Raw genomic sequence first — 144179 nt, 5'->3', positions numbered from 1 at the left:
TATATCTTTTTTTTTTTCTTTATCAAAGATTTTTATTTTGAAAATATAACAATACAAAAACATTTCACGGTTTGTGCAAAAAAGTAGAAATTTGCACGCAGTGCAATACATTCTAGTGAAGCATCATAGTATAACAACAGTATTCCTATATATATATATATACATATATAATAACAACAGTAGGAGGTAGCCTCCCACCTATCAGAATTGAATGATAAGAGAGATATAACGGCAATAACAGTATCATGTTCGCATTAAATCAGTGCAATACTCAGGGAGACCGCCCCCCCAGTAAAGTGAGAAGTGACACATATAAGAGCACTTTTGAGTATATGGACACACCACACATAACATCAGACAACAAAGGGAAAATACATACAGACAAAGCGCCTCAGGTAGGTACTATGATTCATTCAGAACCTGCCATCCAACCAGAGAGGTAGATCAGCATCATCCCGGAATCCAGACCACACCATCCAAGTTTGGACGAAGATCCCCGATTTGCCCCTATCAACGGACAGTAACTCCTCCATCCTCATGATCCCGTTCACCTCCGTTACCCATTCCGCCAGGGACGGTACAGTATGTGACTTCCAGTGACGAGGTATCACCGTTCTCGCTGCGGTCAAGAAATGTCGAAAGATTCCCCTTTTGAGGTGTGGGAGTGATCCAGGAACCATAGAAAGCAAGCCTATGGAAGCCGAGGTTGGAACCTCAGTATGGAAAAGCTTGTTGCCTAGATCAAAAATCTTCCCCCAAAAGGGACGTAGCATGGGACAATCCCACCAAATATGCAACATAGTTCCAGGAGCCCCCCCACACCTCCAACAATCAGCAGACACATCGGGGTATATCCTGTGTAACAAGGTCGGACAACGGTACCACCTGGTAAGTATTTTGTAATTCTTTTCCTGTGCAAAACAAGACATCGGTAACTTATGGGCTAACAGGAAAGCGGTACCCCACTCTTCCTCAGAGTGTCTAACCCCCATTTCCTCGTCCCATGCGGCAGTGAAGGATAATTGAGAAAAAGCAAATTTCGGCAGAAGGATCCCATGTAGGTGAGACAACACATGAGAAGGGGCTGTGGGCAAGGACAAGTAGAGTTCCAGAGGAGTCTTATCCTGTAGTAAGACCATACAATCACCCATGGAGGAGAGATAGGACCGCAACTGCAAATAGGACCACCAGGTTGACCTCCTCCCCGGGCAGGCAGCAGATACATCTGTCATTGGCAACATGGCACCGTCTGGAGTAAGAGTCTCAGATATACGTCCACCACTTCCTCTCTCCCAACAGAGGAATGTATCAACACCCTCCGCTGGAGGGAAAGAAGGATTATCAAATAGAGGAGTCAAGGGACCCGGGCGATGAACAAGGCCCGTAGTACCCAAGATCCGTTCCCATACCATGAGAAACTGACGTGTGAGGAAAGGTAGAGGGAGAGTTTGTCTCTGAAGGACTGACAGCCACGGCAGAGAGGATAATGCAAGAGGAGACATAGCCTTTTCAATGCGCACCCATTGCTTACCTGACTCCGAACGGAACCAATCCACTACTCTCATAATTATCGCTGCTTGATGGTATCGTTTAAAGTCTGGGAGACCCGCGCCCCCGTCTACTTTTGGTCGGCTAAGGACAGCATACCGGATACGAGGCTTAGCGGAGCCCCACACAAACTTAGTTATGGCCCTATGTAAAACCTGGAAAAAACTGGATGGAACCGCAATAGGGACGGTCTGGAAGATATATAGAAATTTGGGCAAGACATCCATTTTGACCGCATTGATACGTCCAAACCACGACATGCGGTTCCCGCCGTATTCCGCCAAGTCCTTCATGGTACGCTGTAGGATGGGCGTATAATTCAGAGCATACAAATCTGACTGTTGCGCAGGGACATGTACCCCTAGATATTTTAAAGATTTGGGTTGCCACCTGAACGGAAAAACCCGAGCGAGATGGGCAGCTAGAGGGTGATCCAAAGAGATATTCAAGGCTTCCGATTTAGAGTAATTGACTTTAAAATTACTTAGATGGCCAAAGCACTCAAACTCCTCCGTCAGGGATGGCAAAGAAATCATGGGAGTTGTGATATATACCAGGAGGTCATCCGCGTATAACGCCAATTTATGATGCTGTGAGCCAATGCGTATACCGTTAATATTAGGGTTGTTCCGCAGCGCCACGGCCAGGTGTTCCATGACCAGAACATACAAAAGAGGTGAAAGTGGGCACCCCTGTCTCGTGCCATTAGCAATGGACAGAGGATCAGATAATAGTCCGTTGACACGAACTCGACCAGAAGGCCTTTGGTACAAGGCCATTATCCTATCCACAGTGGTGGTGCCAAGGCCAACCTGCGTCAGAACACTGCGGAGGAACACCCAGTGCACTCTATCAAAAGCCTTTTCAGCATCTATCGAGAGTAAACACATCGGTATCTTACGGGATTGGCAGTATGACGTCAAAAGGAGGGTTTTGTTGGTGTTATCCCGCGCTTCCCGACCACATACAAACCCCACCTGATCATCCGCGATCAAGCCAGGTAGTAACGGCGATAACCGAGAGGCAAGCAGCTTCGCGAAAAGCTTCACATCTACATTAATTAGCGATATGGGGTTGAAGTTTGCGCACACCGTTGGGTCTTTGCCTGGTTTTGGTAGAAGAGTTATATGAGCCTCGAGGGATTGAGGCGCAAAAGAACACGAGGAGGACACCGAGTTAAAAACTTTCGTCAGAAAAGGAGCCAGTTGATCTTTAAATGCCTTATAAAATTTGTTATTAAACCCATCGGGCCCCGGGCTTTTGCCCAAGGGCGACTCTTCGGTTTCCAAAAAATCCTCCTCAAGCTCCAAAGCCACCCCCTCCTCCAAGGTCGGCAATGCAGTATCATGAACATAGCGGTCGATTTTATCTCGTAACGATTCTGCCTGCATATCATGAAATTGGCATTTAATATTGTATAGCGCCGAGTAATAGCGTTTAAAGCAGTCAGTAATACCAACCGGGTCATGAACCTCAACGCCCGAGGGAGATGAAAATTTAGGGATATATGACACTTGTGTGCGGGGATGCAGTATCCGTGCCAGTGACCTACCGCATTTATCTGCATATTCGTATGAGTGCTTGCGCATCCGATCCCTGAACCGAGCATGTGACTGATCTATCAAAGAACGCAAGGATTCTCTCGCTGTAGTGAGCTCTGCAAAAATCTGTGAGGATGGGACCTGTTTATGACAGGATTCCAGATCCCGTATCTGAATCAAGAGACGTGCAATAGCAAACCCCTTTTGGCGCTTCAACCGCGCCCCATGTTGTATCAGTACCCCTCGAATGACACACTTCAGTGCCTCCCACTGGAGTGGCAAGGGAGTAGCTTCATGTTGATGAACCTCAAAGAAGCCGGTAAGTGAATCTTTAATGGCCGCCACGCATACTGCATCCCGTAACAAATTGTCATTAAGTTTCCAGGATTGGAAATTAGGCATCGAATTAGGAAATGTAAGGGTCAGAAACACAGGTGCATGGTCCGACCAAATCATAGGGCCCACGTCAGAGGTAGGGTGCCAGGTAAGCAAGTGGTGGCTAATAAAAAAAAGCATCTATCCTACTGTACATGTTTTATCAATGGGGAGAAATAAGTGTATTCTCTTACCTGAGGGTGTAGGATCCTCCACACGTCAATCAACTGCATGGAATGCATCACATATTTCAGTGCCCCCAAATGCGACTTAGGAACAACAGACCTGCCCGAGGAGGTGTCAAGTCTGGAATCAAAAGTCAGATTAAAATCACCTCCAACAATTAGAACGCCCTCAGTGAACTCCTCCAATTTCCTTAAATACAATCGGCCTACTCGTGCCTGGTCCTTATTGGGGAGGTACAGATTAGCCAGAGTAAAGATCTTATTACGTATGGATAGCTTGAGAAAAACATATCGACCATCCGGGTCAACCAGAACATCCAGAATTTTATGTGAGAGTGACTTATGAATACATATACTGGCACCCTTTGACTTGGATTCCGGGTTGGTACTGTGGAAGCAGGCCGGAAAATATCGATTCGTGAACTGTGGCGTATGGCCCGTCTGAAAGTGACTTTCTTGCAAGAACAAAATATGTACCCGCTCCTTATGCATGTTATATAAAATTTGTGAGCGTTTTTCTGGGACATTAAGCCCCCTAGCATTAAAGGTACAAGTCTTCAATTGTGCCATTGCCACCTCTCACTGAAGGAGTTCGTAGAGCAATGTACTAAGTAGAGGCGCGACGAACAACAGGACAAACAAGGAAGGGGGAGACAACAACAAAGACAAACAGACAGGTGAAATAATCACCTACTCCTTGAGCTACTCAAGGAGAAACAATCAAGAATACACCGGATATAACCAGTGAGTCCCTAAGAGGAGAAGTGTCAGGACAAGGTCTAGCCAGTGCCCCGCACCCCCCAACCCAGTGCAAATATCACACATCTTAGAACCAACACTTGAAAGGAAAGAACATCAAGGCAATTAGCTCAATATCACGAGAAAGTGAAATAATGGCCGACATTTGGTCAGGATCAAAACAGAGATGCCAGCATAACAATACATTCCCGGAAATTTACACAGTTACCGCATGAATGCACAGGCATGTAATTAGTAACAACGTAGCTAATCACATAACATACATGGTGCAGTAGTACTGGCAGCTGAAGAACATTAATTAATCCCGGGTAACTGACCTTCGCCTCCCAAGATATAAGCAATAACAATTGAGCTTAACCGGCCTAGGCCGACTGCTGGCTGACAAAGAAACCTCTATACAAAATTACAGCGGATCAGCACGTCGCCCACCAGGACGACCCATAGGGGAAGCGGGAGAACGACCCCGCCGGCGCGGCCTTGAGTGCTGTGGTGGTAGAGGGACATACGGACAATCAGGCAGGGAAACTCTCGGCACCTGGAGGGCAGCACAGAAGTCCGGGACATCCCCTGGGTCTCGAACACTCAGCAATGTCCCGTCCCTGCGAACCTGTAGTTGGAAGGGGTGACCCAAGGAATAGGAGATCTCATGCTCTCTCAGCACATCCAGTAAAGGACGAAGCACTCGGCGTTTGTCCAGGGTCATCTTGGACAAGTCGGATAACAACTGGATCTTGACCCCTTGTAATAAGACTTCTCCTTTATCTCGGGCCTTCCTCATGATCTGCTCCTTCATAGAGAAATAATGGACACGGCATAGCACATCTCTAGGCCTATCAGGATCCGGGTTACGAGGGCCAAGAGTCCTATGAGCCCTATCCAGCTCCAATGGATCATCAGCAGGACGCTCCAGCAGGGAGTTAAACAAAGACTGTAAGACAGGTATGAGTTGCCCCGAAGATATATTCTCAGGAATGCCCCGGAGCCGAATGTTGTTACGGCGATTCCGATTCTCATGATCTTCAGGGAGGTTAAATAAAGCATGAATCTGCTGGGAGTGCTGATCCAGCCGTTCTGCATGAGAGACTTGCTGCTGTGTAACAGAGGAAACATCGCCTTCTATGCGCTGAACTTGATCGAACAATTGAGAGACATTAGTCGTAAGAGCCTGTATCTCTGATTTATAAGTCATCTCAAGACGATTCACATAACGCTCCATGTCCTGTTTAGTGGGCAATGTGGCGAGCTGCTGTCTCAGGCCCTGTAAATCATCTCCCATGCTAGCAGAGCCATTAGTGTGAGGGGAGGAATGAAGTTCCAGATCCCGAGGAGAAGCAGGCATTGATGCAGACCCCAGCATGCCAGAGGATGAGGAATGAGAGACCCGGGCGCCATGACTGACCCCACGTGGCGAGCAGGACGGAGCGGGAAGCGCCATGACAGTTCCAGAAGGGCCCATCTCCACCCCCGCCAGCAGGGAAGGAAACGAACCCTGGGAGCCAGAGACCGGAGAGGGGGTACTCTCGGTACCTGATGCTGCAGCGGCAACTCCCGAAGAAGACTCCTCTGCAAGCGGGAATCCTGGTCCAGTTCGTCTCCCCTCCAACGGCGCCATCTTGGGAGACGGCCCGGCAGCAGCGTCGGTGAGAAATCGCTGAATGGAGCCGGCTGAAGACATCTGCCTCGTACAGTATGGAGTCCCCGTGGTTGCCTTAGATTTCCTGACCATTTAGGTAGGTTCAAGTGTGTCTTATAGTATGCTTATGAGCGGGTTATGGAAGTGCAGGAACGGAGCTCTCAAGCAGCACGTCTGGTCAGCGCCATGTCCAAGCCACGCCCCTGTGATATCTTTTTTGACTACATAAGCACTGACTATACTTTTGGCCTGCCAAAGCTGCTATAATTGTTTGGTTCTGTGACCATAATTTGATAGAGGAGTAGATTATAGAGAGAGATAGGAGTCAGCCAGTGTCAGTGTGTTAGTTAGGCAGGCACAGGCAGCCAGTGCTGTGAGTGAGTGCTGCTGCGGCTATACAATTCTTACATTAAATTGTGAATCACAAATCTTCATCACATCATTTACAAATCTTCTTCAATAAAATCCGTTCAGAGTGTCATACATGACTTTTCATGGCAATCGGGGAACTTTCGATTCAGAACGAATTTATTAGGACCAGATCGAATCTGACAGTTGATTCGACAGAATCGCCACTGAAACGAATTTCTGGAAATTCACTCATCTCTAACATAAAAAATTAATCTGCACTGAATATTGGGCCTTACAATGACATAATATTAGAAGGTGGAGATTCATTTTAACCCCTTCCCGCTTTGGCCACTTTTGACCTCCCTGACAGAGCCTCATTTTTCAAATCTGACATGTTTAACTTTATGTGGTAATAACTTCGGAATGCTTTTACCTATCCAAGCGATTCTGAGATTGTTTTCTCATGACACATTGGACTTTATGTTACTGCCAAAATTTGTTTGATACGTTCAGTGTTTAATTGTGAAAAACAGCAAAACTTTTCCAAAAATTGCAAAAACGTCACCCCTCAAAGTATTCAAAACAGCATTTAGAAAGTCTCTTAACCCTTTAGATGTTTCACAGGAATTAAAGCAAAGTAGAGGTGAAATTTACAAATGTCATATTTTTTTGCAGAAATTCATTTTTAATCCATTTTTTTCGTAACACAGAAAATTTTACCAGAGAAATGCAACTCAATATTTTTGCCCAGGTTCTGCAGTTTTAGGAAATATCCCACATGTGGCCCTAGCGTGCTACTGGACTGAAGCACCGGCCTCAGAAGCAAAGGAGCACCTAGTGGATTTTGGGGCCTTATTTTTATTAGAATATATTTTAGGCACCATGTCAGGTTTGAAGGGCTCTTGCGGTGTCAAAACAGTGGAAATCCCCCAAAAGTGACCCCATTTGGGAAACTACACACCTCAAGGAAATTATCTAGGGGTATAGCGAGCATTTTGACCGCACAGCTTTTTTACAGAAATTATTGGAAGTAGGCCGTGAAAATTAAAATCTACATTTTTTTCAAAGAAAATGTAGGTTTAGCTATTTTTTTCTCATTTCCACAAGGACTAAAGGAGAAATTTATCAGGAATGTTTTTTTCGGAGGCCATGTCACATTTACAAAGCCCCTGTGGGGACAAAACTGTGGAAACCCCCACAAGTGACCCCATTTTGGAAACTACACCCATTGAGGAAATTAGCTAGGGGTATAGTGAGCATTTTGACCCCTCAGGTTTTTTACAGAAATTATTGGAAGTAGGCCGTGAAAATTAAAATCTACATTTTTTTCAAAGAAAATGTAGGTTTAGCAATTTTTTTCTCATTTCCACAAGGACTAAAGGAGAAATTTATCAGGAATGTTTTTTTCGGAGGCCATGTCACATTTACAAAGCCCCTGAGGAGACAAAACTGTGGAAACACCCACAAGTGACCCCATTTTGGAAACTACACCCATTGAGGAAATTAGCTAGGGGTATAGTGAGCATTTTGACCCCACAGGTTTTTTGCAGAAATTATTGGAATTAGGCTGTGAAAATTAGAATCTACATTTTTTCAAAGAAAATGTCGGTTTAGGAAATTTTTTCTAATTTCCACAAAGACTAAAGGAGGAAAAGCACCACAGAATTTGTAAAGCAATTTCTCCCGAGTAAAACAATATCCCATATGTGGTCATAAATTGCTGTTTGGACAAACGGCATGGCTTAGAAGGGATAGAGCGCCATTTTGCTTTTGGAGCACAAATTTAGCAGCAATGGTTTGCGGAGGCCATGTCACATTTACAAAGCCCCTGAGGGGACAAAACAGTGGAAACCCCCCACAAGTGACTCCATTTTGGAAACTACACCCATTGAGGAAATTATCTAGGGGTATAGTGAGCATTTTGACCCCACAGCTTTTTTGCAGAAATTATTGGAAGGAGGCCGTGAAAAAGAAACACAAAATTTGTAAAGCAATTTCTCCCGAGTAAAAACAATACCATACATGTGGTCATAAACGGCTGTTTAGAAACACGGCAGGGCTTAGAAGGGAAAGAGCGCTATTTGGCTTTTGGAGATCACATTTAGCAGGAATGGTTTTTCGGAGGCCATGTCACATTCGCAAATCACCTGATGGGACAAAACAATGAAAACGCCCAAAAAGTGACTCCATTTAGGAAACGACACCCCTTGAGGAATTCATCTAGGGGTGTAGTGAGCGTTTTGACCCCACAGGTGTTTCATAGAATTTATTAGAATTGGGCAGTGAAAATAAAAACAATCCTTTTTCTTGAATAAGACGTAGCTTTAGCTCAAAATGTTTCATTTTCTCAACAAATAAAGGAAAAAAAGAACCCAACATTTGTAAAGAAATTTCTCCAGAGTATGGCAATACCCCATATGTGGTCATAAACTGCAGTTTGGGCACACGGCAGGGCTCAGAAGGGAAGGAGCGTCATTTGGCTTTTGGAGTGCAGATTTTGCTGGATTGGTTTCTGGTCGCCTGTGGGACCAAAACAGTGGAAACCCCCCAGAAATGACCCCATTTTAGAAACTACACCCCTCAATGCATTCACTCAGGGGTGTAGTGAGCATGTTAACCCTGCAGGTGTTTTGTAGAAATTAGTGTGCACTCGATGTTGCAGAGTGAAAATTGGATTTTTTCCATAGATATGCCAATATGTGGTGTGCAGCTTGTGCCACCATAACAAGACAGCTCTCTAATTATTATGCTGTGTTTCCCGGTTTTAGAAACCTGGACATTTGACAGGGCTCAGGAGTGAAAGCGTACTATGTAAAATTGAGGCCTAATTTGGATATTTACAAAGTATTGGTTCACAATTGCAGGGCTCAGATGTGAAATAATAAAAAGAAAGTGACCCCATTTTGGAAACTACACCCCTCAAGGCATTTATTAAGGGGTGTAGTGAGCATTTTCACTAAACAGGTCTTTTCCATAAATGAATGCGCTGCGGATGGTGCAAATTAAAAATTAATATTTTTCCCTAGATATGCCATTTCAGTGGCAAATATGTTGTGCCCAGCTTTTGCCACTGGAGACACATACCCCAAAAATTGTTAAAAGGGTTCTTCCGGTTATGGCGATGCCATATATGTGGAAGTAAACTGCTGTTTGGGCACGCTGTAGGGTTCAGAAGGGAAGGAGCGCCATTTGGCTTTTGGAGCGTGGATTTTGCTTGGTCGTAGTTTTGTTTCGAGTATTGCTGGTGTTTCCATTTATAATGTGGGGGTACATGTAAGGTGGGCAGAGTATATCAGGGGCATAGTCAGGTGGTATAATAATGGGGTAAAAAAACAATAAAATAATCCATAGATGTGTGTTACGCTGTGAAGCAATCCTTTCTGCACAGGTCAGTGTCGCGCTGATAAATCGTGTCCTTTCTTATCCCCCTTTTGGTCCACAATCCGCACCTTTGCAGTTTGGGGAATTTTGCTAGGAAAGTGTTGACCTGGTATAATACGGGCACCGTCGCTTCCAGCGGATATGTTTGAGCCCTACCCTTCCTGGTTCCCTAACTTTAGGGCCTTGATAAATCGCCACTTGAAACAGAAGAAATGTTCCCCTTGGACCTGCACAACTGCATATTTTTTATTTCCTGAATTATTGGAGCCTTAACTATTTTTATTTTTTCATAGCCGTAGTGGTATCAGGACTGTTTTTTTGCGGGATTAGCTGTAGTTAGTTTTGGTACCATTTTGGGGTACATGCGACTTTCTGATCCTACTTTTTGGGAGGCCAGGTAACCAAAAAAACGCAATTCTGGCATTTTCAGTTTTTTTAGTTTTTTTTTATACAGCGTTCACAATGCATTATAAATTTCATTTTAACTTTACTCTGCGGGTCAGTACGATTCCTGCTATACCTAATTTGTATCACTTTTTTATGTTTTACAACGTTTTGCACTATAGAATTACTTTTGTAAAAAAAAAAAACATTTTCTGTCGCCAAGTTGTGAGAACCATAACTTTTTAACTTTTTAGTCGATGGAGCTGTGTGTTTATAGGTGCCATTTTTGGATACGTGCGACTTTTTAATATCTTTTATTCCAATATTTGTAGGGCAAGGTGACCAAAAGACTGAAATTCTGGTATAGTTTTTTTTAAAATGTTTACGCGTGCAATAAATAATATGATATTTTTATAGCTCAGGCCGTTACGGTCACGGCGATACCAAATACGTATGGTTTATTGTTTTTTTTCAATAATAAAGGACTTGATAAGCGAACAGGGCGATTGTGTTTTATTTTATTACTTGAAACTTTTATTATGTTTTCAAACTTTTATTTTTTTCATTTTTTTTACACTTTTTTATACTTTTTTTTACACTTTTTTTTCAATTTCCACTAGGGGACTTGAAGGTCCAACTATCTGATTTTTTTTTCTAATACATAGGTAGTACAATGTATTCGATCTGTCAGTTATTCACTGACAGCAAGCCGATTAGGCTTCACCTCCCGGCAGGGCCTAAACGGCTTCCGTAGTGGCAGAACAGGAGGCCATTGTGTCTCTTGTTGCCATAGTAGCAGTCGGCAGCCCTGATTGCATGTCAGGGCAGGCGATCTGCTAGCAACCGCTAAGATGCAGCGGACGCTTTCGATCGCTGCATCTAAGGGGTTAATTGCAGGGATCAGAGCTATCTCCGGTTCCTGTCGTTACAGGCGGATGTCAGCTGTAACATACAGCTTCTGAGCAGGTGCCATGCATTTGGCGTATGGGTATGGCAAAATGTGGGAAGCACTAGCTTTCCATGACGTATCCATACGGAAAATGTCGGGAAGGGGTTAAGAGAGTTCTTGTACCTCGTAGCTTCTAGGAAAAATAAATAAACTGCACAAAATCTCAATTGTTCTAGAAATGCACACAACCATCCGCCTAAAAATCACTTTGAGAAAACAGGAAATGACTTGTTCTAGAAAACCACGAAACCGGAGCAGCATTAGAGAAGAGAAGTTCTTCATTCATGTCTGCTTACTGGAGAGATTTGCCATAACCTGCCTGCAATTCCTAAATGCAGACGTACCACAAATCTTACAAATAGTTCTCTCTAGGCCTGAGGGTATCCTCCCGCTCTTTCTCCTGAATTGTGTTGTCTCCCCATCTGTTTCATACATGTTTATTTATAGTGGAGAGATCCAGTTAACGGCCGTACAGATGGGAGCCATTGGGAGCGACGTGCTAAGAGACGACTGCTTTACATACACATTTTGGTTGACAAATGAGACGTTTACTGGGAAAAGAAAGAAGCAGTAAAATGTAATAAATACAAAAATATAATACGTTGAATGTAAATTACAGAAATGTAAAAGCTCAGGGTAATAGCTGCCTCATGGGTATTATTGCAGAAATGCTCCTGGAATGTACAGTTAAAAGTATTCTCATCACAGACATATATGGAATATCCACAAGAAATGCCAGACATATCTGATGTACGTACCTATCTGGATAATGGGGGTCCCCTAATGTCGTTCCGCCTTATCTCCAGGGGAGATTAAATGGAAAAGTGGTGGCTTATGTAACTCTTTAGACTCACTTCTTTGGGGGTTTATGGAAATCGCAAGTAAATTCCAAATACAGTACAGTAGGTGCTGGTCATAGAGGTGGGACCCACACCTATAATACATATATGGTGTAGCAGTGCAGCTGCTGGACAGTGCAGAAACTGTCAGGTTTTAAGTAACCAGGGAGCATGTACAGCAGAGAGGGTTTTCTCTGCTGTTGCTTCGGTGTGAAGCCCGGAATAGGGCCTGGTTTGCTGGAGTGGCTTCCACTCCATACAGACAGTCCGTGTCTTGGGCTGTCTGATGAGCTTAGTTAGGCTTCACCTGAGGCGGCTCTTTAATTGAGGTGTGTGCAGTTCACACAGGGCTCTCAGTCTGGGGAAGACAGGCATGCTAGCCTGTGAGAGTCCCCAACGTGTAAGATAAAACTGCCTATGTTTTGAGGTGCTGGGCACAAGGCTCAGTGTCTCGTAGTGAGGGACACTGAATGTGTTAGTTAGAGGCTGGACAGCCTAGGGTTTATTTAGTGTGTTTTTTGTTGTAACACCGCTTGCTGTGTGGAAGACTATAAAGCTAGCTGCGACTGGTTTAAACCTTCATTCAAGGAGTTGGAGTGAACTTTCTATATGTGTCAACCATCTCAACCTGGAGATGGCGATCCTGTGAGCTAAATTTACCCCAAGTTGTCACAATGGTTTATTCTGTGATCCATAATCTAGTACAGTGGCCTTAAACCTCTGATTCTCCAGCTCTTGTGAAACTAGATATTCTGCATGATCCCGATATTTTGGGAGTTGTAGTTTTAATACAACTGGAAAGCCATAAGTGGGAATGTAGCGTGCGAGCGGGTGACCCGAGGAGCGATTGGAAAGGGGGAAAGGCGTAGGTCCACAAATTGGCAGATGGCTCGGCTCTCAGTGCGGATCACGGTGGCCAACAGGCCTTCCCTTCCTCTCAGGGCCTGCTCACAGCTAGTGATGAGGGGGTTTGCACTGGGTAAATGAGGATGGTAGTCTCTGAATATCCCCCGGGGCCCTCCCTGTGTCTGCTCCTGTCCTGATGGCGTTTGGTGTGCCCTTGGTGTTAAAGACAGGAGGCTGAGGTGGCAGTTGAACAGGCTCGCTTGCGGCACACTCTTTACTTTGGTTTCCAAAATGGCGGCTACAATCTTCCACATGAAATGGAGGCACAATTTCTTGCAGTAAAGTCCGTCCTCTCAATACAATAAAGCGCCAGATGCGGGAGTGGACGACCCTTTCTCTCTTCTGATATTACCCTTGGCACATCTAGGGCATAGCAATTCTCTGCTTTCTCTGTAATGGCTCCTGGCCTGTGCTACTCCTGCTTCTAATGGGTAGTCAGGATTAATGAATGAAGGATGAGACTCACCAACATATATGGTGGCACTGTACAAAGTCCAATCAATCGCTTCTTGTTACTCTCAGTTTCTCTTATAAGAATTCCTTCTCTCAGACCGTTCTCTGTCTTTTTCTTTCTGCGAGATTCTCAGTGGCCTGATGTTATGGGCAGCCTGTCCCTGGATCCTAAGATGGCTGGACCCAGGAGCAATTCCACTTTGCTGTTAACTCAACTGATCACTCACTGACTGCAACTCACTGCCACTAGCTGCCACTGGACCCCCTCTATATCCTAAGCTCCTCCCACCTTCTGGAAACGTCCACGTATAAGACACTCCTGCATAGGCAGTAACACAGTGCATTGTAACTTCACATTTCTTATTTTAAAGTGACAGTACCTAAAAGTGCAAAAATGTCATGAAATACAGTTACAACACATTATCTCTCAAGTATTATCTTGCGGGACATTACAGGAATATCACCTATCCCGTGGATAGATGACAAATGTTCTTAGTGGGAAACCCCCTTTAATGCTAAAATTCTGTCTGCCTGCAGCCACCGCTTAGGAGTTTATTGCATACTGTTTATACATTGAACTCAATAACCCAGTATACAGTAATCTCCCTCTAGTGGTGTTATAGCTCACCCCAGTGCTGGATTCACAGCTACATTGATCATTACTGCTGTATAATGTCCCCATGCTGCTGCAGCTCCTAGTAAGTGTTATATGTTACCCTAGTGCTGGATTCACAGTCACATGGTTCAAAACTGCTATATAATGTCCTTCTTGCTGCTTCTAGTAAGTGTTATATATAACCCCAGTGCTGGATTCAAAGCTACACTGTTTATTACTGCTGTATAATGTCCTCCTTGCTGCTGCTACTTAAGGGTAGTATGTTTGTATGTCTAGTAAGTGTTATATCTCACTACAGTGCTGGATTCACAGCTACACTGCTCATTAATGCTTTATTATGTGCTGCTTGTTACTGCTGCTTCTATAAAGTATATATGATAGATAGAGATAGGAGAGCAGGATTCTCTTCTTTTCTATGTGTGCTGTGTATAAGAGACATTATAACAGTTAGGGTATGTGCACACGCTAGCTGGCTTTTACGTCTGAACTTACAGACTGCTTTCAGGAGAAAACAGCTGTGTTGTTTCAGACGTAAAAGCTCCTCCTCGCATTATGCGAGGCGTCTTTGACGGCCGAACATTTGAGCTGTTCTTCATTGACTTCAATGAAGAATGGCTCAAATTAAGTTTCAAAGAAGTGTCCTGCACTTCTTTGACGAGGCAGTCATTTTAGGCGTCGTCGTTTGACAGCTGTCAAACGACGATGCGTAAATGACAGGTCGTCGGCACAGTACGTCGGCAAACCCATTCAAATGAATGGGCAGATGTTTGCCGACGTAGTTGAGACGTATTTTCAGGCGTAAATCGAGGCATAATACGCCTCGTTTACGCCTGAAAATAGGTCGTGTGAACCCAGCCTCAGTCTTCACCAACTAGGTCAGGGAAAACTGAGAATTAGCAATAGAAACTGCTGAGGGGTAAGCTGACAAAAATGCAGAATACAGGTAATATAATGACCAGAAATACTGTTATTCCTCATGTACTCATCTTGGACATTAAACAACATGGGGTTAAAATGTGCAAATTTACTTGAAGGGAAAGGGAGGTAGTGATGAAAAACAATCTGAGCCTAGGTTAAGTGAGAAAGGTTATATTTGTAGGTGTCCAAATGACCACTGATTACTACAATAGGGGATCCTAGTGGATGGCCACGTTAAGGAGTTGTTTGGAGTGGTGACTGAGCATGCGCTCCATACAATTCTTCTTCAAAACACTGTTTTGATGAAATGGGACAGAAGTCCCATCCTTTAGTGATAAATGGGGGTCCCAAGGTCAGGTTCCCTCCAGTCTAACACTTAAAGGGACAGTTCCATGGAATAAAGGGGTAATAGGTGAAAAACAGGATAAAATTTAAGCAAACCCCCCCCCCCAAAAAAAAAAGCCAAAACGGCAATGTATGAACACAACCATGGCAATACCGATAAGTTTTCAGCAATTTAATTGTGTCCAGATGGTGAAAGCAAAAGCTCATTGCAAGTTTTGATTTGTTTATTTGTGGGAACATTAAATGATCTCAGCCTGAAACACAGACCCTAATATTAAAAGTCTATCATGACTTATGGTACTGTCCTATTAGACTCTGATTAATTTATATTTCGACAGATGTTATCTGAGGACTCGGATGTAATAAGCGGAGATTAATGCTCAGTAATGTCACTGTAAAATCCAACATTTATTATTTCTGATCAACTTGCATTTTTGAACATTTACATTTAAATTTAATGTGAAATTGATTTTTAGAAGCCTAATAGCCAAAGATTTTGAGTCTGGACCACACTGTGAATAGAGGCCAAAACCTTGAAATCGGAAGAATTGGAAGAAACAAAACGTTCTTGAAACTCTCCCCAACATAAACTGTTTATAGGTCTACATACCAGGAGAAGAATGAAGTAGGGTGACAACACCCTGACACCTTCCTAATACATTACCCACATTGGGATTCAGAGTGGTGTTTACCTAAATGTTCATGTCTATATGTCGCATGCCACTCAGGTACACAGTCTCTGGACACTTTTGACTTAAAAAATAGATTTTTACATATTTGTGTGGTTACATTGAGTTAAAAAAAAGTTGCAGGCAGCAATCTCCATTCTTTTATTAATTTTCAAACCCACTGATATGAACAACTAGAAAACCCATTTAATTGAATGGAGATGAGCTACAAGCTAAACACAGCTCATGGACAAGCGTGGCGCTGTTTATTGAATCCACATAATTGGTGGAGGCCCATGGGGAAAAAAATTGGTGCTCCCCGTAACAGTGTCATATGGTTCAATTGTAACTTAAAGGGGTTGTCTAGTTTATAAAACCCATTTCCATACACCCTATAAGAGAATTCTGAGATAATAGAGGGGGGGGGTCCTCTGTTCAGTATCCTCGTCTCTTGGTCAGAGTGGAGAGCGGTCAGAAAGAGCGTCGCTCGCTCTGGAGGATCTGTCCTGTCCTGTATTACACAAACAGCACATTAAAATTAATGGGCACTGTGTAATGCTTAATTTCTCCTGTGGTGGTGCTGCAGGGAAACTGAACACTTACTGCCAGGTTTCCCCACAGATTACAGCTGATCGTTGGGGGGGGGGTCGCAGCAGGGGGATACTTTGTGATCAGCTTATTGTCAGGGGATCCTTCTAATACGTAGGGATTGTCCAACGTGAAAAAGCTCTTTAAGTTTAACCTAAACATTAGACAAATGTTGGCAGGACCCAACAACTATCTAATTTGTATAAGGGTAGCCCCACTTTCCCTCGATGTCTGCTCTTTGGGATAACAAGGTTTAGCTTGTAGCGTTTGGTCCACCAGGAGATTAGTGGAGCTGGCCCACCTCCATATTAAAATGGATGCACAATTAGTCCATGGGAATGAGACATGAGAGCTGTGTAAGGAATATTTATTGGTAAAAGCTACATGATAATATCTTTACCACTTATTACACTTTTATATTGTTGGAATTACGTTTTAAATCTTCTCAAACTCCCATGTCTTGGTGCTGAGTGTGTCTGAGAAGGGCTTAAGTGAACTGTGGGGTGGGCAATTGCCCCTACTAAGGCTTTCCTGGTGCTTTGGCTTCTTCAAGAAGGGACATCATAGCAAAGATAAAAAATGGGCACCTTATTATGGTCCCAGGTTTTTCCAACAGCAAAGGGATGAGGCCAACTATGGATGGGTCCGATTTCTCCATTTGCCCCATTGCAGCTGCCTCTTTGGTACATATGCCTTTCGAAGCGTACCTATCGTTACAAAAAAAAGGCAGATGTAGATGCAGTGCAGCTAGAAATTTTGTATATAACCTGCAGATTTTGGATCTTTTTCCGTCCCTCCGTTGTTTTTGTAAATGTTAATTTCCTCTCTCCGTGCCAGCTGAGTGGGCAGTCTTTTCCTGATGTCATGTAAGAGCTGTGCTGTGTTCTCTGAGCCAATCAGATTTCTTCCTCCTTCTGCTCGCCCTCCCCTCTCATAGCACACAGCCTCACAGACACAGAGTAAAAAACTGCATCTGCATCTCCCTCCTCCTTGTCTACTATTTACTGTATTACTCTAGACAGATTTTTTGGGGGGGGACTGAGGAGTTTTCTGAACATTTACTGAGATGAAGTGAGGAAGATGAGCCTTTCCCTTAATAACCTGTATGACAAAGTTTCATAAACTCACATATACTCCTGATTTATGCAAAAAAGAAAAAACACAATTATAGAAGAACTTTAAGAATCTTTTTTGCTTTATTTTTGTAAGCTTTAATAGTGAGAACAATTTTGTATCTAAAACTACATGAACAGGAAACATGCATTTCGTTGTCTTTTGGTTTAAAATTTATTGCCATTTATTACTGGAAAATATTTATTTGGAACCTGATGGCACAGATGACCTCCTCCTCAGCTCAGTAACAATTTATGCAGTTTGGTAAGAGGATTAATTATGATTTGCTATAACAAGGAGCTTAATAACAACTTGTCTCTAAAAATACACAACATTTTGGCAGACAGTGGATATTTCTGTATTAGATAATATTTCTTCGAATTGTTGTTAAAAACGAATTCTTTAGTGAATCACAGTAAGCAGGGGCGGGGGAAGCTGAAGGGGAGCCACCTAGTGGACACTTTTCCCCAGGCACATCTGGCAGCTGTAACCCACAGTGATCAGCTGTAGGAACCTGCGTGCATCACATGTATTATATGCCGCTAATTTAAATGAGCGGTCGAGAATTAAACACATAGTGGGAGGTTTATTAAGACTGGCGTTTTTTTAAGCCAGTCTTAATAAACAGTTCGCTGGAGTGAGAAGCGGCACATTTATTAAGAGGCGAACACCTCTTAACACCTCTTAATAAATGTGTTGCATCTCTCAATCCACATCATTTATTTTATTTTTTTTAAATATCACCTCACAGCTCCGCTTCTCCCCTCAGGCTCTCACTGCAGGCCGCAGCTCATACAAGGAAACAACCTACAAGCGCACAAGCGCAAGGGACATGACATCCCAATAAAGTATGAAAATAAATACCATGGATAGTAAAAATATATGTAACTTTATTAGTGCATAACCATACATGGTATAACGATATTAGATATAATGAAAAATATGACGGATCATATATCTGAAGGAGTAGCGATCTGGTAAAGATGACAACATACCATAAGGAAAACAACCAACCTCAAACAACGTCCCAGTACTAACATGCCATGGATACAAGTAAAAATGAAATGTCAATAAGACAAAAGAAATATATATGGCTATATATATGTTGGAAAAATAATGCCCGTTACAAGAAGTACATAGCACAGATATGCTAAGGATGTATAACGTGTATGCAAACCAACATATACAAAAAGATGCCAGATATAAACAGTTTAAATACCTGTGGACATGATGAAAGCAGGGGGCGTGGAGAGATGGCACAGGAATGCCTCGATGCGCGTTTCGTCTGCGACCGGCTTCGTCAGGAGGCTAATCATATTTAAAAGACCGGGGGTTTTTATACTAAAATAGGTGAAAGACTGATTCATTGGTGGCACCTGTGGGGTGCACGTATAGGCGGCGCTCCATAGCCATGATGCAAACACTGCATCATCAGGAAGCGCCAGGCTGTCCACGGCGTGACGATGCGTCTCACTTGCTGAGACGCACGTCACCATAGTAACGTGAACACACAATTTCGGGCACTCCGAGATGCAGTGCCCACAGCGCATGCGCCAGAGAGCGTCTGTGCGGATACATCACAGAAACCATAAGGGAATGCGTGATGGAACAATGCTGCATAATTCATAAATAATGTGGCCACAAAATTAGAAACTTATAAAAAGCAGACCCAAATGGGGGATGACAAATACAGAAGATAACATAAATACATAAAACATAAATAAATACGATACAAATATATATATCTAATCAGTGCATGATCAATACTTTTGATATTTACACAAAATTCATAATTTATAAATAATAAATATATAAATAATTCAGTAAGAATATGAATTTAATTGATAACATATATATTGAAAAAATAATTTTATATATAGAGAATAAAAGATAAAAAATAAAAAATAAGATTGAGAAGATAATAAAATGAAATATCAACAATATATACATAAAAAGACAAAAATATATGAATATATGCAAACAGTGCTACAAATTGAATAAAGAAGTGTAAAGGCAATTATGGTGAAGAATAAGAAATAAAAGTAAAAAAAAATTTTTTTAAATAAAAATAAAAACAAAAAGTACTGGAATAAAATATTAATACAATTAATAAGTAAAGTATACAGAAATAAATAGTGAAAGTGAACAGTGAAAAATAGGACAAAATGAAATAGTAAAGTTAAAATAAATATACATAAATATGCACAATATGATAACGCATAAAAAAAGAAGGCGTTAATAAGTGAAAAACAGAAAATGATTAAAACAGTGTAGAATGCATACATAAATATAAAGTACAAATACAAATGTATAGTACAGTACAAATACAGAGCAATTCATTTATAAAAATAATAAAAAACAAACAAAAAACAAAGAAAAGAAAAAAGAAAAAAGAAAACAACAAAAAACAACAGAAAACGAACAAAAACAAAAAACAAACACCAAACAGACAAAAAACAAACAAAAGCAAAAACAAACAATAAACAACAACAAACGAACAAAAAAACAAAAAAACAAGAGGAAAACACACAAAAATAATAATATTTATTTAAACACAAGGCCATAAAATTAGACAGCATGTCCAAGAGGTGGTCAGTCATAGTCCTCGCGATGGAAGGTGTATCTCTCACAGGATAATTAATGACATCAATGAAACCAGCAACACTAGAATATAGCAAAACTGAGATTAGAATCATGTTATATTAACAATCAAAAAACAATCCCCCAAAACTAAAATTCGCGCTGCTTATAATGATTTATAAAAAAGGTTTGAAGCTAGTGGCCTCGTTGAGGCCAAAAGGTGTAGTAGTGTTTAACAGGGTAATCCACTTCATTTCTTTTTTTAGGAGGGCTTTACGTATATATCTCCACCTCGACATCCCAATTTAACCCTATCAATGCCCCGAAATCTTATGCCACTAGGGTCATAGGAATGATATTGATGAAAATGTCTGGGGATCGGCTGTAATTGGTCAACATCTTTGGTATTACATGCCTTACGGATCTTACTAATGTGTTCAAGTACACGTGTCTTAAAAGACCTGCTCGTCATGCCTATATATATCAAATCACAGGGGCATGTTGCAAAATAAATCACAGCCTCCGTTCTACAGGAAATATTGAACACAATCTTATATTCCTGAGCTTTTTTGGAGTCATAGAAAGAGGATGACCGTATAATGAATTTACAGGCAGCACAACTGCCGCAATTAAACGATCCCCACGGTGGGCCACGACTACCAAATGGACTCGTTAGAGTCTTGGAGATATAATGACTGGATGTCAAGAGATCACGCAGATTTTTAGATCTCCTCCAAGTAATGGAGGGGTACTTCGACAGACAGGTAGATAGATCTAAATCCGTAAGAAGCACATTCCAATGCTTCTGCATGATATTACGAATTTGAACCCATTGGGAATTGAAAGTTGTAATGAACCTAACATTAGGGTCAAAAATCTCTTTGGACTTGGGTTTACTCACCAATAATCCCTCGCGTGGTGTATGTTTAGCTCTTAGATACCCACGTCTTATATCCCTCCGATTATATCCACGATCACGAAAACGTACTGACATATCTGAAGCTTGATGTTCAAATTTACTCATGTTAGAACAAATACACCGAGCTCTTAAAAATTGGCCCGTAGGGATGGCACTCTTGACCTTTGGATAATGGGAGGAGGTGGCATGCAGAAGTGCATTAGTCGCGGTCTCCTTCCTAAAAATGTCTGTAGAGATTATCAGCATCCTTTGATATCAAGACATCAAGAAATTCCACAGATGGCCTACTAAACTTCCATGTAAGCCTGATATTTAGATCATTTACATTTAGAGAAGAGAGAAAAGATTCCAGATGATCAGTGGAGCCTTGCCAGATAAACAGAATATCATCTATGTATCTAGACCACAGGAGTACGGCGTCATGTCCAGGAGTATTAAGGACAATCTCTCTCTCCCACAGCCCCAGGAACAGATTAGCATATGAGGGAGCACAAGTCGTCCCCATTGCCGTGCCCTGGAGCTGTAGGAAGAAACGGTCCTTAAAAGTAAAAAAGTTATGAGTAAGTGAGAACTCCAATAGAGTTATTACAAGTTCGATGAGATCAGAATCATAATTAGTCATACTCAGGAAAAATTTGGACGCACGTACCCCCTGGTCATGGCAGATCGATGTATACAAGGACTCCACGTCACATGTGACTAGAATCATGTCATCATCCAAATGTAAACCGTCCAAACGGCGAAGGACATCGGTGGTATCTTTGATAAATGATGGTAAAGTCTCCACACATCTTTGTAGAAAGAAATCAATAAATCTACAGACATTTTCACAAAGACCACCTATGCCCGACACAATTGGACGACCCGGGGGATTGGTGGAGTCCTTGTGGATTTTGGGTAGTAAGTATAAGGTCGGTATAATCGGAAAATCTACCACCAAACCCTCCTTCAGTTTAGGACTGATAATACATTCTTCCACAGCTTTTTGTAATATACCATCTAATTCTCTCTTAACCCCTTAAGGACACGGCCAATTTTAGCCTTGAGGACAGAGCAATTTTTTTTTAAATTCCCTCTTTGCACCCCGACGCTCATAACGCTTTTATTTTTTGTACGACGTAGTTGTATGAGACTTTGTTTTTTGCGGGACGAGTTGTACTTTATGTACGTACCATTTTTTGGTACAAATACATTATCGTTTAATTTCTATACATTTTTAATTAGATTAAAATGCAGAAAAAAAGCAGTTGCGCATCAGTTTTAATATTTATTTTTTTACACCATACACCGATCATCATAAATAATGTTATACATTTGTTGTACAGGTTGTTACGGTTGTGGCGATACCAAATATGTCTGTATTATTTAATGTTTTGGGACTTATATTTTAAAAAGTTTATTTATTATAAAAAAATGTGTGTTTCTGTGTATTTTATTTACTTTTTATTTATTTATTTACCATTATTTTTTTTTACATTCATTTAACTTTTTTTTTTTAATCCCATAAAGGGATTTATCATTTTGATTTTTATTTTGTAACTGTAATGTACTGGCATAGATCTTTATGCCAGTACATTAGCCTGTTACTGATCGTACACAGGCAGTTGTTAGGGCATACCTCAGTATGCCCTAACAACAGGAAATATGTTCAGACAGCCCTGGGGTCCTTCACTGGACCCTGGGCTGTCTGGCCATATGAGTTGTGGGCTTTGATCGCGTCACAGTTATTTTCTGTGACGCGATCAATGTGCAGTCCCCTCTCCTTGAACGACGCGATCAGCTGTCATCGCGGCGTTCAAAGGGTTAACAGCGGAGAGAAGATGTTTCTCTCCTCTCCGCTGTCAGAGCGGGGCCGTGGCTGTGTATTACAGCCGTTGCCCCGCTCTCGATCGCAAGCAGAGACGCGCGCAGGGACGGCAGTCACACAGGACGAGTATGCTCGTCCTAATGCGCGAAGTGCTCGCCGCTCAGGACGAGCATACTCGTCCTGTGTCGGCAACCAGTTAAAGGGAATGGTAGGGTCCCCAGAAAGGCGATGATAGCAGGTAACCACTTTAAGCTGACGAAAAAACTCACCTTCGTACATCTGTGCAGGCCAAATCACAACATTACCCCCCTTATCGGCAGGCTTAATGACAATGTCTTTAAGATCACGAAGCTGTTGAATAGCTTCTCTCTGAGCAAAACTAAGATTATAAGAGCGATCAGAGTCAGAAATAGATTTGAGATCTCGTTTAACTAACTTGAAAAATATGTCTACCGGAGGGACATATGGAAAGAGGGGGGAAATGTTGTGAGCGGCGGCACAAATGCAACGGCAATGAAGGGTCAGTAACACTATCTTGTTCATTCAAAAGTGATACAAGGGCATCAAACGCCTGCCTTTCAGCAGGTGAAAATGCTAAATCGCCACATTCACGCCTACTGAAATGCTTTTTAAAGAGTAATTTACGAGAAAACAGTGCAAGATCTTTAATAGCGGTAAATAGATCAAATTTGCCTGTGGGTGAGAATGATAACCCCTTTCGTAACACTTGAATCTGAGGGGGAGTAAGAACATGTGAGGATAAATTAATCACCTTCAAAATCTCCTGTTTTTCTTGTCCTTGTTGAAAATCACTCCTGTTTTTCTTTTTACCGAAGTTGTTCTTAAGTTGTAAATAGGGTCTCCTTCCCCAGGAGGCCGAGGTCTGTCTAAAAAACCACATTCTTCCTCAGAGACCAGAGATGTCAGAGATGAAGAACGTGAAACTGATCTAACTCTATCTCTTTTGTTATTGTTCCAACGATACACTCTATTGGATTGAAAGTCCCCCACTGGAATTTCTTGGTCTTGATATCCAGAATGTTTTTCTCCCACTTAACAAGATCTTCCTCCAATGATTTATCAAAGATAGCAAGATCGTACCTAGTAAGGGTTTGTTGGATTTTTTCTTTAAGGAGATCAATCTCCTTTTCTAATGACTCCAACTTTCTTCGATCTGCTCCGATAAGTAGTTCTAATAGCATACGTGAACATTTAGTGAGTGTCTCTTCCCATTTGGAGATGAAACTAGAGTCATCCTCTTCCAAAGTGGGAAAGACCTGCAACCGTAAACCTCTAGGTAAGATATCCCTCTGTAGATAATTCTCGAGGGCAACCTTGTTCCACCACACCTTAGTGCGTTTTTCGAGAAGTACTCGAATTTTAAGCTTCAATTCCTTAATATCACTATTCTCAGTGTTCCCTACTACTCGCTCTCCAAATATAGATCCAAGACGTGTAATCCAGTCTTTATCACGTTTTCTAAAATCCATATATCCAGAGGTAATATCTGTGAACACAGACACAATTGAATAGTAAACCTACAGCAAACCTCAAAACAAGGTACAGCGAGACAAGGGGAGATCCCCAAACAAACTAGGAAACAACCTACAAGCGCACAAGCGCAAGGGACATGACATCCCAATAAAGTATGAAAATAAATACCATGGATAGTAAAAATATATTTAACTTTATTAGTGCATAACCATACATGGTATAACGATATTAGATATAATGAAAAATATGACGGATCATATATCTGAAGGAGTAGCGATCTGGTAAAGATGACAACATACCATAAGGAACACAGGAAAACAACCAACCTCAAACAACGTCCCAGTACTAACATGCCATGGATACAAGTAAAAATGAAATGTCAATAAGACAAAAGAAATATATATGGCTATATATATGTTGGAAAAATAATGCCCGTTACAAGAAGTACATAGCACAGATATGCTAAGGATGTATAACGTGTATGCAAACCAACATATACAAAAAGATGCCAGATATAAACAGTTTAAATACCTGTGGACATGATGAAAGCAGGGGGCGTGGAGAGATGGCACAGGAATGCCTCGACGCGCGTTTCGCCTGCGACCGGCTTCGTCAGGAGGCTAATCATATTTAAAAGACCGGGGGTTTTTATACTAAAATAGGTGAAAGACTGATTCATTGGTGGCACCTGTGGGGTGCACGTATAGGCGGCGCTCCATAGCCATGATGCAAACACTGCATCATCAGGAAGCGCCAGGCTGTCCACGGCGTGACGATGCGTCTCACTTGCTGAGACGCACGTCACCATAGTAACGTGATGCAGTGCCCACAGCGCATGCGCCAGAGAGCGTCTGTGCGGATACATCACAGAAACCATCAGGGAATGCGTGATGGAACAATGCTGCATAATTCATAAATAATGTGGCCACAAAATTAGAAACTTATAAAAAACAGACCCAAACGGGGGATGACAAATACAGAAGATAAATACATAAAACATAAATAAATACGATACAAATATATATATCTAATCAGTGCATGATCAATAATTTTGATATTTACACAAAATTCATAATTTATAAATAATAAATATATAAATAATTCAGTAAGAATATGAATTTAATTGATAACATATATATTGAAAAAATAATTTTATATATAGAGAATAAAAAATAAAAAATAAGATTGAGAAGATAATAAAATTAAATATCAACAATATATACATAAAAAGACAAAAATATATGAATATATGCAAACAGTGCTACAAATTGAATAAAGAAGTGTAAAGGCAATTCTGGTGAAGAATAAGAAATAAATGTAAAAAATTTTTTTTAAAAATAAAAATAAAAACAAAAAGTACTGGAATAAAATATTAATACAATTAATAAGTAAAGTATACAGAAATAAATAGTGAAAGTGAACAGTGAAAAATAGGACAAAATGAAATAGTAAAGTTAAAATAAATATACATAAATATGCACAATATGATAACGCATAAAAAAAGAAGGCGTTAATAAGTGAAAAACAGAAAATGATTAAAACAGTGTAGAATGCATACATAAATATAAAGTACAAATACAAATGTATAGTACAGTACAAATACAGAGCAATTCATTTATAAAAATAATAAAAAAACAAACAAAAAACAAAGAAAAGAAAAAAGAAAACAACAAAAAACAGAAAACGAACAAAAACAAAAAACAAACACCAAACAGACAAAAAACAAACAAAAGCAAAAACAAACAATAAACAACAACAAACGAACAAAAAAACAAGAGGAAAACACACAAAAAGAATAATATTTATTTAAACACAAGGCCATAAAATTAGACAGCATGTCCAAGAGGTGGTCAGTCATAGTCCTCGCGATGGAAGGTGTATCTCTCACAGGATAATTAATGACATCAATGAAACCAGCAACACTAGAATATAGCAAAACTGAGATTAGAATCTCATACAAGGTACTGACCCGTTTTATTCTCCAATGGGGAAGGGGCAAGGTACAGAGCTTGGCATGGGCCTCCACCTTGCTACACCCCACAGAGGGAAATCTACCCCAGCTAGGAGCTGGCATAGATTTCTACTATTATTTAAGCCCCTTTCTGGCATAAATGATACTAATTCATGCCAGTCCCCTTTTTTTAAGCTATTTTCCCTTTTTTTAAAACTGGCAAGGGTAGAGTAAAGATCCCAAAACTCACAATTTACGGCTTTTGGGTCTTTTGCTTCTTTTTTAAGCCAGAAAGGTTAATAAATTCCCCCACCATAGACTTTCTGAGTTCCCCAGAGTAGAAGCCACTCTTTTTTCCAAAAATGTGCTAACTTATTGGGACAACCATTTTTGAAGAAGACCTCTAAAGACAATCAGGACAAATTTACCATTATTGTTGTACTACTCTATAATATGTCAGTATGGAATAGCAATGTAGAGTTGGTCATATTGTATGCCTCCCCTCCTGCTCATGGCTGTATTCCTCCTAGTGTGCATTGCAAAATACCCCTTATAAATCCCTGTTTCTCCTGCTGCCTGAGCAGCTTTGGTGCAACATAGTTGCGTTCTGCAAAGGTTCCTGTTTGCATCCTGATTTCAGCCTATACCAGTTATCCACCCCCAGCCTGTATCCAGCTATCCACTACCAGCCTGTATCCAGCTATCTGCTACCAGCCTGTATCCAGCTATCAGCTACCAGCCTGTATCCAGCTATCCGCTACCAGCCTGTATCCAGCTATCCGCTACCAGCCTGTATCCAGCTATCCGCTATCAGCCTGTATCCAGCTATCCGCTACCAGCCTGTATCCAGCTATCCGCTACCAGCCTGTATCCAGCTATCCGCTACCAGCCTTTATCCAGCTATCTGCTACCAGCCTGTATCCAGCTATCCGCTACCAGCCTGTATCCAGCTATCTGCTACCAGCCTGTATTCAGCTATCCGCTACCAGACTGTATCCAGCTATCCGCTACCAGCCTGTATCCAGCTATCTGCTACCAGCCTGTATCCAGCTATCCGCTACCAGCCTGTATCCAGCTATCTGCTACCAGCCTGTATTCAGCTATCCGCTACCAGACTGTATCCAGCTATCCGCTACCAGCCTGTATCCAGCTATCTGCTACCAGCCTGTATCCCGCTATCCGCTACCAGCCTGTATCCAGCTATCTGCTATCAGCCTGTATCCAGCTATCCGCTACCAGCCTGTATCCAGCTATCCGCTACCATCCTGTATCCAGCTAGGTCACTTCTTTGACGCGGGCGTCTATTTACGCGCCGTCATTTGACAGCGGCGCGTAAATATACGCCTCGTGTGAACAGACAAACGTCTGCCCATTGCTTTCAATGGGCAGATGTTTGTCAACGCTATTGAGGTGCTATTTTCGGACGTAATTCAGGGGGAAAAACGCCCGAATTACGTGCGTAATTAGTGCGTGTGAACATACCCTTACCCGCTATCAGTCTGTATCCCGATATCTATTGCCAGTCTGTATCCAACTACCTGAGACGAGCCTGAGGCTTTCTACCTGTTACAAATTGTGATTTCTGTTCCTCATACATCTGCAAAGGTATAATCTGCTAGTGCCTGTACCCTCGGTGTGCTACACCATTGCATCCTGGTCCGCTGGGCCAGCCGCTACTCACACCGGGACCACCTCAAGAGGTAGCGACCTGGTAGTCTCCCCGCAGCGAAGTCCAGATCCCTGTATGGAGGTTAAAGGGTGAATATGAAACCAAATACTGAAGCCATAGTCTCAAAAATAAAAATACCCATAAGATGAAAGTACAAAATTGACTTTATTAATCCATATTGGAGAAAAACAGTTAACTACAACTGTATACATACAACATATACACAAAAGACATATAAAATAGTAAAAACAAAGTATGGTAGAGCGGTGGAGGACACAGCAGGTGGCAATATCTGCAGAAAGTAAAAAAAAAAGCTACAAATGGGAAGCATAAGTATGCATACAGACAGTGTAGTATAGAGGAGTGTAATACAAATATGCAGTGAATACTGACACTCATCAAGCCCAGTCAGTCATTTAAAGATGGCACAGTAAATACCAGTATATAATTATCCATTGATAATGAATTACTCTATAACATACCAATAGCTATATATGTCCTAAACTACATAGAAGGTAAAACGAAGTCAAAGCATTGTCGAATATCCCATATGTTTATAACCCCATAAAGAGGGAGATGGTATTAGCCCAAAATGTATAGACATTTAAATATACATAAGTCTAGGATACAAATACTACAGACCTGAATTGGTCATACTGCAGACAAGCCTCCTGCCGTGTCCTCTCACTGCATCCTCCAACGCATGTTTCGCAATCCTTCTTCAGGGAGTGGTAAGGTGAGAGAGCAGAGAGGAGGTATTTATGTGGGCAAATATGCAAATTAATTAACTTACTATTAAGGCGCTAGATGGTAATATAACCATGACAGATGTTACCAACATGGCGCTCTCCCCGCATTCACGACGTCCCAAACTGAAGGAAACAGGCGACACTCACCACTTTCGCCAAACCACGCCGTCGGCACGCTAAGAGAAGCGGATATGACTTCACCCATCCCAACGACGCGACAACGCATGCGCAGTGAGCGCACAAAACCTCAATGGCCATCTTGCTAAAGGGCCGGGAATACTTCAAATTAGAACCAAGCAGTAATCGCTATTCTGGTTGAGGGCAATAGATATATCCATGGAGGATCAACACGAATAATATAAAGGGACAGTCATATATGAAGACCGGGGAGGACTCCCTTTCTGCATTTATGCTCCTGCCACTAGACCCCCTTTGTACTGTCTCTTTTGCAATACTGTATCTCTGTTAAGCCTTTTAACAAGCTCTTTTTTGGCTTGATCATCTTTATTTTACATTGTTAGTGTTTTGGGAAGTGTCTTGGTGCTCGGAGGCCATGTGATCAGTAAGAAAGATAAAGAATTACAGAGCAGGGGTAGTACAAGCTTTCTTGGTGCCCAAGGCAGGGGTATCAGTAAGCGCCTTATGACCCTCGGTCCCCTAAGTTCAATGTGATAGTTGACGAATGGCCAATCATTCAGCCCACAGCGATCAGTCCTGATTCAATCAGTGACCTGCATGTTTTGCTCTGCATGTTTAGCTATATGAGTAACATCCATCTATGTTTCTATGATTGTGTCAAAGAACATTATTAGCTGCTTAGATGCAGCATCCGATTAGTTGTAGAAAGAAAGTTAAAGGCAGAGAGATATTTGTTTGTTTTTTTTATCCGCAAATTGCACCCTGTTTCTCACTGGCGTCCTGAGCAGTAGCCTACACTACCTACCTCTCGTCCTGACCATGTTATAGGGCTTTCATTGAAATACATGGGCATTCATCATGTACACTCTAAGGCTGGGTTCACACACACTATTTACGGTCGTAATTCGGGCGTTTTAGTCCCGAATTACGTCCGAAAATGCGGCTCAAAAGCGTCGGCAAACATCTGTCCTTCCATTTCTGTCAAAAGGCGGCGCGTAAAAAAGACGCTCGCGTCAAAGAAGTGCCTGTCACTTCTTCAGACGTAAATGGAGCCATTTTCCATGGACTGCATGGAAAAACATCTCCAATTATGTCCGTAATTGACGCAGCGAAAGACGCTTGCACATGCCATTACGGCTGAAATTAGGGTGCTGTTTTCTCCTGAAAACAACACTGTAATTTCAGCCGTAACGGACGCTGCCGTGTGAACATACCCTAAGGCGTTTTTCGCTGCGTTTCGCTGCGTTTTTTACGTCCGTTTTTGGAGCTGTTTTCATTGGAGTCTATGAGAAAACGGCTCCAAAAACGTCCAAAGAAGTGTCCTGCACTTCTTTGACGAGGCAGTCATTTTACGCGTCGTCGTTTGACAGCTGTCAAACGACGACGCGTAAATTACAGGTCGTCGGCACAGTACGTCGGCAAACCCATTCAAATGAATGGGCAGATGTTTGCCAACGTATTGGAGCCGTATTTTCAGGCGTAAATCGAGGCATAATACGCCTCGTTTACGCCTGAAAATAGGTCGTGTGAACCCAGCCTAATACACTACCTAGGAATATGTTAAGAGAACAGATAACGGCTCATTTGTTACCATATTTGACATTATTTACCTTTCTTTCAATTTGAAAAATTCCCAACAAATAAATGAAATCCCATAAAACTAGGCTGCAGGCTATTAAAAAGTGATGGACTAGCTTTACTGCGCCAGTAATTGCCATTGCTTTTACAAGCCAGGCTGTGTGAGGACTTCATTCCGTAATGAGAATTTGCACTGAAAGTATCTATTTCCATTATGTACAACATAAAATTTGTTTTCAGAGAAGACGTTTCTTTTTGATTCTTTTTCTTGGTAATTTAAATTCTTTATTTTAACAAGAAGTTCAGGATCCGTATTTTTGAATAGTACGTTCCTCTTGAAAATGAGGTACATTAAGTTATCACATATTTCCTGAGAACTCCTTGTTTCCTTTATGCCCTGGTAACTTCATGTCTTTTACAGAACAGAATCTTTCTTTCTTTAGTCGTGGTTTACAATGTGATTTGAATCCTTACTTCTGCTTGTCGACATCATAGACATCCTTAGCATTAATATAATAACATAGGTTCATAAGTGATCAACAAATCGTTTTAAGCTACTGGATCTAAATTCTTCATCCTCTGTATTCACACAAAATCCATAATTACTTATGATATAGTAAAAATATAATATATTATAGTAATAAATGTCCTTTATGAAAAAGAATTTAGGTGAATTAGATGTTCAAACCTTGTACAGAGTATGTAATTATTCAGCGATACACATTATACTAATTTAGTTGTAAATGAGTTCTAAAACTTTATATTCCAATACATGGTTTCCTCAGATATATTGTTTTCACCCATGTGACATATGGGAGTTTAGTTACTGTTGGCAAACCAAGTTTTTAGTAAAATCCCTATCTTTTCTTTTAGTTGTCTTCTCTAGTATGAGTCTAAAATGATTCTTTATATAAGTCCAAATCTAAAAAGATTCTTTATATAAGTCCAAATGAAAGGCAAGTGTATTACCTATTTCATGCTGCTACCGTTCTTTAGTGCAGTACAGATTTAAGATATTGAATCATAGACACTGTGTGTAATGTACAATACAAACAAGTTTCAATTGAAAGTGAATTATAAAATTTATATTTGAACACCTGGTTTTCTCAAATATATTGTCTTCAGCCATGTGACATATGGGAGATTAGTTGCTGTTGGAAAACCAAGTTTTTAGTAAAAATCCCTTTCCTTTTTTTGTTGTATTCTCTGGTATGGGCCTAAAAAGATTCTTTATCTAAGTCCAAATAACATGCAAGTGTTTTACCTATTTCGTGCTATTGCTTTTCTTTAGTGCAGTACAGTTTTAAGAAAAATAAGTGGTCAGAAATTTCTAAGAGGTGGTTTGTGTGGTTGAATACAGTATGTGAGAGGGTACGTGGAATGCCTTTTGGGGGTTGTACGAGGCCTCTTTTCTGCTTCGTGTGAGTGGTGGTAGCCTACAGCCTTCTGTATGTGTTTCGTTCTACCTGCATCAGGTTGTTGAGTATTATCAGAATACCCGAAGCCTGAGCACCATCCATCGTTCTCAACAATTTTGACCCTTCCCAGGGTGTCCTCGAGTTTGTCCTGAAATAAAGTATGGCAGAGCATGGCACGCAGCTGGTTGGACTCTACAAATGGGGTGTGGTAGTGTTGTATGGTTGTTCATTTATTTTTACCCGTATGTACTGCAGGGGCTGAACTTTTCCTGACCTCATGTTGAAGTGTTTCAAGGACTGTTGAGTACAGGCCTTGGATGTGTAGTAGAGCTACTAGACAACACTGTCATAGATGAACTAGAGTAAATATCTTATATGATTTTTTTCTTCTCGCCAGAAATGGCATTCTTGTCCACGGACTGGTTTTTCAGCTCAACTTGATTCACATGAACTGCTTTAGACCGTAACCACAATTTGCAGACAAGGTAAGGTAAGGTTTGGCTAATCCCAGAAAGGTAGCAGTGGGCAGTACTGATATGAAGATATGAGAATTGTTTTCCGTAGGGATCAGGGCAATTGTATTGTCCTATTTTATTAATTTTGTACTGTCCCTTTAAATGCAATCAGTGGACGTATTGCATATTTCAGATGTGGTTGTGCGGTATAGTTTTATCCCACTACAGGTGGCACTGGCATGTTTAGATTAACCAGCCAAGATCTGGCAGCATGGAAAGAACAAGCTTTGTGGAGAATATAGGTGTCTATCTGACAACGAAGACTCAGAGCTCAATAGTTGCTGTGACTCTGATATAAATTAAGGTGAGGCGGATGCTAACAGTCGGCCCAGATGCCATGTTAGGCTGCGCTTGCTAAAGCCCTCTTACAGGGTGACAGCGCACGCACACCCCTGGGGGCAGTGTTTTGTGTAAAAAAAGGCAGTGAGCCCACCAAATAGTGTTAACGTTAAGAGAGAAGGAGTAACCTGAACTGTGTTCTGTAGCTGAAGTGAAGAGAGTGTGGAGGCTTTTGAGGGAGTGAGCTTCTGGCCATATTCGTTGCTGTGGCACACCGGACTAGAGGAGCGCTGAGTCTGAGGGAAAAGAGAGCTGGAACTGAAGACTGATGAGAACCGGCCTAGGATGTATCTGTGCAAGGGTCTGAGCTGAAGCATGGCCCCCGAGAGCAAGCGCTAGTTGGGGAGCTATCCCACACTGTGAAGAGTGCTAGTTAGGTGGTTAGGAAAGGAAAGGAATGTAAAAAAGACTAAGCCTGCAGTGTCCAGCCACACAAAACGAAATAGAAATAGCCGGTTCTCATACAATAGGTCTTTAGGGGTTAGCAGTAAGCTACCACCAACTATAAAAGGTGTGATAGGTCCAAACCCCACAGACGCAGCCACCACCTAGCGGCCAACTAAGTTTAAGCAGACTTCCCCTTACATCAATGGAGGGTAGCCCTTGCTCTGCTGGTCGCACAGAATAACAATCCAGTTATCTTGTCAACCTGCTCCATCTATATATAGTTGTAACTAATGCTGTACCTCCCACATCAGGAAGAATGTATATAATATTTCAAATTTTCCTGAAATCTAGGGTTGTGAAAGGGATTATATCGGCATTCCTAATGGTATAGGTCATTAAAAAGGTTAATACCAGCTTCCCTGGTGGTCTAGGTACTGGAGGAGTCAATGCCAACATTCTTGGTGGTCTATTGTCTTAAAGAGGTCAATGGCAAAATACCCGGTGGTCTAGAGCAGTGAAGGGATTATTGTAAATATCCCTGGTGGTCTAGGGCAGGGAAAAATGTAAATGTAGGATATCCTATTGGTCTATGGCAGGAAAAGAGTTCATGTTACTATGCCTGGTGATCTAATGTGGGGAAGAGGGTAACGTCAGCATCCTAGTGGTCTAGTGTATTAAAGAGGTCAATGCCAACATCCTTGAAGAGGTCAAAGGCAAAATACCCGGTGGTCTAGATAAAGGAAGGGGTAAGTAAAATCGTCCCTGGTAGTCTAGGGCAGGAAATGGGTTGATATAGGTGTCCCAAGTGTTCAAATATGGTAATGGGATTCATCGTAATACCCCACTCTTCTCTTAAAGGAAGCTTCTTGTTATTTCCCAGCACTAATAACACAGAATAGAACAAGTGGAGATAGAGCGGACTGTAGGATTCTCCGTATGTTTGGGCACAGCACATTAATGCACCCCATTGCAGTGCAGGGAGAGCTTCCTCAGGAGGAGCAGACAAATAATTTTAATACTGGCACCAACCTCCTAATATCAATTACCAGACAGGAGGGATCACTTATCAGCCGGGTGGCATCCCTAGCGGCGATCTTTCCAGTGCTCTGTTATTTTGACCTTATTCTTATATTATTTTTTTTTTTACAAATATATTAGTTCTATTGACCCTTTACATGTGACATAATATGTCCTGAGCTCTTTCTGCTTGGAATTATTGTGTCCTTATGGATTACATACATTATTAAAATCTTAATAGAACATTGCAGCACATGTTCTCCCCATCCAATGTCAGCAGGTGCGACTAAGTTACATTGTCACAGGGATCTCATTTCTTGTCGCTATGAATCAAGTACGTACGATTCCCAGGGAGCGCAGCACTCCTTTAAGCTCACGTGACAAGCAGAATCTGAATACAACGGAGAGGATCCGCTGCTGTATTATGTTTCAAGGCTGATTAATGCTGAGGTTTATTTTTATTGTCATGTATTTATCTTCTTCATAATGAAATCTGAAGGACGTGCAGGTTTTATTTTAGTTTTTCAATCAACATTAATAATAATAATAATAATAATCTTTATTTATATAGCGCCAACATATTACGCAGCACTTTACAATTTAGAGGGAAACATGAAACAAACAATATCAGACATTACATAGTGACAAAGTTCATTTACAATTCAAACCTGGGGAGTGAGGACCCTGCTCGCAAGAGCTTACAATCTATGAGGACATAAGGGAGACACAAAGTGTAATAGTGTTTGTTCTGTACAATGGTCCGGCCATTTTTATATACACATGTGGTGGTAACATAAAGCTGCATGAGCCGGTCACCAGCCAGTATCCGTGTATGACGGACATGAAGAGAAGGAGTGTGAGGGAATCTTATTCTGATGACTAATCTAAATGGAGGGCCATGGAAAGGAGTCAGATTAGGGAATGTTATAGGTCTGTCTAAATAGATGTGTTTTCAGGGCACGTTTAAAACTGTGGATATTGGGAATTAATCTGATTGTCTGGGGTAGCACATTCCAGAGGACGGGTGCAGCACGAGAGAAATCCTGGAGACGGTAGTGGGAGGTTCGGATTATGGAGGATTTTAATCTAAGGTCGTTGGCAGAACGTAGAGCCCGAGTAGGGTGGTAGACAGAGATGAGGGAGGAGATGTAAGGAGGTGCAGCACTGTGGAGAGCTTTGTGGATGAGAGTAATAAGTTTGAATTTTATTCGGAAGGGGATGGGCAACCAGTGCAGTGACTGGCACAGATTAGAGGCGTTGGTGTAGCGGTTGGTCATAAAGATGAGCCTGGCTGCTGCATTGAGGATAGATTGGAGAGGGGAGAGTTTAGTGAGGGGAAGACCGACTAGTAATGAGTTACAGTAGTCCAGACGAGAGTGAATCAGAGCAACAATGAGAGTTTTGGCAGTTTCCTCCGTAAGAAAAGGGCGGATTCTGGAGATGTTTTTGAGGTGAAAATGACAGGAGCGTGAAAGTGATTGTATGTGAGGAGTAAAGGAAAGATCTGAGTCAAAAATAACCCCGAGACAGCGGGCGTGCTGCTTAGGAGTTATGATAGTGCCACACACAGAGATGGAGACATCAGGTTTAGGGAGGTTAGTAGATGGTGGGAACACAAGGAGCTCAGTTTTAGAAAGATTCAGTTTCAGATAGAGAGAGGACATGATGTTAGAGACAGCGGACAGACAATCACTGGTGTTCTGTATTAGAGCAGGGGTGATGTCACGGGAAGAGGTATATAATTGGGTGTCATCAGCGTAGAGATGGTACTGGAAGCCAAATCTGCTGATGGTTTGTCCAATAGGAGCTGTGTAGAGAGAAAAGAGGAGCGGACCTAGGACTGATCCCTGAGGAACCCCGATATCAAGGGGAAGAGGAGAAGAAGTGGAACCAGCAAATGAAACACTGACTGAGCGGTCAGAGAGATAGGAGGAAAACCAAGAGAGAGCCGCGTCCTTGAGGCCAATAGAGTGGAGCATGTTAAGTAGGAGTTTGTGGTCTACAGTGTCAAAGGCTGCAGAGAGATCCAAAAGAATCAGGAGAGAGGATTTACCGTCCGATTTAGCCGCCAAGAGATCATTTGAGACTTTAGTAAGGGCAGTTTCTGTGGAGTGTAGAGTGCGGAAACCAGATTGTAAGGGGTCAAGAATGGAGTTAGCAGAAAGATAGCGGATAAGGCGAGAGTAGACCAAGCGTTCCAGGAGTTTGGAGATGAAGGGCAGATTAGAGACTGGTCGGTAGTTGGCAGCGCTGGATGGGTCAAGTGTTGGTTTTTTCAATAATGGGTTTATAATGGCATGTTTAAAAGCGGAGGGAAAGATACCAGAGGAAAGAGAGAGGTTAAATATTTTAGTGAGGTGACTAGTGACAGCTGGGGAGAGGGACTGGAGGAGGTGTGAGGGGACAGGATCACTAGGGCAGGTAGTAGGACGAGAAGAAGAGAGGAGCCTCGAGACTTCTTCTTCAGTTATTGGGTCAAATGCTGAGAGTGAAGAAGAGGGAGTGCGGGGGGGAAGGGGATCGAGGTTACTAGGGGACTGGGAGATAATATCATGCCGGATGTTGTCAATTTTAACTTTAAAATAAGTGGCCATGTCTTCAGCACTGAGATCTGTGATTGGCGTCTGCACTTTAGGACTAAGGAGGGAGTGAAAAGTATCAAAGAGGCGTTTTGGATTGTTAGATAGTGTGGAGATGAGAGAAGTGAAGTAGACTTGTTTGGCGCGGTGAAGGGCAGAGTTGTACGTTTTGAGCATAAACTTGTAATGGAGGAAATCTGCATCCAAATGCGATTTTCTCCACAGTCGTTCGGCACATCTCAAGCACCGCTGAAGAAAGCGGGATTGAGGCGTGTGCCAGGGTTGTCGTCGTCTTTGTCGGGTGTAGGGGGGGCTGCTTCATCCAATGCATTTTTGAGAGTGTTATTGTAAAGTTTGGCAGCCAGATTGGGACAGGAGAAGGAAGAGATAGGGGACAATGAGGACTGTAGACTGTCTATGAGTTTCACAGTGTTAATGGCATGTAGATTTCTGTATGTCTGATACGTAGGGATGACCTGAGGAAGCAGAGAATATTTGATAGTAAAGGAGAGAAGATTGTGGTCAGAAAGCGGGAGAGGAGAGTTAATAAAGTCAGAAACTGAGCAGAGCCGGAAGAAGACCAGGTCAAGTGAATGCCCGTCTTCATGTGTAGGAGAGTTAGTAAGTTGTGACAGACCGAGGGACGAGGTTAAAGATAGAAACTGGGAGGCAGATGAGGAGATTGGGTTATCAATGGGGATGTTGAAGTCACCCATGAGCAGAGTGAATGAAGGTTTTAAATTGTAGATCCTCATCATAGAAATTGGTAGAGGTTTTACAGATATCAGCACTATTATCATATGTAAACAAGACTTACCCCCTCCCGCTGCAGACATTTTTCGGATTTTTCCATCGACATAGTCGAATGAGAGGTTTTATTTTTGCAGGTCGAGTTGTACGGCACCATTTATTGTACCATATTATGTACAGGGAAACTGGAAATGATTTCTTCACATTTTGGGGTTTTTCGTTTTTACGGTGTTCACCGTGCGGTAAAATGTTAACTTTATTCTGTGGGTCAATACGAGTAGGGTGATACCAAATTTATATAGTTTTTTTTATGTCCTACTACTTTTTCAAGGAAAAAAACAGATTGTTAAAAGGATCATTTGCTTGGTGTCGCCAAATTCGAAGAGCCATAACTCTTTTTATTTCCGTTGATTGAGCGGTTCGAGGGCTTTTTTTTGTGGGATGAGCTGTAGTGTGTATTGGTAACATTTTGGGGTACATAACACTTTTTGATCACTTTTTTATTCATGGTTTTGTGGGAGATGAAGTGACCAAAAAACAGCGATTCTGACGTTTACATTTTTTTTCACCGTGTGGGCTAAATAATGTTACATTGTAAAGGTTCGGATTTTTATGGACACGGCGATACCAGATATGTTATTATTATTATTTTTTTTTTACATTGTGCTTAGGGGAAAATGGGAAATGGGAGTTTTTTGAACTTTTAATATATATATTTTTTTATAGATATTAAAGAGAACTTGATTTAACTGTGTTTAACTTTATTTTTCATTAGTCCCACTAGGGGATTTGAACCAGAAATCGTTGGATCACTTGCATGGTATAATTCAATACTAATATATTGCAGTATATCGTGATACGGATAGTCTCCTGTGAAGCCGGAAGCAGAGCTTCATAGGAGTACAAAGATGGCAGACCTGGGGGCCTTCATTAAGCCACCAGGCTGCCATGCCAACCATTGGCACAGTGGGCGGCCCCATGTTTTCAATAGCTTAGTTGCTTTTGACCGTGGCATCTAAGGGGATTCCGCTCATTACACTGCAGTGTCGGCTGTTACATAAAGCCAAAACGCTTGTTCTATGGCATCACCGTTGCTCCAAACAGCTCTACCATCTGCTACTATCATACTTCATGCTGGATGTTATATTTCTTGTGTGTATTATATCTCTTGTGTGTTATAGAGTAGCTAGTAGGGGAGGAAGGGGCTGCTGAGTAATTTGAAGAGTCTCTCATTAGTAACACCAAAGCATCACAGATACAAGGAAGGCAAATCCTGTGCAACTAGACTACCGGTCCACCGGCAGCGCTATAAAAATGTATTAAAGTCTCATAATCAGCACGACGGGGGACCGGAATTTATATTAGCGAGTGTACTCACATACTAGTACACTGCTAATTCTTTTCGGTCCCCAAATAACCACTTTAATGAAACGCTCTGGCAAAATGGATACACTGTGTTGACTGGTTCAGGGACTGAGGGGGCAGTCCATGACACAAGGATTCTCTCTGGTGTTCTTTCAATTCATGTGTTGTAGCCCATGCCCCAAGCCTTACACTAGGCATAAAACAGTGAATCACCTTTGCCCAGAGTTTTCCTTTAAATTTGCACTGCCTACTGCTAACAGTGGGGCAGCAGCACATTGACACAATAAAGGCTTATATAAAATGTTTTTACTCTATTAATCTTGCCCGCAGGCAGGGAATGTGAATGCACCACAAGGAAAAAGAGGCATTTGTGAATTAACATTACATTAAATCAAGTGATATTAATCCTCCATGAGCATCTTACTGTACAAAGGAGTGCCTCAGAATAATATGCAATCCTCGAAAGAGCACTTTACTCCATTCTCATATGATTGCATTCAGACTGTATAATTTAATACAAACACTTAATACTCTGCTGTATGCATCAAAATAATTCCACAATGCACGGTTACAAATAGCCGCGACGTCGCTTTCATCTACTCACTTTAATTTCTTTCATGTGTCGCAGAAGGAATGAGGAATTATGTTTCTTGTACTTTAGAGCAACTCTGCAAAGTTTATAAAAATATATGTAGATGAGAAGGTATACAAAGATAGTTAAAGAGATATTTCCATCTGGGACATTATATCATAACATACAGTAAAGGACCAAAAGATGCGGTTCCACCTCTGGGACCTGCATCTATCTCTAGAACAGGGCCCCCTGACCCCCGTCCTGCCTTGTCTCGCTTTTGCTGCTCTCCAGCCGCTGTCTGATGAGGAGGTCGTGAGCTGGAAGCAGCCGAGCTTGCAGTTTCCATAATATTCATAGAAGGGAATTGGAGTTATGGAAAGAGCGTACCATTGCGATCTACTGTCACGAAGGGTCTGTGGACCCACTGGGCCGTACCGCCTTGGCGGTAAGGCAGCTGGCCAACAGGGTGCAGGACAATGTCTATAGTTCGTATAGGGTACCTGTGGCAGCTCGGACAGTAGCAAGGCAGGCTCGGCTAGGACTAGGCAGCAGGTAGAGATAGGTGCAGGCCCCAGAGGTAAGACTTGCATCTTTCAGACATTTATGGCATATCCTATGGATATGCCATAAACGTCCCAGATGTGATTCGTGCTTCTCCACCCACTCATAGGAAAAGCCTGTGATTCCTGCTTCCCCCGCCCACTCATAGAGAAAGCCTGTGAGTCCTGCTTTCCCATCCACTCATAGAGAAAGCCTATGAGTTCTGCTTTCACGACCATTCATAGAGAAAGTCTATGAGCCCCTTTTCCCCTACTTACTTATAGAGAAAGCCTGTGAGTCCCTTTTCTCCTACTTACTTATAGAGAAAGCCTGTGAGTCCTTTTTCCCCTACCCACTTATAGAGAAAGCCTGTGAGTCACTTTTCCCATACCCGCTTATAGAGAAAGCCTATGAGTCCCTTTTCCCCTACCCACTTATAGAGATAGCCTGTGAGTCCTTTTCCCCTACCAACTGATAGAGAAAGCCTATGAGTCCCTTTTCCCCTACCCACTTATAGAGATAGCCTGTGAGTCCTTTTTCCCCTGCCAACTCATAGAGAAAGCTTGTGAATCCTGCCTCCACAGCCAATCATAGAGAGTTCTTGTGGGTCCTGCTTCCCAAACCACTCATAGAGAAAGCCTGTGAGTCCCTCTTCCCCTTCATAGAGAGAGCCTGTGAGTCCTGCTCCCCTCGCCCACTCATAGAGAAAGCTTGTTAGTTCTGCCTCCTGTCCTTAAGTTTGTATCCACTATGATTGGCAATAGTATAGTTAGCTACTTGTCTGTACTATCTACCAGGCTTCTGCTTCACACTTGCCTCTATTGTGCCTTCTCCCAACTCACCCATTGCTCCTCCACCTCACTCACAACCAATCAAAAGCTTAGTCAGCTAAAATAAGGCAAACAAGTACACTACCTCCTATTCCCCCAATGTTGGCCATCTCTTCAACATAGCAGACCAAGTGTTTCGCCACCACAAGACATTCACCTGGCAGAAACACAAAAGACGGACAACACAGGCAGCGCATTCACCCTCCCATGCCAGTGCACACATGAAAACTGGACTCATGAATTTCACTCCCACGCACCAGATATTTAAGATTTTATTTCTCTATGATGTTAGCAATCATTTTACTAGAATTATTTAAAAAGTAAAAAAAAAACAACAAGTAGGTGCCTGGTCCTAACCTACTAACCACATGCATACCTCCCACAGGATCATCTCGTGAAATGGACCCTTGAAAGGGGGTTATGCCAATTTCTCTCAAAATGGGTGTTTCTGGGGAAATGGATGGCGCAAGTTCTCGTTCATTGCTCCACAATTGTGCCAGACAAAAGATGCGACACATTTATTAAGAGGCGTTCGCCCCTTAATAAATCTGTTGCATCTTACTCAAATTACTGGTTTATTACGACTGGCATATGAAATGCCAATTTGAATAAATCTCCCCCATAGTGCACACACAAAACAGCCACTATGCTACCAAACTCTTTATTTAAAGGTGTTTTCCAGCCTGTAAAAATTGGGGGCCTATACTCAGGATAGGCCATCAACAACTGATGGGTCTCGTCCGACTCCCGGGACCCCCACCGATCAGCTGTTTTGAAAGGGGTGCAGCGCTCGTACTGTGAATCTTTGACAATTCACTTCAATGGGAGAAAAGGCTGCAGAACCTGTGAATCGCCACTAAATGTGTGTCTTTGATTCACAGTGAGCAGGAAGAAATGAAGGGGAAGCAGTCCTCGTACGAGTGCTGCATCCCCCTCAAAACAGCTGATCGGCGGAGGTCCCGGGAGTAGGACCCTGACCCATCAGTTATTGATGGCCTATCCTGAGGAATTTGCCATCAATTTTTACTGGATGGAAAACCCCTTTAATGGGAAAGCGCACAACATGCAGTGTATAAAAATACAAAGTAATGAATTCTATGAATAACCATATACGCAAAAATTTCATTTTGCAACCAAAACTCTTACTCAAGCAGTCATCCTATGCCAACAAAATGTACTCTGCAAACTGTGTGACTTTTGGAGTAGATGCATTTCTTTCTTTGTACTTTTTTTTTCTTATACTGGTATTGTAATAGTAACTAAAGGTGAATTAATAATTAAAAAAAATATGAGCAAACGTTATTGATGTTCGTTTGTGTGGGTCGTGCGAATACTTGGTGTGACTTACAGTACAAGACGCCACAATCCGGACACTGCTCATAAACAGGTCACCTTAGCGTGATGACAGATGCGCTCTAAAGGCTATGCAAACCCTTGAAGGGCAATTTTTTTTTAAATAAAAATGTTAGTCAGTGTGATTAGTGCCACTTTCTAAATAGTTTTTTTTTCAAAAAAAATTTGTTTTACTTTTTGAGATACAGCTGTTCTATTTACTCTATAAAGAGCAGCTGAATCGCTCGCTATGACCTGAATCCGCCAGTCCGGCAGACCTGACTGGTTCAGTGTCAGCGGGTCCTGCGTGTCTCTGATCCGCAGGATTCACCTGTTATCGATCACATCTAAGTTATGACCCGTCAGGTCTGCGGGACTGGCAGATTCAGGCCATAGCGCTAGATACAGCTGCTCTGTATAGAGAATATAATGCAGCTGTATCTCAAAAAGTAAAACAAATGTTTAATAAAAACTATTTAGAAAGTTGCACCAATCACACTGATTGACCTATTTATTAAAAAAAAATTGCCCTCCAAGGTTTACATAGATTTTAAGATAAAACAATGCAGTTGCCTATATGTACTTCCTACCTTTACAAGGTGATAACACATTTTTGGGAAATGTATATTTGCCTTTGCCGGCATACTGCATGCAAATGTATGAAAGGCAATAAACGAAGTTACACCACGCATATTCCAGGATAGTGAGCAGTGTATTTTAGGCATGCAGGACTAGACAATTAGTATTATGCAAATTAGCATTTACCACCTCATTTGCATGTACCATGCGGTGTTTTTGTGAATATATGAAAAACTCCATCTTTGCATAAATATCTAATACACGGACTCACTGAGCTGAAATAGATGATTATTACTGAGTAGATCTTTTAATCTTATATCTGTTGTATAATAAAGTGCGTAATAGGATAATATTGTGTTAGTATACACAATATTATCCGCTGTCCCATATCGCAAGGGGAATGGACTGTTAGGCCTCATGCACATGTCCATAGTGCGTACTCCTAAAGCATATCTATTTGGGGCTAGCTAATGTTCAGAAAACAACCTCTCATCCATCAATGACAGACAACTCCATAGACATATAGTTTAAATGTAATGGCGGAAGGAGGTGAAGGGAACAAGTGAGCCCTAATCTACCCACCGCCCTGTCCCTGCCTACTTGCAACGACCCGCCCTAGGCGACAGGGTACAACTTGGCGGCGGTCCCTACGCTGACTACGTGCAAGGGGATACAAACAGGGAACAAGCAAGGGAAGGGGCAGTAGCCCACGGAACACCGTGAGGGAACGGAGTGGTGAACGAGCAGTCAGGATCAGGATGTAATGAAGTATACAAACGCAGAGCACGGAGCAGGAAGCAAGCCGGGGGCAGAGCGAAGCAGGATAAGCGGGAACTGAAGCAAGGCTGAAGCACGGCAGAAGCAGGCTGGAGCAAGGCAGCAGTGGGGCCAGGAAACCAGGAAGAATCACAAGCAATGAGGAAGAGAAAACGGCAGGTATAAATGGACAGGGGGCGGAGCTAACTCCGACTGACCAGGCCGCGATAGGCTCTCCCACTCCTGAGCCTGCCACCCTGACTGGTGGGAGCAGGTGTCAGTCTAAGAGGTCTGGCCTCAGGTGTCGATTGATTAATCCTGGGAGTATCCACAGACGTAGTGCCTGGCAGATCCTTTACAGTACTCCCCCTTTTATGAGGGGCCACCGGACACTTACTAAGAGGACCCGGTTTAGTGGGGAAGAGAAGGTGGAACCTCCTGACCAATACCCCAGCGTGAACATCTCGAGCAGGTACCCAAGTCCTCTCCTCCGGCCCGTATCCTCTCCAATGGACCAGGTACTGGAGGGAGCCCTGGATCATCCTACTGTCCACGATCTTGGCCACCTCGAATTCCACCCCCTCAGGGGTGAGAACGGGAACAGGAGGTTTCCTCGAGGGGGACCAGGATGGGGAGCAGCGTTTAAGGAGGGAGGCATGAAAGACGTCGTGTATGCGAAAGGATGGGGGCAGCTCCAGACGGAAGGATACAGGGTTGAGGACTTCAATGACCTTATAAGGCCCAATAAATCGGGGAGCAAACTTCCTGGACGGGACCTTAAGGCGCAAGTTCCTAGACGACAACCACACCAGATCCCCGACGACAAACCGGGGGTTAGCGGAACGTCTTCTATCAGCCTGAATCTTTTGTACGCTCTGGGACACCTCTAGGTTCTTCTGAACCTGAGCCCAGACTGTGCACAGTTCCCGATGAACGTCCTCTACCTCGGGATTATTGGAACAACCAGGAGAAACGGAGGAGAACCGTGGATTAAACCCGAAATTACAGAAAAACGGGGAGACCCCTGACGAGTTACTGACCCGGTTATTCAGGGAAAATTCGGCGAGGGGAAGGAAAGAGACCCAATCAAATTGACAGTCAGAGATGAAACACCTTAAATATTGTTCCAGGGATTGATTAGTCCTTTCCGTTTGGCCATTAGTTTCGGGATGGAAGGCGGAGGAGAAGGACAGATCAATCTCCAACTTTTTACAAAAAGCTCTCCAAAATAAGGAAACAAATTGTACCCCTCTGTCAGAAACGATATTGACTGGGGCCCCATGGAGACGCAGAATGTGTTTAACAAATAAAGAAGCTAACGTCTTGGCGTTAGGTAGTTTCTTAAGGGGCACAAAGTGGCACATCTTGCTGAAGCGGTCTACTACCACCCACACCACCAACTTGCCCTGAGATGGAGGCAAATTGGTGATAAAATCCATGGAGATATGGGTCCAAGGTCTCTGGGGAATGGGCAAAGAACGTAGTAAGCCCGCAGGTCGGGACCTAGGGGTCTTGGACCTAGCACAAACCTCACAAGCGGCGACGTAAGCCCTAACGTCCTTAGGCAACCCAGGCCACCAATAGTTCCTGGTAATGAGGTGTTTGGTACCCAAGATGCCAGGATGACCAGATAGTGCGGAGTCATGGTTTTCCCTGAGTACCCTTAGCCGGTATTGCAGGGGAACAAACAGCTTGTCCCCAGGGAGGTTCCCGGGAGCTGAACCTTGATCAGCCGCAATGTCAGAGGCTAAATCAGAATCAGTGGCAGAAACGATTATACCAGGGGGTAAAATACAAGCAGGATCCTTCTCAGAAGGAGGATTGGCCATGAAACTACGTGACAGTGCATCAGCCTTAATATTTTTTGACCCAGCCCTATAGGTAACCAAGAAGTTAAATCTGGTAAAGAATAGCGCCCATCGAGCTTGTCTAGGATTAAGCCTCCGGGCAGATTCTAGGAAAACCAGATTCTTGTGGTCAGTAAGGACCGTTACCTGGTGTCTGGCCCCCTCCAGGAAGTGACGCCACTCTTCAAAAGCCCATTTAATGGCTAAAAGTTCGCGGTTGCCAATATCATAGTTACTCTCCGTGGGCGAAAACTTCCTAGAGAAGTAAGCACAGGGACGGAGATGGGTGAGGGAGCTGGTACCCTGGGACAAGACGGCCCCCACACCCACCTCGGACGCGTCAACCTCCACAATAAATGGCTCCCTTTGGTTGGGCTGAACCAGCACGGGGGCCAAGATAAAGCACTTCTTGAGGGTCTCAAAAGCCTGGACGGCCTCAGGAGGCCAGTGGAGGACATCAGCACCCTTGCGAGTGAGGTCCGTAAGAGGCTTAGCGACGACCGAGAAGTTGGCAATAAATCTCCTGTATTAGTTAGCGAACCCCAAAAAACACTGTAGCGCCTTCAGGGAGGCAGGTTGGACCCATTCCGCCACAGCCTGAACCTTGGCAGGGTCCATGCGGAATTCATGAGGAGTGAGGATTTGACCCAAAAATGGTATCTCCTGTACCCCAAACACACATTTTTCGGTTTTCGCAAACAGATTATTTTCCCGGAGGACCTGGAGGACCTTCCTGACATGCTCCACGTGGGAGGACCAGTCCTTGGAAAACACCAGTATGTCATCAAGGTACACTACAAGAAAATTTCCCAGGTACTCTCTCAGAATTTCATTAATAAAATTCTGGAAGACAGCAGGGGCATTACACAACCCAAAGGGCATGACCAGGTATTCGAAATGACCTTCGGGCGTGTTGAACGCAGTCTTCCACTCATCCCCCTCTTTGATGCAGATAAGGTTATACGCCCACCGTAGATCGAACTTAGAGAACCATTGGGCCCCCTGAACCTGATTAAAAAGATCCGGAATCAAAGGAAGGGGATACTGGTTCCTTACAGTGACCTTATTCAAGTTCCGATAGTCAATGCACGGCCTAAGACCACCATCCTTCTTCCCCACGAAGAAGAAGCCAGCACCTACAGGAGAAGTCGAGGGGCGAATGAAACAATTGGCCAGGCATGCTTGGATATACTCCCTCATGGCTTCACGTTCAGGACATGAAAGATTAAATATCCTACCCTTAGGAAGCTTAGCACCTGGTACCAAATCGATGGCGCAATCGTAATCTCTATGAGGGGGCAACACTTCGGAGGCCTCCTTAGAAAAAACATCAGCGAAGTCCTGAACATACTCAGGTAGCGTGTTTACCTCCTCACGGGGAGAAATAGAGTTAACCGAAAGACATGACGTCAGGCATTCACTACCCCATTTGGTGAGATCCCCAGTATTCCAATCAAACGTGGGATTATGCAGCTGCAACCAGGGAAGACCTAATACCAGATCGGACGATAATCCCTGCATCACCAGTACAGAGCACTGCTCCAAATGCATGGAGCCAACAAGGAGTTCAAAAACAGGAGTATGCTGCGTAAAATAACCATTAGCAAGAGGAGTGGAGTCGATACCCACTACCGGGACAGGTTTAGGCAAATCAATAAAAGGCATTTTTAGAGACATAGCAAATTCCACAGACATGATATTAGCAGATGAGCCAGAATCCATGAAGGCACTGCCAGTGGCAGACCGGCCAGCAAACGAGACCTGAAAGGGAAGCACAATTTTATTGCGTTTCATATTAACGGGAAATACCTGTGCGCCCAAGTGACCTCCCCGATGATCACTTAGGCGCGGAAGTTTTCCGGCTGCTTATTCTTGCGCCTGGGACAGGTGTTCAGTTGATGCTTGTCATCCCCACAATAGAAGCAGAGACCATTCTTCCTGCGGAACTCTCTACGTTGTCGAGGGGACATGGAGGCCCCGAGTTGCATAGGTACCTCCGAGTCTTCCGTGGAAGAGCGAGGAGACGGGACCTCGGGGGGGATCGCAGGGAAGTCAGAGGGGAAAACACTGAAACGTTCAAGCTGACGTTCCCTGAGACGTCGGTCAAGTCGTACTGCTAGGGCCATAACCTGGTCTAGGGAGTCAGAAGAGGGGTAGCTAACAAGCAGATACTTCAGGGCGTCAGATAATCCTAACCTAAACTGGCACCTTAGGGCCGGGTCGTTCCACCGAGAAGCTACGCACCACTTTCTAAAATCAGAACAGTATTCCTCAACAGGTCTCCTACCCTGACGTAAGGTCACCAGCTGACTCTCGGCTAAGGCAGTCCTGTCAGTCTCGTCGTAAATGAGTCCAAGGGCAGAGAAAAAACGATCAACGGAGGAAAGTTCAGGGGCGTCAGGAGCCAAGGAGAAGGCCCACTCTTGGGGCCCTTCCTGGAGTCGGGATATAATGATTCCCACCCGCTGGTTCTCGGAACCTGAGGAGTGAGGTTTTAGACGGAAGTAAAGTCTGCAACTCTCCCGGAAGGAGAGAAAAGTCTTACGGTCCCCTGAGAACCGGTCAGGTAACTTGAGGTCAGGTTCTAGGTCTGGCCTCATGTGTCGATTGATTAATCCTGGGAGTATCCACAGACGTAGTGCCTGGCAGATCCTTTACATTAAACATTCACAAAAAAAATAGTGAATAGCCGTCCAATTATATAAAAATAGGAAACACTTTATTAATCACACATATAAGACAATGAATAGATATTAAAACTCAAAGACAAGGCAAGGACTCCAGTAACTACACACATTGGTTAGTAGATAGTGACCAAACAAGTCGAAATATCTTACATGTATCATATACAAAAAAATTCAAAATAGTCAAAATAATATACTATTCGCAGGGTAAGGTAGATGTTGCTCAAAGGCAAGATAAAAAGAAGGCTTCTTACACAAATATAATAATCTAAGTCACCCCAATCCCCTATAAACATTATTCCCGCCAAGGGGTAAATATCAAGGGGGTAAAAAAAGTGCAAGTGCAACAAGAACTAGTGTTTAGATGAAGCCAGCCTTACCCATATTCATGGTCAAACTGTCAGACAGAACCAATGTGCACCCCATGCGCGTTTCGCAGTGATCTGCTTCCTCAGGGGGCGCATGATGTCCTGATACTGCCTGGCCTTTATGTAGTGTAGGGGAAAGGTGCATAAGATTAAAGAACAGTGCCATTGAACTTCCGGCGCATGTGTTTGGTGCAACCGGAAGTGAGGCATGCCCCACTTCTGGCCCCCAGCGCTGTGGCGCACATCCGGGTTCCTGACGTGTCAACTGGAGTTCCGAGCATGCACTGTGTGCCTAGGAAGACGGAGCAGGGCGAAGCGTCACCTCTCAACACCTCCAACACATATGCGCACCCCATAGGCATGCCTATGGGGTGAAAGTAGCGGAGTACAGGCTCAATATGAGCCCATACTCTGCTACATCGGAAAAAGCGGAACAAAAAAGAAGCGGCTGAGCACTCACGTGAGCACTTCTGCTGCTTCGTTTTAACAAATGGTGGGGGTCTCAGTGCTCGGTCCCCGCCTATCAAAACTTCTGACATGTCAGAAGTTTGTTGAACATTTAGTTACCCTTTAAATGTCTGGGCAGGGTTTTTAATTGAGTGAGATCTTTCACAACCCTGGCGCCCAGGATATCCCACACATGCTCTCTTGTGCGGGTCCTGAGCTCCCTGGAGATCAAGCCCACATATACCTTTGGGCATCTGCACGTGGCATAGTAGATCATGTGTGTCCTGCTACAGGAGATGTAATTCCTGATTTTAAATTGCTTTCTACCGTCCACAGATGTAAAAGTTGTAGCTCTAGTCATATTAGCACAGGATAGGCAGTCACCACAAGGGTAGCAGCTCTGTCTTGGTCCACGAAAGCCAAAGGGGTTTAGGTTTTCTAGGTATATAATGACTCCGGACAAAAAAGTCCCTTAAATTCCTCCCACTCTTCGACGTTATCATCGGTCTGTCAGCTAGGCTTGAGACATTCTGATCAAGTGTGGCATTCTCTGCGCCTGTATCTTAGTCACCTCCTTGGGCGGGTTCCCCTTCTTCTGGGTTCTATACTTGAGGCTCCACAACAGATTGGTTCAGATCTTAAGATGGGCCAATGTTTCTCAAGTATGGTCCTCATCTTGTCCCACTGGCTATTGTTGGTGTTTATAAAGCGGACACTTTGATCATTAGTCCGCTTTGGTCTTGATCTCAGGAGATAATTTTGTGGTGTTGATCTTGCTCTCCTGTATCCTGACTTTATATTTTTTTGACTATATCCTCTATCCTCAAATCTTGATTTGAGATCACTAGACTAATGTTCAAAAGAGGCATTTGTGGAGCAGATCCACCTCATTCTGAGGAACTGACCAACCGTCGCGGCTTTGATGGTGGATCGGGTGTGGGCTGAAGAGGCATGCAGCAGAAAATTAACAGATGTTGCTTTCCTAAAGACATCCATCTGAAGGAAGCCCCTTTCCTCTGTAAGAATTTGTATGTCCAAGAATTCTATTCTATATCTGTGATATTTATATGTCAACCTGATGTTAAATTGGTTCTCATTCAAATGCTGCATGTTACCCATCAGCCCAGACTCTGATCCTTGCCCAATAAAAAGGACATCATCGATATAATGTAGCCAGCACAGCGCATGGTCCATGGCGTGCGCGCTGCCCCCCTTGGAAAACCTGCCTCTCCCAAAAACTGAAAAGACAGGTTTGCATAGGACGGCACACACGCCGCCCCCATGGCAGTGCCCTGCCTCTGTAAATAAAAAGGATCCTTAAAAACTAAAACTTTGTGACTCAAAATAAACTGTAAACACTCTAAGATAAATTCACATATATTTCTGTCCACATTTCTGGTCCCTACGAAAAAGCGGACCGCCTCAATGCCCTCATAATGCCGTATACTTGTGTACATCGACTCAATGTCTGCTGTCACAAGATACATATCTGGTTCAATTTGAATTCCATCGATCCTTCTAAGGACGTCCGTCGTGTCCCTGATGTAGTATGGTAAATCTGCCACAAGAGGCTTGAGATAATGGTCAATGAATTTACATATTGGGTCACACAAGCATCCTATGCCGAACACGATACACGATCGGACACCCGTTGGATCGGTGGAGTTTTTGTGTACTTTTGGTAAAAAAAGGAATCTTTTACTGTCCGCAAATACAGATCCAAAGTCATCCGCATACCTAACATGCTGTCCACAATTACGGTCTGTAGTGCACCCGTATTTACGGATCCACAACAAAAAGGACGACTACATATGAAGTCACTGAAGCGTCCATGGCCGTCTGGTTTACTTAACTCCCAACGCCCGCAGCCATGGATCCATGAGCGCTGGTCCCCATCTCCTTCCTAGGAGACGCCAGCGCTCACTTCCGCTCCGTTCGGCTGTGTCCCGTAGGGCCAGCGCGCGCAAATAGGAGGAAGTCATCATCATCAACTGCCACGATTTCCTGGTCTATAAGAAGGCCCCTGGCCTTCTAATCCTTGCCTGAGCGTTGTTAGTTTTCCCAGTCTGTCTTGCAAATGGTCCCTTAGTGTTTCCCGTTCCAGTTGTGACCCGTGCCTTGTTCCCCGTTCCTGTTTCCCATGCTGTGCCTTAGTATCAAGTCGTGCCACGTCCTGTGTCATCTGCCACGTCCGTAGGTATCCGCCACGTCCTGTGTCATCTGCCACGTCCAGAGAAATCTGCCACGTTCTGTGTCATCTGCCACGTCCAGAGGAATCCGCCACGTCTGGCGCAACTTGCGGCTCCTGTGTCATCCGCCACGTTTGGCACTATCTGCACGCATCTCCATCTGTGCCAGAGCTTGAGATAATGGTCAATGAATTTACATATTGGGTCACACAAGCATCCTATGCCGAACACGATACACGATCGGACACCCGTTGGATCGGTGGAGTTTTTGTGTACTTTTGGTAAAAAAAGGAATCTTTTACTGTCCGCAAATACAGATCTGAAGTCATCCGCATACCTAACATGCTGTCCACAATTACGGTCTGTAGTGCACCCGTATTTACGGATCCACAACAAAAAGGACGACTACATATGAAGTCACTGAAGCGTCCATGGCCGTCTGGTTTACTCAACTCCCGACGCCCGCAGCCATGGATCCATGAGCGCTGGTCCCCATCTCCTTCCTAGGAGACGCCAGCGCTCACTTCCGCTCCGTTCGGCTGTGTCCCGTAGGGCCAGCGCGCGCAAATAGGAGGAAGTCATCATCATCAACTGCCACGATTTCCTGGTCTATAAGAAGGCCCCTGGCCTTCTAATCCTTGCCTGAGCGTTGTTAGTTTTCCCAGTCTGTCTTGCAAATGGTCCCTTAGTGTTTCCCGTTCCAGTTGTGACCCGTGCCTTGTTCCCCGTTCCTGTTTCCCATGCTGTGCCTTAGTATCAAGTCGTGCCACGTCCTGTGTCATCTGCCACGTCCGTAGGTATCCGCCACGTCCTGTGTCATCTGCCACGTCCGGAGGAATCTGCCACGTTCTGTGTCATCTGCCACGTCCAGAGGAATCCGCCACGTCTGGCGAAACTTGCGGCTCATGTGTCATCCGCCACGTTTGGCACTATCTGCACCCATCTCCATCTGTGCCAGAGCTGCGGCCACCGTCTGGACTATCCAGGTACCCTTGTGCGGGACATTGTATTTCTGGGGTGTCCTGTTGTTTGGCCAGCTGCCTCCCCGCTACGGCGGTACGGCCTAGTGGGTCCACTAACCCGCCTCGTGACAGTACGCTCAGGCCATGGACCCCGCTGGTCAACCTGAGACTTTGACGACACAAGCCATGCTGTCCGAGATGGAGGATCTCCAGTCACGACAAGACCAGCTCCTCCTGTCGGTGAACGCCATAGCCCATCAGTTGCTTGCCCCAACCACAGTCGTCACCGCACCCGTTCCTGCGGTTCCTCCTGCTACACTTCCTGTCTGTACCGGTACTAACCCCCTGTGTTTCTTGTCGCTACCTCCACGCTATGACGGAGATCCGAGTTCCTGCAGAGGATTTTTGAATCAGTGCCTGATCCATTTCAGACTACATGCCAGGTCCTTCTGTTCGGATGACGTCAGGATCGCCTTCATCATCTCTCTCCTTATTGGCAAAGCCCTGGCATGGGCTAATCCTCTGTGGGAACATCAGGGACCAGAGACCAGGGACTTGCAGTGCTTCTTACAGACCTTCCGCTCGATCTTTGAGGAACCTGGGAGAGTTTCTTCGGCTGATGCATCCTTGCTAACCCTACACCAGGGAGACCTCTCCGTGGGCGAGTATGCCATCCAGTTCCGTATCCTGGCTGCTGAATTGACCGAGAGCAACGAGGCTTTGGTGGCTACATTCTGGCAGGGATTGTCTTCAGGGATCAAGGACAAGCTGGCTGTTCGCGATCTGCCATCTACCCTGGACGATCTTATCCTACTCGCCTCCCGGATTGACATGAGGATCCGGGAACGTTCCCAAGAGGTTCTCCGGGAGAGAGAACTTCCTAGGCTGGATTCTGCTTTAACTGCAATCCCCCTCAGTCCTCCCACCAGAGGATCCGATGCAGAGTAATTATGTCAAATTGTCTACGCAGGAGAAACAGCGCAGACGCACTTCTTGACTTTGTTTGTATTGCGGCCGTGGAGGCCATATTGTGCGTCTGTGTCCCCAGAGGCCAGAGAGACCCCATTGCCTAGGATCGGTTGGAGAGACAACCCTAGGTGGAACGGTATCTAACAGAGCATTGTGTTCCAAATTGACTATTCCTGTGACCCTAGTATCCGGCGAGAGGACGCATCAAGTTTCTGCCTATCTTCACTCTGGCTCTGCTGCTAACTTCATCCAGAAAGAGCTAGTGGATCATCTTCATTTGCCCACAGTTCCCCTAGAGACGTCTTTGGCTGTTGCCTCAGTTAATGGACTGTCTCTGCCTGATTCCATCATTTTTAAAACCAAGCCGTTGAAGCTCCAGGTTGGGGTCCTGCATTTTGAATTAATCTCTTTCCTTGTTTTGCCCAAGGCCATCAATCCTGTTCTGCTGGGCCTGCATTGGCTTCAACTACATGCCCCAGTCCTGGACTGGAATTCTGGAGAGGTTCTCCAATGGGGCTCGAAGTGCCATAGTCGTTGTCTGTTGCAGATCCATCCTGTCAAGCCTCCTCTGCCTCAGTCGTTGGTGGGACTGCCTCCCCAATTTTCTCAGTATGCAGATGTTTTCAGCAAAAGGGAGGCTGAGACTCTGCCTACACATCGGACCTATGACTGCCCCATTGAACTGGTTCCTAATGCCTCTCTCCCCCGTGGATGGGTATATCCTCTCTCCTTGCCAGAGTCTTTAATCCATGTCGGCCTATATCAAGGAGAATCTGGAGAGGGGTTTCATACGAAAGTCTTCCTCTCCGGCCGGGGCTGGATTCTTCTTCGTTAAAAAGAAGGACGGATCCCTTCGTCCCTGCATTGACTACCGGGGTCTCAACCTGATCACAGTCAAGAACAAATACCTGTTGCCACTCATTTCTGAGCTATTTGAACGCATATGAGAAGCCAAAAAAATTTCTAAGCTAGACCTGCGGGGGGCTTTCAATCTAGTCGGGATTCGCCGGGGTGATGAATGGAAGACGGCATTTAACACCCGGGACGGGCACTACGAATACCTAGTGATGCCCTTCGGACTGTGTAACTCTCCCGCAGTGTTTCAGGAGTTCGTTAACGATATCTTCCGGGATCTACTCTATGTCTCTGTTGTTGTTTATCTCAATGATATTTTGATTTTCTCCCCAGATCCGATGACTCATCGGAGGCATGTCCGTCAGGTTCTACTACGATTGAGGGTGAATCATTTATACGCCAAGCTGGAGAAGTGCGTCTTTGAGAGGAATTCTCTGCCCTTCTTGGGCTACATCATCTCGGATCAAGGCATCAAGATGGATCCTGAGAAAGCGAAAGCTGTCCTGGAGCGGCCACGTCCTCAAGGCTTAAGGGCCATACAGCGGTTCCTGGGATTCGCCAATTTCTACCGGCAGTTTATTCCTAACTTCTCTTCTCTGACGGCTCCCATCTCGACCCTTACCAAGAAGGGTGTGAACACCAAAGTGTGGACTCCAGAGGCAGAGTCCGCATTTATTAGCCTCAAGAAAGCCTTCACTTCAGCCTCGATCCTCCATCATCCTGACGTATCTCGGCAGTTCTCTCTGGAAGTGGACGCTTCCTCTATTGGTGCAGGTGCACTTCTGTTCCAGAGGAGCTGCAAAGGAAAGGCAGTAGTATGTGGCTACTACTCAAGACTGTTTTCTTCTGCTGAGCGCAATAACTCCATTGGAGATCGGGAGCTACTGGCCATCAAATTGGCCCTGGAGGAGTGGAGACTAGAGATGAGCGAACTTATGAAAAGTTCGGTTCGGCAAGTTCGCCGAATTTCGTGAAAAAGTTCGATTCGGACCGAACTAGTTCTGACCGAACCTGCAATACAAGGAAGCCCCTAAAAGTGGTGTATAACACTGTTTAAAAGCCCTAGAAGCCCTGTATAACACTCTTAGGTCACCCATGAGTGTATCCAAGTACTTTTGAGCTGTCTTTAAGGCAAAGTTAGTGTCAAAGTTACGCCAACATGTATGGCTATAGGAAAACGGATGGGACACGGAGATAACTAACAGAAACCACTGCACTTGTGCATGTTGTATGCTTAAAGAGGCTCTGTCACCAGATTTTGCAGCCCCTATCTGCTAATGCAGCAGATAGGCGCTGCAATGGAGATTACAGTAACGTTTTTATTTTTAAAAAACGAGCATTTTTGGCCAAGTTATGACCATTTTCGTATTTATGCAAATGAGGCTTGCAAAAGTACAACTGGGCGTGTTGAAAAGTAAAAGTACAACTGGGCGTGTATTATGTGCGTACATCGGGGCGTGTTTACTACTTTTACTAGCTGGGCGTTGTGTATAGAAGTGTCATCCACTTCTCTTCACAACGCCCAGCTTCTGGCAGTGCAGCACTGTGACGTCACTCACAGGTCCTGCATCGTGTCGGCACCAGAGGCTACAGTTGATTCTGCAGCAGCATCAGCATTTGCAGGTAAGTAGCTACATGGACTTACCTGCAAACGCCGATGCTGCTGCAGAATCATCTGTAGCCTCTGGTGCCGACACGATGCAGGACCTGTGAGTGACGTCACAGTGCTGCACTGCCAGAAGCTGGGCGTTGTGAAGAGAAGTGGATGACACTTCTATACACAACGCCCAGCTAGTAAAAGTAGTAAACACGCCCCGATGTACGCACATAATACACGCCCAGTTGTACTTTTACTTTTCAACACGCCCAGTTGTACTTTTGCAAGCCTCATTTGCATAAATACGAAAATGGTCATAACTTGGCCAAAAATGCTCGTTTTTAAAAAATAAAAACGTTACTGTAATCTACATTGCAGCGCCTATCTGCTGCAATAGCAGATAGGGGTTGCAAAATCTGGTGACAGAGCCTCTTTAATGCATTTTTAAAAAAGGTACAAAAATTAACCATTTTTGGCGGCAGATTACTGCCAGGGTTCATACATATAAGGTGGTAAAAGAAGAAGCAATGGCTTTTGACAAGCCCTCCAAAAATTGACCCTTTTTATTGGCAGATGCCTGCCGGGGTTCTTCCATACATGGATGTAAAAGCAACAAGCAATGGCTTTTCACAAGCCCTCAAAAAATGTACCCTTTTTATTGGCAGATGCCTGCCGGGGTTCTTCCATACATAGATGTAAAAGCATTAAAGCAACAAGCAATGGCTTTGACAAGCCCTCCAAAAATTGACCCTTTTTATTGGCAGATGCCTGCCGGGGTTCTTCCATACATGGATGTAAAAGCAACAAGCAATGGCTTTTGACAAGCCTTCCAAAAATTGACCCTTTTTATTGGCAGATGCCTGCCGGGGTTCTTCCATACATGGATGTAAAAGCAACAAGCAATGGCTTTTGACAAGCCCTCCAAAAATTTACCCGTTTTATTGGCAGATGCCTGCCGGGGTTCTTCCATACATAGATGTAAAAGCATTAAAGCAACAAGCAATGGCTTTGACAAGCTCTCCAAAAATTGACCCTCTTTATTGGCAGATGCCTGCCGGGGTTCTTCCATACATGGATGTAAAAGCAACAAGCAATGGCTTTTGACAAGCCCTCCAAAAATTGACCCTTTTTATTGGCAGATGCCTGCCGGGGTTCTTCCATACATGGATGTAAAAGCAACAAGCAATGGCTTTTGACAAGCCCTCCAAAAATTGACCCTTTTTATTGGCAGATGCCTGCTGGGGTTCTTCCATACATGGATGTAAAAGCAACAAGCAATGGCTTTTCACAAGCCCTCCAAAAATTTACCCTTTTTATTGGCAGATGCCTGCCGGGGTTCTTCCATACATGGATGTAAAAGCAACAAGCAATGGCTTTTGACAAGCCCTCCAAAAATTGACCCTTTTATTGGCAAGGGTGAGCAGTAGCAGCACATTAAAAGACACTGGACAGTCACCGGACAAAGCCCTGTGGTGGGGCAGGCCTCAGGCCTACTTGTAGCAGACGGGTGGCAGTGGAAGTGTATTGGTGGTAGTAGAGGTAGCCAACACAGACAGCAACGGTGGTAGTAGTAGTAGCAGCACATTAAAAAAAGAGACTGGACGACAGTCACAGGACAAAGCCCTGTGGTGGGGCAGGCCTGCTTGTAGCAGACGGGCGGCAGTGGAGGTGTATTGGTGGTAGTAGAGGTAGTCGACACAGACAGCAAGGGTGGTAGTAGTAGTAGTAGTAGTAGTAGTAGTAGTAGCAGCACATTAAAACAGACTGGACAGTCACAGGAGGACAAAACCCTGTGGTGGGGCAGGCCTCAGGCCTGCTTGTAGCAGACGGCAGTGGAGGTGTATTGGTGGTAGTAGAGGTAGCCGACACAGACAGCAATGGTGGTAGTAGTAGTAGTAGTAGTAGCAGCACCACATTAAAACAGACTGGACAGTCACAGGAGGACAAAGCCCTGTGGTGGGGCAGGCCACAGGCCTGCTTGTAGCAGACGGCAGTGGAGGTGTATTGGTGGTAGTAGAGGTAGCCGACACAGACAGCAAGGGTGGTAGTAGTAGTAGTAGTAGTAGCAGCACATTAAAACAGACTGGACAGTCACAGGAGGACAAAGCCCTGTGGTGGGGCAGGCCTCAGGCCTGCTTGTAGCAGACGGCAGTGGAGGTGTATTGGTGGTAGTAGAGGTAGCCGACACAGACAGCAAGGGTGGTAGTAGTAGTAGTAGTAGTAGCAGCACATTAAAACAGACTGGACAGTCACAGGAGGACAAAGCCCTGTGGTGGGGCAGGCCTCAGGCCTGCTTGTAGCAGACGGCAGTGGAGGTGTATTGGTGGTAGTAGAGGTAGCCAACAGACAGCAAGGGTGGTAGTAGTAGTAGTAGTAGTAGTAGTAGCAGCACATTAAAACAGACTGGACAGTCACAGGAGGACAAAGCCCTGTGGTGGGGCAGGCCTCAGGCCTGCTTGTAGCAGATGGCAGTGGAGGTGTATTGGTGGTAGTAGAGGTAGCCAACAGACAGCAAGGGTGGTAGTAGCAGTAGTAGTAGTAGTAGTAGTAGTAGTAGTAGTAGTAGTAGTAGTAGCAGCACATTAAAACAGACTGGACAGTCACAGGAGGACAAAGCCCTGTGGTGGGGCAGGCCTCAGGCCTGCTTGTAGCAGACCGCAGTGGAGGTGTATTCGTGGTAGTAGAGGCAGCCAACAGACAGCAAGGGTGGTAGTAGTAGTAGTAGTAGCAGCACATTAAAAAAAGAGACTGGACAGTCACAGGCAGGGCCGCCATCAGGGGGGTATTAGGGGTAGTGGTGTGAGGGGCCCGGCCAAACCTAATTGAAGGGGGCAGGCAAAAAAAAATCTGCCTCAAAATTCCTTAAAGAATTTTGAGGCAGATTTTGACCTGCCCACACTATCTTGCCGCGTTTTTTTGCTGCGTTTTTTGCCCGCGGCGATTGAGGACAGCAGACAAAAAACGCAGCGAAAAATGCATTTTCTGCCTCCCATTGATTTCGATGGGAGGTCAGAGGCAGAACCGCGGCAAGAAAGGACGTGCTGCTTTTTCTTTTTTCCGCGACTGGCTCCCATTGATTTCAGATTAAATCAATGGGAGGCGGTTTTGGAAGTTTTTTGGTGCTGATTCTGACGCAGTGTCCGAGTCAATATCAAGGCCCAAAAACTCTGTGAACTGGGCCTTATTGTTAGGGCTTATTCAGATGAACGTGTAATACATCCGTGCAACGCGCGTGATTTTCACGCGCCTCGCACGGACCTATGTTACTCTATGGGGCCGTGCAGACTGTCAGTGATTTTCACTCGCCTCGCACGGACCTATGTTACTCTATGGGGCCGTGCAGACTGTCAGTGATTTTCACGCAGCGTGTGTCCGTGTGTCCGCTGCGTAAAACTCACGACATGTCCGATATTTGTGCATTGTTCGCGCATCACGCACCCATTGAAGTCAATGGGTGCGTGAAGATCCCGCCCAGCACTTCCGCAGCCGTATAAACTATGAATGAAAACAGAAAAGCACCACGTGCTACAAACATACAAACAGAGTGTCATAATGATGGCGGCTGCGGGAAAATCACACAGCCACGCATCATACGCTGCTGACACACGGAGCGGTTATGACCTTTTGCATGCGCAAAACGCCACGTTTTTTGCGCGTGCAAAAAGCACACGCTCGTGTAAATCCGGCCTTAGGGTAGGAACACACTAGGCATGAACACTGCGGATTATATGCAACACATTTTATTGCGGATAATCCGCAGCGTATTACAGTCGCAGCAGAGTGGATGAGATTTTAACAAATCTCATCCACACGCTGCAAAAATAATGGACCTGCAGTGTGACTTTTGGCTTTTTAAGCCGCAGCGTGTCAATGTATTCTGTGGGATCGCTGCTCCTCTGTTGCGGAAATGCTGCGGTTCTGCCGCAAAAATCACACATGAGAAAAAAAAAAGGTACTTTTTTAAATTGATAAAGTTTAGACTTGCCCCGGCCGTAGTCCTGGTGACGCGATCCTCTATTCTTAGCGCAGCCCGGCCTCCTGTCATGACGTTTCATACCATGTGACTGCTGCAGCGGTCACATGGTCTACAGCGTCATCCCAGGAGGCGGGGCTACGTTCAGAAGAGAGAGATGCGTCACCTAAACTACGGCCGGGGCAAGTCTAAACTTTTTTTTCCCTGCAGGATTCCCGCAGCGGAAACGCCTCCCGAAACCTGCGCCACTATTTGGTGCGGTTTTGCTGGCAGAATTCCCTGCGGCTACCGGGGCGGATAAGCTGTGTAGTTTTACTCAGCATATCCGCCTAGTGTGTCCCTTATGATGTCGCTCCTGGAGCTGCTGCCGGTCTCTAAATAGGCAGTTGGTTCAGTAGAATTTGGAATTATTTTTTTTTGTGAACCAGCTTAAAAAAATACAAAACTTTTGTGTTAGGGCCTGTTCACATCACCGTTCGCTTCCGTTCCGGGGTTCCGTCTGAGGTTTCCGTCGGGTGAACCCCGCAACGGAAAGTGAAAGTGATAGCACAGCTTCCGTTTCAGTCACCATTGATCTCAATGGTGACGGAAATATCGCTAATGGTTTCCGTTCGTCACCATTCCGGCTGGTTTTCGGACGGAATCAATAGCGCAGTCGACTGCGCTAATGGTGATGGAAACGGAAGCTGTGCTGTCACTTTCACTTTCCATTGCGGGGTTCACCCGACAGAAACCTCAGATGGAACCCCGGAACGGAAGCGAACGGTGATGTGAACAGGCCCTAACAGAAAAGTTTTGTATTTTTTTAAGCTGGTTCACAAAAAAAAATAATTCCAAATTCTACTGGACCAACTGCCTATTTAGAGAGCGGCAGCAGCTCCAGGAGCGACATCATAAGGAACACACTAGGCGGATATGCTGAGTAAAACTACACAGCTTATCCGCCCCGGTAGCCGCAGGGAATTCCGCCAGCAAAACCGCACCAAATAGTGGCGCAGGTTTCGTGAGGTGTGTCCGCTGCGGGAATCCTGCAGGGAAAAAAAGTTTAGACTTGCCCCGGCCGTAGTTTAGGTGACGCATCTCTCTCTTCTGAACGTAGCCCCGCCTCCTGGGATGACGCTGTAGACCATGTGACCGCTGCAGCAGTCACATGGGATGAAACGTCATGACAGGAGGCCGGGCTGCGCTAAGAATAGAGGATCGCGTCACCAGGACTACGGCCGGGGCAAGTCTAAACTTTTTTATAAATTTAAATTTTTTTTTTTCTCATGTGTGATTTTTGCGGCAGTACCGCAGCATTTCCGCAACAGAGGAGCAGCGATTCTGCAGAATACATTGACATGCTGCGGCTTAAAAAGCCAAAAAGCCGCAGCATGTAAATATTTTTTTCACCGTGCGGATGAGATTTGTTTAAATCTCATCCACTCTGCTGCGACTGTAATACGCTGCGAATTTTCCACAATAAAATGTGTTGCATAAAATCCGCAGCGTTCATGCCTAGTGTGTTCCTACCCTAAGGCCGGATTCACACAAGCGTGTGCTTTTTGCGCGCGCAAAAACGTGGCGTTTTGCGCTTGCAAAAGGTCCATAACAGCTTCGTGTGTCAGCAGCGTATGATGCGTGGCTGCGTGATTTTCCCGCAGCCGCCATCATTATGACACTCTGTTTGTATGTTTGTAGCACGTGGTGCTTTTCTGTTTTCATTCATAGTTTATACGGCTGCGGAAGTGCTGGGCGGGATTTTCACGCACCCATTGACTTCAATGGGTGCGTGATGCGCGAACAATGCACAAATATCGGACATGTTGTGAGTTTTACGCAGCGGACACACGGACACACGCTGCGTGAAAATCACTGACAGTCTGCATGGCCCCATAGAGTAACATAGGTCCGTGTGAGGCCCGTGAAAATCACACACGTTGCACGGACGTATTACACGATCGTCTGAATAAGCCCTAACAATAAGGCCCAGTTCACAGAGTTTTTGGGCCTTGATATTGACTCGGATACTGCGTCAGAATCAGCACCAAAAAACTTCCAAAACCGCCTCCCATTGATATAATCTGAAATCAATGGGAGCCAGTCGCGGAAAAAAGAAAAAGCAGCACGTCCTTTCTTGCCGCGGTTCTGCCTCTGACCTGCCATCGAAATCAATGGGAGGCAGAAAATGCATTTTTCGCTGCGTTTTCTGTCTGCTGTCCTCAATCGCCGCGGGCAAAAAACGCGGCAAGATAGTGTGGGCAGGTCAAAATCTGCCTCAAAATTCGGTGCGCGGTTCCAGGCGGTCGCCGGAGCGCATGCGCGGGAGTTTGCGGGTGCGCGCGATCGGTCGCACGGGCGGCGGTGTTTGACGGCCCCCATGCTACCCAGGGCCGCCATCAGGGGGGGTATTAGGGGTACTAATGTGAGAGGCCTGGCCAAACCTAATTGAAAGGGGGGCCCGCAGCTCATGACATTCTTTTGGTGAAAAAAACGGGCCCCATTGCAGGGGCCTGTTTTTTTTCTACCAAAGGCAAGTCGCGGCAGTTTGCCGGGCCACCCTTTCAATTAGGTTTGGCCGGGCCTCTCACATCAGTACCCCTAATACCCCCCCCTGATGGCGGCCCTGGGTACCATGATATAGTGCTGGACGGAGTACCGTTAACAGGCGGTGCCACGGTAGGGGGGCCCAGAAAATTTAGCTGTAGGGGGCCCTGAAATTCATGATGGCGGCCCTGGTCACAGGACAAAGCCCTCTGGTGCGGCAGGCCTGCTTGTAGCAGACGGCACTGGGGTGGATTGGTGGTAGAAGTAGTAGCAGCACCAACAGCGGCACATTAAAAAAAGAGTGGACAGGACAGAATCCCGTAGTAGTAGGCGGCAGTAGCAGGCGGCAGCGTCAGCAGCAGCAGCAATGTCAGATCTAATCAGTGGCATCAGGCACAGGGGTTTTAAAATCCTCACCGATCCACGCTTGATTCATTTTCAGAAACGTGAGATTTTCCAAGCTGTTAGGGGTGACGAAGCCCCCTGCTGCGCTGAATACCCTCTCTGACGCTACACTGGAGGGTGGACAAGACAGTACACCCATGGCAAACTGGGCCAGTTCTTGCCAATGATCCAATCTGCTGACCTAGAAGTCCATGGGGTCTGGGATCAGCATTTCTGACGGAGAAAGGGCACAGTCCAGGTACGAGTGAACCTGGTTGTTTAGGTGCTGCACCTGGTGATGGTGAACATCCCTTTGGTGACTACGATGTGTGTCAGGTCGGGGTATTGGATGTAAAAATGTTGTCATCATATTTTCCAAACTGAATTGGCTGCTGCTGCTGCTGCCGCTGCTGCCGCGGCTGCCGCCTATTGCAGAGGTAGCTCTGCCAGAGGCGGTGGAACGATGAGACAGTGGGGAGCGGAGAGTGGCCCCCCGGTCAGACATGCTTGCAGCAGGTGTTTGCCGTTTGAAAGCCGTGACAAGCTGGCTGCATAGCTTCTCTCGATAATAAGCCAATTTTGCCTCCCTCTCGGAAGGCGCAAAAAACTCCCCCATTCTGGCTTTATACCGAGGGTCTAAAAGTGTGGCTATCCAGTACTCATCTCTTTGCTTCATGCTAACAATACGACAGTCAGCGCGCAAGTAACGAAGCATACAGCTCGCCATCCTGGCCAGCGTTTCAGAGGGCCCGGTTGGTTCCATCTCCGCCCCATACTGCCATGGTTGTCCATCATCAAGGTCGTCGTCAGACTCGTCATCACCACCATCACTGTCATGTTGTGCGGCTGCCTCGTCCCCTATCCCTTCCTGTGATTCCATCTCCAAATCCAGCTCCTCTTCAGGTCCTGTTTCCTCATCCTCATCCTCCTCCTCAACATCCATAGCCAGATGTGATCCTTCCTCCATCCTTTGCTGAATCATCGATGTGAGCGTTTGCTCCATAATGAATATCAGCGGCATAACATCGTTCATTCCGCTAGCGTCACGGCTCACAAATCGTGTGGCCTCTTCAAAGGGCCTCAAAACGCGACATGCGTCTCTAACCAGCTGCCAGTGCCTGAGCTCGAAATTACACTGGCTCCAAACGCTGCCCGTCTGCTGCATCAGGAAATCATTCACGGCTTTCCGCTGTTCGTACAGACGGTCCAACATGTGCAGGGTGGAATTCCAGCGTGTTGAAACGTCACAAATCAGGCTGTGTTCTGGGAGATTGTTTTGACGCTGCAAGTCCAGGAGGGCGTGCTTAAATGCATACGAACGTCTAAAGCGAACGCAAACCCTCCTGGACATGGCCAGCACACCCTTCAAACCAACATATGACTTTAAGAAGCGTGTTATGACCAGATTGATCACATGTGCCATGCAAGGAGCGTGTGTCAGGTGACCTAGACGCAGTGCAGCCACAACGTTCTTCCCGTTATCAGAGACAACATTGCCCAGTGTGAGTTTCAGAGGAGACAGCCAGCGTGCGATTTCCTCCTTGATGCACAGCAGCAGCTCCTGCCCTGTGTGGCTTTTCTCGCCCAGGCTCAGCAGGTGTAAGACAGCGTTGTGGCGCTTCACCTTGCACCTATGAAAAGAGGAGGGAGGAGGAGTGGAAGATACGCTGTGTCCTGTCGGGGACGGGAAGACCTCCAAGGAGGAAGGCAAGGAGGAGGAGGAGGAGGAATAGGAGGAGGAGGATGGTAGGCGCCTGGTGTCCGGAGTTGAACCAGAAAGATACAAGCGTGGAGGTGGTAATGCCTGGCATTGCTGCGGTGGTGCATCGGACTGCAAAATATTGACCCAGTGGGCCGTGAAAGACATGTACTGTCCCTGCCCATAGTTGCTGCTCCACGTGTCGACGGTGGCATGTACCCTGCTGCACACGGATAATTGCAAGGACTGGCCCACCTTTTCCTCCACATGCTTGTGCAAGGCAGGGACAGCTGTTTTGGAGAAGTAATGTCGGCTAGGTATTCGCCACCTAGGCTGAGCGCACGCCATCAATTGCTTGAAGCCGGCGGAGTCGACCAGGTGGTACGGCAGCGACTGCACCACCAACAACTTAGCCAGGTGTGAATTAAGCCGCACGACAAGTGGATGACTGGGTATATATTGTTGCTTATTGGACAACGATTCCGTAATGGATAACTGACGGGACGTAGGAGGAGCACTAGATGACAGTGATGATGATGATGACAACGACATGGTGGATAAGGCCTGGCTACTACTTAGATGACAGGGACTCGGAGCAGCAGCAGCAGCGGAAGAGGGGTCTTCATTAGATGTACATGATGGTGGGGCATGTTGATTGTCCCACATGGCCTTGTGATGCCGTTCCATGTGTTTACGTAGAGCAGTAGTTCCTACATTGCTGCCCTGCCCACGCCTTACTTTCTGCTTGCAGATACGGCACTGTGCCATGTTTTCGTCCTCCAGGAAGGTACAGAAAAATTGCCACACGGCAGAGTACCGTAAAGAGGTAGTACCACGTCCACCACCACCACCACCACCACAACCACCCGAGCTTGCCCCTTGTCTGGCAGGCTTTTTTCGGGAGCCGTCACCGGCTCCTGAGCTGACCCTACCGCTGCAACGTTTTGCAGATTGACTTCTGCCCCTACCTCGGCTTGGCTGTTTATCACGTCCAGTGCCGCCACTACTACTACCCTCCTCCTCTGACGCCGTCATCACCTCGTCACCTGGTTCCCACGTCCTGTCTAAAACAACATCATCATCATAGCCTTCCTCATCATCCCCGCCACTTCTGTCACTGTGTTGTGAATGTGATGTGACATCATGGCGGGCTCCATGCCCCCCCTCATTACTGCGTCTGCCACCACGGCTACCACCACCAACACCCCCACTACCGCAGCTATGCGTCTCGGTCACCGCTTCCACCTCCACCACAGCCGCAACACACTCCGTTGGCTGACTCGCGGAAAACAAATCATCATCATCATCATCACTATGTTGTTCAGTATCTTCTTTCGCACCCGAGGAGATGTCTCTTAGGACTCTCAGGAAAGATGGCTTCCCGCTAGGAAGGGGGAGCGAAGACATAGATGATGGAATGGAAACGCTAGAAATACCTATATTACTACTGTCACCGTGCCAAGGAACTGTAGAGGATCTGGAATCCAACGAAACCTGGCTTGAAGCCAGATCGTCAGAGTCTTCCTGCTGAGATGACCGCGAGCCAGCCAACCAGTCCACAATGGCCGTATTGTCTAAAGTAACCCGCCCACCGGAGGAGATGGACAAGTCTGGCTTGCTGATACTACTACCAGCAGGCACATGGCAGCTGCTACTAGTGGAACTGGGCACATGTCTTGTGCCACAAATGCTGGAACTGGGTGTGGCACCAACAGATCCAACATTTGGACTGGAAGAGGAGACGGCATGGGTGTTTTTTCCTCTACCCCGTCCTTTCACAACCTTTTTTTTCCCAGACATTTCAGAGCCCCTTCTAAAAGCGTATTCACACACTGACACTGGCTTGGCAAATGGCAATGAATGAGAATTTCAATCAGCCTCGCTGCAGTGCACTCAGGGAATGCTGGGCCTTGTAGTACTACTAGGCTGCCTGTATCGCAAGTTGGATTGTTTGTTATGTTAACGGCCGGGGATGAGCCCCTTCTAAAAGCGTATTCACACACTGACACTGGCTTGGCAAATGGCAATGAATGAGAATTTCTATCAGCCTCGCTGCAGTGCACTCAGGGAATGCTGGGCCTTGTAGTACTACTAGGCTGCCTGTATTGCAAGTTGGATTGTTTGTTATGTTAACGGCCGGGGATGAGCCCCTTCTAAAAGCGTATTCACACACTGACACTGGCTTGGCAAATGGCAATGAATGAGAATTTCAATCAGCCTCGCTGCAGTGCACTCAGGGAATGCTGGGCCTTGTAGTACTACTAGGCTGCCTGTATCGCAAGTTGGATTGTTTGTTATGTTAAAGGCCGGGGATGAGCCCCTTATAAAAGCGTATTCACACACTGACACTGGCTTGGCAAATGGCAATGAATGAGAATTTCAATCAGCCTCGCTGCAGTGCACTCAGGGAATACTGGGCATTGTAGTACTACTACTACCACTACTACAAAGGCTGCCTGTATTGCAAGTTGGATGCAACGGGGATGAGCCCCTTATAAAAGCGTATTCACACACTGGCTGAGTAGTGAGTAGTGGATGAGCCCCATCGATTTCTGGATTCCTGCCTTTTAGATTCCTAAAGCTTTCCCTTACTGCACAGAGATGCTATCCCTACAGCTCCTGTCTGTAAAATGGCCGCTGAGCTCCGTGCATAGACTTTTATTGCAGGCTTGAGCCCGCCCCTATGCTGCCTCCCGATTGGCTGGGAGAGCCGTTTGCAAGGCATTATGGGGTAGCCTGATGTCAGGTGATCTTGTGAAATCCTCCATTTTAGATGTAACATGTGGCAGGCGCCAAAAATGTAGACGGGTTCGGTCAAAACGGGTTCGGCCGAACCCGGTGAAGTTCGGATTCGCTGCAAACCGAACTTTTCCTGAAGTTCGGAACGAAACCGGGTTCGGTTGTCCCGGTTCGCTCATCTCTAGTGGAGACATCTTCTAGAGGGCGCTGCTCACCCCATCCTGATCTTCACCGACCACAAGAACCTTACCTACCTTCAGTCTGCACAACGACTGAATCCCCGTCAAGCCAGGTGGTCGCTGTTTTTCGCCCGTTTCCAATTTCTGCTCCACTACTGTCCCGCGGACAAGAATTTGAGGGCCGATGCCCTGTCCAGATCGTTTGAGACGGAAGACACGGTGGAGTCCCTTCAGACTATCCTAGACCCGTCCTGCATTGTCACTGCTAATCCTCTGCAGGTTAGAGACATCCCTCCTGGGAGGACTTTTGTTCGGTTGGCAGACAGGAGAAGAATTCTCCGCTGGGGACACAGTTCTAAACTGGCTGGGCACGCTGGTGTCCGTAAAACCCGAGACCTGATTGCTCATCACTTCTGGTGGCCCACGCTACCTAAAGATGTTCTGGACTTTGTCTCTTCTTGCACGGTGTGTGCCTTTAACAAAGTGCCTCACTCCAAGCCTGCCGGCCTGCTTCACCCTCTGCCTGTACCCAATGCCCCCTGGCAGCACATTGCGATGGACTTTGTCACAGACCTTCCCCCCTCAGCAGGATGCAACACTGTCTGGGTGGTGGTGGACCGGATCTCTAAGATGGCTCATTTTATCCCGCTGACCGGCCTACCTTCTGCTCCTCGTCTGGCTAGTCTCTTCATTCTACACATCTTTCGCTTGCATGGCTTGCCTCTTCACATCGTGTCAGATCGGGGTTTTCAGTTTACCTCAAAGTTCTGGAGAGCCCTCTGTAAACTCCTGGATGTGAGTTTGGACTTTTCCTCAGCCTATCACCCCCAGTCCAATGGGCAAGTTGAAAGGATCAACCAGATCATGGAGAATTATTTCCGCCACTTCATCTCTTCACAGCACGATAACTGGGTACAGCTTCTTCCATGGGCCGAGTTTTCATACAACAACCACACAAGTGAGTCCACCACTTTCACACTGTTTCACATCGTGTACAGTCAGCATCCTAGAGTCCCTCTTCCTGTGTCGACTTAATCTCAGGTACCCGCTGCTGACTCTGCATATGTGGACTTCCTGCAAATCTGGCAACAGACCCGGTCCTCTATTTTGCTGGCGGTAGATCGCATGAAGCGAAAGGCAGATACTAGTAGTAGAGAGCCGCCTCAGTATCTTCCGGGGACTAAAGTCTGGCTGTCCTCACGGAACATTCGCTTGAGGGTGCCTTCATACAAGTTTGCTCCCAGGTTCCTTGGTCCTTTCGAGATCCTGCAACAAATCAACCCTGTCTCCTATAAGCTGCGTCTGCCTCCTACCCTCAGAATCCCTAACTCCTTCCATGTGTCCCTCCTGAAACCAGTGGTCCTGAACCGCTACAGCAAGACTTCTAGTTCCACAGTTGCTCCCAGCGGTCCTTCTGATGTATTCGAGGTAAAAGAGATCCTGGACTTCTATTTGGTGGACTGGAGAGGGTTTGGTCCTGAGGAGAGGTTCTGGGAGCCAGAAGAGAACCTCAGCGCTCCTGCTCTTATTAAAAAATTCCTCTCTCGCTCTGGCTCCAAGAAGAGGGGGCGTAAGAGGGGGGATACTGTAGCGTCCATGGCCACGGGCCGTCGGGTTTACTCACCTCCCGACGCCCGCAGCCATGGATCCGTGAGCGCTGGTCCCCATCTCCTTCCTAGGAGACGCCAGCGCTCACTTCCGCTCCGTTCGGCTGTGTCCCGTAGGAGGAAGTCATCATCATTAACTGACACGATTTCCTGGTCTATAAGAAGGCCCCTGGCCTTCTAATCCTTGCCTGAGCATTGTTAGTTTTCCCAGTCTATCTTGCAAATGGTCCCTTAGTGTTTCAAGTTCCAGTTGTTACCCGTGCCTTGTTCGCCGTTCCTGTTTCCCGTGCTGTGCCTTAGTATCAAGTCGTGCCACGTCCTGTGTCATCTGCCACGTCCGGAGGTATCCACCACGTCCTGTTTCATCTACCACGTCTGGCGGTATCCGCCACGTTCTGTGTCATCTGCCACGTCCGGAGGAATCCGCCATGTCCTGTGTCATCTGCCATGTCCGGAGGAATCCGCCACGTTCTGTGTCATCTGCCACTTCCGGAGGAATTCGCCACATCTGGGGCAACTTGCGGCTCATGTGTCATCCGCCACGTTTGGCGCTATCTGCTGCACCCATCTCCATCTGTGCCAGAGCTGTGGCCACCGTCTGGACTATCCAGGTACCCTTGTGCGGGACATTGTATTTCTGGGGTGTCCTGTTGTTTGGCCAGCTGCCTCCCCGCTACGGCGGTACGGCCTAGTGGGTCCACTAACCCACTTCATGACAGTCACCAACATGTCCCAACCCCTTGAAAAGGTCACATGATCGCTCAGGTGCCATGTTCTTGGGGAATCCTCTGCTGTTGCATAGCAGCGCTTCTGCAATTACGGACGACTACAGATGCAGTTTTTACGTAGCCATCCGCATTTTTGCACGCACCCATAGACTTCTATGGGCGAGTCTGTGTCGCAATTGCTGACAGGAATAGGACATGTTCTATATTTTGCGGATCATTTATACGGCCCCAAGACACATCTGTAAATATATACGGAAAGGTATCCGTGGCCAATAGAAATGAATGGGTCTGCAGATTATCCATAATTACGGATCCTTAATTACAGATAAAAACTACCGTCGTGTGCATGGAGCCTTAAGGTTTCCATCAAATTCCAAACAAGGCACAGCCTATAATAAAACTGTAAAGAGATAGTCCTGTATTTTTTATTTTTTTTGACAATTACCAAAATTTATAATATTTAAATAGTAACCTGTAAAAATAACTGGAAATTACAGAATTTATTACTAACCATAACAAAATCATAATAAAATCTAATCAAATGCAATATAATATAATATAATATAATATAATATAGATTAATATTATATAATGTAATATAGTTTTAAATAATATAATATAGTGTATTATATAATGTAATGTAATATATTTTATAGTGTAATATAATACAATGTAATATAAAAAAAATGCAATATTAAACTTATATTAGAGATTTCTCTACAGATAATCTTTGCATGGCCACCTTCTAATAGATATAATTTCTGCAATTTGGAAACTGGTTAAGTAGTAATACAAATGTGCACAGGGTTCTCCAACTTACGCTCTAGATGTTTGTTTGATTTTTATTATGCCTTATTCACGCTAACGTATTTTTCGTCCATGTGGTGTCTGTTTTAAGAATGAACAGCACAGTGTCCCATACCAGTCAATGGGGCTATTCACACATAAGTTTTTGTTCATCGGAGTGTGTGTCCTTTGCGAGAAACTCACAGCATGCCCTATTCTGGTCCGTTTTTTTTTTGACCAGACTCATCCATTTAGGTCTAAGGGTGCGAGAAAAAAATGGACAGCACAAGGACGACATCTGTTACTAAAGAAATTCTGAAAAAAAAAGAAACGTGAAACCTGGAAGTACTTACAGAGGAGAAAAACAGACGAGAAAAACGGGTGACACACGGAAACCCCACGGACGCAACACGAACATTTATATGGATGAAAAACAGTCCCTTTTTTGCGGACCCAAATTGGATACCCTTGTGTGAATAAAGCGTGACTCTTCACACTGCTCCCCGATATACAGAAGTCAATCTTAAGAGGCGGCGCTGCAAAAGGGAGGGAGAGAGCATAAGCCTGGACCACTGATAAGACAGGAGGTGTGTCCCAGACTACCTCAGACTCCCTGTAGCTAAACTGTAGTTATAGATCACAGCTTTGCCCTAATGGAGCCGAGATAAAACGCAGTCATTGACCTGACGTATGCCAAAAGAGTCTTCTTTTGGCATAGGTCGAAGTGGTATGTGTCAGCTTTTTTTTTTAATATTGTGAGCTAATGGCCGACGTATGCTACTGTATGCCTATATAGTGGCAAATGTCGGAGGCTTTTGTTGAATGTTAAGTGACATATACCTATGCGTACCAAAATTGCTATGCCCTATTATGACTGTGAGTTCTTCAAAATTCAAAATTCCCCTTACAGTCCCATCTCATGCACCCAACAAAGCCGTTTACACACCTGAACATTGGTATACAGGGTCCCTGCAGGTCCACACTATGTTGCTATAGGCAGAGAGGAAACTTAAAATTTATGGACCCCAATGCAAAATCTGTAACTAACCCCCACCTATCATGTATCATTTATAATACTGGTGTCTTCTTGGTAGAGAAGGTGGTAGAGGGTCTTTTGGGCCCCCTTAGGCACCGGGGACTGCAACCTCTGCACCCCTATAGCTACTTTCCTGAACATAGGCACATCATGTGGTGCCATATAATTCTCCGTACAGTGCTGTATTATGGTATTATATCTCTGTAATATGGCATGTAATGGAGAATGCCCCAATATTTTTCTGTCTGATTCATACAGATGAATGGTACAGTAGGGCCCCCTATAAGTCTATTGGTATCGTATAACCGCTCCATACAACTCAAGAGATTGCAAGGAGCTATAATACGGCCATGTGCATGAGTCCTTATTATTTTGCTTTGTCTATAGGGCATAAAGTTCTGCAAAGTTAAACAAATATACAAAGCAATTTCTTTGAACTAGCTTCTAAAAATCCAGAATGTTTGCTAATTTCCAGCACACCAGTAGTTTTATGTGGAACTTCACAAACCCAAAGAAGACTGTACAGAGAAAACCATGTGGGAAATAATGGTAGATTTTGTGTTACATTTTTATTTTGGGCTTTCTTCCTGGTGGTTCTCCACCCTTAGGCCTCATTTACACGAGCGTGTGCGTTTTGCGCACGCAAAAAAACGCTGCGTTTTGCGTGCGCAAAAGGCAATTGACAGCTCCGTGTGTCATCCGTGTATGATGCGCGGCTGCGTGATTTTCGCGCAGCCGCCATCATAGAGATGAGGTAGTCGACGCCCGTCACTGTCCAAGGTGCTGAAAGAGCTAACTGATCGGCAGTAACTCTTTCAGCACCCTCGACAGTGAATGCCGATCACAATCTACACCAACCTGTGAATAAAAAAAGACGTTCACACTTACCATGAACTGCCTGCTTCCTCCAGTCCGGTCTCCCGGCCGTTGCCTTGGTGACGCGTCCCTCTCTTGTCATCCGGCCCCACCTCCCAGGATGACGCGGCAGGCCATGAGACCGCTGCAGCCTGTGATTGGCTGCAGCCTGTGCTTGGCCTGTGATTGGCTGCAGCTGTCACTTGGCCTGAATTGTCATCCCGGGAGGTCGGACTGGAGGAAGAAGCCGGGAGTTATCGGTAAGTCAGAACTTCTTTTTTTTTTTACACGTATATGTATATTGTGATCGAAAGTCACTGTCCATGGTGCTGAAACAGTTTAAGTCTTTCAGCACCGTGGGCAGTGACTGTCTCCTGACGTCGCGTACCCGAACATTTTTTGCCGGGTTCGGTTAAAACGAGTTCGGCCGAACCCGGTGAAGTTCGGTGCGCTCATCTCTAATTTGACACTCCGTTTGGATGTTTGTAACCAGAAAAGCACGTGGTGCTTTTCTGTTTACATTCATCCTTTTGACAGCTCTTGCGTGATTTTCGCGCATGCAACGCAGGACCGTCAGTGTGGCATGCGTTGTTTTCACGCACCCATTGAAGTCAATGGGTGCGTGTTGCGTGAAAAACGCAAGAATATAGAACATGTCGTGAGTTTTACGCAACGCACTCACGCTGCGCAAAATTCACGCATCGTCTAAACAGCCCCATAGACTATTATAGGTGCGTACGGCACGCGTGAAAAGCACGCGCGTCGCACGCGCGTATAATACGCTCGTGTAAATGAGGCCTTAGAGTGAGTTTCATAAATTCTTCAATGACCACTTGATAATCCAGAATATTTGATAATCCAGCACCTATCAGGCTTCATTAATTTAATCGTGCACTATCTGGCTAAATGGACCCCTGACCATCACATCTGCAGATGTAGCAAAGTTTAACTTGACTCTTAACACATTAAATACGCGTTAAAGGTCAAGTTAAACTTTGCTACATCTGTATACAAACTTGTTGGACATCCTATTCCAAAACAATGGAGGTTAATAAGGAGTTAGAGTCCTTTTGCACCTACAGTCCCCACTCTTCTGTAAAGACTATCCACAAGATTTTGGACCGTGTCTGTGTGAACTTGTGCCAATCCAGCCAAAAGAGCGTTTGTGAGGACAGGTGCTGATGTTGGACAAGATGGTCTGGCTCGTAATTGGTGTCACATTTATCCCAAAGGTGTTGGATGGTGTTGAGGTCCGGGCTCTGTGCAGCCACTCAAGTACCTCCATACCAAACTCCCCCAACCATGTGTTTATAGAGCTTGCTGTGTGAGTTTGCGTGGTCTACTGCTTTGTTGAACTGCTGTAATAATAGCACTTACAGGTGACTGGGGCAGATATAGCAGATAAAAATAGCACAAAAAAAACGGGGAAAAATCTAGCAAATAATAATAGCACTTACAGGTGACTGGGGCAGATCTAGCAAAAAATAATAATATTAATAATAATAGCACTGACAGGTGACCAGGGCAGATCTATCAGATAATAATAATAACAACACTTACAGGTGACCGGTGCAGATCTTTTAGATAATAATAATAATAATAATAATATCACTTACAGGTGACCGGGGCAGATCTAGCAGATAAAAATAGCACAGAAAACCAGGGGGAAGATCTAGCAAAAAATAATAATATTAGCACTTACAGGTGAGCAGGGCAGATCTAGCAGATAATAATAATAATAATAATAATAATAATAATAACAACAACAACAACAACAACAACACTTACAGGTGACTAGGGCAGATCTAGCAAATAATAATAATAATAATAATAATAATAACAACACTTACAGGTGACTGGGGCAGATCTAACAGATAATAATAACAACACTTTCAGGTGACTGGGGCAGATATAGCAGATATTAATAATAGCACTTACATGTGACCGGCTCAGATCTAGCAGATTACAATAATAATAATAATAATAATAATAACACTTACAGGTGAATGGGGCAGATCTAGCAGATAATAATAATAATAATAATAATAGCACTTACAGATGAGCAGGGCAGATCTAGCAGATAGTAATAATAACAACACTTACAGGTGACTGGGGCAGATCTAGCAAATAATAATAATAACAACACTTACAGGTGAGAAGGGCGGATCTAGCAAATAATAACACTTACAGGTTACCAGGGCAGGTCTAGCAGATAATAATAGCACTTACAGGTGACCAGGACAGATCTAGCAGATAATAACAACACTTACAGGTGACTGGGGCAGATCTAGCAAATAATAATAATAATAATAATAATAACAACACTTACAGGTGAGCAGGGCATATCTAGCAAATAATAATAACAACACTTACAGGTGATCGGGGCAGATCTAGCAGATAATAATAGCACTTACAGGTGACCAGGACAGATCTAGCAGATAATAACAACACTTACAGGTGACTGGGGCAGATCTAGCAGATAATAACACTTCATCCTATGGCAGTGCCAAGTGTAAAGTCACTGAGCTCTTCAGTGCAACACATACTACTAGCAATGTTTGTCTAAGGGTATTACATGGCTGTGTGCTGGATTTTATGCACTTGTTTGCAATGTGTGTGGCTGAAACACCTGAACTCAATAATTAGAAGAGGGGTCCACATACTTCGGGCCAAATAGTGTATTTTATATTATCCTTTTCCAGCCATACTTATTGTCTGTACATACCAGAATGTATATTATTTAGATGAAACCCTTGAGTATAATTTCGAGACTCGGTAATCCAGAACAAATATTTTTAGTCTTATAAATTGTCTTGGAGAAAGTCCAACTTTCTCATTATACTCAAAGTTATTGACGGTCACATTCATTAAAAAGAAACTCTCAACTACAAGTGTCTACGGTAATAGGCAGAATATTTCTGGGTTTTGATTGGAAGCAGGAAGACACAGAGGTCATACACTGTCACAGAATAATAAAGACCTGCAGCTTTCAATGGCTGAAGAGTTCGGAATAAATCATACTAATTATATTAGACTATTGTGGGAAGTTATATTTATAAAAATCCTAATATTTCTCCCAACTTCAGGTTCCTGCCCCTCATCTATTGGCAAAGACTGCTGGGAGACACATAGTGAATAGGAGCCACCTCCGCCACCATAGCCCATCAATAGCCTAGAAACAGCAAGCTACTCATAGTGGCCACATATTACTACGATACAGGCCATACATTGCCAAAATAAAAGGTTCATACAGTGCCCAATAATACTTTCTTCCAAGAACAGCACCACACCTGTCCACAGGTTGTATTTGGTATTGCAGCTCAACCCTATTCACTTCAATAGAGCTGAGCGGCAATACCAGGGACAATCCATGGACAGGTGTGAGATCAATTCTGTAAGAAAGCAGCCATGTTTTTCTAGTCCTGCTCTACTCTTAAGATTTACTTCTCAATGGTTGTCAAATACAACATGGGAATCTTGAAGGACAAAAAAGCAAAAGTCTTTATGCATATGGTAGCGCCGCATAGAGGAGGTTCTATGGTTGTAATGGCAGCCTAGGGGGCCTATTGAAAGCCCTCAGGTGCGCCATCTTTGTACTCCTATGAAGCCCTGTATATCATGCAATCCATCCAACGATTACTGGTTCACGGACGGTCCCCTAGTGGGGCTAACAAAAGAAAAGGTAAACACAGTTAAAAATAGATTTTTTTTTTTTAGTAGCCATAAACAAAATATATATATTAAAAGTTTAAAAAACTCCCATAAAAAAATAACATATCTTGCTTCATTTCTAAAAGACTGTAGGAGCAATCCAACGATCACCGGTTCAATTCCTCTAGGGGGACTTCTAAAAATAATAATTGAAAGTTAAAAAAAAAAAACGTTTCCCATTTTTTCCCTAAAGTACAAATAAATAAAAGCTAACATAACTAGTATTGCTGCGTCCATAAAAGTCCGAACTATTACAATATGTTATTCTATCTGGCTCGGTGAACGCAGTAAAAAAAAATATTTTTTTTTATAAATACACCCAAATTGCTGTTTTTTGTTCACCTTCGCTGCCCAGAATATGGAATAAAAAGTGATCAAAAAGTCACATGTACCCCAAAATTATACCAATAAAAACTAAAGCTAAAAAAGATAAGCCATCACACCGCCAACTCAACAGAAAAATCAAAACGTTATGGCTCTCAGAATGTGGCGATAGAAAACACTCTTTTTTTAACAAATAGTTTTTTTTATAAAAGTGGTAAAATATAAAAAAACATAAATTTTGTATCGCCGTAATTTTTTTCAACTTGTAGAATAAAGTGAACATGTAGTTTGTTTTTACGACACGACGAACGAAACCCGAACAATTGCGCCATCGCTGTTTTTTGCCAATTTTACCCCACAAATATTTTTTTTTCCGTTTTCAGTTTCCCAGTACATTATATGGTACATTAAATAGCGCCATAAAAAACGACAACTTGAATGAAGCCGAAGGCTACAGCCTAGGAAGCTTTTATAAATACTTTTTGTCATAAATTTTTTTTTTAAATTCTATATCCCAAAGAAATAGTCCGCGCCGCATCTTACATAATTTTGCACAACATGAAATCTAATATTTATTATGAGGCTCGAGATAGGAACACGTTTACCGTGACAAATTGTAGTCAAACAACTGAGAGAATGAATTGATTTTTGTCTAATCCTTTGTTGGATCCATTAAGGTTTTATACACAAATCCGGTGTTGTTTTACACCGCTCAAAGGAAACCATATTTATAGGATAATCTGTTTAGATTTCATGCAATTATGATCGCGTTTCATGGGTTCGTTTGTTTTTCAAAATAGTGCTAAATTCACTGGGGATAAAAAGGCTAAAAGAAAACAGGTAAAGTAATAGAGCAATATTGTCAAAACACTAGTAAACTTGGCTATACGGAAGGGATTTCTAGACTTTTCTGCAGATATCTGTCTTCAGTCCACATTTGTCAAGCTCGTTCGTGTCTCAAAAAGGTGCCGTGGTCAACCAAAAATGGTCTAAATCGGCCTTTTAGAAAAGCTCTAGTTTATGGCTGGATAAAACTTATGCAAAGATTAGACACAACGCTTGGGAAATTACAATATTTCAACTGCTTGGGAAATGGAAATCCAAGTGGGCCAACAAAACAGTAAATCGGGGGATAAGAAGGACAATGTCATGTTACCTGATGAAGGACTCAGGCTCACCCCATGTGTTATTACCTTCAATAAATGTTGTTTGCCTGACATCAACACCAGAAAGCTTAATCTATAAACTATACGACAGGAAGAAGGAAGCTGCCCCAAAAACATTCATTTCCAAAAGCTCACCAGGATAGGGGCAAATTACAGCTTAACCATAGTGGCCCTTTCACTGCAAGCTGCCTATCATGAACACCTGCCGAATAGTGGCATCACTAGAGTTCTATGGGCCCCAATGCAAATTTTGGACCTGACGTGCACTGATCCATCAGGCCCTGCTCTTAGTATAACATAGTAAATCAGCAGTGTGGCTGCTCATTTGTGTAGAAGTTGGTGTTTCAGTAGTGGGGTGACTCTGATTCTGGATGCTTAACCCCTTATATACTGTGGGCAATAGCGACCACGGCACCAGTGTGGTTAGATAGAGTGAGGGGGGCTTTTTTTTTCCCATTACCCTAAAAACATTTTTACAAAACGTAATAAATAAGTTATTTGCACCGGAAAAGGTGCCCTTAAAAAATTCAACTCATCCCGCAAAAATCCAGTCCTTATACAGTTAAGTTGCCAGAAAAATAAAAAAGTTATGGCTCTCGGAATATGACGATGCAAAACCGAAAAAAATCCTGCCGTCCATAACACAAAATAGGCTCGGTGCTTAACCCCCTCGAGGATGCAGCAACTTTTTTCCTTTTTTTTATCATTGCGTTTTTCATTTTTATGTCGATGTAGTCATAGGAAGACTTGTTTTTTGCTGGAGGAGTTGTATTTTTTAATGGCATCATTGTGGGGTACATGTAATGTATTAAAAACTTGAATTATTATTATGACAATTCAGCCATTGTTTTTTGGGCTTTGTTTTTACGATGTTCACTGTGCTGTAAAAATGACATGTTAACCCCTTAACGCTATGTGACGTAATAGTCTGTCACAGGCGTTGTCCTGTTAACGCAATCTGATGGACTATTACGTAAGAGCATTAACAGGGTACTGTGTCTGCAGACACAGTTTTAAAGCAGCTTAACGCTATCACTGCTTTAAGGCCAGGACCGGAACAGGCCTTAATCTACCCGCCACTCAGTCCCTGCCTACTTGCACAGCCCGTCCTAGGCGACGGCGTACAACTGGGCGACGGTCCCTACGCTCAATAAGTGCACGACAGACAAACAAGACAAGGGAACACAAAAGCAAAGGAATGTGGGGCAGTTGCCCACGGCAACACCATGAGCAACAGAGTAGTGGACGAGCCGAGTCAAACCAGGAGTGTAAGTGGTAACACATGCAGAGCAGGAGAATAGTCAGTCAAGCCAGGGTCAATATGAAGCAGAGGTCAATAGTAACAACAGGAACAGCAGAGCCAGGAAACAGGAGAATCACAGGCAAAGGACAAACAGCAAATGAAGGTATAAGTGGACCAAGGGCGGGAGCTAGAACCATCTGGCCAGACTGCGACAGGCTCTCCCACTCCTCAGCCTACCAGCCTGAGTGGTAGCAGATCGAGTCACTCTAGCAGACCTAGGAACAGATGCAGGCTGATTAACCACGGGCGTCGACACAGAAGCTGTGTCAGGCAAATCCTTTACTGTTATTTTCCCCACACGGTGAACACGACCAACAATGCCAAAGATATCAAAATTCAAACAGCTCAAAGATAATAAAAGACTAAACCAAAAAATGCATCCACATCTGATAGCTGACTCGAACCCGATGTCTCTAGAACTTCTGACAGATGGGGACATAACACCCCCTAACCTATCTCCAGCACCATCCCCTATGTCTTCACATGCATCTGAGCAGGGGCAGGCCTTTGATATGGCTCAAGAAGTCTCATGTCATCTACTGCCAATGCCTGACGAACACTTCATGCTTCTATCAATTCAGCTCTGGCACAGATAACTGCCAATGCTCAAAAACGTTTTGATCTTGAGACCAGAATAGTATCATGTGAAGACACCCTCTCATTGGCCCCTTGAAAAGAGAGAGAGACACTAGACCCAGACCAGTCATTGCCAAATACCTCAACTGGACTGTTAAGGAAACGGTCTTTCGAGCTTATCGGAAATGTGACCAGTTGCAGATTTCTGGTCAAAAGATTCTAATATTCCAAGACTTCTCTGTAGCAGTTGCAACTAAACGAAGGGCCTTCACTCTGATATGTAAGCATCTCTTAGAGCAACGGATTCGGTTCCAGTTATTATTTCCATAAACATAGAAAGGAGCTGCCTGCAACAGCCAACCCTATTTCCCAGCCACCACTAATATATGAAAAGGAGTTACAATTTTATTAGCTACTTATAGCTGGACAGACCACAATTAGGATTTAAAATTATCACCAGCCGAGATCGGACAAACACATGTGTAACCTGATTGACCAGGCATATCTGCATGTAACATAGGATTGTATCTTCCCTATTCAGTTAAATTGTCAGTAAACAGTAGCAGCAATAGGTCCGATCAACGGCCCCGTGTACCCCTGAGGACCAGTGGCGGATTATCATATGGGCGTTTCGGGCGGCCGCCCGGGGCCCGAGGCTCCCAGGGGGCCCATGGCAGCCCGAAACGCACATCATCTCCTAAATCTATTCAGCGCGCTAGCGCTGCTAACGGCTGAAGATGAGGAGGAGCAGGGAATTGGCCGGGAAATAGGTAGGACACGCCTCCCTGACAAGTGCGGCCCGCCGCCATTGAGTAACAGAACAGCGACGGACGGCTGTTCTGTTACTCCAAAGCAGCAAGAGAAGAGCCGGTCGGGCGGTCACCGGCGCTGAGGTCAGTACAGGCTTATCCTCCTGCCCAACTGGTTCCCGACCGCTGGCTGTATTTTTACGGCCAGCGGTCAGGGACGGGTCCTTAAAACCCGAGCCATAGACTTTCTACGGCTCGGGTTTTAACTTGCTGCCCGCGCGATCGGGCAGCTGAATGTCGGGTCTCCGGCTGTCAGTGACTGCCGGGGACCCTGAGGAGAAGATAGAAGCAGCTTTCGCTGCTTCTGTCTTCTCCGATGTCTTCTTACACAGCGTTCAATGAACGCTGTGTACAGGAATAGAGACAGCAGCAGCGGCGCTGTCTCTATTCCTCCCGGTGATCATGTGACTGGTCACATGATCGCCGGGTGCCGTTAGTGGCAGACTGTATCTGGGTCTTACTAGACCCAGCACAGCCCTGTTAGTGACGATCGTCACTGTGAGAGGGCTGATTTCCCCTGTAACTGGGGCTGCTGTGCAGCCCCAGTTACAGTGGAAAAACATGGTGTAAAACAAAGAAAAAAAATATATAAAGTTCCCCAAAGGTCTTTTTTGACCTTTAAGGGACAGACCATAGTAATAAAAAAATAATAAAGTGCAAAAAAAATGTAAATAATAAATACACATAAAATATCCACCCCAAAAAAAACGTTCCCCCCCCCCGCCAATCATTGTTGTAACGCTAGCGCTGACCCAATTACCCTAATATAGACATGTAATATATTAAAGTTTACGGTAGACAATGGCGATCACAAACAAAAGGTCTATTTTAGGGTAAAACTATGTTATTACGCAAAAAAAATAGCTGAAACGTAAAAAAGCTTATTTTTTTACTATTATTTTCAAACTTTATGAATAAAAATTCTAAAATAGCAAAAAAGGTGTGTATAAAAATGATAAAAAACGAAACCTGCATTGTCTACGGAAAAAACGTCGCAAAAATCACGTTGGTTTTATTTTTTTTTAATAAAAATGTGTGTTTGGTGCAACTTTGTAATTACATTTTATTAAAAAATATTTTCACTTTTTGAGATACAGCTGCTTTGTATCCTGTATCCGTCAGGTCAGCAGGACTGACGGGATCAGTGAAACGGGCCCTGCGCTAAATTATAATCTTAAATGCGATAGATTTGAGGTGGATCCTGCGTGTCACTGATCCTGTCAGTCCTGCTGACCTGACGGATACAGGATACAAAGCAGCTGTATCTCAAAAAGTAAAAATATTTTTTAATAAAATCAATCAATCACACTGATACACAGACATACATTATATATATATATATATATATATATAATTATAATATAACGTTTTTAAATGTGTACATAGCATTGTGGCACTATATACAAGGGGGAGCGCTGTGAGGCACTATATACAAGGGGGAGCGCTGTGTGGCACTATATACAAGGGGGAGCGCTGTGTGGCACTATATACAAGGGGGAGCGCTGTGTGGCACTATATACAAGGGGGAGCGCTGTGTGGCACTATATACAAGGGGGGGGGCTGTGTAGTGCTATCCACAGTGGTATGTGTGTGGCGCTCTTTATATGGGGGGCTTTTTGGTGCTATTTACAAGAGGGGGAGGGCTGTATGGCACTATCTATAGGGGGCTGTGTGTAACGCTCTACGAGGGGGATGTGTGATATATAGAGGGGGCTGTGTATGGCGATATCTATGGGGGTGTGCAATATCTATGGGGGTGTGTAATATCTACAGGGGCTGTGTGTGGCACTATGTACAGGGGGCTGTGTGTATGTGGTGTTTTACAGTGTGTGGTATTATATTCAGGCGCGCAGTGTTTGGTGCTATTATATTTAGGGGCACAGTATGTGGCACCATGATAACTTTATTTTCGTTTATAGGTGTGGAAATGTTGGAAAAGTGAGGAGACGTCTGAGTGGCAAATTCTGAAGAAATGAGTCATGGCCGGGAGAAGTCGTCATGAGTGCTGGACCGGATGGAGAAGAAAAGAGGAAAAAAACTACTAGAATCTGAGACGTCGTCACCTGTGAGTCACTAGATTTATAGAGAATCTGTCACCTCTCCTGACATGTTTATTATAGGAATCCTTGTATTTCACAAAAAGTCATTCTGCAGTCCAGGACTGATAGACAATTCCCCTTGTCAGGAGGTTGTGTCCCTGCACAGTGTGATCCTGTCAGTATGTAGGGACACCGCGCTGTGACAAGGGGAATCGTAACACTGTTAATGCTTGCCCAAAAAGGTAGTGTTAAAAATAGTTACGGTGAGGAAGGGGGGCCCAAGTTTGGGTAACAGCCCAGGGCCCATGGTCTACTTAATCCGCCACTGCTGAGGACGCTACTTAGTGGCGAAACATGTCGGGGGGGCTGTTCATATTTTAGACACTGCCGTTGATCGGACCTATTGCTGCTACTGTTTACTGACAATTTAACTGAATAGGGAAGATACAATCCTATGTTACATGCAGATATGCCTGGTCAATCAGGTTACACATGTGTTTGTCCGATCTCGGCTGGTGATAATTTTAAATCCTAATTGTGGTCTGTCCAGCTATAAGTAGCTAATAAAATTGTAACTCCTTTTCATATATTAGTGGTGGCTGGGAAATAGGGTTGGCTGTTGCAGGCAGCTCCTTTCTATGTTTATGTATATTGTGCCCGCCAGCTACCAAGGGTCATATCCTCGTTCGTTTTTTTAGTTATTATTTCCAGCTCGCCTGAAGGTGATGCAAAATGGAAGACCTGTAATCTATGAGGACCCGGTTCAAGGCAGGAGATCCCTGATTAGGGAGGCACCTGACTAGAATATCTCTATGCACTCCTGGAGGAGAGACTCTCCATTTCCTTAGGCCATTTCATTGTGATAACAATGCATTTCTATGTTCCATCTCCGATGCATAATGTTGCATATGTTATGTTTATATATTAATCTATGTTTTTTTGCCCTTACTGTATACTGCTCACCCTCCCCCCTTCGGACATCCGGGTTCTCACTACGAAGGAGGCTCTTCGCTGGCTGGGACGAGGAGTCTTTAAAGAATGACAGAACCTACCTGCGGGAATAGGATGAGTTCTATTTCCCCTGATGCACCACCGCCACACATACCACTGGCAACACTCAAAATAGTATCATGGAATGTAGCAGGCTTGAACACTGTTGTTAAACGCATGAAAATTATGACCCATTTACATAGACTAAAGCAACATATTGTCTTCTTACAGGAAACACATTGGAGTAAGGAAGGGGAGAGTACTTTGAAGGCCAATTGGATTGGAGATTGTCTGACAGCTTCACATACTTCTAAAAATAGAGGAGTGGCCATTATCCTACACAAGGCATTACCTTACACAATACATGAATCTCATCCAGACCCTGAGGGTCGCTTCCTTTATCTGGATATAACAGTCCAGGACTCCAGATATAGCCTCCTTAATTTATATGCCCCTAACTATCCCAACGTAGTCCTAATGGACTTTCTCTTGCTGAGAACACTCCACACCCTTATTATAGGAGGTGACTTCAATACCACCTTACATAGTGATGTAGATCGCACTGGTCTATCCACACAGGACACTGTGGCAGCCTCCGTCATGTAGGACTAGATTTGATGACTCAGTTTGCCCTATGTGATCCTTGGCTACTCCTACATTCAACTGAAAGGGATTATACCCATTACTCACATGCCCACCACTCTCATTCTAGAATAGATCTCTTTCTGATGTCAATGCCGATGTTCCCCTCAATTGCCTCAGCGGAAATAATGCCCATGGCAATATCTGACCACGCTCCTAGAACTCTCACAATTACCTTGGGCACACCTAAACCTAAAAGTCTTAACTGGAGATTCCCCTCTTACCTACTCACCTCTGAAGACTTTAAACAATTTCTATCTACTCACTGGTCGCATTATGTGGACGATAACTTTGAACATTTAGAAGACTCTGAGAGGTCACATCATATCTTATCTCAAGCGTGGACGCATTAACTTACAAAAACAATTTAACACTTTAAACCTTGAAGTACTGAAAACACATAAATCATATCTTTTAGCTAGATCAGAAGAAAATAAATCTCTTTATTTGGAAGCGAAAACCCTTTTGGACACTTAGAAGGACAAGCTAAATGACAGATAGAAGCTATACTCAATAAATACTTCCGCTGGGGTAATCGTATAGGTTCGATACTGGCAAAAATCCACAAGCCCTGTAGATCCTCTTATGACATTCCAAAACTAACCCACCCCACCACTAACAAAACTATCTTGGCACCTGACCAAATACAACACACCATTAGAGAATATGACTCAGGGGCTACATGGTCCTTTTTGTCCTCTATCGCAATGCCTAAACTTCCCTTACTATACCAGCAGTTTCTTGATCAGGAGATCTCAGAGGAGGATTCCGCAGAGCTATCACTGCTCTCCTGAATAATAAAACACCAGGCCCAGATGGTCTCTCTTCAGAATATTATAAGATGCTTTTGCCAGACCTGGTGTCTCCATTAACAAGAATTCTGAATGACATCTATATGACGGACCTTCGGCCTCGCAAGTTCTTTGGCTCCAGAACTATTCTGATTCTAAAACCCAAAAGAGATCAGACTGCAGTTGGCTCTTACCGTCCCATATCCTTACTGAACCAAGATTATAAATTACTGGCTAAAATTCTAGCAGATAGATTGCAGACAGTCTTGGGCCCTATGAATACACGGAGTCAAATGGGTTTCCTTAAAAATAGACATTCAACTAAAGGCATTAGACAGGCAATAGCGGCCATAGTACAAGCTTCCACCCTCAAAGATTACGATGCTTTTGGGATTAGACACCGAAAAGGCATTTGACGCGGTATCATGGCATTTCTTACACACCACCCTTCGATTTTGTGGCTTCAGAGGTTCCCAACACCAGGCTTACACAACCCTCACTATAAATAGCCATAACACTATGCCCATTGATATATATAGAGGTACACGGCAGGGATGCCCGCTATCCCCCCTTTTATCTAATCTCTCCATAGACCCCCTCCTTAGATATCTTCTCACAGTAACTCCTTTTCAAGGAATACATGTGGGTTCAATGGAATTGAAACTATCTGCCTTTGCAGATGATATATTATTATATATTACAAACCCACTAACCTCCCTAGACCCCATATTACGAGACATTACAAAATACAGATCCCTATCAGAATTCAAGATTAACACGTCGAAATCGGAAGCATTACTTTTGAAAGGCCCCACAAAATCCACTTGGTCTTCTAGATATGATTTCAACTGGAACACGACATCGATACCCTATCTTGGTATTCAGGTCACAAGATCTCCTACTACCCTTTACAAACATAATGTAGGAACCTTCATATCGTATCTGAGATCCCAACTAAACACATGGAGGAACTTCACACTCTCATTTCTTGGTAGGGCTAATTTATTAAAAATTTTAATTTCCCCAAACTCCTATATATTCTCCAATCACTACCATTGTATCTCCGACCCCGAGACGTTAAAAGTATTAGTGGTTTATTCCGTAAATTTATTTGGAATAATAAAAGACCACGAACCGAACTACATATCTTACAACAACATAAAACTAATGGTGGAATTAACTTTCCAAACATTTCTCTGTATAATATAGCTGCCCAACTCTGAACAGTAGGCGACTGGTGCGTTTAGACTTCGATCTATACGGATGCCGCATTGGACAGACAATTCACGCATGATATCTCCCTGATTAGCCTCTTACATACCCCATATCCAGACTTACCGGGTGATATAAAGACAAAACCTCTTCTAATAACTACCTGGAAATCCTGGACCAAGGCTAGACACGCTCTCTCACTTAATCCGAGATATTCATTATCTCTACAGTTCTTAGGAAATCCTACCTTTCTTGAAGGAAAACCACCCCATATATTTAAACTGTGGCAATCTGGAGGCCTGGATAGTATCATTAAAATGGTAGATAGAACTAGACGACAGATAGACACATTTAACGAAATACGATTAAAATATGAAATAGTGGGTCCTCATCCGTTCTATTATTTACAAGCTTATAGCTATGTATCTAAAGTTCTCAAACATATGACAGATGATGATTGATATGATCCCTTTTTAGCACTGACACCTACCCGACAAATATTGCCTAAACTAATAACTTACTATCGCTTACTCTCCTATAAATATGATTATTCCAAATCTTCCACTGGAGTGGCTTATTGGTCCGCAATACTTACTGATACTTCCACTGAAGATATCCTATCTGCCCTACTATTGGCAGTAAAATATTTACCTTCAGCAATGTACTGGGAAATGGCATATAAGGTGACACATAGGGCTTATGTTTCTCCACATAGGGGCTTTATAATTGGTAATACCACAGATTACTCATGTCCCAAATGCATCTCCCCTAATGCTGATTTACGACACTGCCTCTGGGCGTGTCCCCGTATACAAACCTTTTTGGCGCCAAGTACAATCTTTTTGCTGGACAAATGTCCTTACACAGATATATGGAGTTTATTTGGAATACTACCGCCTGATACTAATGTAACACACCGATGTGAGAAAAGGCACTTAATGTTCATTTCTGCGGAAGCACGTAAGACCATTTTACACTGTTGGATTTCATCATCCCCACCTACCGTTCGACTTTTCCTTGAGAAATTATCATACCTGTTCCGGATGGATTGGATAGAGGCATCTCTGTTAAAAGGGAAAAGAGTAAGGCAGTTCTTCCAAATCTGGAATAAATTCATAACTGTTCTTCCTGACAGCTGTTTTGGTCTAACGACCTGGTATCTACTGTAGAGCAATCTATTTCAGTATACACACCTATAATGATATAATGTTGGTGATGACCTAGTAGCTGGTGAATTGGTGCTTGCGTCCTCACGAGACCCGGATGTCCGAACTCATACTGTTCCCCTCCCTAAATCTTACTATGTACATGTAGACGTAAGAGACCTGTTGTTCGTTCTGCATCTCTACAGGTTATATATATACTTTTTTCACTATCAAGGTGTGCTGTCTCGTATTTTGAAAGGATATATATATATATATATATATATATATACATACAATCCAGCAATGGAAAAACACAGCACTCCAAAATAACAGGAAATCAGGCCATGTGCTCGTCACCAGGGGATGAATCAATTCCCCTATTTTATGGATAGAAGACAGCGTAGAAAGCAGTGACGGCACCAGGACTTCAAGGCAGATGCAAGCAAAGTGGATTTATTCACCTCAAAATAAACACAGCAACGTTTCGGTTCAACAGGCACCTTTCTCAAGCCATGACAAACTAACACAAGTGCCAAGTATATATAGGGAGGACGTACATCAACTGACAATCAAACAAATTGACAGTACAATTCTCATAAAATCCATAAAAATGTGAACATAGCAGTGTATTATGATTTTTATACAGACAGTGCAGCAATGAGTCTTCAAAACGCTATTAATAAACGGCAATATATTTGAAGACATGATTTATACATATCATAAATAGTGTAGACTAAGTGTAATAGGATTAATTAGGAGGACAGCAGAGGCTCATTATTAATTAATTAGATTTGATAAACTTACAGTTTGAACTCTCTTCATATGGCCAGCGTGTGGAGTTTGCGCGCATGCACTGCGCATGCTCCAAGATGGCGACGATACCCGATATCAAGTCTGGTGAAGCGCATCGTGGAACGCAATCGCTATCGCGCATGCGCGGGTACGGAACTTGCATTCCAATCCCATTGCGCAGGCGCGAGTAGCGATGAGATGGAGATATAGAATGAACTGAATATAGACAATTCAGTTCTATGAACTGTCTGGAGGGTAATATATGGACCAATATCGCACAGATCAAAGATGTAAAGTGATCATCAATGTCTATGGGCATGATTTTGAAAAGAAAGGGGAGATTTTTTATATATCTCTCAAATATCCCATACAAGTGAGAATGTGACTATAGTCAACCATGGGATTTAATAAGTAACCATGATAGATAGGCATAGATGATCCCTGACATAAATGTCAAATACATTAAATATATCGAAAATAGCTCATATAAAGCATGTATATAATAGATAATATATTTCCATTGAAAACATGCTAATAAATAGAAAGATAACAAATCTACAATATAATAGGGGCCATGCTCCAGAGTGTATATAATAAACTATAAATTCATACACGATAAAAAAGTCAAGTATAGAAAAGAAGGTTCGTATGCCCTTTGTTTCCACCTTCTCCACACTAAGCTCACAAATTGGTGAGATCCTGAGGAGGGACTGGAAGGTTCTGAGCAGAGCCTTTCCGGAAATAATTGAATTCCAGGAGAGACCCATGATGGCCTACAGAAGAGGCAAAACGATTAAGAATAGTCTGGTGAGAGCTGATATTGGGTCGAATCGAATGAGTCAAAGATTTTTGGCACCTCCCAAATTGGGTTGCTACCCCTGCCTGGGTTGCAATATTTGCGAGTACATGTTGAAGGGTGATTCGTTTAATCATCCACAAACTGGTAGTGTTATCAAAATTAAGGGCTTTTTCACATGTCATTCATCTTTTGTGATCTATTTATTGAGTTGCCCTTGTGGTCTACACTATGTTGGTGAGACTACAACGGAAATACGTCTCAGGTTGAGAAACCATAAATCTAACATCAAAACAAAGAGACAGGATCTACCAGTGTCGAGACACTTTTGCGAAAAAAATCATAGCTTGTCGCAGTTGAGGTTCAGAATCATTGATTCTGTACCTCAGATGAGACGCGGTGGGAATAGAGGTTTGGCTCTCAAAAGAAAAGAGCTAGAGTGGATCTATAAGTTGGAAACAATGTCTCCCAAGGGGCTGAATATAGAATATTCTTATGGCCCACATATCTAAAAAATTATCTTGTTACATAAAAAATGGGGGGCAACTTGCCTGATGGTCTGGGGGATACGATTGGTCAATATTCCCGATTGGTATTGTATGTGCCTTGTGTATACATAATTTGGAGTCTTATTTTGTCTCTGTTTATGTTTGCATTTTTAATTTTTAAATGTCAATTTTCATCATAATTTTGGGTTTTGTGTTTAGATCAGTATTTTATGGTAATTTGCCTCTCTTTTCTTTTTCTATATGTTCGTAGAAACATACGGATGTGTCAAGCACTTTGAAGGATTCCGGAGAACAGCAGAGGCCTAGTTTTGGGATTATTATGCCCCACATGAAATCGCTTACCTATGGCTCTCTATATCCAGCATTGATTTTAGCATCACAGCATATTTATCGTGTATGAATTTATAGTTTATTATATACACTCTGGAGCATGGCCCCTATTATATTGTAGATTTGTTATCTTTCTATTTATTAGCATGTTTTCAATGGAAATATATTATCTATTATATACATGCTTTATATGAGCTATTTTCGATATATTTAATGTATTTGACATTTATGTCAGGGATCATCTATGCCTATCTATCATGGTTACTTATTAAATGCCATGGTTGACTATAGTCACATTCTCACTTGTATGGGATATTTGAGAGATATATAAAAAATCTCCCCTTTCTTTTCAAAATCATGCCCATAGACATTGATGATCACTTTACATCTTTGATCTGTGCGATATTGGTCCATATATTACCCTCCAGACAGTTCATAGAACTGAATTGTCTATATTCAGTTCATTCTATATCTCCATCTCATCGCTACTCGCGCCTGCGCAATGGGATTGGAACGCAAGTTACGTACCCGCGCATGCGCGATAGCGATTGCGTTCCACGATGCGCTTCACCAGATTTGATATCCGGTATCGTCGCCATCTTGGAGCATGCGCAGTGCATGCGCGCGAACTCCACACGCTGGCCATATGAAGAGAGTTCAAACTGTAAGTTTATCAAATCTAATTAATTAATAATGAGCCTCTGCTGTCCTCCTAATTAATCCTATTACACTTAGTCTACACTATTTATGATATGAAACCTATAGAGAAAAGAGGTCAAGTACACACAAGATATTGCAATAGAAAGGATTCTTTATTAACAAATTCAAGAAACAGAACAATTTAAAAAATGAGTCATACAATGTAAGTTGGTGTCAGCCCATGTTGTGTATAAATATTAATGGTAACACAATGTCACAAATGAGTAACAAGACCCGGGATCAGTACTGTTGTATATCAAAAAATCTCTAAATGCATATGGCTATGCGTAAAATATCATGAATAGGTGGTGCAGGTAGTGCAGATCCTCAGGTTAAAACCACTATTTGCCTGTTATGTAGAGGTTATAAATATATGTGGCCAATACACATGGGTGAAATCATTCATATATCAAATATGCAGTTTACAAGTGTTACAGAATGTAAGTCATGAGTGTGATTGGCAGCACTAAAGCAAATATAGGTGAGAGTCGAGGAACTGAGTCATAATACCACCAGATAGCCAGATGCATATAAAGAAAGTAGTGTTATGTACCCGGATTCATGTAGCCAACATGGGGGAGACGCCAGTCCCGACGCGCGTTTCGGCTGATGCCTTCGTCCGGGGATGGCGTCTTCCCGGCGGGACCCTCCCTTAAATGTGGGCATAATTAGACTGTAATTGGTGGCAGTGGGTAATGTCGGAGGTACTCGGCGACAGGCCGGGGGTAGCAAGATGGCTACTCCCCACTTCCGGTACCGAGTCATCCAGGCGGAAGTGCGCGGACGCTGTCTGACAACGCCGCCCACGTCCAACCAGGATCAGAGACTCGGCCGAGAGTGAGTGAGCCACTCCCCCACCCCCCGCCAGCGCACACCTCCTCCTCCCAGATAGTACTCAGAGCGGAGATGCAAATTTGGAGACACTGATGACACTGACGATGAAAATATGTAAGTACATTGGGGAAACTTAAAAATGATAAAACATTATTTGTAGGGGATACAACTGCGATCTATGTGCAGGTAGTATGGCAAGAAACAAAACAGAACAAAGAAAGAGAGAAAAAAGCAAGAGAAAAGGAAACGAACAATAAAGGAAAATTATAAAAAGAAAACACAAGTATATGTGATGTGACATAAAAGACGGTCCATAATAAATAAGGATGATACGAAATGTAAATGGTTAAATAAAGGAAGAGGACCGAAAAGTGAATAAATTAATAGATGAATAAAGATGTGAAAAGTGTGTGGAATAATAAACAAGTGTTATATGAATATATATATACAACCAGTGTACAGTGTATTGTACCTATGTACAAAGAATATATGAATGAATAAAATGGAACAATAAATTAATAACAGTGTAAGTGGTGAAATAAATGGATTAATAGTGAAAATGTAAAGGACATGTTAAATAATATGTGAACAAATCTTGGAAATATGAAAAAGTGTTACAGGTGTGTATATGCAAAAATATACATACACAACATATTATGTAGTTATATTACTAAATAAATAAAATAATAATATAATGTGAACACAAATTTTGTATAATTGCAAGTGCATATTCACCAATACTCATGTATAAAAACATCATAAATAAATAAATACAGATATAAATATATATACACACATACACACACAAAACATACAACCAAGGTACAAAAATATATATATATTAGATATCATAAAAAAGATACTGTATGTACATATAAATAGGTAGGGAAATGTCCGCAGATACAGGTATATCACTAAATAATAATAAATATATACATGCACGAGGAATATTTAAAAATATATACAGAAAATACAAAAAAATATATAATATATATATTAATTGACAAATATCAGTGCAGAAAAAAATATATATAATAATAAAAAAAAATAATAAAAAAAAAAAAATAAAAAAAAAATCCATGCATCCATATATTAGAATCTCCGTGCATGAAATATAAAAACAGACCAGTGCGGAATAGTATCCATAATAATAACTGCACACACATACCAATAAAAACAATACATGCATACATACAATACACTACAATATATGAAATCAATTTAGCACAAACATATATATAAACGTATGTGCAGCAATATGGTGCCACTGGAAACCAATTTAAGCAGGTTTTTTACCCCCCCATTATATATATACAATAGATCACCCCACCCATAAATAACATAGAGTTAGTCAGGCACGTATGTTTTGATAGCTTCATCTCCGAGAATCCATGACCTCCAGTGTCCCCAATGTATACGTCTCCGATAGATAACTGTATTTCTAAATGCCTTCAAAACATGAGAAAAATCCCAAAGGAGGGTAGTTAACAAAGTAATGACTATACATGTACATAAAAATAGCAACTAAACGAAGCTATATAGATAATATAATAAAAACGTAATTAAAAACTAGACCCGCAGAGAGTCAGTGGTTCAGAGGAATGGAGCGAAACTAAGGGATTCATTAAGACCTAGAGGCTGCATTGACCCAAGGGTCCAAATCCAGCGTGCTTCGCATTGTGCCAGTTTTTGTTTGATATTTCCCCCTCTCATGCTTGCAACAATGTGATCAATGCCTCTCACCTTTAGCTTTGTTGGATCACAGGAATGGTATGTTTTAAAATGGCGCGGTATAGGTTTTAAAGTTTCCACGACTTGCTCACTTGCTGCTCTTCTGATGTCAGACATGTGCTCTCTCACCCGCACTTTTAGTTCCCTTGAGGTAAGGCCGACATATACTTTAGGGCATGGGCACGTTGCGTAATATACTACAGCTTTCGTAGTACAGGTTATTGCATGTGTGATGGTATATGTTTTCGTGCCTGTAACATTAGGGAAAGTTGTTATACTCTCTACGTTAGGACATACCACACAATGCCCACAAGGGGAACATCCCCATTTGGCTCCCTTTGTCCCAAAAGGATGTTTTCTCATACCTGGATCATAGTGACTCCTCACAAGGTGATCTTTTAAATTTTTCCCACGTCTTGCTGTTGTACTGGGATACCTAGTCACATAATTGGTAAGAATTGGGTCCGTGAGCAAGATTGGCCAGAACCTTTTAACAATTTCCTTCATTTGTGGCCATCTAGAGTGAAAATTGGTTATAAACCTCACCTTGGTCTGTGTATCTTTTTTCCTTTTGGTGAACAGAAGATCATCTCTGTTAGCATGTTTGGCTCTATGATATGCTTTCTTAATGGACCGCATACTGTAGCCTCGTTCAACGAAGCGGTTTTTTAGGTCCTTAGCTTGTTCCTCGAATATGATATCAGAGGAACATATCCTCCTTATCCTCAAGAATTGCCCAATAGGGATTGCCTGTAGGGTCTGTGGTGGATGAGAGGATGAGAAGTGCAGTAAAGAATTAACAGAGGTCTCTTTTCGAAATACGTCACTCTGCAGAAATCCATCCGAGTCCTTGGTTAATTTAATATCCAAGAAATCAATGCACTGGCTGTTTGATTTATATGTAAATTTGAGATTAATCTCATTGTTGTTAAGATCCAACATAAATCTATCCAATTCAGAAAGGGTACCCTTCCAGATGATCAGGATGTCATCAATGAACCGTGCCCAAAAAAGGACCCGGTCCATTGAATCATCCTGGCCATCTGTAAAAAGGTCTCTTTCCCACAGTCCAAGGAACAAATTGGCGTATGAGGGCGCGCAAGCTGCCCCCATCGCCGTTCCCTGGAGCTGTAAGTAATTTCCCCCACTTAGTTTGTGCCCAGATGTTGACTCATTTGTGAAGGCGGTCACACTAGAGTTTCAAAATATTCCTGCTAATATTAGACATGACAATTTAACTACAGCACAGCGGGAAAGCTTAAATAACTTGCAAAAATTGAAGGATGTAGTGTTTAAGGCTGCCGACAAAGGCGGGAATGTGGTGGTATGGCCTTGTCATATGTACGAGGCTGAGGCCTATAAACAATTACGAGATAGACTATGCTACAAAAAACTCACATTTAATCCCTCATCCTCTTTTAGATCTAAACTACAGCAGATACTATCAAAAGCTTTACAAGAAGATGTTATTAACAAGGACTTACTAACCGCACTTACAACGACTGAACCCATTGTCCCTACACTGTATTTGCTCCCTAAAGTGCATAAGAACGACACAATACCACCTGGAAGACCAATAATCTCAGGTAGGGGCAGTATTACAGAGAAGTGCTGTAAATATATTGATCATCATTTGAAGGATTTGGTTATCAACCTCCCTTCATATATTCGTGACTCTGCGGATCTCCTCCAAAAAGTCAGTGGCATCAGCATTGATGACGATATGCTATTAGTTACGATTGATGTTGAATCTCTGTATACTAGTATCAGACATGCTGATGGCATCAGGGCCACTAAATTCTTTTTGTCCACGACCAATCTAGAAAAACCTATGTGTGATTTTCTTGTTGATTTACTTGAATACACATTGACGCATAATTTTTTTACCTTCAATGGCAATTTTTACTTACAGCTCCAGGGAACGGCGATGGGGGCAGCTTGCGCGCCCTCATACGCCAATTTGTTCCTTGGACTGTGGGAAAGGGACCTTTTTACAGATGGCCAGGATGATTCAATCGACCGGGTCCTTTTTTGGGCACGGTTCATTGATGACATCCTGATCATCTGGAAGGGTACCCTTTCTGAATTGGATAGATTTATGTTGGATCTTAACAACAATGAGATTAATCTCAAATTTACATATAAATCAAACAGCCAGTGCATTGATTTCTTGGATATTAAATTAACCAAGGACTCGGATGGATTTCTGCAGAGTGACGTATTTCGAAAAGAGACCTCTGTTAATTCTTTACTGCACTTCTCATCCTCTCATCCACCACAGACCCTACAGGCAATCCCTATTGGGCAATTCTTGAGGATAAGGAGGATATGTTCCTCTGATATCATATTCGAGGAACAAGCTAAGGACCTAAAAAACCGCTTCGTTGAACGAGGCTACAGTATGCGGTCCATTAAGAAAGCATATCATAGAGCCAAACATGCTAACAGAGATGATCTTCTGTTCACCAAAAGGAAAAAAGATACACAGACCAAGGTGAGGTTTATAACCAATTTTCACTCTAGATGGCCACAAATGAAGGAAATTGTTAAAAGGTTCTGGCCAATCTTGCTCACGGACCCAATTCTTACCAATTATGTGACTAGGTATCCCAGTATAACAGCAAGACGTGGGAAAAATTTAAAAGATCACCTTGTGAGGAGTCACTATGATCCAGGTATGAGAAAACATCCTTTTGGGACAAAGGGAGCCAAATGGGGATGTTCCCCTTGTGGGCATTGTGTGGCATGTCCTAACGTAGAGAGTATAACAACTTTCCCTAATGTTACAGGCACGAAAACATATACCATCACACATGCAATAACCTGTACTACGAAAGCTGTAGTATATTACGCAACGTGCCCATGCCCTAAAGTATATGTCGGCCTTACCTCAAGGGAACTAAAAGTGCGGGTGAGAGAGCACATGTCTGACATCAGAAGAGCAGCAAGTGAGGAAGTCGTGGAAACTTTAAAACCTATACCGCGCCATTTTAAAACATACCATTCCTGTGATCCAACAAAGCTAAAGGTGAGAGGCATTGATCACATTGTTGCAAGCATGAGAGGGGGAAATATCAAACAAAAACTGGCACAATGCGAAGCACGCTGGATTTGGACCCTTGGGTCAATGCAGCCTCTAGGTCTTAATGAATCCCTTAGTTTCGCTCCATTCCTCTGAACCACTGACTCTCTGCGGGTCTAGTTTTTAATTACGTTTTTATTATATTATCTATATAGCTTCGTTTAGTTGCTATTTTTATGTACATGTATAGTCATTACTTTGTTAACTACCCTCCTTTGGGATTTTTCTCATGTTTTGAAGGCATTTAGAAATACAGTTATCTATCGGAGACGTATACATTGGGGACACTGGAGGTCATGGATTCTCGGAGATGAAGCTATCAAAACATACGTGCCTGACTAACTCTATGTTATTTATGGGTGGGGTGATCTATTGTATATATATAATGGGGGGGTAAAAAACCTGCTTAAATTGGTTTCCAGTGGCACCATATTGCTGCACATACGTTTATATATATGTTTGTGCTAAATTGATTTCATATATTGTAGTGTATTGTATGTATGCATGTATTGTTTTTATTGGTATGTGTGTGCAGTTATTATTATGGATACTATTCCGCACTGGTCTGTTTTTATATTTCATGCACGGAGATTCTAATATATGGATGCATGGATTTTTTTTTGATTTTTTTTTTTTTTATTATTTTTTTTTATTATTATATATATTTTTTTCTGCACTGATATTTGTCAATTAATATATATATTATATATTTTTTTGTATTTTCTGTATATATTTTTAAATATTCCTCGTGCATGTATATATTTATTATTATTTAGTGATATACCTGTATCTGCGGACATTTCCCTACCTATTTATATGTACATACAGTATCTTTTTTATGATATCTAATATATATATATTTTTGTACCTTGGTTGTATGTTTTGTGTGTGTATGTGTGTATATATATTTATATCTGTATTTATTTATTTATGATGTTTTTATACATGAGTATTGGTGAATATGCACTTGCAATTATACAAAATTTGTGTTCACATTATATTATTATTTTATTTATTTAGTAATATAACTACATAATATGTTGTGTATGTATATTTTTGCATATACACACCTGTAACACTTTTTCATATTTCCAAGATTTGTTCACATATTATTTAACATGTCCTTTACATTTTCACTATTAATCCATTTATTTCACCACTTACACTGTTATTAATTTATTGTTCCATTTTATTCATTCATATATTCTTTGTACATAGGTACAATACACTGTACACTGGTTGTATATATATATTCATATAACACTTGTTTATTATTCCACACACTTTTCACATCTTTATTCATCTATTAATTTATTCACTTTTCGGTCCTCTTCCTTTATTTAACCATTTACATTTCGTATCATCCTTATTTATTATGGACCGTCTTTTATGTCACATCACATATACTTGTGTTTTCTTTTTATAATTTTCCTTTATTGTTCGTTTCCTTTTCTCTTGCTTTTTTCTCTCTTTCTTTGTTCTGTTTTGTTTCTTGCCATACTACCTGCACATAGATCGCAGTTGTATCCCCTACAAATAATGTTTTATCATTTTTAAGTTTCCCCAATGTACTTACATATTTTCATCGTCAGTGTCATCAGTGTCTCCAAATTTGCATCTCCGCTCTGAGTACTATCTGGGAGGAGGAGGTGTGCGCTGGCGGGGGGTGGGGGAGTGGCTCACTCACTCTCGGCCGAGTCTCTGATCCTGGTTGGACGTGGGCGGCGTTGTCAGACAGCGTCCGCGCACTTCCGCCTGGATGACTCGGTACCGGAAGTGGGGAGTAGCCATCTTGCTACCCCCGGCCTGTCGCCGAGTACCTCCGACATTACCCACTGCCACCAATTACAGTCTAATTATGCCCACATTTAAGGGAGGGTCCCGCCGGGAAGACGCCATCCCCGGACGAAGGCATCAGCCGAAACGCGCGTCGGGACTGGCGTCTCCCCCATGTTGGCTACATGAATCCGGGTACGTAACACTACTTTCTTTATATGCATCTGGCTATCTGGTGGTATTATGACTCAGTTCCTCGACTCTCACCTATATTTGCTTTAGTGCTGCCAATCACACTCATGACTTACATTCTGTAACACTTGTAAACTGCATATTTGATATATGAATGATTTCACCCATGTGTATTGGCCACATATATTTATAACCTCTACATAACAGGCAAATAGTGGTTTTAACCTGAGGATCTGCACTACCTGCACCACCTATTCATGATATTTTACGCATAGCCATATGCATTTAGAGATTTTTTGATATACAACAGTACTGATCCCGGGTCTTGTTACTCATTTGTGACATTGTGTTACCATTAATATTTATACACAACATGGGCTGACGCCAACTTACATTGTATGACTCATTTTTTAAATTGTTCTGTTTCTTGAATTTGTTAATAAAGAATCCTTTCTATTGCAATATCTTGTGTGTACTTGACCTCTTTTCTCTATAGGTTTCGTAGTAATGCTATGGTCAGAGTACCAGGTCATATTGGGTTATATGTGTGTTCTCCTCAGTCTATAGATATAACTATGTGTGTCACCTTGACCCTTATAGACATATAAAGATATATATATCATAATTTCTTTGGAGTTTACACGATTCCTGCTTGTGTACATATTGGTTGTCTACTATTTATGATATGTATAAATCATGTCTTCAAATATATTGCCGTTTATTAATAGCGTTTTGAAGACTCATTGCTGCACTGTCTGTATAAAAGTCATAATACACTGCTATGTTCACATTTTTATGGATTTTATGAGAATTGTACTGTCAATTTGTTTGATTGTCAGTTGATGTACGTCCTCCCTATATATACTTGGCACTTGTGTTAGTTTGTCATGGCTTGAGAAAGGTTCCTGTTGAACCGAAACGTTGCTGTGTTTTTTTTGAGGTGAATAAATCCACTTTGCTTGCATCTGCCTTGAAGTCCTGGTGCCGTCACTGTTTTCTACGCTGTCTTCTATATATATATATATATATATATATATATATATTTATATATCATCTATTATGTGTACAATATTAGCAATTGATTTATATTGTTTGATTTTCTCTTGAGAAGTTGATCTAGAGTATGGATGTCAATAACACGAGACATGCATTATCTCTTGTACCGCTTCAGTTACCGATCTCTCTACCCTCCCCCCCTCTTTTTTCCTTCTGTACCCCTGACCGAAAAAGTTTTCAAACTTTTTGGAAAAAAAGAAGAATCCCCCAATAAATCACCCCATTTTAAAAATTGCACCATTCAAAGTATTCAAAACAGCATTCAGAAAGTTTCTTAACCCTTTCACAGGAAATAAAGCAAAGTAGAGGGGAAATGTACAAATTTTTTTTTTTTTGCCGAAGTTCATTTGTAATACATTTTTTTCTGTACCACAGAAGGTTTTACTAGAGAAACGCAACTCAATATTTATTGCCCAGATTCTGCAGTTTTTAGAAATATCCCACATGTGGCCCTACTGCCCTAATGGACCGAAACACCGGCTTTAGAAGCAAAGGAGCACCTAGTGGATTTTAGGGCCTCCTTTTTTTTAGATTTTATTTTAGGCACCATGTCAGGTTTGAATAGGTCTTGTGGTGCTAAAACAGTAGAAACTCCCCAAAAGTGACCCCATTTTGGAAACTACACCCCTCAAGGAATTTATCTAGGGGTATAGTTAGCACTTTGACCCCACAGGTATTTTGCTATATTTATTGGAGTTAGTCTGTGAAAATTAAAATCTACTTTTTTAAAAAAAACATAGAAATGTTTAATATTTACAAGGAATAAAGAAGAAAATGCACCCCAACATTTGTAAAGCAATGTCTCCTGATTATGTCAATACCCCATATGTGGTAATAAACTGCTGATTGGACCCACAGCAGGGCTCAGAAGGGAAGAAGTACCATTTGGATTTTGGCGCGCAGATTTTGCTGGATTGGTTTTTAGTGCCATGTCGCGTTTGCAACGCCCTGGAGGGAACAAAACAGTGGAAACACCCCAAAAGTGACCCCATTGGGGAAACTACACCCCTCAAGGAATTTTTCTAGGGGTATAGTTAGCATTTTAACCCCACAGGTTTTTTTTGCATAATTTGGTGGAATTAGGCCGTGAAAATGAGTATCAACACTTTTGCCCAATAAAATTTAGAATTTTTTCCTTTTCACAAGGGATAAAGGAGAAAAAGCCGCCAACATTTGTAACGCAATCTTTCCCGAGTATCTTTTTATTAGAAATGAATTAACCTTTTCAGGACTGATCCTTTTTTCTTTTCCATTTTAGTTTTTCCACACCCCGCATTCAAAACGCCACAACTTTTTTATGTTTCCGTCATTAGAGCGGTGTGAGGCTTATTTTTTTGCAGGAAGAGTTGTAGTATCTATTGACACCATGTAAAGTACCATATAATGTACTGGGAAACCGAAAATAAAATTCTTTGCGGGGTGAAATTGGAAAAAACTGCGATTCCTCCATTGTTTTTTGGGTTTCGTTATTTCCGCTTTCACCGTGCGGTAAAAAAAGACAACGTAACTTTATTTTGCGTCTCAATACGATTACGGTGATACCAAATGTATATAGTTTTTTTTATATTTTACTACTTTTACAAAGAAAAAACTATTTGCTAAAATAAAATAGTTTTGTATGAACACATTCTGAGAGCCATAACTTTTTTAGTTTTCCATGAATTGAGCGGTGTGAGGGCTTATTTTTGGCAGGACGAGCTGTAGTTTTTATTGGTACCATTTTTTGGTACATACAACTTTTTGATCACTTTTTATTACATTGTATTTAGAGCTAAGGTGACCAAAAAACAGTGATTTGGGCGTTTTAAATTCTTTATTTCTTACGGCGTTCATTATGCGCTATAAATGACAGTTTTAATTTATTCTGCGGGTCGGTATGATTACAGTGATACCATATCTATATAGGTTTTTTTATGTTTTGCAGCGTTTGCACAATAAAATCACTTGTTTATAAAAAAAATAATACATTTTTGGTGTCACCATATTCTGAGAGCCATAACTTTTTCTTTTTCAGTCAAAAAAGCTGAGGGAGGTCTTGATTTTTGCGGGACGGGTTGTAGTTTTTATTGGTACTATTTTGGGGTACATGCGACTTTTTGATCACTTTTTATTCTATAGTTTGGGACACTGGTGACCGTGCGGGAAAATTGTGGTTCTGGTATGGTTTATTATTATTTTCGCGTTCACCGCGCGGGATAAATAACCAAATAGTTTTGTAGTTTAGGCTGTAACGGACGCGGCGAGACAAATTATGTATAGTTTAAATATTTTATTTTTAATTTTTTTTAATTTTTTTTTTATAATAAATGACTGTTATGGGAAAAAGGGGGATTTTAGCTTTTATTACTTTTACATTTTTTTTTTTATACAACTTTTTTGGAACCCACTAGGCTTCCGTAGATGGCATAGCCAGAGGCCATTATTAGGCCTCCGGTTGCCTTAGCAACCATTGGCGCCCGCGATAATGTCGCGAGAGACTTCAATTGTGCTTTAACTCCTAACAAGCCGCGATCGCTATTGAAAGCGGCTTCTAAGGGGTTAATCGGTGGGCACCACTGTGATCAGACCCTGCACACTGAGCTTTGATAGCCTGCTGTCAGAAACAGCAGGTATCACAGCTCAAGCACACCCTGGGGAAAGATGGCGCTGTGTGAAATCAGGTCAGTACATTTACTGAGCTGAGTGCAAACGATGCGCTCAGCACAACATAATAGTACTGAGCTGAGCGGGAAGGGCTTAAACTACACCAAATGGGCCGTTTGACACACTCAGAATGTCACAGATGTCGCACTCCTGAGGCAAATTTCATGCATCTTATCTGGGAGTGTACGTATATTAGTTCCTTCTGGGAAGAAGTTATTACCGTTTTGACTACCATAACTTCAAAGTCAGTGCCAAAAACACCAGAGGTGTGCATGTTAGGTTTGTTACAGGAAGAACACTGCTCTCATTACGTGCACATTTTCCTCAGAGAAACTCTGCTCCTGGCTAGAAAGGCTATTGCCCTGAGATGGATGGCAGATAGGCCCCCCTCGTTAGCACAATGGAAATCCCTGGTTAATAAAAAATAATTAATTTAAAGAGTAGATTTTCGTATTAGAAACTGCTCCTTCAAGTTTGGTCAAATTTGGGACGGATGTATCTCTTCCATCTTGACTCTGCATTGGGAGGGAGTAGTTCGTTCCTCCCTGGAATGGATGTTGGAGGATAGATGAGTGGGATGGGCCTTGTAGTACATTTTTTGGCATTAAATATTTTATGTATACTGATCTGCTGCCGTTTCCTTGGTGCAAGTTTTTGAGATGTACTGTAGCAATGTATGTACATTGATCGGTGTGTATCTTTTCCATTTCACTGTATATCATGCTGTAATGTTTTTTATTTAATGCAAGCTTTGTATTCAACAAAACGAGTTTAAAAAAAAAAGATAGTCGAGATCTAAGTTATCTCCGATCTCGGCCATGGCAGCGGGATGTCGCCTGTATGTTAGAGCCGGCACCTGCTGCAGATGATGCGGGCACAGCTTGTGTACCCGTGCCATTTACTGGATTTACCATTACATCTTAAGATAAGGCAGATCCAGCACTCTGATATGTAAAAAATTCGATTTTTATTAGGTCATATTAAAAGTAAGGATAAAACAACAATCCCGGGACCACGCTTACGCGTTTCAGACCACTAGGGGTCATGCTATGATTAAGGACCCTAGTGGTCTGAAACGCGTAAGCGTGGTCCCGGGATTGTTGTTTTATCCTTACTTTTAATATGACCTAATAAAAATCAAATTTTTTACATATCAGAGTGCTGGATCTGCCTTTCCTACACACCATTTTTGTTTCTATAGCCTGCTGTCGACACAGGATTAAGTTCAGGAGGATCTGCGCGCACCTACAGCCTTTTTGAATTTCTTATACCTACATTGGTTTTTACCAAACTTCATCAAAACGCATTGGAATAACGCAATTCAGTATGAAGGTCATGAGGTGAGCAAAACTTTTGGTTAAACCTTTTTTCATTTTTTCAATCTTAAGATAAGGATGTAATACTGCGCCCATTTGCGCGAACGGGTTAATCGGGATATCAGAATCCTCATCTCTTTTTCAGAGTAGAAAGCAGTTATAAAGAGTGTCTCTCTCTGGAGGACCTGTTCTGTCCTGCATTATGCAGACATCACATTGTTATAAATAGATATTGTGCAATGCTTTATTTCTCCTGTGGTGGTGCTGCAGGAAAAATGTAACACTTACTGCCTGGTTTCCCCACAGATTACAGCTGATCGCTGGAGTCTCAGCAAGGGGAGACTTTGTGTTCAGATTATTGTCAAGGCACCCTTCTAACAAGTAGGGATTGTCCAAAGTGGAAATCCCTTTTGAAGGGGTTAGAAGGATTTTTCCAAAAACAACTTTTACAACCTCTCAAGCACAAATATCCCTAGACAGTGGAGGCCTCTATAAATTGCAGTCCCTTTTAGGACAAAAAGATAAAAACTAGATGTCGACATAAAATAAGCTCAAATCAGTTTAATAAACCAGATTATATCATTAACCTAATAAGGATACACAGTAACATATGGTGGAAAACAGTAACATTAATAACTGAATAAATATGGCTACTGCTTGTAGATAACATCATAAAATACAACCATGTCCATATTTAATTTTTGCTTTATGGCCCCAAATCAATCGATAATTAGCAAGGTTTGGTAATATTGTCGGCAAGCTAAATAAATTGAAGTCTGGTATAATAACAAATGTTTTATTACTTGATTATTAGTTTAATAGGAGTCAATATTAATATATCTGGTGATGATAAAGGCAGTTATAATTGGGTGTCTAAAAATAATCCTAAGTAATTGTCCTTCTTTCTGGTCGAAATGCAGGAGGCAGCCGCTAATATAGAGCAAAGAGCTCTCGGTAATATTAGTATGATGTAAACAGGGTAGGCAGTGGGCAGGCAGAGCAGGAAGTCTGTGAGGTGCAGCTTCAGCCAAGAGCATCAGAGCTGGAAGTGATGTCAGAGAAGGGGTCGTCATTTTAGCAACTTCTGCTGTACAGCCCAATAAGATGCTGCAGTAGTTGTTATTTCTGACGTATAAAGATATATAGAGTATACAGCCCTTTGGAAACTTTTAGGGGACCCGAATGAAAGAACTGATTATCCTAGTATGTCACATGAAAATGTCTAACAATCTGATATGTGGGCTCCCTTGTTGTATATTGTATATTCATGCGATCGACTAATCTATTTTTACTAGTATTATTTTTCACTGCATTTAACATCTATAACGTATGGGTATTATTACATTAAATCGATTAAATACTTATATTTTGCTGAATATAACATCTCTGGAAATCGTCATTATAGCAACCCTCTGGTACCACAAAACTAGTAGACCAGTTACTATGGTTACCCGTAAGGCTTAAACCCGGGCACTGGGTTATTATAATAATGCATCTTATTACACGCACCTGCAAGTTCACCCTTGAAGTAAAGAAAATAAAATACTCTCCACCCCTCGTCTTCCTTATGGACACCTGTGAATACTATGTCCTCTGACCTGCCGGGCCTCCTGAGATGACGCAGTTTCATCCCATGTGACTGCTTGTGATTGACTGCAGTGATTACATGGGACAAAACATCATCTCAGGATACCGGCAGGGACGCAACAATACAGGAAACAAGGGGAGGTCGTGAGTATAATATATATTTTTTTTAATCTCCTCTTCTCCCCTTTTTTTTTTCTCTATAATCTGTAAAATGCATTTTTCCGATTCGTGCGCTGCAAACCCAAAAAGTTTTGGATTTCGGCATATCCAAAACCTTTGGAAAATTCGGACACAACTTTATTCATGCCGAAACTGTTTGCTCATCTCTAGGTATGTGTGTGAGTATATATGTATATACACACACACATATATGTATATATATATAGACAAATCCAATACACAGGTCAGCACTCCAGAGTAAAGTGAAAAATAAGGATCCTTTATTCACCACAAGCGCAACGTTTCAGCCCTGCTCAATGGGGCCTTTCTCAAGCGATCGCTGGAGTGCTGACCTGTGTATTGGATTTGTCTGTGGATTTGTGACACTGGTCGTGTGTCTGAACAGGGACTTGCACCCCACACTGGAAGAACGGTGCTGCTTTTACTTTACTTGCTTATATATATATATATATATATATATATATATATATATATATATATATATATATATATATATATATACTTATTTTCTATACATTTTTCCTATATAATTTGGTCATACAGAAATCTAATGTTTTTTTTGCCAATCTTAATACCCACACCCCTGTATTTTTTTCTTTTTAAGCCATGTACTTGATATGTAGGTTTATTGTATAGAAGTTCTGAAGGGGTCATAGTGCCCCAAAAACATGGTGTACTTTAACTAAATAAACCTTGGATGAAACCACAAGTTGGATATCCTTATGGTAGTGTTGCGGCCCTTTTAAATCCATTGCCCCCATAGCTGTCTCTGTCTTTCCCCCAATACATGTCTTGTGTGTTCCACGATTTTCCTTCCCTCCTGTGTGTGTGTCAGACTGTCCCCCTTGTCCTCTGTAGCAACCTACAAAGGACAAAAGCGCAAGGGGATACAGCATCCCAATAGAGTGTAAAGATAAAAACGGGCAGAAAAAACAGATATGAGCCAAAAGAGTAAACAATATAAAAATGAATGTACCTGTGGACATAATGGCAACACGGGAACGTGGAGAGATCGGCACGGAAAACGCCTCGCCTCGACGCGCGTTTCGCCTACAACCGGCTTTGTCCTGACGCGCGTCGAGGCGAGGCGTTTTCCGTGCCGATCTCTCCACGTTCCCGTGTTGCCATTATGTCCACAGGTACATTCATTTTTATATTGTTTACTCTTTTGGCTCATATCTGTTTTTTCTGCCCGTTTTTTGCGCCGTCTATCTGTAGTGGGCTTTATCTATGCATTATTTGCAACGGGCAGTTTTTCCTTATGTGATATAGCCTCTTATATGCATATTATATACCCATTTTGGGTACTTTCTATATCTGTGTGCATGATTGTTGCTGCATTGGGACGTGTTTTAGAGTTCGGTTATCTCTAGTTCTCCTTATGGTATGTTGTCACTCTTGCCATACTGTTGTTTCTCCTTATATATGATCTTTCATTGTTCGCTGTAATTATTATTGTAATGCCATGTATTGATATGAATTAATAAAGATGTATATTTTTTATCCATGGTAGTTATCTTTACACTCTATTGGGATGCTGTATCCCCTTGCGCTTTTGTGCTTTGTAGGTTGCTTCTGAGTCTTATTGGGGATTCTCCCTTTTGGCTTTACTCTGTTGTGAGGTTTTTTGTAGGTTTACTACCCCTTGTCCTCTGTGCCAGCAATGCCGGTAGGAGAGATGGGCCTTCCTCAGCCTTAGGGAGTGAATGGAGGGTGGATTGCATCCATACCAGCAAGGAACAAAGGGAGAGAGTAGAGTCAAGTGTAGTGCTAAGGTTGGAAAAAAAGGGCGGCTCTGAAATGGGGGAGGAAGCCTACTGAAAAATGTGTGACTAAGGTTCTCCAACTGGTGTCCAGAAGAACCTGCAAAACAAGGGAAGTATCAAGCGTATTGTGAATTAAGTTCTGGCTTATACAGCCTAATTTTACTGCTAGAGACGGTACCCCAATAAAAACTTGACTAAGAGTTGTGTGTCAGCCGCTTCCGGGCCATGGATCGGGCTCTGTATTTTGGCGCTCTCCGATTTGGGAACTCCTACGGTTTTGAGATCCCCGGACTGAGGGCTGTTCAATAAAGTGTGTACAATTGTTTAATAAAGATGCATTTTATTTCACTGTGACATCCCTGTCATCCTTTCGAAGACCCTCCTACATGCTGTATCTTTTTTTCTATCCTTCTAGTTTTGCAAGAATTTCACTTTAAATGGGTTCTCCTTGTTGTTTATTAGAATGTTCCCTTATCAAAAAACTAATCACAAAGTGTCCTCCCGCTGGGGCCCCCAGCGATCAGCTGTGATCTGTAATGGAAACCTGGTAGTAAGTGTTCAATTTCCCTGCAGCGCCACCACAGGGTAAATAAAGCATTACACAGTGTCCATTCATATCAATTCATTTTAATGTGCTGTCTGTTAAATACAGGACAGAACAGGTACTCCAGAGTGAGACACTTTTTGTAACCGCTCTCCCCGCTGGTTTAGAGATGAGCATACTAAAGAGAAGATAAAGGATTTTCTAAACTGGACACCCCCTTTAAGTAGATTCGAATTTGGGATAGAATCCCTTACAAAGGTCTAGGAAGCTCGTATCTATGTTGCTCTTTGCAGGCCACTTGTACTGTAAAGCTGATCTAGCAATCCCTATGTCCTACAATCTCAGGATCGTTGAGGATCCGGGCAGTCAGAGCCTTCACAGTGATTGCATATCCTAGATATGTGCCAAGACTTTGTGTGATGGGAAAACCCCTTTAAGAACCAGGGCTCCATAGAGTAGCTTGAGGGGAGAGTCAACCAAACAATAAACTGTTAGGGTAGGCATACCTCTCAACTGCCCTGTTAGACAGGTGTGGCACTGTTCCTGGAAGAAAACACTATAAATCTCTATAAAAATCCTTTATACTTTTTTGTTATTTTGGATTCAAATGTTTGAAAGTATAGGTGGGAAATGAGGAATAAACCCCTTGTTTGGGGGATTTTAGATCCCAGTGATGACCGCCAAACAACTTCCTTTTTTTTTTTTTTTTAGAAGGAAATGCTACAATATGTTATTCTAGAATTTCTCTCAATGATACTATAAGTATAATATTGCTTCACTCCAGGAAACAAGTTCCTAATTGGATTACGTAAGGACCGGGATATTATTCTTCAGCGTATCCAGCTCACCTCAAGGCCGTCCATTCATAAAGTCTTCTGTGTATTGACCTAGAAGTTATTCATTAAATGTCTTACTACCAGATGTTTCTATATCTCAATTTCCCTTGTTTCACAACACACTACTACCGCATGGCATTGATTTGCATAAGGAAAGATAGTTTATTTCCCTACTATATACTTCCTGTAACACAAGGATGTAACTGTTGGTGCATAGTAAAGTTGATCTAGAGAAATGATTGGTTGCATGCCAGCAGTGTAGCTACAGGGGGCGGAGGAAGCAGTCACATCCGGTACTGTTGCCTGAGGGAGTCCAAAGGCCTATATACCACATAATAAGACACCAGAATTCTAAATGCCACATGGTATGTTGGGGCTCTGGTACAGACTTTGCATTGGGGCCCAGTATGTCTTTAGGGGATCTGATATGGGGTCTGTAATTATTTAAAGGGGTCCGGTCTGGGATCTGTATTTGTTTACGGGGTAAGATTTGGTGTTTGTATTTATTTTGGGGTATGATGTATTTGTGCTTTAGGACAGGTTGGGGCTTGTCTTATATAAATGGGCAGATCATAAGACATGTCCTATATAAATAGGCGGGGCATACAGCCAAAAATATAATACATTATTTTTCAGAATTTCCCTGATGTCTCTTCTCAAAAGTTGGCAAGTATGCTTTGATATTATATGTAATATTTATTATCTCAACTTCTTGTTTGAAACCATAAGACATTGTCAAAGTTTTTACTTAAAGGGGAAATATAGCATTATATGGCAGCCATTCAAATTAATGTCCATCAATGTAATGCATGGAGGCACCAGATCTCTATTCTGGCACATAGAATGGGGTCTCGAGAAGGGGATCCCCCTTTGACGCCCATGCGCCCACAGAAACACAATGATAAGACAGTATGAAGTAAGCTCCTAAGCTCTCCCTAGTGGTGGCTGCAGGTAGCAAAAAAATGACCTTCAAAAACTGCATCTATGCAGGGAATTTGGAGCAGAATTTTGGACCTAAAAACGACATGACGGTAGACCTATGACTGCATACACAAAACATAATTACTATTACACACCTATATGTTTATGTCTCTTCTTGTAGTGACCCTAAAGTGTCACTACAAGAAGTGTACTTCCAAATGTCTAGGAACTTTTTGACTTCCTATTTTTGGACCACTATTTTCCTATGTGGACCTACATGTGATCAGTGATGACAGGACTCTATTTCCTGTCTATGCTTCACAGGTTTTTTTTATGTCTCCATTCACCAGGCATGAGAACATAGCACGAGATTTCTTGTAGTTTCTGAATATAAAACAATCAGAACAAAGTGGAGAAAAGCAGAAATATGCAGAGTAATAGATTATGTGTTATCTGTGAACTGACAGGGAGTAAAAATACACAGGATGTGTTTTACAAGGTCTATCATAAAACTGCTATGTCTGTTTAGAGAAAATTCTGTGACCGGGTTTTACAGGTTAGAAAAACATGGCTGCTTTCTTCCAAGAACAGTGCCACACCTGTGCAGCTCAGCTCTATTCAGATCTGAAAAAGCTAAGCTGCAATACCTCTCCATGGACAGGTGTGGCGCTGTTTCTGGAACAAAGAAGCTATGCTTTTCTAATCCTGGACATTCCACTTTGGACAAACACTTTTGTTTCAGGTTGTGAGCTTCATTCATTTTTACACACATTTAAATAGGAAATATAAAGGTAGTGTCCTGCCAGGACCTTGGTCACAGACTTCCCCTGCATTCCTTAGTGCGGGGCATGGCCATTCCTGTACATTGTGGTTTTTGCTTTTCTCTCTGTGTGTACATGTCTCACCCAATACGAAGGAGAAGTGGTGTGACAATGAGAGAGCACTCACATTGACTGACAGCAGAAGTGTATGTGTAATGTCGGGGTAGGGAGGCAGACAGGTGAGCCCTAATCTACCCGCCACTCAGTCCCTGCCTACTTGCACAGTCCGTCCTAGGCGACGGCGTACAACTGGGCGACGGTCCCTACGCTCACTATGTGAACGACAAACAAAACAGACAAGGGAACACAGAAGCTAGGGAAGAGGGTAAGTTGCCCACGGAAACACCGTGAGCAACAGAGTAGTGAACGAGCCGAGTCAAACCTGGAGAGTACGCGGTAACAAAAGCAGAATAGGAGAATAGTCAGTCAAGCAGGGTCAATATGAAGCAGAGGTCAATGGTATTAGCAGGAACAGCAGAGCCTGGAAACACAAGAATCACAGGCAAAGGACAGACAGCAAATGAAGGTATAAATAGACCAAGGGCGGGAGCTAGGACCGTCTGGCCAGGCTGTGATAGGTTCTCCCACCAGCCTGAGTGGTAGCAGATCGAGTCACTCTATCAGACCTAGGGACAGATGCAGACTGATTAACCATGGGCGTCAACACAGAAGCTGTGTCTGGCAGATCCTTTACAGTATGACAATGGGAGGGCACTCCCGTTACCTGTTAGCAAAAGGATATGACAATGCGAGGGCAATCACATTGATCAACAGAAGAAAGGGTATGACAAAGGAAGGGCACTCACATTTACTGACCGCAATAGAGGTATGACAATCGGAGGGCACTCATATTGATTAACAGCATAAGGGGTATGAAGATGAGAGGGCACTCATATTGACTAATAGTAGAAGGGGCATGACAATGGGAGGGTACTCACTTTGACTGACAGCAGAAGAGGTATGACAATGGGAGGGCACTCAAATGACCTTATAGCAGAAGGGTATGACAATGGGAGGAAACTCACATTGACTGATGACAGAAGAGGTATGTCTGTGGGAGCGCACTCAAATTTACTGACAGTAGAAGAGATATGACATTGGGAGGGCACTCATATTATCTGACAGCAGAAGGGATATGACAGATGGAGGGCACTCATATTATCTGACAGCAGAAGAGATATGACAGTGGGAGGGCACTCACATTTACTGACAGTGGAAGGGATATGACAGTGGGAGGGCACTCATATTATCTGACAGCAGAAGGGATATGACAATGGGAGGGCACTCATATTATCCGACAGGAACTTGATGGGACAGGGAGGAGAGGCCAGGGAACATACTGATGTAATCAAACAAATTTGTATTTTGAGAGGAGACCGGGAGACCAGTCCAGTGACTGAATAAATATAACAAGACTAAGGGTATGTTCACACAAGGTCATTACGTCCGTAATTTACGGACGTATTTCGGCCGCAAGTACCGGACCGAACACAGTGCAGGGAGCCGGGCTCCTAACATCATAGTTATGTACGACGCTAGGAGTCACTGCCGGACAACTGTCCCGTACTGTAATCATTCTTTCAGTATAGGACAGTAGTTCCACGGAGAGGCAGCGAGGCAGGGACTCCTAGCGTCGTACTTAACTATGATGCTAGGAGCCCGGCTCCCTGCACTGTGTTCGGTCCGGGACTTGCGGCCGAAATACGTCCGTCGATTACGGACGTAATGACCTCGTGTGAACATACCCTAAGGGTGTGTTCACACGGCCTATTTTCAGACGTAATTCGGGCGTTTTACGCCTCGATTTACGCCTGAAAAGACTGCTCCATTACGCCTGCAAACATCTGCCCATTGCTTTCAATGGATTTTACGATGTTCTGTTCAGACGAGGTGTAATTTTACGCGTCGCTGTCAAAAGACAGCGCGTAAAAAGACGCCCGCGTTAAAGAAGTGCAGGACACTTCTTTGGATGTTTTTGGAGTAGTTTTTCATTGACTTCATTGAAAAACAGCTCCAATCACGTCCGTAAAACGCCACGAAAAACGTGAGTACTTGCAAAAACGTCTGAAGTTCAGGAGCTGTTTTCGCCTGAAAACAGTTTCGTAATTTCAGACGTAATTTGTTAAGACGTGTGAACATACCCTAACAGAAATGGTGAACTTTGGTGAGAAAACTTCTTATATTTTAAAAACACAACGAGGAAATGAGAAACTTTGGACTCACATATCCCATTTATCCAACAATGAGAAGCCATCACTGGGCGCTCACTGCTCAGATTCTCATTTCTGACTGATAGAATGAAAATTCACAAAAATTTGCAGGAATTAATACAAATAATTAGGCAGATTTCTCATATCCTGTGTCGTGCCGTTACAGTCATTGACACTCATTATTTCCCTATGAAGTCACTTACTGCTCTAACACCGCTAATGAAATGTGGCATAGAGAATAAAAGTCAGAACAAAGTACAAAACAAAACGAAGATTTACAAAGCTCCGGGGGGAGATGGAAAAAGTTTTTGGATTAAAAGTGAACAAGGTAGACTATGAAATTCCAAAATCTATATCAGTACCTGGAATTAAAGGTTTTATGGTGGGATTTAAGACGCAGTGGTATAGTAATAAAATAGTGCGATAATAAATGTAATAAACTTCATGTTTCAAGTTATATGTAGATCTGGGAATCAAAGATAACTCCCAACAGGCAAATATTACAACAAACTTTATTATTCTTGCAGTCTAGCGCTCGATAATAAAGAATAAATCCCTTAATCAGTCGCATTGTGGTAGGAAGAACGGATCTGTCATCATAATACGGTGGCCTGTTTAACCCCTTCAGGCATTTTCTATTTTGGGCCTTGAGGATGCATCGATTTTTTTTTCCCATTTTTTAGCTATATGACAGCTTGTTTATTAGGGATAAATTGTATTATTAAATGGTACCATTGAGGGGTACATATAACGTATTAAAAAAATGAAAAAATAATTTTGGGGGGGGGGGATTAAAAAATCTGCAATTCTGCCAATGTTATTTAGGTTTAATTTTTACGGGATTCACCGTATAAATGTCACGTTAACTTTATTTTTCAGGTCATTAGGAAAATTATATAGTGTTTTTTTATGTTTTATTACTTTTGCTCATTAAAAAAAACAACAAAAAAATGTTTTATTCATTTGTTTTTGTGTCATTGAGAGCCACAACTTTTCCGTTTTTATTGTTAACATAGCTGTGTAAGGGCTTGTTTTTTCCGGGACGAGTCGTATTTTCAAATGGCACCATGTTAGGCTACATGTAACTTAATGTTTTACTACTTTTTTTTACAATAATAGCATATTTCATGAAAAAAATAAGTTTTTATGTTGCCGCATTCCGAGACCCATAACGTTTCTATTTTTCCGTAAATGTAGCCGTATGAGGGCTTGTTTTTTGCAAGATGAGTAATATTTTTTAATAGAGCCACTTCAGGATACATGTAATTTATTTATTCACATTTCTAAAAACATTTTGGGGAGGAAACATTTTCGCCATAATTTTTTTAGGTTTTTTTTCTACGTTGTTCCTCGTGTGGTTTAAATAATGTGTTCGCTTTATATTATAGGTCCTTATTATTGTGGCGATACCATATATGTTTATTTTTTTACCACTTTTTCTAAAAAAAAAACATTTTTTATGGAAATAGATGGTTTAATTTTATCATTAGGGTAAGTTCACACGTAGCGTAAATACTGCAGATTTTCCACAATGTATTTTGTTGCGGAAAATCTGCAGCATAATACAGTAGCAGCAAGTGGACGAGATTTGAACAAATCTCATCCGCACGCTGCCTAAATATTGAGTGGAAAAACTGCTCAGAAATTGACATGTCATCCTATGTGACTGCTGCAGCTAATCACAGGCTGCAGAAGTCACATGGGATGAAACGGCATCCCAGGAGACCGGGCTGCCAGACCGCAGAGGGACGCATCACCATGGCTACGTATGTATCAAACTTTTTTTATGTGCAGTATGGTGCGGTTTGTCGGCCAGAATTCACTGCGGTGCCCAGGGTGGATACACTGTGTACTTTTACCCAGCGTATCCACCCTGTGTGAATATAGCCTTAGTGTGAACTCTTTTTTATCGAAAAAACTTTATTGAATAGGGGACTTCTAAATGTGATCTACTTATTGCTTATATAATGCTTTGGTATACCCCATGGGCATCACTAGCCAAGGGGCCCAAGCGCTGGTTCTTTGGCTCGGTGCCCCGGATGACTGCCGCTACAGGGGTCACAGTGGTCACAATTGGGCAGCAGGCGCGATTGCGACCGGGCCTCGACCCCCGAACCCGTGTCTATAGAAATTTACTAAAGTAACCAGGGCCTCTGTCATGAAATACACGCCGCTTGTTACAATACTGATACCACTATACTTACCCTCCTTTCCGAGCGCAGCGGAAGTCCTGACGTCTTCTCACGTCATAACGTCATGACGCTATGCGCCGCGCATGACGTCACGATGCTGGATGGTGTTGGGACATCCGCTGCACCGAAGAGCTGTGTAAGTTTAACATCATTACTGCCTGCTGGGGTCCTGTATCTAAGCCTGCCTTGTGGAAGGCTTAGATACAGGGTCCAGCAGACAGCATCACACATGGGCTTAGATTCAGGACCCATGTGTGATACTTGTCTGTTGGACTATGTATCTAAGCTTACCACAAGGCAGGCTTAGATAGAGGACCCCAGCAGATAGTAATCTTATACTGTATAAGATTACTGTCTGTTGGGGCCCTGTATCTACACCTAACATGTGGTAGGCTTACATACAGGGCCCAGCAGACAGGATCACACATGGTGTGATCCTGTCTGCTGGGCCCTGTATCTAAGCCTTCCACATGGTAGGCTTAGATACATGGCCCATGTGTGATCCTGTCTGATGGGCCCTGTATCTAAGCCTACCACAAAGTAGGCTTAGATACAGGGCCCCAGCAGACAGTAATCTTATACATTTGCAAGGCTAACATGGGAATTACAAACAACGCTCAGGCAAGGATCAAAAGGGCAGGGCCCTTTTCATAGTTCAAGGTGATCTGAGCATAATCAGTTAATTAATAAATTACATATGCGCACACTGGCCCTTTAAGGGAACCTAGTGAAAACTACGAGACAGAGCGGACACATGTGCTGGCGTCTCCGGGGAGGGAGACGTCGGTAGGAAGATCTTCGGGAGGCAGGTAAGTGGAGGTCGCGGTTCGTGACCGCGGCCGTTACAGATACTTATTGCTGTGGCCCTGTATCTAATTCTATCATGTGTGATACTGTCTGTTGGGGCCATGTATCTAAGCCTATCATGTGTGATACTGTCTGCTGGGGCCATGTATCTAAGCCTATCATGTGTGATACTGTCTGTTGGGGTCATGTATCTAAGTCTATCATGTGTGATACTGTCTGCTGGGTCCATTTATCTAAGCCTATCATGTGTGATATTGTCTACTGGGGCCATGTGTCTAAGCCTATCATGTGTGATATTGTCTGCTGGGACCATGTATCTAAGCCTATCATGTGTGATACTATCTGCTGGGGCCATGTATCTAAGCCTATCATGTGTGATATTGTCTACTGGGGCCATGTGTCTAAGCCTATCATGTGTGATATTGTCTGCTGGGACCATGTATCTAAGCCTATCATGTGTGATACTATCTGCTGGGGCCATGTATCTAAGCCTATCATGTGTGATATTGTCTGCTGGGGCCATGTATCTAAGCCTATCATGTATGCTACTGTCTGCTGAGACAATGCATCCATCTCTATCCAGCGGAGTAGCTATAGGAGCCTTAGTCTTCTAGATATGCTACTTCCGATATGTATGTAAAAAGGTATTTATTTTTTCGGGGCCATAAATATATGTCTCGGGGCTTGTGCCCCTGATCTTTTAAGACCCTAGCAACGGCCCTGGTATACTCAGTGTAAAACTGACAATCTATTAAGCCACTTAGATTCCGGCCATTGCAGCGAGATGTGAGCTGTATATTTCTCGTGCTCCTGTGCCCGTACCATTATGTCCTCATTCCTATAAGTCCCATATATTCATAAGGGGAGCGCTCACCGGCTTCTCTTACCAGTGATGACTGCCATGTATACACGAAGATACACGGCAGCTGTCAGTCACTGGTGACAAGTCACGGGGAGAGGCGAGGGAGCTCTCTTCTTATGAATACAGGGGACTCATAATATGAATCCCCTGTATACTTTGTTCACTGCTAATATCAAAACGGCACAATATTTTTTGCCACCATTTAGCGTTATAGTAGGGTGGATGATTCGGTTCTCACCGGGTAGTAAACTTATTTCAGTTAATTATTTTGTAATATCATCACAATTAGCTAAATGATAAACTCAGCCCTGCTACATTTGAAGCACTGACATATTCCGCAGCACAGTGTGTAAATAAAGCAGGACCGTGGACAGCACCAAGAAGTCAATAGATAAAATACCTCCCCGCTTCAATAGCTACTAAACTTGCAACTAGCTCAGAACTTTCCAGATATTTCTGAGCGTGCCTAATGGTAACTACAAAAAATTACTCGAAAAATTTACTTTTTGCAATAATTCTGAACTATTTCTATCGTACTGTGTACAGGAAACTACGCTTCAAGTGTAGTAGTTCTGAGTTTGTCATTTAGCTATATTGAAACGGCATTATTTCTTGTCCTATGTGAAATAAAATATGCCAAATTGTGATATCAAGATGCCTCTAATCTAGCAGTATTGTGCCAGACCACCAAAAAGAAGCAAAGAAAATACATGTTTTGGCCGCATAGCACACTACTGCCAGGTGTAGGGGGCACACTAATGAGTAACCTTGCTCAAAGGGGTATCTCATCACAGACTCTTACAGAGTGTCTCTCTGTTATGGCTCATAGAGAGGGGTGCCAAATGGTGGACCCCCTCCTATGATGTCCATATGATATATGGACATGGATCGTCTTCATGAGAAAACCCTTTTAAATCAATATCCCAACAGGTTGCCCCTACAAACAACATTGGGGTATATCAGCCGTTAACATTTATCATCTATCCATGAGGCTGGGACCCTCAGACACTTAACCGGGGTCCCCAGTCCCTCCCCATCTGTATTTCGGCAGTGGGCAGGAATTGTACAGAATGGCGGAGAAGCATGTGTGCTGCCTCTCTATACAGTCATCTCTGGGGTCCTAGCAGTTGGACCCGTGGATAGGTGATGCCCCTTCAACAGACCCTATTTACAATGTATATTTTGGTTTGTACATATGTAGCAGAGCCTGCTGGGTGCAGGCCGCTCCAGATTTTGCTTCACTAATGTGTATTAGGCGTAGACCGGACTCAATGTTTTAAAGTTTCTCATAACTTTTTTTGGATTGTGATGCATTTATTTTCCTTCGGCATTAATGTTAGTGATTTATGAGGAATGAAAACATTAACCTAATTAAATTCACCTATCTATAGAATTAATAATTTATTACATCTGCATAATTTAGAGGCACCTGCTTCAGCTAATTTGGGTAAAATGTAAGACCTTCCTGTCAAGGCACAACTTTATGTTAGATGTACAAAGGAAAAACATACAAAAACTCATGAATTGTTTGGCCTACAGGAGGATCTGCATAATGCATCAATGATAAGGTTTATATAGATGAGTTTGTCATGTGGCATAGTGTGCCCATCTATTTTTGCAAGAAGAGTTCCCCAACAATAAGTCATACTTGCCATACTTCCCAAAGAAGGAACATCAGGTATATTCTCAAAAGTGTCAGACTCAAAGTTTCAACCTTACGTCGCGCCCATTTAAATAGGACACAACCCCATCTACGACATTGAAATCCCAAATAGCGCATATGACCAGACCAGAACCTTGTTGAACGTTTAGTTACCCTTTAATGTTTTAGATAGGTTAGGTTTTGTACCTCGCTGGTGGAGAGAATGGCGGGGATTAAGTCAGTCTCTGGTCACGGTGCAGAAGCCAGAGATTAACGAGAACCCAGATCACATCATTCAGCCAAATACTGATTGGTGCGTTGCGCGGGGTACGGCGCTGGGGCTGACATAGGGACGTTAGAGAGAAGCAACGTCTTGATGTCAGTTGGAGGGAGAAGTGACAGTTGAGTGTGTGAGTGCGAAGTACTGATCTTTGCTACAAGAAATCACTACTTTGAAAGCAAAAATATACAAAGAAATTAGAGTAGTGAATATAAGGAAGGACTGGAGGAATATTATTAAGAGAAAATATTAGAAGAAAAGTATATTGAGGAACAATTAATCATTCTTAAGGAAAAGAAATAAGAAGAAGGCAAGAGAATTTATTTAAGAAATATCAGTGGCTCTACTACACAAAAACTTACCTTCAGGAGATATTGAGGTATATTTCTTGTCATCGGTATCCTATGATTTGTTGATGCCTTTTTCTGCTGTCCGTAATATTTGAAACCTATAAAAAAACAAATGATTAAGCCCCATGCACACGACGGTAAAAATCGTCCATAATTGTGGACCGCAATTACAGTGCGCAATTACAGACCCATTCACTTCTATTGACCACGCACACCTTCCTGTATATTTGTGGAAAGGGGACCGGGCCGTAGAAATGTTCCCGAAAATTATGGAACATGTTCATTCTTTTTCTTTTTACGGGCTGTGCTCCCATACTTTGTATGGGAGCACGGGCCGAAAATGCAAGTGGCTGTTCCCGGCCGCCAGTGGCCGTCTGTGCCCGTAATCGCGGGCCGTGATTAGGGGCACAACTATGTGCATGAGGCCTTAACAGTGTTGTTACAAATTGACCAGTGTGAAAACCAAAACTTTATATACGGTAATAAAAAAAGATCTTAAAATCAACCTAATTTCAGTACTATAATAATATCCTATTACACACCCTCATACCGTCATGTTTCTCCACCTAGCCATGTCAATAGGGCAGTTAGAGAGCCACAACCTGCAGGTGCCAGGAGCTAAGTCCATACTGCCATGTGGTGGTCCCTGTTAGGGCTTGTCCACATTTAACGGAATTGCTGCGTATTTTCCGCCTGGAATTGTGGACAGCAGAATACAGTAGCAGCAAAGTGGGTGAAGTTTAACAAATCTCATCCACACGGTGCATATTTTTCAGACCGGAGCATGTCAATTCCTGCTGCAGAAAGTGGACTGAATTTCTGCATTTTCCAGAAGAGATGTCACCATCTCCCAGCATTGAGAAAAACGTAGCCAATTCCGCACCATTTTCTGCAGTAATTCCGTTACGTGTGGACAAGCCCTTAGACTTTGGACCCCGACACCACAGCGCTTACCCTAAACTGTAAAAAAAGGAATCCAATATTCTGTGCAAGGTTCGCGACCCTCTCCCTGTTCCAGCAGTCCTCTTCACTCCCGGGCGCCGCTGCAGCAATGTTTTGACGCAGGCCCCCGGGAGTAAAGAGGACTGCAGGAATCCAGAAAAGTGAGTGTTTTGTACAGGATGTGGGTCAACTGGAAGATTTGCTCACTCTTCCAGTAGTCTGGGAGGTATCCGCTTTTTCTTGGGGTCTCCCAGACATTTTGGGAGAGTTGGCAAGTATGTAATAATCTGCTCATAGGGTGCCCTGCTGGTGGGTCTACCATCGATCAGCTGTTATCTGTGGGAAAATTAATTTCCTTGCAGCACCATCACAGGGCAAATAAAGCATTACACAGTTCTCCATGTAATGCACAGACATGGCAGGTCCTCTAGAACAGGAGTAATGGAGTATTAAAAATGTAATTTCTAAATCAATCCACTTTAAGTATATCTATCTATCTATCTATCTATCTATCTATCTATCTATCTATCTATCTATCTATCTATCTATCTATCTATCTATCTATCTATCTATCTATCTATCTATCTATCTATCTATCTATCTCATATCTATCTATCTATCTATCTATCTATCTCATATCTATCTATCTATCTATCTATCTATCTATCTATCTATCTATCTATCTATCTATCTATCTATCTATCTATCTATCTATCTATCTATCTATCTATCTATCTATCTATCTATCTCATATCTATCTATCTATCTATCTATCTATCTATCTATCTATCTATCTATCTATCTATCTATCTATCTATCTATCTATCTATCTATCTATCTATCTATCTATCTATCATCCATCCATCCATCCATCCATCCATCCATCCATCCATCCATCCATCCATCCATCCATCCATCTATCTCTATCTATCTATCTATCTATCTATCTATCTATCTATCTATCTATCTATCTATCTATCTATCTATCTATCTATCTATCTATCTATCTATCTATCTATCTATCTATCTATCTATCTATCTATCTATCTATCTATCTATCTATCTAATTACCAGGAAAAATGCTGACATGGGAGCAGGGGACAGAAATATAATATGTAACTAATATAAGGAGTATCAGCACTAATGCATATCCAATAGTTGGTGGTAAGCAGCTATTTAGTGATACATTATTCAAGGCATGATCTAAAGATGGAAAGGTCATTGAGCGCATTGTGAGGATCAATAATATATGGAAGATGTCTCCTGATTTAAAAAGAAATCAATTCCACCCTTTTTTATATTTATACAATGATCAGTACAATACATATTGTTCAGTGTCAACCGTCTCATAGCCAGGGGCGTAGCTAGGGGGGGGGGGCAGGCGGGGCATGTGCCCCGGGCGCAGCTTAGAGGGGGGCGCCAGCGCCCCCTCCTCCTGCACTATAATTGTACCTGTGTCGCAAGGACACAGGTACAATTAGAAGCAATGAATGACCGGGCACGTTCCGTGCCCGGCCATTCAGCGCCTTTCCACGAGTGAAGCGACTGGTACCTTTTGTACCAGTGACGCTTCCGTCGATGAAAGGCGCTGACTGACTGACAGGGAAAGTCATCCTGCCCAGCCAATCAGCGCCTTTCATAGACGCTGCATTCAACCCCCTGGACACCTGCGCAGAAGAGAGCAGGTCTCCATGGCTGCCGGACGGCGTGGGAGCGGGAATAAGGTGAGTTTGAATAGTTTTATTTTTTTATTTTTTTTATTGTAATAAAAGTGTGGCTGTATCTGCGGGGGGGGGGGGGGACACTTTGTCTACACGCGGGGGGCTTTATCTACGGGGGGGGGGGTGTCTATCTACAGGGGGACTATATCTACAGGGGGTGGGCTATATACATGGGGACTATATCTACAGGGGGTGGGCTTTATACAGGGGGACTATATCCACAGGGGGTGGGCTATATACAGGGGGACTATATCTACAGGGGGGCTATATCTACAGGGGGGCTATATCTACATGGGGGCTAGATCTACAGGGGGGGCTATATCTACAGGGGTGGGCTATATCTACAGGGGTGGGCTATATCTACAGGGGGGCTATATCTACAGGGGGGGCTATATCTACAGGGGTGGGCTATATCTACAGGGGGCTATATCTACAGGGGGGGGCTATATCTACAGGGGGGGCTATATCTACAGGGGGGGCTATATACTGGGGTGGGCTATCTATGGAGCACCATATACAGGGCTGGGCTATATACAGGGGGACTATATCTACAGGGGGGCTATATCTAAAGGGGGGCTATATACTGGGGTAGGCTATCTATGGAGCACCATATACAGGGGTGGGCTATATCTACAGGGGTGGGCTATATACAGGGCGACTATATCTACAGGGGGGCTATATCTACAGGGGGGGCTATCGATGGAGAACCATATACAGGGGTGGGCTATAGCTACAGGGGGGGCTATATAGTATATAGCCCCCTGTAGATATAGCCCACCCCTGTATATAGTGTTTCACAGAAAGCCCACCCCTGTATATAGTGTTTCACAGAAAGCCCACCCCTGTATATAGTGTTTCACAGAAAGCCCACCCCTGTATATAGCCCCCTTGTACATATAGTCCACCCCTGTATATAGTGCTCCACAGATAGCCCACCCCTGTATAATCTAGTGGAGCACTATATACAGGGGTGGACTATATGTACAAGGGGGCTATATACAGGGGTGGGCTATCTGTGAAACACTATATACAGGGGTGGACTATATGTGGAGCACTATATACAGGGGTAGGCTATATCTACAGGGGGGCTATATACAGGGGTGGGCTATCTGTAGAGCACTATATACAGAGGTGGGCTATCTGTAGAGCACTATAGGGGGAGTTATTTGTGGGACACTATATACAGGGGTGGGCTATATGAGGGCATTATCTACAGGGGGCACAGTGTGTGTGTGTGTGTGTGTGTGTGTGTGTGTGTGTGTGTGTGTGTGTGTGTGTGTGTGTGTGTGTGACACGGTGTATGGTGCTATTATAATTAGAGGTGTAGTGTATGGCGCTATTATATTTAGGGGCGTAGTGTGTGGTATAATGATAACTTTATATTTATTTATAAGTGCAGAAATGTTGGTAAAGTGAGAAGCTGAAGACATGTGAGCGGCAAACTGCAGAAAAGGGCTGTGACCGGGAGAAGTCGTCATAGAGGTCTGGACCGGATGGAGAAAAAGAACTAGAATCTGAGACGTCACCGGTGAGTCACTTAATGTAAATGTTTATTCTGCCTCTAATCAGTAATGTAGTCACTGTATGATCTGCAGCGAGATGATGGGTGGTGTGATTATAATATGATTTATTTTTTGTGAAAATACATCTCCCAGCATATCCTTACCATTGTTCGGGCCATGCTGGGAGCTGTAGTTTTACGCCGTACACACCTATACGGCAGGGGTTGCACTAAATTGAGCTGTATTTGTGCTGGTGCTGTATATATGTACTGAGCTTGGTTCTTGTGTTGTGTATAGAACCATATTGCTTGTAAAATGCACAAATGTTTTTATGCTTGCGTTACATAAAAAGAAATGACATGTCGATTGGTAGAGAAAACAAACACGGCGAGGGGGAAGGAGATGTCGGGAAAGAGGTTGGGGGGGGGGGGCGCCATACTGAATCTTTGCCCCGGGTGCTGGAGAACCTAGCTACGCCTCTGTCATAGCTATAGCAGAGATAACAGTCACAACCGGGCCTCGGTGCCTAAGGAGACACCAGTATTATAATTGGCACATAGTGGGGGGGGGTGGCCCTGTTACAGATTCTACATTGGGACCCAGGACCTTGAGTTACATCTTCTCTGCTGCAGTGTTGGTTGCGCCTCAGGTCAATGGCCCGGGAGCTAAAAACTAACAACTACTATAGGTGCCATTTTGTTGGAACCAAAGTGGTTCTCACTTTCCTCCTCGACACAAAGTAAAGGCATACGACTTAGTTCTGGAGGAAGAGGTTGGAGTCTAGAGCTTTTCTGAACTGCATCAAGGTTCCAAATATATTGACCATGGGTGATAACTCAACTCTACTTCTGACTTCCCTCCTTCACTTACACAGAACACATCGGTCTCCCTCTGTCTGTTTCCTCCATTATGTCGTCCCTCTGTCTTAAGCTTAGACTATACACAGCGACTAATTTTCCTACCTGCAACCAACACACATTTTCAATTTCTGTCAACAACACTATTATTACTCCTGTACTTCATGTCTTAGGTGTTATATTAAATTCAGGATTGATTGCTATCTTCATCTGTGTTAACCCCCTCCAAGACTTCTCCCGTGCTGCTACTCTCCTTTGGAATGCTCTCCCCCGTTCCATAAGGCTATCCAGCAGTATACAAAGCTTTAAAGGAACAGTGTCACCACAATTTTTTTTTTAATATGTTAAAGATGTTAGTGCTTTATTAAAAACGTTTGGATTAATTTGTGTGTTTGTGTGTTACTTTTTCTATTTTTACACTTTTTCTTCCCTATGGGGGCTGCCATTTTTTTTTCCATTTCTGTATGTGTCGATTAACGACACATACAGACATGGAATACGGCACCTCCAGTCCCATAGGGACTGCGAACGGGGCCCGTCCCATCCACTTCAATGTACGCCGTCTGTGTGGGAACGGCGCATGCGCCGCTCCCACACAGTCCAATTTGAAATGCGCGCCGTCCGGCGCCATTTTCCTGTGGACCGGAAGTCGCGGCCGGACAGTAAGATTACTACTTCCGGTCGCGGCTTCCGGACTTGTGCACTTGGACCAGCGGCAGCAGACGGAGCGGACGGGCCGGAGGGAGCCGCGGCGGCAGGAGCAGGTAAGAGATTTCTATGTATGTTCGTGTTTGTGTGTGTTTACTACTGTATGTAAACCTACTACACTGTGTGTTAGCTCAAAAAATGGCGACACACAGTGTAGGAGGTTAGACCGTTCAATCCCCTCGTTTATCCCGGCACTAGCCAGGATAAAGGAGGGGGGGATGCTGAGAGCTCACTAGAGCGAGGGCTTTTTACCCAATTTTGCAGCATAAAGCAATGTGGTTGCTTTACCACATGCAATGCTGCAATTTTGGGAATGGCTCCATCTAGTGACCAGCAATGGGAAATATTATAAATTAGAATCCAATTGAATCCAATTTATAATATTTCCTGACTCGTGAAAAAAAATAAAAAAATTAGAACAATGTTTAATCACCTATACACTAATTGTTTAACAAAAAAAAAAAAATCATGTTTTGCTGGCAACACATTCCCTTTAAGAGAGCTCTAAAAACCCATCTCTTCAAGTAAACCTACCACAGTACCTAATAAACTATATCACTCGTTCCCCTCCATCTACCCTACACTTCCTCCTTGCCTTACAATGTCTCCACCCATAGTACTTCTGATCACAGCGGACCCCACTGGGGGCTGCTCCACTTAGCTGAGTCTGCACTCATGTATATACCTTAATGTAATCTTGTTTGCTGATATTGGCTAGTTCAGTAATGCAAGAAAGCTCCTTGTTCTGTATTATATATAATTATTATGATACAATTCTGTATGCCTGCAGTCAACACTAGGGGGAGCTTATGAGCTTACTGCATACTGTTTATACATTAATAACACTGTACGCAGTTAGCTCCCTCTAGTGGTGGCTGCAGGCAGACAGAATGCTATTATGTAACTCTATAGCTAGGCAGGGGAGCTCTGTATCAGAAAAACAGAGATCTGACCGCTATAAAGATATATTAAAAAATGAATTAGCACAGCATTTTGGACCAAAAAATTACATGATTATAAAAACGTGGAGAGTCACTTTAGAGCTGTCTGAAAATTCTGCTGACAATCCGGTCGGAACAGCTGACAAAATGTGAATGGAACAGTCCAACATATGAGGAGCACTTTACTTAACACCCATAGACTTCAATGGAGAAGGCTGTGCGCATTCTATAGGGACAGTGGCTTTTTCCCGATAGGTGAGAGTCCCAGAAGGGTACAGGAGCAGTGTACCACTGGGTCACTAATGGATATGGCTTAGGGCTAAACAAAGAAGCAGAGTCTAAGGAATTGTGCATTCTTCACCTTTAACCCCAAAAGGAATAATGGACTTTACCCCTGGTAGCAATGGCTGGTGCTTGGATATACAGAAGACACCAGGACGTGGTGCAAAGGCAGCAAGCAGGAATTGTAGTCAGACACGGGTCGAGGCGGGTGGAATTCAGTCATAAATGGTAGACAGGCTGAGGTCAGGATGGGAGGCAGACAGGAAGGCGTAGTCAAATTCACAAGCCGGGTCCATAACAGACTAAACAGTAACAAACACCTTAGCAGACTATAGGAACCTAATGGAACTTCTTGTTTAGGCACCGAGCGCTGTGGGAAGGATCCTAATAAAGTCTGGGGGCCATTGAATTGGCTTAGATTAGAGGCAATTGGTGCGCACTTTCTCTTTAAGGGGCCAGGAGCCAGTCCTGAAGCAGGAGAGCAGCGGCTGAGAGCAGGATACCGGGCACCTATCAAGATAGAATATATGTGTATACCCCTTTAAGAATAATGTAATGAACATGTGTAGTAATAACGGTGATGGAAGCTGTCATCGATCGTTCAATAATCAGCCATTAAATATGTATATGTAATAATTAAGAGTAAATACTCAGACTGTACAAGGACAATACAATTAGGCAGCATTCTTGTCACGTCTTAGGGAAAGACAAGTTGTCTTACTGGACTGAGATGTTTCTCAAAGCGTTATGTTTGCTGGTAAATATTTGAACAATTGTGTTTATTCAGATCAATGTAGACATGTCCTGTGTAAACAGTGCCGTATAGATGCTGATGATGGTCCATGTGCCCAGCCGGGTGAAGGCTTCCAACTGCCACTGTTTTAAGACATCTTAGACTGTGTGTATACAAAAACATATTCCCTTGTAATCTTTGGGCTAGGGTGCAAACTAAATAAACATGAATAAAAATGTAGACGAGGCTTGTTTTAATAATTTTAAACGTGGGTTTACACGAGGGTCGGCCACAGCTTTTATTTATTGTTTACCAACATCGTAACTGTAAATAAAGATTTTACATATATCTTTTACCCGAATGCCAGCCCGCTGATGGAAGGGCTTGTTGGTCAGACCTTTTTCAACACCACAACGAGGAGGGGGTGCATCCTCAACTGCACGCTCCTCCTTTCCCACGACCACCGGTCAACAGAAAAAGGGCCTGCTCAATGCCATCCTGTAAACCTGACAAAAATATGTCCAGCCCTATATCATTTAGGTGCACCCCATCCTGTAGTAACAGCCACCTGTTATCATCCTCCAGCTGCCTATGCCTGAAGACCATTCCATCCCTGGCTCTGACGTACCTAGACACTCTAGTGTTTAAGAGGCGTCTACCCCTCTCGATGGCTTTCCCATCACGGGCCCCTTGCCACACTGCCCGGGGTATTACTTCCGACCAGACCAGGACTAGCTCAGGGAAAAAGGATGTAAATCTGTCCAAATCTGACTGGATTAAAGCAATCAACTCCCCCAAACGAACCAACCATAATTAGTTACCGCCAACATGGATCACCAGAACAGTCGGTATCACGCAATGTCTGCTAATCGCGACAACCTCGGGCAAAGCCTCTAACCATCGAAGCCCCCAGGAGACCCTGCCAGTAAACCTCGGCCCCCATCACACCCAGCGAGAGGCCTCCTGGACATATGGCTGCTCTGTGATCAGCCCAAAAAACAAACGAGTGGCCTAGGAGCCACATCGGGGGGACGTGAAGCTGAAAACAAAAGAAAATGAATACAACACCAAATCAGGGCAAATATATCCAGCGAAGCAATCAGAACACCAGCTCCCAATATGACGAACCTCGTCGGGGTATAAACCTAAACCGCTGGTGGTAGTAGCCACTCCTATGCTGAGGGAATGGGTTACGAAGTCCTTGGGTGGTAAACCAGCACGGGCTAAAGCCGATTTGAAAACCGCTGAGAACTGAAATCTAGTAAACGGTTTTCCATCTACATGTGACAAGAATTGGGTTCCTAATAAACTAAAGCGGAGGTATTGGGATACCGTCTACTTGGCATGACAGCCCGGGCCGCAACGAAACCCAACAACCCCTACCAAATACATTTGTTTTTGATCTACGTATACGAAAACGGACACCCGAGCTAGCCAAAGTGATGTCATCAGCAAACAAACCGCCGGGGCGAGATGCGCTCATGGGTAATAATTCGGAAATGTGCAAAGCTCCAAAATAAGGCCAAGACAAAGGCCGCAGTAAATAGGGAAACTTCGAAGGGGGAAGAACAAACTTTCGGGAGGACATGCAACAAGTCAAGGAGGACAGGAATAGAAATGGGTCGCCTCGATTCCCTTCTAACCGCTAATTCCCTGTCTTCCACCCTTTTAAAGCCTGCAGTATGAAAAAGGATTTTGTGACGTCTGGCCAGCTGCACAACTTAAAGAAAAAGGCCAGAGCCGCGAGATGACGCTGGGCACACAAACAGGAAACGCTATGCACCAGCAGGCGCGACAAGTACTCTAGAACATATGACAGGCAAGGATGTTCCTTGGGTCCAATCACATGATCACCCACCACTTCCAGCCATTCATTCCATGCCTTACCGTAGGCCGCCCAGGTGGACGGGGCAAGGGGGGACCACACGAGGGAGACCAACTGAGATCCAGCATCTGCCATAACAAATCCGGGCATCTGGTCCCTTCCACATCCACCTGTGGGCAAAGTGAACTGGATGTTGCGTTGGAGGCATCTCAACACCAGTCATCTAATTAAGACAACCACCGGCACTGATGAGGAAGTTAGATGGTTAACAGCATGCAAAACACTGGAGTTATCATACCAAAACACTACTGATGAATTAGACATCCTATCCCCCCACAACTCAATTGCAACTATAATAGGGAATAATTCCAGTAGCATTAAGTTACTGCACCACCACCGCCATGTGTCCGGCCAAGGGGCCGCACAACACGCGGAACCAAGTACTGCTCTGAAACCAGCGCTGCAGCCGCATCCATAAAAAGCTGCATTCCTTGGTTGGAAACCATCGGGGTCCTCCAACATGTACGCCCATTGTAATCAGCAACGAATGTAAGCCACACCTGAAGGTCGGATCGAAGAACGTATGTAGTGTGAGTGGCATCGAATACCTGTGGTAGCTAGGGACAAGCGACACAAAAAAGATGTGACCCATAGGCATGACTCTACCGGCGAATACTAGCAAACCCAGCAACGATTGAACCTGGCGGAGCTGAAATTTTTGGGCTGCTATTGCCATCGATAGAAATGATCTTAGTTTTAACACTTTGTCAGTCGGCAAACGGAAGAGCATGTAGACAAAATCGATTTCAATGCCCAGGAAATATAACACCATCGTGCGGCCCTCAGTTTTTTTCAGCGGAAAGGGCGACTCCAAAACAAAGGGCTAACTGACGGAACGACTCAAGAAGGAACTGGCATCGGGTAGAGGAAGAGGGGCCGACAAAAAGAAAATCATCCAAATAGTGTGACCTCAATGAAAAAACATTTTTTTTCTCTTAAAAAACTTTAGAGAAAAGAACTAAAAACTTAAAAGTAAAAACAGGAAATGGAACATCCCATGGGAAGGCACATGTCATAATAAAATTGGCCATCAAACTGGCAACCAAGTAGGTGGAAGCAGTCGGAGTGGACAAGCAATAAACGGAAAGCCGACTCGAGATCCGATTTAACAATAAGCACTCGGCAGGCCTGCCCGGCAAACTAAATCGACGGCCTTGTCAAAGGATGCATACAAAAACGACTGCCAAATCTTTTCCGATACCGTCGTTGACTGAACTACCCTTAGAATAAGACAGGTGGTGGATTAAAGAAAACTTTTCCAGCTCTTTCTTGGGAACAACCCCTAGGGGGGAAACGCGCAAATTGGGTATCAGTAAATCTGAGATGGGGCTGGACATACGGCCCAACTCCAATTCCTCCCTCAGCTTTTCTTCAACTACCGATGGAAATTCCTTGGCTGATTTTAAATTACCTGAGAATGAGGGTGAGGGGTTATAAACAAAAGGGATAATAAACCCAAAAGAAAAAACAGTTCCAAGTAGTGCGGCTTCTTCCATCTTGGGGTACTGGTCTAATCAGGTTAACATCTCTAGGACACCGCACCGGTGTCCTCGATTCCACCCAAACTATTAGGACGGGGCGCAGCGGCAATTCGACAGTTGAAACGGATGGCGGAGTGGGACCCCCCCACAAGCACAGCATTCGTGCTTAAATTTGCATGACCCATAGAATTTGCAATGGTCCTCATTAAAAAGCCAGCACAAACCGGTTAATCTACTAGCGGGGCGCCTGACGGAAGGACTGCCGAATGCAGTTGGGGAGGGGGCTGTTGGTTGAAAGGGCCGTTGCGACATTATAAGACGCAACCATACATCTGTCGCTTTTGTGTCCCATCCAGCGACATGCGCCTGCAGAACTCCTCGTAGTACCGTCACCAAGCTGAACCCCCATGGGTCTTGTACGCACTAAAAACGGTGTCTAAATAAACAAAAAGTTGAAAAGGCCAGTCAGGGAATTTCTGAGACACCACACAACCCAAAACCGCAAAGGCCTGAAGCTAGTTATTGAAAGTTTTTGCTACCTTCGGATTAGTAGGAATCCCTCTTTCAAAATGACGCTCCTTGTCGACCGTTGCCGAACCCACTTACACCAAGGACCAAATATCAACGTAATCATTCCTCGCTATTTTGTCCCTGCTGTCACCAGATAGGTGAGTGCCGATTGGAGATATACCACAAAAGTAAGTTTCCTGAAGGTGGGCAAAGAAGGAGTAGCTGTGGAAGTGGAGGCACCCACCAGGGTTCTCCCGGCCTCGGCCTGCATTTCCGGCCCGACCGGAACCAGCTGGGTGCCCCCCAACAGGGATCGCATTGCAGTTAAAATATCTCAGTCAGAAGCAATCCCCAAAGCCCATGCCCCAAGGCAGTCAGACTCACCATGTCCGGACGACGATACTGGAACCATGGCCGTAGAGGACGGTGCAGGAGGTACTTGCACAGCCGCTACCACTGGGACCTCTGTAATGACGGGTCTTGCCGAACGACGTCTACGGCGTCGTCTGTCGTGGCTGCTGTGTGGACTGCCACGGTGAGACGAACCAGTGCGTGAGCTCACTTACCTGGATCGAGAAGAGGAAGGTGATCTCCTGTGTCTAGAACGATGCCGACTTGAACGGTGAGAAGATGCAGCTGAAGGAGCACCTAGAGCGGGAGCGACCTGCACGACTGTTCTCGCTCAAGATGACAGAACGGGATCGCTCAATGTTTTTTGCCAGTACGTAAGCAGTGCCCAAACCTGCCGGTATAACTAGCGGGGCAGTAGAAATGGAGAGAGGCGTAGGCCTCACCAGAGGCTCTTCCTGCTCGCAGTAGAAAAAATCCTCTCTACTGTCCCCTAGTGAAAATTCGCCCCCATCCTTTAGCTGGGGAGGGGAGGTATCATGCAAGTCTCTAGTGGATGCAGTGTGGGGGTGGAATTGCAGTTGCCCGACCACAGCGGTATTCCCAGCATCTGCGCCCCTAAATGCTGGGGGAAGGGAAACCCCCCTTGGTAAGTCCACAGTGGTGGCAGCGGTGAAGGCCACGTGTGTGGTGGTGTGCATGGCAGTGCTAGTCGCGGCCGCTTGGCGTGGTCTCACCAGACCCTGGCCAGTGGGAGATGTTATGCCGAGAGAAGGAGGGATAAAATCATCATTGCCCCCGACCGCCGCCGACCACAAAAGCTGCGACAGAGAGGACGGAACACGGAGCGGGCCTTCACCGCTGCAGATGGGGAAATACGCACTAGCGGCATGGTGTGACGGGCCGACCGCCGTGCAGGGAGGGTAGTGGGCTGGGAGGGTGCCAGCGCTTCAGTCTCGTTGAGGAGAGACTGTAGCCAGACGGAACCCTCATCCTGGAGGCGGAGACTGATAATGTCCTCAAGCTCTTTCCGGTTCATTGTTGGGAACAGGTAAGTGTAACTCATGCAAAATGTCTCTCAACAAGTAACGGCTGAAAGAGGATCAGACATTCCCGATCTTGCCTTATAAGCACCAATGGGGAGGGGGTAAGACCGCCCATCCCCACCTCAGACAGTCAACCTAAAGGTCCCTTTAGTCTATTAGCCACTGAAACATAGAATAAATTTAAGCCGTCCCCTAGCCTTGCTAGCACCTACGTTAACCCCTTAAATGCCTCCCAGTCTCAGGCCCAGCGGCTATATGTCTGTGGGCCTACAACATTCTCCACAAGGTGATTCGGATAGGTGCCAAGAGCCTGGAACAAGGACGAGGCCCAGAGGTAGAGTTCACAACCTAAAATAGCTCCGTTGCTTACACTTGCTTTATATTTCTGTGTTCCAAATTTTTTTGACCAATATAACAAATTTTGTAAGATTATGAACCTCTGGTTGTCTCAGGTCAAGTTTCTTCTTAGTTATATCTTAGGAAAGCTGAGTGTCCAGCATTACAACTCTAAGGGTAAGTTCACGTGTAACGTAAATGCTGTGGATATTTTGCATCATAATTCATTGCTGAAAATCCGCAGCATAACACAGTAGCAGCAAAGTGGATGAAATTTGAACAAATCTCATCAACACGCTGCAAAAATGATAAGCGGAAATAAATGCTCAGAAATTGACCAGCGGTGTGTTTATTAAGCATGTCAATTGTATTTTGGTAATCACTGCTTATTTGTTGCGGGTTTTCCCTATTGAATTTAATGGCGAGGTAAAACTCACAAGAAATGGCAGATGTTGCTTTTTTTGCAGGGGAAAAGCAGCGATTCTGCCGCAGAAAAACGCAACTCAGAAAAAAAAAGAACCGTATACTTACCCAGAATTCTGTGTTTCTTCGTCTAGGCCGGCCTCTTGGAATGACGTTTCATTACATGTGACCGCTGCAGCAAATCACAGACTTCAGCGGTCACATGGGATGAAACGTTATCCCAGGAAGCCGGGCTGCAGGATGGAAGAAGGACGCGTCGCCATGGCTAGGTAAGCATCAAACTGTTTTTTTATGTGCAGTTTTCCACAGTGGACATTACAGCCGAGAAACCACACAAAAATTTAGTGCGGTTTTTCGGCCGTAATTCCCTGCAGCGCCTGGGGCAGATACGCTGTGTGCTTTTACGCAGCATATCCGGGCTGTGTGCACATGCCCTAAAGTGGTTGTTGCACAACTTGACCAGACTCCTGAAACAAATATATATACAGTATGTGTACATTTTTGTCTATGAAAAACATATTTTCGTCTAGAGCTACATGCGTCAACATTGTGCTACATCAAGTCGAATACAAGTTGTGAAAAAAAAAATGTGGGCGAATTGTCTGTGACTTGCTGTCGGGTGCCATTTGGTTGCATGCAATATAGGATGTGCAATATATAAAAGACACCCCAAAAAAATTGTAGTCACGTGACTTAGATTGAACTTTATGCTGGAAAACTCACCTGTGATTAGCGATCTGCGACCAAAAATACAGATATGTAGATGATAGTTTACTTGGTGGATAATGGAATCCTATTATATAAGTATTACGGACTAGATCTAAATGAACACCTACTACGTCTCAAGCAGTGGCGTACAAACATACCACCCAACTGTAACCGTTTCTCATGAGATTGTCTCGTGAAATTGATCTAAAAAAGGGTGGAGTTATGCATACGTGTCCAAAGTGGGTATTTCTGCAAAGTTTTGTGGGCGTTCCTAGGCAGATCAAATTGTATTAAAAATGTTTCACGAATGGGAGGGGTCCAATAGCAAGGATGAAAATGGGTCTCACATTATGGTTTGCTACCCAAGACAGAAGGGCCTGGTGGGTTTTTTTTCTTCCCCTCCAAGACAGTTTCTTGTTCTGGAGAGGGTCCTGCATAGTAACAGACAGGATGAAACAACACAGACTGGACCCCCTCCCTCCAAGAGCCCCATAGCACCCCCAGCCTTTCTCTATGGTAGATGGATTTGTACTTTCAATCTTGTTAAATCAGTCCATATCAATAATGTTAATTATTCTGTTTCCCTATCATACTATCTGCATTATTCTGTCCTATAAGTTATGACCTGGTTGGGACATTGCTTGTCCCCTTTCACCTTTCTGATTTTAATAACAATCTTCAACAAAATTAAATCTTCTATGCACTGACCCTGAACATTGGGTGCAGCTTTGCTCCTATCAACCATTAGTAAGAAATTACATTACTCGGATAGTCAGAATATAGTGTAGCAGAGCTGAATATGTCAGGTAGGTTGAGATGATAAAAAACAGATCTGCTTTTTTTCCCCACAAACAGCGCCGCCCTTGTCACTGGGTTGTGACTGGTATTGCAGCTCAGTCTCAGCCTATTCCTTTAAGCGACCATGTACAAAGTTGCCTGCAAGGACCCCGCATAGAATCCCTACCGGTCTGTATTATGAAGCTTTAGGCGTTCGTCTATAAAGGAACTATATTCTTCCCTATGAGGAATTTAGAGTAAATAAGTAACAGGAAATTCGGGTTCATGAGAACAAAAACAAAAAGACTTTTGTGTAGTGCAACCTTCTTGAAGGAATCTGTATCAATAAAAAATAGTGGTTTCATTCTATCTCACATATAACAAATTTTGATGGTATGATTTTTTTTTTTTGTGAAACTGCAACTCCCAGCTTATTCTTACCATTGTTCTGGTCATGCTGGTAGCAGTAGTTTTACGCCATATGCTTTCCTATGAGACGCTCTGCATTTTTTTCTCCAGACGTACTCAATATAAGGGAGAATATCTTTAATACCATATGTAGAAAAGCACACCATGATTTTTTCCTTACAGATTTCATATGATATATGTGAAAAAACTCTGCGTGCCTCCGTATAAAACAGAGAACAGAATGGGTCCAGAACAGCTGTGAGCATGGGCCTTAACTCTATAGGGAGTGAATTGCTCCTGCACCATGAGAACTTTCTGAGCTAAGATAATGCATTAGGTTTACCAGCAGTCCTATGTAAAACCAAAGATAAATAAACTGGGTCTGTAATAAGTGGTGGCTGTGATGGCGACCCTATTAAATGTCATCCTGCTTTCTATAACCAATTATAACAAAACCTCATGCATACAAGCGTATTACGTATTACTTCTTCTTGGGAGTTCTGAAAGCTCAACCAGTAATGCCAAGAGCGGAGAAATTTGTCATGATTAAAAAGCCGTAACATCCTTCACTGATTTTACCTCCTGAATTTTCTGAAACCAAAGGTACATTGTAGATGGGTTTACAATGCTTCGAAAGGGACGGTATGCAAGAACGAGCTGCATTAATCAGGTGGCGACTTCTTGTAGGAGGATATATGGATGTCGCACAGATGGAGAAGGAAGAAATCGGTATTCTTCGGAAGAGCATAATCGGTGAATTTCAAGATAATCCAAAGAGTTTCCCAAAATTCGGCCAGTTTATGACACTCCCATAAAACTTGTAAAATAGTTCCCACATGAGGTCCGCATCTGCAGAAAATAGTAGAGGACGAAAAAAGACTATGTAGTTTGGAGGGGACTCTGTACCATCTCGTCATCATGTATGATGATTAGCAGTATGCTTAGGTCCCTCATCCAATTGGTCAGATAGGACAGGTGTGAGTTCTCTGAAGGAGAGAAAAGTAGGCTGTAAAAAAAACAGTCGTGGAGCATATGTTTCAAAACCTGTGAAGGAGTCAGTGTGGGTGGAAGAGAAGGGCAAGGATAGGAGGAAATGCCGATGTTCAGATGTCTGACAGAAGGGCAGTGGGCATGGTTCTGTGGTAACACCAAGATGTAATATCGTCTTCCAGGTTTTATCTGCTAAAACGTGAAGCATTTGTGCCTTGTTTGCTCTGTGCCAGGTGCGAAAAGGGCGCAGTTCTCTACCCGCCAGGAAGGTGGGGTTTTCGAATATAGGATAAAACCACGAGGTAAATGGGGGGATGGTAGGGCGCATAAATAAAAATAATGCCATGAGTAACGTGGTACCAATGATGGACTGGGAGCACATAGTAAGTGTGGTCTGGTCCAACATCCATGGTGCTATAGAAATGGGAAAGGATATGAATTCCTGCACTAAGGCAACCCCAGATTTAAATGGGCTATGTCTACACCAGTCAATTATTCAGGCTAGAAGCGCCACCTAATAGTAAAGGTGAAGATCTAGGAGACCCAGGCCACCAGAGTCTTTCAACATGAGAGAGTGGAGTGAGCAATAGGCGCCAGTTTTTGAAACCAAATTAATTTGGTTAGTAGCGAAAAGAGGGTAGTGAAGAGTAAACGTGATAATTGTATGGGAAAGGCTTAAAAAGGAAGATATTAATCACCTCCGATTTTTGGAAGCTAATTTTGAAATGAGGCAGTATAGGATTTGAGTTCAGCCAGCAAGTTAGGGACCCAAACGTGTGAATGAGAGATAAAGAACAGGAGTTCATCCGGATATGCCGCAATCTCGTGGATTTAATTGTAATTCCAACTATATCCGGGTTTTGTCTGACATGGCAAAGAAATGTTTCAAGACATAAGATAAATATTAAAGGGGAGAGTGGACAGCCCTGGCGGGTTCCATTGTGGATGGAGATTGAGATAGGTGGCCGTTGGCCTTCATGAACGATGAGGGGGGAGAAATAGAGGCTGGAAATCCAGAGCCCCTGTAAATATTGTTCCTAGGGGAGAATATCTCTGTAATAGGGAACCATATGGTGGCAAACAGAGCACATATGGCTCCATAGTAGGGAATAATAGGGATTCTGTGTGCTGCTGTACTCCCTCCATGCACACGGCTCTGAGACCTAAGAAGCAACTAAACATAATTCCTACAATGCAAGGAGTTATATTCACATTAAATTTCTTGGGGAAGCAGTGAACCTGTCTGGGGTTTAACAGCTAGTTGGTATCTAAGGTGGAGATGACAAAATTCCCCTCCACCCTTAATTTTATAGACAGTACAGGAATTTAAAGAGGCTCTGTCACCAGATTTTGCAACCCCTATCTCTTATTGCAGCAGATCGGCGCTGCAATATAGATAAGAGTAACGTTTTTTGTTTTTTTAAAACGAGCATTTTTGGCCAAGTTATGGCCATTTTTATATTTATGTAAATGAGGCTTTCTAAAGTACAACTGGGCGTGTTTAAAGTAAAAGTACAACTGGGCGTGTATTGTGTGTGTTACATCTGGGCGTGTTTACTTCTTTTACTAGCTGGGCGTTGAGAAGAAAAGTATCATCCACTTCTCTTCACAACGCCCAGCTTCTGGCAGTGCACAGACACAGCGTGTTCTCGAGAGATCACGCTGTGACGTCACTCACAGGTCCTGCATCGTGTCGGACGAGCGAGGACACATCGGCACCAGAGGCTACAGTTGATTCTGCAGCAGCATCAGCGTTTGCAGGTAAGTAGCTACATCGACTTACCTGCAAACGCTGATGCTGCTGCAGAATCAACTGTAGCCTCTGGTGCCGATGTGTCCTCGCTCGTCCGACACGATGCAGGACCTGGGACAGGAAGTGAGTGACGTCACAGCGTGATCTCTCGAGAACACGCTGTGTGTCTGCACTGCCAGAAGCTGCGCGTTGTGAAGAGAAGTGGATGATACTTCTCTTCTCAACGCCCAGCTAGTAAAAGAAGTAAAAAGGCCCCGATGTAACACACATAATACACGCCCAGTTGTACTTTAACTTTAAACACGCCCAGTTGTACTTTTGCAAGCCTCATTTACATAAATATAAAAATGGTCATAACTTGGCCAAAAATGCTTGTTTAAAAAAAACAAAAAACTTTACTCTTATCTACATTGCAGCGCCGATCTGCTGCAATAGGAGATAGGGGTTGCAAAATCTGGTGACAGAGCCTCTTTAAGTACAATTGATATCCCTGAATACGATGGTGACAGCTTCAGACTGGCTCATCGGGGAACCAGGGATTCTCTGGTTGGCCCTACCCCCACTTACTTCTAATTAGGTCCTGTATACACTGACTGTGCAGTAGAGTTATTCAGAGGAAGACATAGCTGCTTTCTCCGCTTAGAATAGAGGCCCTGCCACCAGCCCCTGGCCTTCTGTAGAGTCGGCTGGCTTTTTTAGTACCGCTGACGGCTCTATACTTGTAATGCTCCCCCTGCACTGCACCCCTGACTGCCGTTTCTTCCCCTCTCCCCAAGCCCATGCCATTCCCTTCATTTTGTGGTGTGTTTATATGTGTGTGTACAGTAAATATATGACTATATATGTTTATGGTATATGGTGGTATTATTAATGTCTACAGGATATGGTGGTATTTGTATATACAGTATATGTAGTATTATTGTACAGTAAATGGCAGCATTATTTGTGTGTGCAGTATGTATTATTATATGTGCCAGTACACGCCCCATTGACAGCTCAGGGGGTTATTTAAATATCAGGCGCCAAATATAACTGCACCAATATCTAAATAACACAGGAGGGTAAAAAAAAAATTAAAGTGCCCCAGGCTTTGTGCAGCCCTGCCCATTACATGCCAGGAGGTGGGAGGTTCTCTTTAACTCTACTTCTCAGAGAGGATTTCCAGATAGTAGGTCCCCATGTCGTAGAATGAAGATTGTGGTTACGACATTATTATATAATGGAAATAAGCAATTGTATTGTTGCCAGCATGGTTAGAAAGCTTCACAGTGCACTTAATAATATGACCTCAACTAATCTGTTCTGTTAACCATTACTCACAAGGTTGGAAATAGGATCACTCTTATTAAGGTGTCACTCTGTAGAGGAGCACACAACAAGTCAGAACCTTTTTTATTACAGAGAAGTGGAGGTCATAGGCTCAAGGTTGTCTCATTATAAGGGCATAGCTTACACCAAATTAATCGCAAAGGTTCTTTGCAGCCCCCAGTATCATACTGGTAATTGTCATTGGAAGATTTAACATTGTGGTTTCCAGAAGAGAGATGCTCAGGATAGATGGATATTGGGTTACTTGTATACAGTTCCATACTGGAGTCAGAGAATATTTCTTACATAGCAAAAGTTGGACCGGGATCTTTAAGAATGATTGAATGATTGCCCTGGAGGAGAACTTGTCATAAAAGTGCAGGATTTCATTGAATAAAGGGAAAAACTATATATGCAAAGCAGTTAAAGTGCACTTAGCCTTATAATATTGCTTGTATAAATCAATAGTACATGTGAATATATGAAACTCTGTAATATATCTTATAAGAGGAAAGTGTCACCTTCAATATCTTCCAGCAGCCCGTAGTTTTCTCTTCCCTGCATGCAGAATTCAATAGTATTAATATTGCCGCCATTCCCTCAGTAGTTACATCATTGATTTCCCCTTGCAGCTACAGCAGTGCCTTAGCAGTGCCTTCTCCTCTTTTCCCCTAGTAGTCACAGCAGTGCCTTTACCACTTCTCCAGTAGCTATAGCAGTACCTCCATTCCCACATCAGTCAAAGCACCCCTCAACATTTTGCCAGTAGTCACAGCAGTGCTTCCTCCCTTCCTCCAGTAGTCACAGCAGTGACTTCTCCCTTCCTCCAGTAGTCACAGCAGTGCCTATTACCTCCCTACAGTAGCTGTAGCAGCACCTCTCCCACATACTTACCTCCAGCATGTTCCCGTTAAAACAGTAAAGCAAAGAATTTGCATAGTAATTCAACTTTGTATACATTTATTAACCATAACATTTTTATTAAAAATGGAATTACACTTTAAGGGAGTTTTCCGAGTCCCCCCAAGGCTGGGAATGTGAACAAATAACAAAATAAACATTACTGACGTGGTATATCCCCCAGCTCTTCAGCGCCACCGCTCCGGTGGTCCCGTCTGTGTTTACTGGCTGTCTTTCAGTGATGATGTGCCGACTACCCGCACGTGACCACTGCATCACCACTATATAGCGGTCTATAGGCTATATCGGTCACGTGTGTGTGGTCAACATATCATGACTGCAGAACAGCAGGAATACCGGCGGGAACACCAGAGTGGCAGAGGAGTAGTGGCAGGGGATATACCAGTTGAGCCATTTTATTTTGTTACCAATTTGGTTATTTTGGGGGGCAGAGAAAACCTTTTAAGCAAGGAATGGTTACTAAATAAGTTTTTGATTCTATATTGGTTACCCAAAATGCACGTGACTGCAAATCTGGAACCTGGTGAATTAATGTAGATTTGAAGACTGAAGAACTCATGCTGTCCATTGTGCCTTCCTATGTGTTATATAATAGATGAGGCATGGTGTCTAACACCCAAAGACAGCCCAGTAGAAGGCCTAACATGACATACAGATGTAGTCATCTTTATCTTGACTTTTAACACATTAAATACACAGTGGCAAGATTCTTTATCTTGACTTATTCAATGGCTTTTGTTCTGTGATATCACACTGCAGCAAGTTATCACAGTGAAGATAAAGATGGCTACATCCGTATAGATGGGAAGTCACCCGTTACTACACATGGTACTCCACTCCTGTTACTCTACTACTCAAGGACTACACAAAAACGAATTATACCTGTAAAGGATCTGCCAGGCACAGCTTCTGTATCTACGCCCATAGGTAATCAGTCTGCACCTGCTTCTATGTCTGTGAGACTGACTCCTTCTTCCACCACTCAGGATGGCAGGCTTAGGAGTGGGAGAGCCTATCACAGCCCGGCCAGATGGAGCTAGCTCCCGCCCTCTGTCTATTTATACCTGCCTTTCCTGTTCCTCCTTGCTTGTGATTCTTCTCTCTTGGTTTCCTGGCCCTGCTGCAGCTTCTTGAACTATTTGTCCCTGCTTCGTATTGACCCTGGCTTGCTGACTACTCCCCTGCTCTGCGTTTGGTACCTCGTGCTCTCCTGGTTTGACTCGGCTTGTTCACTACTCTCCTGCTCTGTGTCTTGCACCTCTTACTCTCCTGGTTTGACTCGGCTCGTTCACTACTCTTGTTGCTCACGGTGTTGCCGTGGGCAACTGCCCCTTTTCCCTTAGGTTCTGTGTTCCCTTGTCTGTTTGTCTGTCGTGCACTTATTGAGTGTAGGGACCGTCGCCCAGTTGTACACTGTCGCCTAGGGCGGGTCGTTGCAAGTAGGCAGGGACTGAGTGGCGGGTAGATTAGGGCTCACTTGTCTGTTTCCCTACCCCCATCATTACATATTCAAAAGCCCATATACCTACTCTACCCTGTCCCTGACACTACTATGGACCCCCTTGAGACCCTGGCTCAGCAAATGCAGGGTCTCTCCCTACAGGTCCAGGCCCTGGCTCAGAGGGTCAACCAGCCTGATGCTACCATGTTAGTGCCCCTCACCTCACCTCTTGAACCACACCTCAAGTTGCCTGACCGGTTCTCAGGGGACCGGAAGACTTTTCTCTCCTTTCGGGAGAGTTGTAGGCTCTATTTTCGCTTAAAGCCCCACTCCTCAGGTTCTGAGAGCCAGCGGGTGGGTATAATTATGTCCCGGCTCCTGGAGGGGCCCCAAGAATGGGCCTTCTTCTTGGCTCCTGATGCCCCTGAACTTTCCTCCGTTGATTTTTTATTTTCCGCTCTCGGACTCATTTATGACGAGACTGACAAGACTGCCTTTGCCGAGAGTCAGCTGGTGACCTTACGTCAGGGTAAGAGACCTGTTGAGGAGTATTGTTCTGACTTTAGGAAGTGGTGCGTAGCTTCTCGGTGGAATGACCCTGCCTTAAGGTGCCAGTTTAGGTTGGGCCTGTCGAACGCCCTGAAAGAGCTGCTAGTTAGCTACCGCTCTCCTGACTCCCTAGACCAGGTTATGGCTTTAGCGGTACGACTTGACCGACGTCTCAGGGAACGACGACTTGAACGTCTTGGTGTTTTCTCCTCTGACTCCCCCATGATGCCTCCCGAGGTTCCGTTGCTTCGTTCTTCCACGGAAGACTCGGAGGTACCTATGCAACTCGGGGCCTCCGTGTCCCCCCAACAACGTAGAGAGTTCCGCAGCAAGAATGGTATCTGCTTCTACTGTGGGGATGACAAGCATCAAGTGAACAACTGTCCTGGGCATAAGAATAAGCAGCCGGAGGAACTTCCGCGCCTAAGTGATCATCGGGGAGGTCACTTGGGCGCACAGGTATTTCCCGTAAATATGAAAGGTAACAAAATCTTGCTTCCCTTTCAGGTCTTTTTGGGTGGTAGGTCTGCTACCGGCAGTGCCTTCGTGAATTCAGGGTCTTCTGCTAATATCATGTCTGTGGAATTTGTTATGTCTCTAGCTATGCCTTTGATTGATTTGCCTAAACCTGTCCCGGTAGTGGGTATCGACTCCACTCTTCTTGCTAATGGTTATTTTACACAGCATAGCCCTGTTTTTGAACTCCTTGTTGGCTCCATGCATTTGGAGCAGTGCTCTGTACTGTTAATGCAGGGATTATCTTCCGATTTGGTTTTAGGCCTTCCCTGGTTGCAGTTGCATAATCCCACGTTTGACTGGAATACTGGGGATCTTACCAAATGGGGTAATGAATGCTTGACGTCATGTTTTTCTGTTAATTCTATTTCTCCCCCTGAGGAGGTGAACACGCTACCTGAGTTTGTTCAGGACTTCGCTGATGTTTTCTCTAGGGAGGCCTCCGAAGTGTTACCCCCTCATAGAGAATACGATTGCGCTATCGATTTGGTACCAGGAGCTAAGCTCCCTAAGGGTAGGATATTTAATCTCCCTTGTCCCGAACGTGAAGCCATGAGAGAGTATATCCAGGAATGCCTGGCCAAGGGTTACATTCGCCCCTCTACTTCTCCGGTAGTTGCTGGCTTCTACTTCGTAGGGAAGAAGGATGGTGGTCTTAGGCCATGAATTGACTACCGAAACTTGAATAAGGTCACTGTGAGGAACAAGTATCCCCTTCCTTTGATTCTTGATCTCTTTAATCAGGTTCAGGGGGCCCAATGGTTCTCTAAGTTTTATCTACGGGGGGCTTATAACCTTATCCGCATCAAAGAGGGGGATGAGTGGAAGACTGCGTTTAACACGCCCGAAGGTCATTTCGAATACCTCGTCATGCCCTTTGGGTTGTGTAATGCTCCCGCGGTCTTCCAGAATTTCATAAATGAGATTTTAAGAGACTACCTGGGGGTATTTCTTGTAGTGTACCTTGATGACATACTTGTGTTTTCCAAGGACTGGTCCTCCCACATTGAGCATGTCAGGAAGGTGCTCCAGGTCCTTCGGGAAAACAAACTATTTGCGAAGACCGAAAAATGTGTGTTTGGGGTGCAGGAGATATCATTTTTGGGTCAAATCCTCACTCCTCATGAATTCCGCATGGACCCCGCCAAGGTCCAGGCTGTGGCGGAATGGGTCCAACCTGCCTCCCTGAAGGCGTTACAGTGCTTGCTGGGGTTTGCTAATTATTACAGGAGATTAATTGCTAACTTCTCGGTCATCGCTAAGCCTCTTACGGATCTCACTCGCAAAGGTGCTGATCTCCTCCACTGGCCTCCTGAGGCTGTCCAGGCTTTTGAGGTCCTTAAGAAGTGCTTTATCTCGGCCCCGGTGCTGGTTCAGCCCAACCAAATGGATCCGTTTATCGTGGAGGTTGACACCTCCGAGGTGGGAGTGGGGGTTGTCTTGTCCCAGGGTACCAGGTCCCTCACCCATCTCCGTCCCTGTGCCTACTTCTCCAGGAAGTTTTCGCCCACTGAGAGTAACTATGATATTGGCAACCGCGAACTCTTAGCCATTAAATGGGCATTTGAAGAGTGGCGCCACTTCCTGGAGGGGGCTAGGCACCAGGTAACGGTCCTTACCGACCACAAGAATCTGGTTTTCCTAGAATCTGCCCGGAGGCTAAACCCGAGACAAGCTCGATGGGCGTTATTTTTTACCAGATTGAACTTTTTGATTACCTATAGGGCTGGGTCTAAATATATTAAGGCTGATGCACTGTCGCATAGCTTCATGGCCAGCCCTCCTTTGGAGGAAGATCCTGCTTGTATTTTGCCTCCAAGTATAATCATTTCCTCTATTGATTCTGATTTAGTCTCTGAGATTGCGGCTGATCAAGGTTCAGCTCCCGGGAACCTTCCTGAGAACAAGCTGTTTGTTCCCCTGCAATTCCGGCTAAGGGTAATTAGGGAAAATCATGACTCCGCACTATCTGGTCATCCAGGCATCCTGGGTACCAAGCACCTCATTGCCAGAAACTATTGGTGGCCTGGGTTGCCTAAAGACGTTAAGGCCTACGTCGCCGCTTGTGAAGTTTGTGCTAGGCCCAAGACTCCCAGGTCCCGACCAGTAGGCTTACTACGTTCTTTGCCCATTCCCCAGAGACCTTGGACCCATATCTCCATGGATTTTATCACCGTTTTTCCTCCATCTCAAGGCAAGTCGGTGGTGTGGGTTGTAGTAGACCGCTTCAGTAAGATGTGCCACTTTGTGCCCCTCAAGAAACTACCCAATGCTAAGACATTAGCTACCTTGTTTGTCAAACACATCCTGCCTCTCTATGGAGTCCCTGTCAATTGTTTCTGACAGAGGGGTACAATTTGTTTCATTGTTTTGGAGAGCCTTCTGTAAAAAGTTGGAGATTGATCTGTCCTTCTCCTCTGCCTTCCATCCTGAAACTAATGGCCAAACTGAGAGGACTAATCAGTCTCTAGAACAATATTTAAGGTGTTTTATCTCTGACTGTCAATATGATTGGGTCTCCTTCATTCCCCTCGCCGAATTTTCCCTTAATAACCGGGTCAGTAACTCGTCAGGGGTCTCCCCCTTTTTCTGTAATTTTGGGTTTAATCCACGGTTCTCCTTCGTTTCACCTGGTAGTTCCAACAATCCCGAGGTAGAGGTCGTTCATCGGGAACTGTGCACAGTCTGGGCCCAGGTTCAGAAGAACCTAGAGGCGTCCCAGAGCATACAAAAAACTCAGGCAGATAGAAGACGTTCTGCTAACCCCTTGTTTATGGTCGGGGATCTGGTGTGGCTATCGTCAAAAAATTTGCGCCTTAACCCCTTCCCGACATCCGCCGTACATGTACGGCGCTGTCGGGAGGTGCTTCCCGCAAAGCGCCGTACATGTACGGCGCAGTGATGGTGCAGGCTCAGAAGCATAGCGGGCACCATCACCGCGGGGTGACTGCTGTATTATACAGCTGGCACCCTCCTGTAACTGCCAGGACCGGAGCTATTCTCCGATCCGGCAGATTAACCCCTCAGGTGCTGCGCTCAATAGATCGGCAACCCAGTGATGCAATCGCTGGGTTGCTGTGGCAATTGGACGCCAGAAAATGGCGTCCGAGTCTGCCTTGTACGGGAGCCGATGAGGACCCGCCTGCGGCGCGTCCTCATAGGCTTGCTGTCAGTGAATAACTGACAGCGCTAATACACTGCACTACGTATGTAGTGCAGTGTATTAGAGTAGCGATCGGGGCATCAGGCCCTCATGTCCCCTAGTGGGACAAGTCAAAAAAGTTAAAAAAAGTTAATAAAAATGTGGTAAAACAATAAAAACACACACATTTCAAATAATAAAGCTAAACTGACTTTTTTACCATAGTAAGTCTTTTATTATGGGAAAAACCGTAAAAATTAAAAATACTATACATAATTGGTATCGCCGCATCCGTAACGACCCAAACTACAAAACTATTATGTAATTTATCCCGCACGGTGAACGGCGTAAAAAAAAAACATGAACAACAATGCCAGAATCTTTGTTTTTAGGTTGCATTTCCTTCCAAAAAATGCTATAAAAAGTGATCAAAAAGTCACATTTACTCCAAAATAGTACTAATAAAAACGGCAATCCGTCCCGCAAAAAATAATCCCTGACACCGCTTTGTGCACGCAAAAATAAAAAAGTTATGGGTCTTAGAATATGGCGACACAGAAAACAAATGATTTTATAAAAAAAGTGATTTTATTGTGCAAAAGCCGCAATACATAAATAAAACTATATAAATTTGGTATCGC

At 43.5% G+C, this 144179-nt stretch overlaps 1 long non-coding RNA gene across 1 annotated transcript; it reads left to right on the top strand.

Annotated features, from left to right (window-relative positions):
- Nucleotides 1-32276: 32276 nt before the first annotated feature.
- Nucleotides 32277-107260, top strand: LOC142747852 (uncharacterized). Its single transcript, XR_012882077.1, has 3 exons — nt 32277-32340; nt 102198-102336; nt 107174-107260. It is a non-coding gene; the product is annotated as an uncharacterized LOC142747852 (long non-coding RNA).
- The last annotated feature ends 36919 nt before the right edge of the window (nt 107261-144179 follow it).

Source organism: Rhinoderma darwinii, chromosome 1 (genome assembly GCF_050947455.1).
Source record: "Rhinoderma darwinii isolate aRhiDar2 chromosome 1, aRhiDar2.hap1, whole genome shotgun sequence".
NCBI classification, from domain to species: domain Eukaryota; kingdom Metazoa; phylum Chordata; class Amphibia; order Anura; family Rhinodermatidae; genus Rhinoderma; species Rhinoderma darwinii.
Note: the sequence above shows the minus strand (reverse complement) of the source record. Positions and strands in the feature narration are given on the sequence as shown.